Genomic DNA, 144,179 nt, shown 5'->3' with positions numbered 1-144,179 from the left:
TCATGTCCAGAGCCCAAGTCACTGCCAAAAAATCAATGACACCTTCAAAAATGAAATTTCACAACAAAATAAAGATATGTTTTCAAAAACATCAACAATGATTAGACTGGACCCCTACTAATCATGACAGGAATTTTGTCAAACATGTCACCAACATGAAAGCCATAGGTCTTAACAACAAAACTGAGCATAGGGGTCTCATACTTATTTGAGATTCACTATGAGGCATTGTTTCCTTATCACATTAGTTGCATTATAATCAATTAGGACATAGATACATTGTTCATTCATTTACAAGTAAAATCATTATGAGAGCCATACATAGCCACTGTCATAATACATGTTCATAACCAACATAATAACAACATAAATACCAAGGAAATAACAACCATATAATCCAAATATAAACAAATATAATACTCATGAAATAACAAGGAGAAATAACCTCATATTAATGAATGCAATGACCAACCATTTTTGGGACTTCCACAAACCACCCGACCATAGATTGGTTGAACCAAATATTTCTTTCAGCCAATCACCCCTGTGTCATATTCCAAGCATGAATGTGGGACTTAAAACCAAACTCAACCAAGGCTTCCCAAGGCCACACCATTTCACCATCATCCATAGAACCAGAATTTACCACAATCCATCCCAGATCTAGGCCATAAAACAAGCATGTATGCCACCAAATTTCTCTACCTACACCATGAGGAATTTCCCTGTCTCCTAGTCTCTAGGTTTTATAGTAATACACATCATACCAGTAGGCCCTAATTGATACTCCACCCTCTAGGATTTATTGTATATCTCTACATTCACCGACAAGGATTGATATGCCTAATTAAGGGAAACCATCTCCAGTGTTTACCATATATATCACCATTAATCAGTCAAGGATTACTAGGCCCACCGAGGAAAAGGATACCTAGTTTTACCACATCCCATAGTCCAGTTCAGGGGTCACTAAGGCTAGTGGCTTTACCGCAATCCACAGTTTGGTTTAGGAATCACTAAGTCGTGTGTTCTTTATTTCGAAGATCCACCTCACTCAGCTTTGAATCCATCCAGTAATCCATCTCATCCAAAACATGAGAACCCAATCACACCATGGCTATACAGAAATGGAATGGATAGGCTCAAAACACTATCACACCTAGAAAAACCCATGCCATGAAAACAAAGAACCACATGCAATACCATGCATGCCAAATCTAGCTAGGAATCACACATGCAAATCGATACTTGAAAAGAATCCTGTTGTAGCTACTTGATCCCGCTCTTCCTTGCTTGCTCCTTCCTTCCACTTTCCTTCTTTTCCTTTCTTGATCTAATGCCAAAGTGCTCCAAGTAAACTCTAAGTTTCCAAGAGTGAGAGAGAGAGAGATAATAATGAGAGAGCTCAAAACCCGAACTCACAAAAATGTTACATTGACCAAGCCTAAACAAATGCTTGCCAACTAATCCTCAAAATCCTTTTTATCAATGAGGCTTATATTTTCTTCAATTTCCATTATTTTCCTTCATTTTCCTCCTCACATGAAACCTGTGACCTTTCACCTTCCTTATCTCCTAATTTCCATTATTTTCATAAATAAAATGCCAATAATTCCATTTTTCCTTTCCAAAGCCTTTGTCATTGTCTTTTCCGATTTCCTTAGCCATAATAAACCAATGAACACCCACACTAGGATTTCTTTCCCAACATTCATCTTGGAATACGTGTCCCATGACCTTGGTCTTATATATTTTTCCTTTATTGACTTTTTACATGGATTTTTGACTAGGGTTGTTACAGAACCCTTCCCCTTGGAGGAACACCATCCTCGGTGTTCAATGACACCTACAACAAACAACACCACTACAACCGAACATACTGCACATGGAGCTTTATAACACAACTCATTGCAGTATTTACAATGATCACCGTTGAAACATGACAAACATAATAGTTACTAGAGCTTTATAACATATCTCATTACATTATTTACAATAACCACATATACACATATAAACATTTTCTCAACCAACAAATAAAAGGATATGATACTGGTATCAGCAATAACGGAATCCAAAGGCTTACACCTCCACCCTTAAAACTAGTACTGTGATTCACCTCCTTCCGAGGAAGTCCAGAATCCACTGACAAAGTCAAAGATGCATCCAATGTCTAGCACTACAATTCTACGTCACTTGTCCTCTCAGTGAATAGTTACTGGCTCATTGTTCCAGGGTACACTCCAAATGTGCATATGATTCCATCTACTAATGCTAATGACTAAAAAAATCCATCCCTAACCTTCCCTTCTCTGCTACACAATCCCTCAGGAAATCCAGTCACCCCTTTCATGCAGTCACTCACCTTCCAAATTATCTGACATCCCCTATCCTGGGCAATCCATCCCTTGGAAAGGCTTCCTCACATCGGAAGGTCAAACAAACAAGGCATATACCTACCTCAAAACCATCATACTGGTCATAGAATTCTCATGGAAATCAATGGACACTATTGGGTACTAGTGTCCCACAATGGCCCTGCTCCTGAAATGCTTTACCAACATACTACTACCTGTTCCAATTTATTTCATTACAACTGCTAATTTTTACAATTGGTTTCAACCACCCAACCCAAGAATTTCCCATGCTTTCCCAGGTAGCTTTAGATTTAAAATAGATTGAAATAAGTTCACATCATACCTCATTGGTAGCTCGTCAATAAGGTACACTTGCAATCTTGTTTACTTCTTGTCACAACAAGTCAAACTAGCATCTTTGACCAAATCATCATGTATAAATATATCACATCAAGTTAGCTCAAAACACAACCATCATAGATCAAAATCATAAATCACATGTAACCATCATAAACCAGAATCATAGATCACATGTAATAATCATATGGCAGAATCATAAACCATGTTCATAATAAAACTGAATGACATACTGATACTTATCCTTCAATCAATCCTTACTTCTACCTTTGTTCTTTCTATACATACACTGGATCAGTTGCCATGCTTGACAAGCACCCAGTGCCTTTGCTTCTATTCAATCACGTACACATACACAATGTACATCATAACACATACATCCACAAAAAGTGTATGACATTGCACAATGCATACACCTACACTTGATATACATAATGACACATACACCTGCACCTGGTGTGCAACACAACACAATACATACTCCTACATTTAGTGTACAACACACTACACATACGTACGCATAGTACAAAACAATGAATACACAGTTCACAATGCCACGACTACACAATTCATATGCGTAGTACCACATGTACACAACACAACATGTATGACATGCACATAATACCACATGTACCACATGTACAACATTTACACAGTACCACCTATATACAGCACCACCTACACAACATGTACAAAACATCACATGTACATGTCACCACCTGCACAACGTGTACACAATGCCACATGTACATCGAACCACCTGTACAACCTATACACAATACCACATGTGTTGTTGGGAAAAGTATCTATTCAGAACACCCCTATCCCACTCTAAGGTGTGACAGTGCCTTAGCAACAAACAAGGAAAACTGCTTGAGTATTCTTCTTTATGAAATGTAAATGAAGAGGAAGGATGTAACTAACCTTTGTCTTTCGCTAGTTTGTTGATCCAATCGCTCTTCCCTTTGTTCGCTTCCCGCTGCCTACTCCCTTACTGGCCCAGCTTCACTAAATACCTGCAAGATCACAGAAGAGAGAAACTACACGAAGATATAGATTTACATTCATAAAAAGCTCAGGATCAGATTAAGCTAAACATGCAAATATAACAAAACATCACTGATATACAAGCATGTAGAAGAAACTCAAATAGTTTTATTGATATGATAAGAAAGTCCAAGAGGAGATACAACCAAGTGAATCCCGATCCAGCATCTACCTCCCAGCAAAGGAATCCCTTCCTCACCTCCAACAAAGCATAAATCACCCAATGCACTAATCTCAATTTCAAACCAACAGCAATTCTCTGCAAAGTACAAAATTCCAGCCTCCGGATCTCTGGGATGAGGGATCCATATATAGATGTAAGCAGAGAGGATGAGTCAGCTTATGTTTTGACTTGTGGCTTCTCTCTGTCAGTTCTTGCTTCCACTTGGAGACTGAGAGCCTCTTACTCATCACTGGTCGAATTCAGTGAGGCAAGTGTCATTGGAGAAGATTTTGGAAGCTTCCATTGTCTCTCCACCTCGTTGAATGACTCTGCCACTTGTCATTTCCCGCTCAACGCACCTGGGTAGTGCATTCAAGTGCATTGCAATGCACCTAGCCAGTGTATTTGGGTGCTTTGCAACGCAGGCAGCTAGTGGAGCTTCTGAATTGATCCTGATTTGACTAGTTTTGAGCAGTTTCTGGTGGAGAACTTCTGGGAGAAGTTGTCATTGGTTGACCTTGTTCCTTTAGGGGTAGGAACAACACTTTTAGGGACTTTGGATCCCTTGGATTATGGACATTTCATGCTTAGAGCTGTAAGGCACAAAAATGTCTATAACAGTTGCCCCCTAAAGTATGAGGCCATTTATCAGGTGAAATTCTTTATTAGGAGGATCCGAAGTTCTTTCAATGTTGGGAGGAGACCTGTAATAAGATACAATACAATACATTATTTTTCATATTGTTTTCATGATCTCGCTGAGGCGGGCATTCCCATGCTCAGCTTTATAAATTCATTTTTTTGTACATAGGACAGACAATCGTCTGATGGTAGACTGATGATTCTGATGAAATCATCATCCTTTTGGTAGGATGATTATCTGTTCTGCAATGCTGTACATGTCAATGTCTTTATTTTTCCTGAATATATATCGCAGCCCGGATGGATGAAACTAGATCCGGGGTCTTCAATTTCGTCCGATCTTCACTCTAAGTACAAGTCGATCCATGTGAGAAATGTTTTGAAGTCGAACATGGAAAGACATCGCTTGATTACCAGTCAATGATGTAAACTGTTAACAAGCGCAAGAGGAATCACCGATAATGATAATGACCCTCAAGGTACTGCAGTACAATTCACGTGGTGCGAATAAAGGACTTGGCGTCGAACACCACGCAAAATCTTTCGGTCGAAGGTCATTGATGTATACCTGTCGCCGGAAGTGAGAAACTTGCCATTGAGGCATGGAAGCTTCAAAGTACTGAAGAGGGTGTTCCTAGATCAACTTCTTGAATAATGAGCTGATGTCGACAAGAAGTGATCCGTCAAAGGAGGGCCTTAATGAATCCCACATCAATGACACAGAACAGAGCAAATGATTTTGATGGAGGTGAAAACGATCTGATGATATATGGTTCAGGGTGGCGGTCATGAAAGAATGAAGTATAATGTATGGTAGTGGATGGGACACGGGTGACTTCTCTGGATGACTTCTCTTGAACATATCGGCGACACTTATATGATGGATTGGTAGGATTTACCCCAAAGGTGGATGGTATGGCGAGACCATGGTGATGTGACCGGTGAATGAAACAACCCAACCTGACTCAAGCACGGAGTGGAAGTGTCATGTTCAAGAGCGACTTGCTACCAATAAAGGTTCTTTGAGTTTCTTCCCAATTTTTCCCCAGTAATTGCTGACCAGTACCTCTTTATTTTTGTCAAGCTTGAGGAGGATAACATATGCTTGTTCTATAATTTGCCCTTCGGGCAAACCCATCGCTATGTTTTAACGAGCCTAGTGATAGTGAAACTCGTTCTCGTCTAAAGACAAGTTTGTCGCTATTAATGTTTTTAACGAGTTTAATGACAAAGATAACTCGATCCTTTTCATTTTTAGAGAGTCTGAAAAGGTACGTAAAGTTAACTCCGAAATTCCTTTTTCGTCATCTAATCCCTTAAGTCCGAAAAAGTATAAAAAATTACAGAGGGGATGAATTTTCGATAGTTTTAACGAGCCGAACAAAACAAGCGCTCGATCTTTTTGTGCATAATCCCTCAGGTCCAAAAAGATTAAAATCTAGAGGAGGGATAGCACTTCCGGTCGCTTTAACGAGCTGGAAGGCCAAAACTCGGCAATCTTTTCATATTTTACGAGTCAGATGAAAAGAGCTTAAAGAAGACTCGTCTTTTGAGGAACGAGTGATAAATCGGGTAGTAGTTGATTCCAGGTAAGGGTCGGAATTTTCCAATCACGGCAGTGTCACAAGGATGGCTAGTGAAATCACTCTTCGCAGCTGTTCCTCAAAATGGGTAAACAATCAAATGGAGGTGAATGATCGGCCAATGGAAAAGTGGAGGTGATGGTGCAAACACGACCAAGGCTTTAATGGCTGATAACATTACATTCACGGTGGTTATTTACCGGAGGATAGTTCATTTTTTAACGAGCTTAAACGCAGGTTGAAACACTTGCTCGATCTTATGTTTATTTTTTAACGAGCATGAACTATGTGCTAAAACTGCTCGATGATAAGTTTGCATGCCCCCAGCATAATAACGCAAATCGAGGTGCATGCCCCCCAAGCTTCATTGCATTCAACTCGGTGGTTGGAATGAAGGTTTACCTTTGAGATTTGGAAAGGGGATTTGTTTCATTTTTTAATGAGGTTGACACAGTAAAAGAACTATCCTCATGACTCCTTGTTTCATTTTTTAACGAGGTTGACACGAGATAAGAACCGTCCTCGGAGTCCAAATCCATTAGATATAGAAGGTTTCATATTCCACTGTGGCCACTTCCGCCAGATTACTCAAAGGCGGTAGGGCAAATGTACCCATTAAGGCAGGGTGTTTTAGGAGACCTACTCCGATATTTTGGAGCGAATGATTGCTTCCATGGATAATTGGAATGCTTCCAGTAACTTGAGAACCATTGGGGAGGAAGTTTTGCTGATCGACGATTGTAATCCCTCCTTGAGAGGGAAATGCAATCTTTCTAAAATAGGTCGACACAACAGCTGCCATGGCATATATCCACGGTCTTCCTAGTAGGATGTTGTAATCAAGATTTCCATCGATGACTTCAACATCTATTTCTACTGTTTTTCCCCCTAGTTCAACCTTCAAGTTATTTAGGATACCATATGGGGTATATGTCCTTCTGTCGAATGCTTTTAACATCGTCAAAGATCGCGACAAGGTTGGAGATCCTAAATTTTTCCAACAACTCATCGACATAATACATGTAGATGCCCCCTCATCAATAATTGTTCGATGAACAGTTTTGTTGAGGGCTTTCACTTGAATAAGGAAAGCTAGTTGGGCTGATAACTGAGGATCGTATCCTTTGTGGTCGAAGGATACAAGATTGGAATCCTTAGGATCAACCCCACCAATGGCTGATAACAAAGCCTGCCTTTGGGATGGGCAATTTTGTAGCACCTCAAGAGTCGACATAGCGGATGGCGATTGGGCCAAATCTTCCACTATGTTGTAATGATGCGCCGCTCTAGCGCGGGGATTAAATGTCGACTTGTGTACTACTCCCTTTGGCGGTTTTATTGTTAATTCAGGAATGATGGGTGGTACAACTTCTGTCGAAGTTGTTGTCGAACTACTTGGTTGATCTTTATCCTTGTGGTTCGATAGCTGCGGATTCCCGTAATATTTGTTCCTTGTCGAAATCAAAGCATCATTTTGCTGTTTCAAAATCGACAACATTAGCACTTGAGACGGGGAAGCATTTCCACTATCAACCAGATTTTTTCCTGGATTTGGAAACGGATCAGTTAACACAGATGAGGTTTTCGAACTTTTAAATAATTTCTTAAGCTCAGCTTTGTATGGACATTCTTTCGTCCAATGATCCTCGTCACATATTTGACACCCGAAAGGGGGTTTCCTATTTCCAGGAGGGTTTGAAGAAGTTTTTTCAGGAGATGACTCATCCTGTTTCTTCTTCTTCCCTTTGCCTTTCTTCTTCTTGCTTCCTGGTTGTTTGGTTTCTTTGCCCTTATCTGCTGATACGGCATTTACTTCCGAAGCAAGAATTTCGTCTTTTGCATTTTGATCTGAAATCTTACGGGCTTTCTTGGACGTAGCCTTTGTCGATTTCGCATTTGTCGTGCCAATCACGCCATCGCCGGCGTGAGAGTCATTGTTTGATTTAGGAGGAGGAGGAATTGAGAATTCTGGTCTAGGGGCATCAGGTATTTTGTCGTAGAGCGTGCTGGACTGAGTATAGACCAAGTCCAGATATTGCGCACGAGCGATAACTTTCTCTTCTATTACGACCCCCCCCTTTGCCACATCTTCCGTGATGGTAGGAAGTAAAGACTTGATAAAACATTCAGCTAATAGCTGATCGGGAACGTACGTTTTTACCATCCTGCGACGACGTCGCCACTCATGTATATGATCAGATATGTGAGTGGCCGTTGTCTGTTTGAAGTTGGTAAGGAGTTCTGTTCCCGTTTCATACCTTATCGGTAATTGAAAATGGGTTAAAAAGGTTGTGGCTAAGGTACTGAAGTTGTCGAACGAAGCTCTAGGCAATTCAATATACCATTTTGCCGCTGGACCTGTTAACGTCCTCTGAAAGAGGCGAAGCCTTATCGAATCATCATTCAGTGTGTTTGATGAACACCATAGATGAAATGTCATCATGTGATTCGATGGATCTTCACCCGGATTTCCATTAAATTTAGGAATATCTGATGGAAGTTTGTGTGGAATCGCTGGCCACCAAGGGGCGTAAGCAATTGGATCGTTTGTTAACCGGTGTAAATCAGGTAACTCTAAGGTTGCCACGAATGGTAACTGCTGATTCAGGTTAGGTGAAGCATACCCAGGATACGATGGAATCGCCTGAGCAGTCGGCCTTTGCATACCAGCATAATGCAGTTGATGCTGGTATGACTGATACGGTTGGTGGGCATGACCATTGTAAAATGGTTGATTTTGACCGTTTTGAATGTACGGCTGTCCACTGTTCGCAAAGATCTGCTGCTCAGAACCTTGGTATACTTGTTGGAATTGTGGTTGCTGGTATTGCACCAACCACGGTTGCGAAGCCATGTTCTGTTGCGCTATACTAACCGTTGGACCAAGGTGTGGGGTAATTGTACCCATTTGGACCTGTGTCACCCCACCAGTCGGCGATTGTGGTTGAGTCACAGGGTCAAGGGGTTGTTGCATTACAACCTGAGAAATCTGAGGTTGACATACAACAGGCATCGTTTGAACTTGTGACACTGTCACAATAGCTGGTGCAGTTGGGATGTTCGACATAGGTACATATTGTTGCATAGAATACACAACTCTTGGTTGTTGGGGTAGTATAGGTACCCAACCACTTGATGTTATTCCAGTATAACCTGAATATTGTTGTGAACTCCCGTATGGATATCCTCCCGGAGGGGGTAATGAAAGCGCATACTGCCCCCATACGGTGGTAATCCGGAACTCAAGGGTATTGTCTGTCCTTGGGGACTGGATTGCCCAAATTGACCTACAAATGGATCAATTTGGCGAGTCTCAACATAAGAGTTGCCGGATATTATTCCGGAGGAACAAACAGGAACGGACCATACTGTCGAAATAGCCCCTGGATGGACTCCTTCTAGTGGTTGTGAGCTAGTCGGGACAGATGGTATGCCGGCAAACATTGTCGGAGTGACGACAGGGAGTTCTGCTGTCGCTGTGTCAGTCGACACAGTCCTAGATGTTGACGGTTGTTCAGACATTTTGAGTCTATCCAAAAGATTACCTAGCGATTCTACAGGAACTTCCACTGGTGGTAGACTAACTTCTGATGTCGAAGGAAATAGAGTGACCCCGACTCCAAAATGTGTTGGAGTACTTGCTTGTGGATCTTCTACAATTTCCTCTATCACAATCAAATTAGGTGGAAGGGGAAGACTGTCAGGTCCGTAAAATATTTCTGGTGCCAAAGAAGGGGTTGAATCGACAACGACAGATGTTTGAGAAGTAAGACTCTCCGAACTGGTTGCAGATGGAACTGGTTCAATAACACAAGTGTTTGCTCTCAGACTAGGATCAGTATCACTGTCCCTCTGTGGCTGTTGAACTTCTTCTGTAGAGGCAGGGTTTCCAGAAATGTTTGGAGTAACCGGAATCTCGGATGTTGTTGGAACACTTGTTCTAACTTTAATAGGAGATTTCGAACCGGTTAAATGAGTTCGCTTTGTCCGTACTGTTTTCGATTCTGGAGACAAAGACGGTTGACTCGTAAGCCTCCGCGAACGACGGGGTTTCAATTGACTTTCTTCCACGATTGCGGATTACTCGATCAACTAAAATACAAAAGGGGAAATATGTTTCCGAATTAAATGAATTTTAGACGCTTTAGACACAACTTGCTTTTTCAGTTTTTAAGAGTCGAGAAAAAACAAAAGATGACTCTAGTCTCCTTCGATTTTTAATGAGCCTGAAGTGACAAGTGCTCAGATGGACCTTTTCCGTTAAGGAGTCTGAAAAGGAATGAAAGGGACTTCTCTGGAGATCTAGGTAAAGGGTGTGCCAAACCAATCACAAAATTGCAGGATACGTTTTACTGTACGGCAGTCAATCTTCCCGAATGCTGTGTTCGGTGCATTGCGATCAGTAGGGCAGCCGACATGGCTTCCTATGGATAAAAGGTTTTAATCCTATAGGGGTCTCCCAATATATACTCGACGGTACGTGGGAGCACAATCCATACTGGCACTTATCGTCTCTCAGGAGGAATCACCCAACCATCAGTGAGGCCGACAGTCACCAGGTTTTACGACGCTAGAACACGTCTCTAGCCTAGACCTCTATGTTGTGCGTTAAGTTACAAAGTGTTGTTAAGTTCATTCAATTTATTTTAGGTTGATCTTTCTTAGAAGTTTTCCTTTTTGGATCACCACGAGATGTAGATGAAATTCCTAAATGCAATCTAAAGATGATAAGCAAGCATTTATCTCTTTTCAACAATGAAAATCCTAGCTACAAGGGGAAAAGAAAGACAATCTTTTCTCAAAGAGCAAAGAGCACACTGTAAATGCACTTTTCCTAAATCAAACCATACAAACTATCAATATGCAAATGCACAAATGCATGTATTTGTTTTCACTTTCTTAATATTGATGCCTAAAAAGAAAGTTGATGTACAAATTTGAATTTGCTTTCAAGTGAAAAACACAAACAAGCTTCTTTTTCAAAATAAAAAAGGTAGAGAAGATTACGACACTTTATGATTTTGAAGTAAACACTCGTTTCGACACTAGAAAGAGACAAATTCAAACCAAAGCAAAAGTAAAAAGTATAATCAACTGTCAACAGCAAAGGAACTTTCTCCTAAGATCAAAATCGACACTTACGACAGATCTAAATCTAAGGACGACAGTATGACTATTTCACTTTTCAATGGAAAACTGTAAATGATGTAACAAATACACAAAGAACACCTACAGTCTTTTTGTACAACTGAGGCGGAATTAAGGCAAAGAAAAGGGGTTTTCAGATAGGTACACACACTGATAACAGGCTGCAAAAATCAGAGATAAAACTGAACAAAATGAAGCAAAGAACCACAGCTGCACAGGGCAAAGGCTGATCAGCGCACCTGTTTCACAGAGAAACTGAATTGCAGCGCAGGTAGCCCTCTCGGGACCTGCGTTGAAATGCAGAACCTCTTCACAGAGCCTGCGCTGAAGTAGAAACAAGAATTTTCTCTGGGTTCTGGGTCACGGTTTGCAGTTTAATCTATGGTTTTTGGCCAGATAAAAGCTATCAGTAAGGTACAATTAGAGGGATGATTTAAAGGAGGACTAAGAGCTATCACAAAGGGCAGTTAGAGCATTTGTGGATCAGCTGTTCAGATCATAAACAGGCCCAGTGAATGGACTAGAGTAGCAGATCTCTACTTTGCATTTGTAAATGGGAAATGCAGTTCGATTCGCCACTCCTAAGTTTATGAGAAGAACAACAATAGAAACACAAATAAACTAACTAGATACGATCCCCAACGGAGTCGCCAATTTATTTTTGGGAAAAGTATCTATTCAGAACGCCCCTATCCCACTCTAAGGTGTGACAATGCCTTAGCAACAAACAAGGAAAACTGCTTGAGTATTCTTCTTTATGAAATGTAAATGAAGAGGAAGGATGTAACTAACCTGTGTCTTTCGCTAGTTTGTTGATCCAATCAGTCTTCCCTTTGTTCGCTTCCCGCTGCCTGCTCCCTTACTGGCCCAGCTTCACTAAATTCTTGCAAGATCACAGAAGAGAGAAACTACACGAAGATATAGATTTACATTCATAAAAAGCTCAGGATCAGATTAAGCTAAACACGCAAATATAACAAAACATCACTGATATACAAGCATGTAGAAGAAACTCAAATAGTTTTATTGATATGATAAGAAAGTTCAAGAGGAGATACAACCAAGTGAGTCCTGATCCAGCATCTACCTCCCAGCAAAGGAATCCCTTCCTCACCTCCAACAAAGCATAAATCACCCAATGCACTAATCTCAATCTCAAACCAACAACAATTCTCTGCAAAGTACAAAATTCCAGCCTCCGGATCTCTGGGATGAGGGATCCATATATAGATGTAAGCAGAGAGGATGAGTCAGCTTATGTTTTGACTTGTGGCTTCTCTCTGTTAGTTCTTGCTTCCACTTGGAGACTGAGAGCCTCTTACTCATCACTGGTCGAATTCAGTGAGGCAAGTGTCATTGGAGAAGATTCTGGAAGCTTCCATTGTCTCTCCACCTCGTTGAATGACTCTGCCACTTGTCATTTCCTGCTCAACGCACCTGGGTAGTGCATTCAAGTGCGTTGCAACGCACCTAGCCAGTGTATTTGGGTGCTTTGCAACGCAGGCAGCTAGTAGAGCTTCTGAATTGATCCTGATTTGACTAGTTTTGAGCAGTTTCTGGTGGAGAACTTTTGGGAGAAGCTGTCATTGGTTGACCTTGTTCCTTTAGGGGCAGGAACAACACTTTTAGGGACTTTGTATCCCTTGGATTATGGACATTTCATGCTTAGAGCTGTAAGGCACAAAAATGTCTATAACAACATGTACACAACAACACATGAATGACATGTAAATGACACCATATCTACATAGCGCCACACACTGGACATGTACATAGCACCACCTACACACAACACCACATGCACACAACACCATATGTACATAGCACCACATGTATAACATGAACAAAACACCACATGTACAATCATGCACACAACACCATATGTACATAGCACCACATGTAAAACATGCACACAACACCATATGTACATAGAACTACATATACAACATGTACATAGCACCATATGCACACAACACCGCATATCCAACATGTGCATAGCACCATATTCACACAACACCGCATATATAACATGTACATAGAACCATCTATACCCAACACTGCATATGAAATATGCACACAATACCATATATACAACTGGCACTCAACACCATAGGTACAATCACTGAATATACAATATGCATAGCATATACACAATAATAGAATTTCACATCCAATATCACACTGTCTCTACCAAGAAACCTTGCTTCCAGTGTCTCTTTACCATCCATGTGTATCCTAGCATGCTGTATATCATACTACTTTCATTCTATTGATGTATCCCTCAGTATAACATGTCCATAACATAGACATAATATAATCACATAATATCAACTCATAACCACATGACCCTGAACTCATATATTTTTCAGGAATACTCTTCCCACTTGATTCCCCATAAGATTAGGAACCTCTTTCATGCCCTCCACTTGCATAAGAAATCATTCCTCCACATAATGATCCCTGAAAACCCTGTCATACAGTGACATAGATACATAGATACATACATATATATAAACATTAGCATAAAACAATCTCGATCCTATTAGACAATGGAATACATACATACATATATAAATATAAATATTAACATAAAATAATCATGATCCATGATGACCTTGTCAGATATGACATACATACATGTATACATATATAGACATCAACATAATCATTATCACAACATAATTATCAGATACCATAAGGTCAAGGTTAAGAGAAATCCCTTTATCTATTCATAGCTTGCACAAAGTTGAGAACAATGATTCCCAACATAGCCAAGGAATTTGACACCTCAAGTCCATTTACATTACCTTTCTCATGAATTTTTTTCCATAGTTCATTTATTCCAATGGACCCAACCAACTCAACCAACTGTCATACTATTGCCTTCTACTGCCCTTATACATGCATCGACATCATCTAAGTATTTTCCCAAAGAACCCCCAAGACCCTCAAACATAAAAGGTAAGAAAAAAAAGCAAACAAGAAGCAAACCATGAAAACCAATAGAAATATGACACCACAAATAAAGTGTTATGGCCGTATACTAGACATAAACAAATCACAAATCAAGCGCCAAAAAATCGCAAAAGACTGAAAGCACAAGATTAAAACTAGACACCTTGACTCAATCCCATGGTTCCCAAAGAAAAATCAACCCGAGCCTTCTTCAAGATTTCATGGCAACCTCTCTTTCCATGCAATTCCCTGCATCACACTACCATAAACACATAATTGTCAGTGTATAAATAAATATAACAATATACTAGTTACCTTACCTTGTTATGCCAAGCATGTTTCCTTGTAACTGAACAAATCCATGCCATCTCTCAAGTGACTTCAATTCCTTGATGGATCCAACTATAACTAGAAACTAGTTGATATACCAGTAAAATACATGTTCAGGAATATAACAAATATCCACACAATTTCAGACAAATTAGTGTTAAGAAGACATCCTATATGCAGATCACTCATTCGTTTGGAATTGCAGTTTCCAAACGTATCCAAAGGAATTCTCACCCAATTTCTTTCTTTTACATTTACCTTGCTGCAACTGAGTCTTACTATGTACTGTCACATCACCCAATGGATAGTTATATAAACAAGTCAACTATTAACTTGTCATGCTAATACCAAGCATGCTTCCTATAACTATTCACACATGTCGATCACACGTTCCAAAGATCAAGGCGACATATCTATTACTTGGAAATTGACCTTCACCAAGTCTAATAACCATGTCATAATCAAAATCAACTCACGTTCATCATTAACAATACATAATGTTACACTCAAGTACATATCAGCTGTCTAAACATATATGTGTTAGTATGACCATTTTAAAACAAGATCATTTCTTCGAGAAATCTTACAGACACATACTCATATCATGCAATGAATCAAACATTCCAACAAATTATAAATGTACCATGTTATATAATTAAACTAGATGACATAATAGACACCAAAAACTCAAACACCAAATAGATGACATAATCAAATAGTCAAGCACCAAATATATGGCATAAGCAAACTCAACTTAATATATCTCACGGGAGGCTATCTTGTATGCACAATCAAGCTATATTAGCGTGATATAACTTCACAACATATCAACTCAACCATAAATAAGGTCATGATATCCATAACAGTAACTAGCTAACATGTTCACATTATAAACTCATAAATAATTATCATTTATTCATAACAATCACATATGCATCGCCAGTCTAGATTAGTATGACATAATACCACAGTATATGAACTCATACCTGAATGTAATAACCCTAACCATCTACATAGGCCAATCCAATTTAGCATTATACATATAACATCAAGATCTTAGTTGCAATAACCCTAATCATCAAGTTAACTAAAACATAACAACCACAAGTTAACATATAACATACTCATCAACAACATATAACATAATCATCAAGTTAATTATTATATAACAATCAACAAGTTAAGATATAACATAATCATCAACTTAACTAACATAAAACAACATCAACAATACATACAAGCATAGGTTACTATCATTCATGACTATTTGACACATGTATATGACTACACTCATCAACTAGAATTTATCATATATGTAACCATAATAATAATAATAGAATGACAAACATATAAGTAACCCTAATGCTTATAACAACCATTAACCACATACCTACATACAAAACATAAAACCTATATGATGATCTTCTCTTATCCGGAAGTTTAGTTCCATAACCTCACTCTAATGATTTGCATCTCTTGCTTCACCTTAGTCAACACATCAACATCATAACATACCAACAACATCATGATGACCTGAAATGCCTTCAACTACCTCATGCAAAGAAACCATGCCCATAAAAATGCATGCATAATAACATATAGACACTGACATGTATAGAAAATGAATATACAACCGACATGCATTCATGACTAACACATCCCAACAACAACATCATCAATTTTCACATGGTGACACAATCAAAACAATGACCAACACACCATGCATACACAACAAGCACATAGTCCACAAACATAAAAACCACATATGCAAATGACATGCATGCATTACAAACACATTCTACCCATCGAGTCCGAGGGTTGAACCATGCTTTGATACCACTTTGTGGTATCAGATATCACCCAAAGAGGACAAAAACTAGACATTCCCCAAAGAGAATGAAATCCGCTCTGATACCACTCTATGGTATCAAATATGACCCAAAGAGAGTGCAACCTGCTCTGATACCACTCTATGGTATCATATATGACCCAAAGAGAGTGAAATCCACTTTGATACCACTCTATGGTATTAGATATGCCTGAAAGAGAGCACAATCCGATTTAATACCACTTTGTAACACCTTCATCCCACATCTACCCAAGTAACTGGCCAACCGGGGTAAATACGCGACAAGAGGTCACTATAATGGGATTAAACCTCCTGATTCACCTTAACGAAGTGGAACTAGTGGAACACGTCATACAGACCTTCCACATCAGCACCAAAACTCCCAGGAGCCATCCCAACCACTCAGGTAACCAACCCTTGATACCAACTAAAGTTTTAGTGCATCAAACCCTTGAACGCTCCCTTGATATGGACAAGGGTGTGTCTAGGAGGCTCCAGAACCTCCCACAACAAGGGAAAGGAAGCTTCCAGGGACTTTTTTCCCTAGTGTTGTGCATGTGACTCCGATATTTATGCCACTTTTTTAGGCCCAGAGCCCAAGTCAATGCCCAAAACTCAATGAAACCTTTAGAAATGAAATTTCACAATGGAACAAAGATACATATGCAAAAACATCAACAAAGACTAGACTAGACCCCTACTAGCCATGACAAGCATTTCATCAAACATGTCACAAACATGAAAGCTATAGGTCTTAACAACAGAACTGAGCATAGGGGTCTCATACTTATATGAGATTCACTATGAGGCATTTTTTCCTTATCACATTAGCTGCATTATCATCTATTAGGCCATAAATACATTTTTCATTCATTTACAAGTAAAAACATGATGAGAGCCATACATAACCATTGTCATAATACATGTTCATAACCAACATAATAACAATAGAAATACCAAGGAAACAACAACCATATAATCCACATATAAACTAGTATAATACTCATGAAATAACAAGCATAAAGAACCTCATATTAGTGATTGCAACGACCAACCAAGTCTGGGACTTCCAAGCCACCTGCCATAAATTGGTTGAACCAAATATCTCATTTAGCTAATCACCCCCATGCCATATTTCAAGCATGTATGTGGGACTTAAAACCAAACTCAGCTAGAGCTTCCCGAAGCTACACCACCTTACCCTCACCCATAGAGGCAGGTTGTACCAAAATCCATCCTGGATCACTAGGCCATAAAACAAGCATGGATGCCATTGGATTTATCCACCTACACCGTGAGGAATTTCTATGTCTCATAGTCTCTAGGTTTATTACAATCTGCACTGGATCACTAGGACCTAATCGAGACTCCACCCTTTAGGATTTACCATATATCTCACCATTCACCGAAAACTATTCCAAGGCCTAATCAAGGGAAACCACCTCTAGGCTTTACCATATATCCCACCATTAACTGGTCTAGGATTCCCAGGTCCACTGAGGCATAGAATACCTGGCTTTACAACAACCCATAGTCTAGTTCAGGGGTCACTAGGCCAGTGGATTTACCGCAATCCATAGTTCAGTTCAGGGATCACTAGGCCATGCGTTCTTTCTTTTGGAGATCCACCTCACTCAAATTTGAATCCATTGGCAATCCATCTCAACCAAAACATGAGAACCCCATCACTCCATGGCTATCCAGAAATGGAAAGGCTAGGATGGAAACACTGTCAAACCTAGGAAAACCCATGCCATGACAGCAAAGAACCACATGAAATACCATGCATGCCAAATCTAGCAAGGAATCACACATGCAAATCGATACCTGCAAAGAATCCTATTGTAGTTGCTTGATCCTGCTCTTCCTTGCTTGCTTCTTCCTTCCTTTTTCCTTCTTTTCCTTTCTTGATCCAATGCCAAAGTGCCCCAAGAAAAATTTTAAGTGTCCAAGAGTGTGAGAGAGAGAGAATAATGAGATATCTCCAAAACTAAACTCACAAAAACGTTACACTGACCAAGCCTGAGAAAAATCTTGCCAACTGACTCTCAAAAGCTTTTTTTTCAATGAAGCCTCTATTTTCTTCAATTTCCATTATTTTCCTTCATTTTACTCCTCACATGCAACCTATGACCTTTCACCTTCCTTCTTTCCTAATTTCCATTATTGTTCATAAATAAAATTCCAATAATTCCATTTTTCCTTTCCAAAGCCTTTTCCATTTCCTTTGCTAATTTTCTTAGCCATAATAAACCAATGAACACCCACACTAGGATGTCCTTCCAAACATTTAGCTTGGAATAAATGTTCGATTACCTTGGTCTTATATATTTTTCCTTTATTAACTTCTTACATGGGTTTTTGACCATGGAAAAAGGAGGGTTAGTGCAACTTTGTTTCATCAACCAAAAAATATCTCAAGGACCTCAACCATATCAACAAGGCATGCAAGGTGCACACTACTCTTATTATAATCCAAATCAGAATGCACCCTTAGAACCTTGGTACTCTTCAACTCATCCATATTTTTGCACACCTCCTTCTTGGCCTTATGCTCCTCCATATCCTCTTCAAACTGTTAACCATCCTTTTCATCCATATCCACCCCAATCTTCTTAATGGGGAAACCCATCACAAAGGTGGAGGCATCAAGTTAACCAAACTCCTGCTTTACTACCTCCACCCCAACCTCAACCACAACTCACTCATCCTACTCCACTGAAGCAACCTCAAATTCTTGCTTAGCCAAATCTAAATTTGAACAACAAGCAAGCACAAGAAGTCTACAGTGGAGAGACATCTTATCTTTCTTATGTTGTGGAAATCTAGGAGATCAAACTTCAGCCTGGGAGAGTGCTTCTAGATAATCACCCACCTTCTCCACCTTATCCACCTGAAGAGCTTGAGTAAGAGAAGGAAGAGAGTGTTCCTCAAGTTAATCCACCTCCAATTCCTGAGACATTGATCCACCCTATCCAGCACACCCCAGAAGAGGTTGAACTTCTGGGAGAATTGAATAATTTGTGTGTTAAAAGACCCCTTATCTAGGCTATTAAAGATGTTCCCATATATAATAAGCTCATCAAGGAGAAATATTTCAAAAGTCATTAGAGAATAAAAAGAGACACCCTCACCTATTGACGGTGCTAGACCCGCCAACATGTTAGGGGATCTTCCCAGTAAGAAGTCCCAACTAGACCTTAGACTATTTGGTGTAGGAGTTCCAACAATGGGTCATATGATATCGCCTTGACCACAGTTGCACGCAGCGGCAAGTAGGATTCCCTTGTTGGTAGCAAGGGTGTGACCGGTGTAGCAATCCAAGGAAGGTGCATGAATGGTTCTAACACATGGAAGGTGGAATAAGTGCGCCCCTTGGAAACCTGTGGAAACATGTAGATTGGAAGGGACTAAACGAGAAAAGATACATCACCATCTGGAAGGAAGGTGAACCAACAATCCAAAGTGATGGTTAAATCAACAACACATCTCAACAAGATTCATACATACATGTATAGAAAGATTCCATACATAAATGCGTAAGAAAATAGATACATATATCATTAGTGTAACCAAGAAAACTGAAATACAACAACAACATATGCATGAAACATGTTGGCTCTATTATATTAAGAAAGTGAAAGTTCCAATCATACATGAAACCATGACCAACCACTAGTTCCAACAGTGGAACATTACAGACACTGCTGCCTGCTCCTCCAAAGAGATATACTAGTTCTGCACTATGGAGAAGCCAAGGCCCGTTACAATACAAAACAAGCTTTCTCTAAGATACTCCTATAGGAAATTTAGCTCCCAAAAGCCTCTACAATGAGTTATGAGGTTCTATAAATAGCAAAGGGTGGGGTGACCCTTGACATTCCCCTTTGTGACTCTTCACCTACCCTCATGACTCTTCAACTACTACATGATTGTTACATTTAATCATCGACACTTGGTCTTTCACTTTTACAAGATCTGCACATGTACCCATGTGAGACAAAATAGGCTTGAGCAAGCCATGCAAGCTATCACTAAGACTCAGATAGTTGTGGGAAGACCAACTCTTTGAAATCCTAGTGATGATCAATTGTAGTGAACTTATTCCAAGCTTGGTAGTCCATGATTGTGTTCGTGTGCTCAATGGTGACATCCTACTAAAATTGAACTCTCACCTCCATTGCATCCAGTAAATTGATCTGGCACCTCTGTCCAACTCGTCTGCTAACATGCACATCATAGTCTTGAGTGCAGCCGGACCAGCAACATACTGATGCATAGTGTGTGCATTGATCTCCAAGTCTGCGCTGGTGGCTACACACATCAACTCATCAAAGTACATGTCCATCTCCATTCAAAGTTGGTTCTTCAACTTCCCTTTAGTGAGTGTTCCAATAGATGGGATTGCGTTCGTGTGCACAATGACATCCATGCTTCTAAATAACTGTGCATGCGAAGCCTGTAAACTAGTGATGAGCTCTGGGAGTTCCTCATAGTTCTAGATTTGACTCTGGATGCATGCCTTCAACTCTACCACATTCGGCTTCATTGTCTTTGGCAAAAGCAATGGGGATCCTTTATATCAACAACATTGTGCTGATTTGACAGGATGCATGCTCTCCTAGCATAGCCCTGTTTCTAACCATTGAGATGGACAACTACCTTATGCACTGTTTTGAGGGGCGATAATTCATCCAGTATCGCTTTCTTCAATTTTTCTCTGGCGGATAATGTAACATGTTTTCCTCCCAGCTTGGTCGCTTGCAATTTCTTGGCCATGCACTCGTTCTCTACTACTAGGAATTAAACACTCGAGCTGGTGGCCTCGACATATGCTCTGATAGCATCAACCAATGCTGTTGGATTCTTGCGCACATCAGATACAATCACTCATTTTTCAAACTGTGTAGGAGATGTATGGACATCCAGAGTAGGCACTCTGTGTGACTACAAAACTCTGTGTTGTGATTCATTGAAAGATATGTTGTGCATCTCTGCTTCCAGATTGTCTTCAAGGATCTTTGTGTCTTGTTGATTGCTTGGGACTTGCTTTGCTTCTAGATCTTGTGAAGCTGATGGAGTGACCTCTTAGTTATGCTTCATGAGGTATGTATCCTGATCTAACTCTAGCTGCACCACATTCGCATCGATCTGCTCCAGCATCTATTCAATCTCTTGATCTAAGTCCTACCCATGCGACTACTCACCCTGCCTGCTCTGTGCTAGCTGATCGGATGAGTCTACAACCTGTATGGGTGCGGTTTCATCAATTTGTGCATGTTGTGCCTCCTGCTATGTCTGTCCCTACTATGCTTCCTTATCTCTTTTGCACAGCCCCTGTTCTTCCCAGAGTTGCTGCTTCAACTTTTGCAACTCCTTCTCTGCTTCCTCCATCCTACTTTTATCTATTTTCCTTTGCACGTTCCTCTTGTCACGTTGTCACCTCTTAGCCTCAATCTCCAAAGATGCTTTCATCACGAGTGGATCTGATTTGAACTTGTGACTTTGTTCTACCTCTACGCTGTCATCAAACTTTATCTTGCCTTTTTCATGCATAGGTTTGTTACCCTTTGTTTCTGCTGATGATGGTGCCCTCTGAGATGTTACTTCACACCGCTTTTCTAACCATTCCACAGCTATGTCGACCGGTTCATTGAGTCTGGAGAAGTTGTGACACTATCTCCATGGGTCTTCCTCGGGCCAATGGCACGCCCTTTGGATCCCCATAAATTGCACTCACACAGTGGTCTTTTACAAAGCAATTGGGTCATACAGATTGAAACTTCTGGTGCTGAAAGTGAATCTTTTCAACTCCTCAATCTCGGCATCAACATGCTTGAGATTCTGTATCTCATATAACCCGATCCACAAAGGAAGAGCAGGCCAAGGTGTCTTCTTATTCATGTGCAGTCTAGATGACAACCCTATTTAGATGTGATATGACAAATCTTGCATGACAAGCTTGTCCATGAAAAACTTTGGTAAAACATGCAGAGGCTTCTCTATTTTGTACATCCATATGAAGGTGCCAAGGGGAAAGGCATACCAATCTGCTATGTCGATCAATGCCTCCATCAATTCCTACAACATAAAAGGTGGATCCTACTCAAATATCATTTTGTATACCAGGGTGACAAAGTGGTCTGGCAATTGTGTGATGACTCTGCCAAAGCTGCATTTGGAGAACAATATGCAATAAGTGTGCACAGTGGTTTCTGAAGGTGTCCATGCCCACTTCAAACTTGGGAACTACTGATGGGCATAGATTGCATCTAGGATATAAGCGGATGTGTATATCTCTTCTTGCTGACCTTTGGGCGGATGCCAGGCTCCTGTCGCCTATTCCTTCAATTTGAGAGCTTACATGTCAGACTAGTTTCATGGCCTTCCTTCACTAGCTAGTTGGTCCAACGCAATCACCTAGCTCCACGGGAAGGTATTTGTGCTTTCTTAGCCATATAAGAGACATGTGAAGATGACCAAGTATTGATATGCCTTCCATAATATATTTGTCTTGTAAACCATGTTGGGTGTTGTCCTGAACTTGGCTGGTTCTTTCACCCAAATCTTCAAGATATCTCTCAAGTTTGCATTGTTGTGTGTGCTCAATAGTTTCTCTGTTGTGACCACCAGTTGTGGCAAGTGATACATCTCATGACAGTCTTTTTCCCTGAAGGTAGCAAGCCCTGTCCCACTAACACTACTCAACATCATTGTCTTAGGATTAGGGTGCGAGACAATCCAATGTATCATGTCCGTGCATGGAAACGCAAGATGCCTACATGCAATCTGGTACAAGCGAAATTTGTGGATGTTGACATAGACCCTGCAGACTTCCAGATCTTCCTCAAATGTGATTAAGAATGTATCATTAATTTCCTTCCATTTCATCTTGATGTCTCTATCAATGACCAACTTGGTGTCTTCATAAATAGGCAGGCCCATAGACACTTGTTCAACTGCATCTCCAGTTTCACTTTCAACGGTGTCCTTAGACCGTGCTCTCTTGGAGACCATTGTACCTATACTGCTGAGAGATGGATGAACACCTACTATACCTGCAGGCATAGCGAAACTCATGGCAATAAATCTATCAATTGAAAACCAAAACAAATATGAGGACTGACATGAAACACACTTGGGTGACTGGTAGTAAATATTGTGCAATTTTCACCAGGAGGCTGGGAGACTGACTACCAAAAATATGCAAAGAACAGTCCTGGCTATCAAGAGGCTGAATGACTGTTGAATCTGCACAATGCATAGTCTAGTCTACCTTCTAAGGGCTGAAACCTTGCAATGTGCAATTTCAGTCAATAAGGACATGTATGCCCAGAGAATGCATTGTGCAATTTTCTGGGTTAGCAGGGAATTGCCTCCCAGAATTATACAATGCAATCATGGAGGTCAGTGCTGGCCAAATTTGCACAATTTGGAGGGAAGGCAGAGCCTTCACTTCTAGAAATGTGCATTTCTTTCTGGTTGAGGCAAGCTCCAGGCTAAGGTAGCCCAGACCCGTTGACGGGTGACTGAAAACATGAGAAGGTTTGATTGCATGGTGAGACTGAGTGTAAGAAAGAGTGAATGATCATGCATGAAAAAACTGAATCTAGGATTCATAAAATAGGAATGCATGCATGTGTGTGAAACAAGTCGTCACAACGACGACCGTTAGTGCAATACAATGTCATGCATGTGACAACAATGAGATGCAAAATAAAAACTGAAATAGTGCTTCTACAAGCTAATATACATTAAAATGACAACATGCATTCAACAAAACCAAGCAAACAACATTCGTAGAAAGCAAAATATGAAAAGCCACAGAAAAGCAGCAAATGACATGAAAAGCAAACTTACCTGAAAATAGTTGAGTTGAATGTGCCGAAGACTCCTAGATGTGTTGTGGGATGTCAAAGCTCCAATATTGATGTGAGGAATGAGATTTGCAGCATCAAAAAAATAAGTTTGAGGCTTATGACACGCATGCCATGAATGTAGGAAAAAGTGAAACTTGGAGGGAATTTTCTAAAATTATCTTTGCATGTAACCTCCAGGTACTAAAAATAGATCCCTAAAATTTAGGGATGCTTTTTGATATTTTGGGAAAAATAATCCCATGCATGCAAATCAGGATTGCTCAGTCCTGGAGGGAACCGCTCAACCTAAAGGCACATGCAACAGTTTGCAAGCCTGGGAAAGGGATTTGCAAATTTTCTGGGCTAAGTAGGGCTGGCTGTTCATCAGGCATTGTACCATTTTTGGGGTCAGCAGGCCACTGCCTCCCAAAATTGCACAATTTCTCAGCTGAAGCCTAGTGACTAGCTGGATTGTGTATTTTTCTGAGGGAGGGATTCCTAACTGGATTGCGCAATTCTGGATCCTAGCAGACACCTCAATAGGATTATGCAATTTCTAGAGGGAAGGCTGATTCCCCTCTAGAATTGTGCAATTTTCTGATTGAACCTCTCAGCCAGAAAATAACTTAAGTCTGGAAAGGTAGCCTGTGATGGGAGACAAGCAAGTTGACATGAACAGGCTGACAAGCCTTTGAAACTTAGTTTAATCTTATGTACTTGATAGTGCAAGACATATTGCTAAGGATGGTTGGTAGGGAGGATCCAAAAAAAATCTAAGACAAAATTATGGAGGGTGGTTGTAGCCACTACAACACTTGGCAACACATTGGTAGAACTCCAACTCTCTGAATGAAACTTGTTTCGTGAAACACAATTCTAACTCCTCTATAAGTATTGTTCAGTTCTTACATCATCATGATTCTCACACTATATTGATTGAAAGATGTAGCATCTTCACTCTTGGTTGGTCGGCACACATTCCAAGACAAGTCAACGAAATTGTTTCGATTAGGATGAGGGGTATATTGGTACATAAGAAAAATGATAGTCAGAGTCTTAAGTTTCATCTCTGGTGTTGCCCCGCTGCGAGCAGGCCTAGACAATACCTCAATGAAGTCACGTAGGAACACAAGCATCACTCTTCTACTAGTGAGCCTGATCAGTACCCCAATGGAGTTAATTTGCATCATCTCTCTGCGCAGGAAGCCTTTCTCTTCTTTCACCTTATTCATTTCATTTTTAAAAAAAATTCACATTTACATTTTTTTCATTTTTCATTTTCAAAATTGTGCATAACACTTATTCAATTTAGAGTTGTAAGATGTATCCCAACTTATTGAGAGCAAAAGAGGTTGTTCCTTCAGAGAATTATTTTGTATATACCTGTGACATACTTGTTAAGGTTTTCCCCCTCACCTTACTCTAATTGGCTGCACTGACAAGGGTTAACCCAAAACAACTGACTAGTGTAGGTGATACTAGTTAGAGCGCAAGCATTGTGTTTTCATAAAGGTTCACTTCGAACAACACATTTTTTTCATTGGTGTATCATGGACTGAAGATAACAAGTTCTACATAAAGAGACAGGATGATAGATAACCAAGTATTGATAACTACACAAGTCCTCTTGCACCTTACCCTTGCTTGTTTCAAGAGTTATATGTGGTTCATGTGGAACTAACCTACAATGTAAACATGCAAACAACCAACTAAAGAGTGAAAAAGAAGAAGAAATTTTTTGAAAGAAACACAAGTAATCAAACAAACAAACACACAAAGTAAGAAAGAAAACATGCATGCAAGAAAACAATGTAAAGAAAGCACTACTCCTACTCCTAAGCTAACGGTGCATGGACCTAATCACGTGAAGTGATATGTCCAATGCAACCACCGGTGCATTCGTCGAACCATGTTGGTGAAGGCATGGTTCGCAAATAACGTAGTTGTGCAAACCAACAAACCTGAAAGATATAACAATGAAGATAAACACACTCCGATTTTAAATGCATCCACAGAACATAGATGAGTGTAAGCGCATGACATGAAATCCATGGAATTACCATGGTGATGTGCAATACTACATGTAGATGTTAAGCATACACATTCTCTTGACTATGACATGCAAGTAAACGAGAGAAACAAGGACAATTAGTGTCGCACACATATGCTTGCTAGGTAATATTCCTTGAATTCATGAGCGATGGGATCATGTAGTTCGAGTGGACAAGGAAAAATATGTGTGTGAGATTGATCTTCAATGCATACAGATGACTAATGAGGAGCCTTGGGTGTTTCAACAATTTCCTGACTGGAAGCGAAACCGACCTCAGGATAGGGAGGGCCTGACATAACCATTAGTTCGAGCTGAAGTACCTCGACTGTCTACGGGGTTTCTACTTTGTCAACAAATAGATCATCATAAACTAGTGGCTTTGAAAAATCAATAATGATAGAATCCTCATCGTGATTGAATATGGGAGTAAATGGATTACGACAACTACGATTAGAAAAATCAATGATTTCATCGGCATACTCATGATCAGACAAATCAAATAGAGGGGTAGATGAGAAGCAAGAATGTTCAACCTCTACGTTTTCGAAAAAATAGATGAAAAATCAAGTGGATTTTCAATGAAGCATTTATCATTTCCGCTGTCGAATGATGGGCTGACATTTGGTGTATTCTTTGAATGATCAACAATGGGTGCATCTATTGGTGGATTTACACAAGGAAAATCAGAGATAGTAGAATCATCAAAGATGTCCAGAAAAAGTGGAGAAGGTGTAGAGAGAAGGAGATCATCCTTTGCCGTAGGTTGATATTCAGGGTTCCAGTCTTACTCATTATAAATGACAGTGCAAGTTTGTTGTGCAACACCAACTCCATCGATGGCTTGATCCTCATTCATAATAGATGTAGAGTTCGGAATGGAAGAACAAAAGACAGTGACGAAGATGAAGGCTTTGGCAACAAATGCATGTGACAACCCATGGGCTTCACAACCAAATCTGTGTGAAAATTGAGAGAATTGATGATGGGAGGATGTGATAGTTGAATAGACATGTGTGCATGTTCTCCCACATCACTCTACAGTGGTGAAGCTTTTTGATGAGGGGATGACGAACAATCACTTGTGATAGCGACTGTGTTCGTTCGTGATTGTGCAACTCCATCACTGAAGTATGTTGAGTGGGGTTTGAACTTCAAATTCATCTTGGGATTGATTAATTTGCTAAGATAGTATTTGAATCTGTCTCAAAGATATTGAAACTTCATATGGATTTTCGGGGCTTAAAACTTCAATACACAGAAGCACTACCAAAAATCCATAGGCGATTCTTGCGGAGTATTCCATTGTTTTAACAGTTTTTGTCAAGAGGTTCTGGATCAAAACGATGGAAAGTAGATTCAATGAGATCGCAAAACTGGTTAAGTGAGTTCACACTGTTAGGAGGAAGTTTGTGGCACCATCGTTGAGGGGATTCACGAAGTGTGTGTGAAAGCAGCAAGCTGGCCTCTTAATCAAAGAATTCATCTACATCATCAATAAATGCATAGAAGTCTTATAAGTACTCAGGTCAGGCCACTTTGTCTTCACCATCATACATGAATTTCGACAAGAGATCAAAAAACTCCCACATGATGTCAACAGGTTCAGCATAAGACAAACATCATAGAGGGAGGAGTCTAATGATATGCATGACAGATATGCGAAGATTCAAAATAGGATGTGAGGACTCATCTTGTCATCTGACCCTACTTCTATCACCACAAATGTTGACGGTGCTGGACTCGCCAACATGTCAGGGGATCTCCCCAGTAAGAAGTCCCAACTAGACTTAGACTATTTGGTGTAGGAATCGCAGTAGTGGGTCGTACGATATCAACTTGAACGTGGTTGCACGTAGAGGCAAGCAGGATGTCCTTGTTGGTAGCAAGGGTGTGACTGGCGTGAAAAGCCAAGGAAGGTGCATGAAGGGTTCTAACACATGGAAGGTGTAATAAGTGTGCCCCTTGTAAACTTGTGGAAACACGCAGATTGGAAGGGAACACACGATCAAAGATACATCACCAGCTGGAAGGCAGGTGAACCAACAATCCATAGTGATGGTTAAACCAACAACACATCTCAACAATATTCACACACATATATAGAAAGAGTCGATACATACAAGCATAAGAAAACATATACATATATTGTTAGTGTAACCAATACAACTGAAATAAAACAACAACATATGCATGAAACGTGCTGGCTCTGTTATATTACGAAAGTGAAAGTTCCAATCATACATGCAACCATGGCCAACCACTAGTTCCAACAACGGAACATTACAATTACTGCCACCTACTCCTCCAAAGAGATATACTAGCTCTACACTGTGGAGAAGCCAAGGCTCATTACAATACACTCCAAGCTTTCTCTAATATACTCATATAGGAAGCTTGGCTCCCAAAAGTCTCTATAATGAGTTATGAGGTTCTATAAATGGAAAAGGGTGGGGTGACCCTTGACATTCCCCTTTGTGACTCTTCGCCTACCCTCATGACTCTTCAATTACTACATGAATGTAACATTCGACCATCGACACTTGGTCTTTCGCTTTTACAAGATCTACACATCTACCCATGTGAGACAAAATAGGCTTGAGCAAGCCATGCAAGCTATCACTAAGACTCAGACAGCTGTGGGAAGACCAACTCTTCGACATCCTCGTGCTGATCAATGGTGGTGAACTGATGCCAAGCTTAGTAGTCCATGATGGTGTCCACGTGCTCAATGGTGACATCCTGCTGAAAGCAAACTCTCGCCTCCATTGCATCCGGGTACACTAATATGGAAATCTATCCAACTCGTTTGCGAACATGCACATCATAGTCTTGAGTGCATCTGGATCAGCAACATACTGATGCATAGGGTGTGAACTGATCTCCAAGTCTGCATTGGTGGCTATAAGCATCAACTCATCAAAGTACATGTCCAACTCCATTCGAACTTGGGTCTTTGACTTTGCCTCGGTGAGTGTGCCAATAGATGGGATCGCGTGCACACACATAATGACATCCATGATTTTGAATACCCGTGCATGTGAAGCCTGCAAACTGGTGATGAACTGTGAGAGTTCCTCATAGTTTCGGATCTTAGTCTGGATGCATGCCTTCAACCCTACCACCTTCGGCTTCATCATCTTTAGCAAATGCAATGGGGCTCCTTTGTATCTCATTGTCCATGTCTTCATGTAGTCAACAATAGTTTGTATATTTGACAAGATGCGTGCTCTCCTAGCACAACGTTGATGCCAACCGTTGAGATGGATAACTACCTTATGCACGGTGCCAAATCTGGAATAAAACATACACATGACTATTTCGAGGGATGATACTTCATCTAGTATCACTTTCTTCAATTCTACTATGGTAGACGATGTAACCTATTCTCCTCCCTGCTTGGCCGCTTTCAATTCCTTGGCCATGAGCTCGTTCTTTGCCAATAAGGAATCGAACACTTGACCTGGTGGCCTCGCCATATGCTCTGGTATCATCGGCCAATGTCGTTGGATTCTTGCGTGCATCAAATATGATCACTCATTCTTTAAACTACACAGGAGATGTATGAACATCTGAAGTAGGAACTCTACATGACTGTACAACTCTGTGTTGCGACTCGATGAAGGATATGTTGTGCATCTCTACTTCCAGATTTTATTCAAGGATATTTGTTTCTCCTTGATCGTTTGTGACTTTCTTTGCTTCCGGATCTGGTGAAGCCGCTGGAGTGACCTCTTGGTTATGAGGCATGACATCTGTATCCTGATCTAACTCTAGCTGCACCGCATCTGTATCCATCCGCTCCAACATTTTTTCAATCTCTTGAGCTAACTCCCACTCCTATGACTGCTCACCCTATTCGCTCTATTCCAGCTACTTAGATGAGACTATAACTTGTATGGGTGAATTTTTGCCAATATGTGCATGTTGTGCCTCCTGATGTGTCTGTCCCTATTGCGCTTCCTTCTCTCTACTGCGCAACTCCTGTTCTTACCAAAGTTGTTGCTTCAACTCTTGCAACTCCTTCTCTGCTTCCTAAATCCTTTGTTTATCTCTTTCCCTTTGTGTGCTCCTCTTGTCGAGTTGTCACCTCTTAGCCTCAATCTCCAAAGCTACTTTCATCACGAGTGGATCTACTTTGAACTTGCGGTTTTGTTTTGCCTCTGCACTTTCATCAACCTTTCTCTTGCCTTTGTCATGCACAGGTTTGTTACCCTCTGCCACTGCTGATGATGGTACCCTCTAAAATGCTACTTCGCGCCACTTTGCTAACTATTCCAAAGGTATGCCAACCAGTTCATTGAGCCTAGATAAGTAGTGAAAATATCTCCATGGGTCTTCCTCAGGCCAATGACACGCCCCATGGATCCATGGAAATTTCACTCTCACATAGTGGTCTTTTACAAACCAATGCAGGTCATATGGATTGAAACTTCTGGTGCTGAAAGTGAATCTTTTGAACTCCTTCGTCTTGGCATCAAAATGTTTGAGATTTTGTATCTCGTATAACTCGATCCGAAAAGGAAGAGTGGGCCAAGGTGCCTTCTTCTTCCTGTGAAGTATAGCTGACAACCCTGTCGAGATGTGATACGACACTTCTTGCATGACGAGATTTTCCATGGAAAACTTTGGTAAAACATGTGGAGGCTTCTCCGTGCTATACATCCGTATGAAGGTGCCAAGGGGAGAGGCATACCAATCTGCTATTTCGATCAATGCCTCCATCACCTCCTGTGACATGCAAGGTGGATCCTCCTCAAATATCATTTTGTACAACAGGGTGACAAAGTGGTCTAAAAACTGTGTGATGACTTCGCGGAAACTGCATTCAGAGAACAATTTGCAATAAGTGTGCACAATGGTTTCTGAAAGTGTCTATGCTCACTTCAAACCTGGGAACTACTGACGGGCACAGATTGCATCCAGGATATAAGAGGACATATATATCTCTGATTTCTGACCTTTGGGTAGATTTCTGGCTCCTGTCACCTGTTCCTTCAATCTGAGAGCCAACATGTCAGACCAGTTGCTAGCTAGTTGGTCCAACACAATCACCTAGCTTTGTGGGAAGGTCTCTGTGCTCCCTTGGCCATATAAGCAGCATGAAAATATGACCATGTACTGATATTCCTTTAGTAGTATCTTTGTCTTGTAAACCATGCTGCGTGTTTTCCTGTACTTGGTTGGCTCTTTCACCCAACTCTTCAAGATATCTCTAGAGTTTGCGTTGCTACATGTGCTGAAGGGTTTCTCCATTGTGATCATCAGTTGTGGCATGTGATACATATCATGATAGTCCTCTACCCTCAAGGTAGAAAGCTCTGTCCCATTGACACTACTCAACATCATCATCTCAGGATCAGTGTGTGAGACAATCAAATGTATCATGTCCACACACGGAAACGTGGGATACCTGCATGTAATCCGGTACAAGATAGATTTTTCGATGTTGACATAGACCCTGCAGTCTTCCAGATATTCCTAAAATGTGCCTTAGAATTTATCATTGATGTCCTTCCATTTGATCTTGAGGTCTTTGTCTATGACCAGCTTGGTGTCTTCATAAACGGGCAGGCGCATACACACTTGTTCAACTACATCTCTAGTTTCACTTCCAACGGTGTCCTTAGACCTTGCTCTCTTGAAGGCCATTGTACCTATACTGCTAAGAGACAAATGAACACCTGCTATACCTAGAGACATGGTGACACCCATGGAAAGCGATTGGTCAGTTGAAAAACAAAACAAATCTGAGGATTGACATGCAACACACCTGGGTGACTTGTAGTAAAGATTGCACAATTTTCATGGTGAGGCTGGGAGAACGACTGCCAAAACTGGCAAAAGCATAGTTTGGTCTGTCAGGAGGTTGATTGACTACTGGATATGCGCAATGTGTAGTCCAGTTTTCTTGATCAGGGATAAAACTATGAAATGCGTAATTTCAGTCAGCAAGGACATGCATGCCTAAAGACTGCATTGCGAAATTTTCTGGGTCAGCAAGGCACTACCTCCAAGAATTGCACAATGCAATCCTGGGGGACAATGTTGCCCAGGTTTGTGCAATTTCTGGAAGGAAGGTAGAGCCTTCACTTCCATAAATTCACATTTCTTTCCAAGTGAGGCAAGGTCCAGGTCAAGGCAGCCCAGACCCGCCGATGAGTGACTGAAAACATGAGAAGGTTTGAATGCATGGTGAGACTAAGTGTAAGCAAGAGTGAATGATCGTGCATGAAAATAATGAATGCAGGATCCGAAAAATGGAAATGCATGCATGTGTGTGAAACGAGTCATCGCAACGGCGACAGTTAGTGAAAAACAATGTCATGCATGTGACAACAGTGAGATGCAAAATAAAAATTGAAAGAGTGCTTCTACAAGATAATATACATTAAAACGATAGTAGACACGTTCAACAAAACCAAGAAAACAAAATTCGTTGAAAGTGAAATACGAAAGGCGACAGAAAAGTAGCAAATGGCATGAAAAGAAAACTTACCCGGAAATAGTTGAGCTGAATGTGCCAAAGACTCCTAGATGTTCTATGGGAATTTCAGAGCTCCAATATCGATGTGAGGAATGAGCTCTGTAGCATCGAATAAATCATTTTGAGGTTTATGATGTGCATGCCACGAATCTAGGAGAAAGTGACACTTGGAGGGAAGTTTCTAAAATGATCTTTGCATGCAACCTCCAACTGCTAAAAATAGATCCCTAAAATTTAGGGATGCTTTTTCCATGTTTATTTTTGCTATTTCGGGAAAAAGCAGCCCATGCATGCAAATCAGGATTGCTTAGTCCTAGACGGAACTTGTCAACCTGAAGGAACATGCAACAGTATGCAAGCCTGGGAAAGGGATTTGCGTAGTGTCTGGGTTGAGAAGGGTTGGTTGTCCCTCAGGAAATGCACAATTTCTGGCGTCAGCGGGTCACTGCCTCCCAGAATTACGCAAGTTATGGGTTGAAGCCCAGGGACTGGCTGGATTGCGTAATTTTCTGAGGTAGGGATGCCTGGCTAGATTATGCAATTCTAGAGCCCAACAGGTAGCTCAGCAGGATTGTGCAATTTCTGGAGGGAAGGTTGATTCCCCTCCAGAATTTCTTAATTTTCTGAGTGAACCTCTCATCCAGAAAATAACCTAAGTCTGGAAAGGTAGCTTATGATGGGAGAGTAGCAAGTTGACATGCATATGATGGCAAGCCTTTGAAATTCAACTAAAGCCTAAGTACTTGACATTGCAATACATGCTGCTAAGGATGGTTGGTAGGGAGGATACAAAACGAAGTTAAGGCAAAAGTTTGGAGGGTGGTTGTAGCTGCTACAACACCACCATAAATGTTGTTGGGGAATTATCTAATTTGATGCTTGGGAGGGTGATATTCTTGAAATATCTAGACCTTGGAAGCCTTATAGTAGATGTTAACATTGATGTCCTTATATTACCTAACACCCTGATTGATCTTGGGGCTGCAATAAATGTGATGACTAAGCAAAACATGCTAAAGCTAAACCTCCAAGGGGCTTTGAGAAAGACCACCACAGTGCTGCATCTTGCAGATAGATCCATAGTAGCTCCTGAGTGAGTTGTTGAATATGTTATGGTCTCCATTGACCCTTGGTAGTATCGTAATAATTTCCTGGTTCTCCAGCTCAAAATAAAGTTTAATGGCTATCCTCTCATCTTGGGAAGGCCATGGTTAGCCATTATTGGTGCTTACATTGGTTGTAGGGCCTGGAACATGACCATTAAGAATGGACATTTGTATAAACAATTGGTATTATATCCTCCTTCTCAACCTTCTATTGAGCATGACTTACCCTCTTGGTTAGAAGAGGATGAATAAGCTGAACTGTATCACACCACCCCCCACCCAATATGCACCCTGGACATTATTATAGGAATGGGGAAACCTAATGAAGATGATCTCATTGACCATATCCTTCATAATCAACCTCCCACTCCCATACAAATTAATGAGTTGATGAAAGAATATGGGAGTAATCCTTGGGCTAACTTATAACCTATTGACTCAAGTCCAGACCATGTCAAGGTTTTCGAGTTTGGCCCATCTAGAACCTTAAATATCAACCCTTCTCTCTCAACCAAACAGGAAAAACAATTATGCAAAGTGCTGAGGAAACACCTAGATGATTTTTCTTGGGACTATAAGGAAATGAAAGGTGTGCATCCCTCAGTTTGTGCTCACCATATTTACATCAAGGATGGATGAAATCTTGTGCACTGTTGGGTAGCAGAGGCCCCATGTAACGGTTTTGGGGCTTGAAGTCCACAATTTTGGGTAAAAGTATGGTAAAAAGTTCTGTGAAGTGCGAAGTGTAATGAGTCAAGTCAAAGGGTTGTCCGCCCGAAAATAATGTAAGAAAATAAAAAGCGAGATGGCCTCCCCATGGTCTAAATACCATGGAATGTATAAATAGAGCAAGGCTATAAGGTTAGAAGTCAATTTTTTGGGTTTTGACTCTGGAATGTTATGGGTTTATGAAAGCAATATTCTCTTTGCGTTTGTAAGTCTGAGTCGAGGGAGTTGGTAGATAGATAGAGGCTTTGCAACTATGTGCGCAGAGGCCTGATAGAGTCCGCAGCTATGTGCACAAACCCCTGCAGCTGAGTGCGCAGGGCGGATCTAGTTGTATTGGAAAGGAGATAAATAAAGATAAGAATTTATGAATCATTGTGTGATTTATCGTGAATCTATTTGTTGCTTATTTATGAATATTTATGATTGTGTGCACTAGTTCTTACTGTTAAATGTTTGCTGAAAGACCTTAAGAAGTAGATTTGATCTATAATAAATTCGTTAATAATAAAATGCAACGGCCTAGAACTACGCGGAAGCCTGACATTAGTGCAGCTGGCGTGAGGGCGCAAATTGGTTCGCGAACCCTCCAGACCACATCAAGACATCCCAAGGGTGTGGAAACGTGGTTCCAACACCCTCCCCTACTATCTTGGGTGAGACTTCAGTCCGCACTCTGCGGATAGTTGCCGAAAGGGCCGGTAGTGCGGGATTTGTTTGGATAAATCACTTATGAACTTGGGACAGGCCCTAACAAGCCAACAAATGGTTTTGTTGCTGGGAAAGGGATCTACCTAAGGGATGGCTGATGTCGGAACACTGGAACCCTACGAAGAAAGAACTTGAAGATTTGTTGGATCAGAAGCTTCAGGATTTCGTGGTACAGCAAAACAAAACTCCGCAGATATCTGAAGAGAGGTGGCTAGATTGCTACTTATACACGGAAATCCATTAGATCTTCTTCGCATCTTTCTTGATAGAAATGTATGAGCGGATCACAAGGCTAGCTGACAGTCAGGGTAGGTGCAGACTTGTTCAGTCCATCGTGTGGACTCCAGAGTTGGTACGTAGGTTAGAGGCGTCTGAAGATAAAATCACAAGGGCGGTAGATCACTAGTTGGATTGGGTGATAGGAGGGTTTATCATTGAGTTTACGATCGATACAACCATGACCTACAGTGAAGTTGAAAGGAACTTTCTCAAGGGACCGTAGGGTAAGTATATCAAATCATTGAATACTTGGATTAAAATGTTGTTATGTGAAAAATGGGTTATGAGAATCCATTGATGTCTGGGGTAACGCAGAGCAGAAGAGGCTACCAAGGGATCGAAGGGTTAGAGAACAATACCTTGATTTCAATTTCATGAGAAAGTGAGGAGGAGCTCGTAGGGTTCTCTCCAAGAAGCGCAGTACGATTGATAAAGCAGCGCATTCCACTGTTACCACTGCCATCCACTCCCTCCCCCACTTCGCCTACTTCAACCCCATCTTTGCCTAGCCCACCTCCGCCGCTGAGGGTTGGAATGGCGAGTGCAATCAAGTTTCCTGTGTTTAGAGGCATAGGAAGTGAGGAACCAGATCAGTTCTAGTTTGTGGTAAAGGTAGTATGGGAAGCCCAAGGCATTAAGGATGATAACATCAAAAATGCTACTTTGGTAAGCGCGCTGCAGGACGACGCGTTGACGTGGTATATAAAGCACTCTAGTGATCATCCGAAAGTGGGAATAGCGGAGATCCAGGATGCATTAAACAAAGAATTTATCTGGCCAAAATCAGAGACGCAGTCGATCATCAGGTTCAAAGAAATCATGATGATGTCGGGTGAAACCCCTTGGGATCTGGATCAGTGCTTGAAGAGCATGATTCGTGAGGCTAACATGACGTTGACAGATGTGCAACACCACGCCTAGTTTGTGGCCTCTCTGACACCACACTTGAGGATGATGCTGTCACAACAGAAAATCTTAACCCAGGCTGAAGCATTAGAGATAGCGATGAGGTTGCATGAAACTCCAATACAAGATCCTAGGTTGGGAGTTCAGCAAATCCACACGCAACTACAAAACCTATGCTTGGAGATGCAAAGCCTGAAGCAAGATAGGGCGCCTCGACCGGAGGCGCGTGAAGAAGTGTGGTGTATCAAATGCAAGGGCCAAGGCCACAACAAGGATCACTGCCCTATATTCACGAACTACTTGGTGGGAGGAGGATCGATGCTAGTAAGACTGGAGGTACAAGTAGGGCCAAGTGTAGTGCCTGTACTATGGTGCGTGATTTTTCAAGTAGGAGGAAAGCACGCAACGGACAACTGTCACCTGTTGCAGAAGTATACCCAGATTCCATAGCAACTATATTGCAACTTCTGTAGATCAGTGGGTCACGACGAGCGAACGAGTCGAAGCTATGAGCTAATGATGGAAATGAACCCAGCCTATTGAATGTAGACTGAAATGTGAGGTTTCGATCCAGTCGTGGGGCTGCGTGGTGGATTCCAAGGACACGGACGAGGGAGAGGAGGAATGGGACCTGGACGAGGGTGCGGATAGATAATATGTTATAATTGCGGAGGGTTAGGGCACTACGCTCACGATTGTACTAACTCGATGAGAATATCTTGTCCATACTGTGAGCAGTTTGACCATGAAATGGTAGATTGTCCAACGCTGATTGCCCAAATGTGCGAAAAGGGGGTACTACAGCCTACTCCAACTCAAAATATCCAAATGATGAGGTCTGAGCCACGCGAAGAGGACCCCAGTGTAAACATGGTACGTAGGAGCAGTGCAATTATAGGAGAAGATGTGAGGAAATAGCCCGGAGAAGATGTGAAGGTTCACGATGCTCCTACAAAGGAACTTGACTGTGAGATGGAACATAGGAAGGGAAAATCTAAGGAAGCTAAGAAGAGCTTCACGGAAGGCTCTACTCCAGGTAGTAGGGATCCACTTGAGCTGGGAATGGATCCCTCTATGCTTACTACCTTTTTGGAGACATGTATGAAGCTGCTGCATGACAATAAAGCAGTAAAGGGACTACAAGAGCTGATCACTAGGTGCGCAGGTCAAGAGAACCACGCGTGGTGCGGAAGCTGGGAAAGCATGCTTTGCGCACCGGACGGGAAATGCGATTGACGGCTCAAATAGGTGAGTATGAGATGGACTAGAACATCCTAGATTGGGGGTCATATGCGAATGTATTACCAAAACAGACATGGGAACGCATGGGCAAGACCGCTCTACAATGGTCTCCTATTCAATTACAGATGGCCAACCAACAAAAGATCCTACCAATGGGAAGGTTGCAAGGAGTGACCATGGAAATTGAAGGCGTAACTACACAGATGGACTTTGAAGTAATACAAATTGTGGATGACAGTAGTTCGTACCCAACGTTGCTAGGAATAGACTGGGCCACAGACATGAATGGGGTCATCAACCTAAAATGACGAAAGATGATATTCGAAAAAAATCACTTTGTGTAATAGTTCCATTGGACCCAACCGAAGGAGCGCGCTACACTGAACCTGTGCGCGACGAGGATAGCGACGATTAACTAGACTGTATCTACCAGATAATGGTGCAAGACAAGGATCAGGTGAATCCTACAGTGGATAGGAGAATCTCATGGGAGCGCGATAGTTCTTGCACATTAGACTCAGATGAGGAGATAGAACGATGTTAGAACCGATTGCATGAAGTAACAATGCTAAATTGTAATATGATGAGTAGATCACTGCGACATGTGACAATCGAGGTAAGGAAACTACAAGCGGATGATGGTGCAACGAAAGGGGAGGAACTTCATTAACCATTGTGACACTTCAATCGTAGAGCAGAAGTGGCATAGTGCACCAAAAGGAGCACTGTGCATGACAATTACACTAGGGTGGCATACACCTGGGAAGATTAAGAGGAATGGGTGCGAAGGTAGAAGGAAGATACGTGTACGGGTTGAAGGCCCTCCACGGTGAACACGCTAGGACAATGTAGTTTGGGAACCCACCAATGATGAGGAAGGCAAACATATGCCGTGCAACCGCCGCCCCAACTAAATCTATGAGTACCAAGGGTTTGACCAACCTATATGACCATAAATAGAATGAGACATGCAAGGATGGCCCTATCCGCGATCGAGCACGACAGAACCAAGAAGGCGGAGAGAATGTCCCCATCCACTGCCCCTGCCATTCAGACTGAACATGAGGAGCTGGGAAAAGGAATTTAGTGGTTGCAGGAAGCCATTTGGTGTGGTAGCTTGAGACTTCACGAGCTTGATGAAGAATGGGTATGGCTGAGGAGGAAAAGCATGATGTTGGACAAAGAAATCCACAAACTAAAAATCGGAATCGCGCAAGCGGGCCACGCGAATTTGAGAATAAGAGGACCAGACCTAGTCGATCCTACTACGGTACCAGAACAAGTTGCGATCCTGCTATCATGGCTGTGACCGCACCAACGAGGGCATATACCACATACAACAGAACACAATGCCCTACCGTATACAAAGGTACTCTAAAGGTGCTCGTAGCCTGGGCTAGTAGGAAAATTGAAGTTTCACACCAGGGGTACGACCACCTAACTATCCGTAGGGGACCCAGTCTCATCACTCCACACAGTTGGAAGAGGGCGCGGGACTATAAAGGAGTCTGTAGGGGGATCAGACACAGTGAGAAAAACCAATGCGAAGCACAGAATGCATCCACATATAAAGGACTGCGCTACCGTGTGGAAAGGATGGAAGGTGACCGTTACTGATATTGTTCATGACAAGATGTCCCATTTAAGACACTGAGGAGCAAACAACGGGCAATTAAGACACCATATTGAACGGATCTACTGCCAAAATCGCATTAATGAGCCACGAGGGGGGGAACAGTCGAATTTAAATTCAAAGAGAAATATAAAGCATAGGCGGCGTACTACCAACCAACCCTTGACACCTTGAATATTGAATCACCCTGTTATCCAGCAGACAAGAGCATGAAGAGCGAGGCACTACTGCGAGGAAGTCCGTGGTTTCAGGCATTGCAGATGGAGATGCAGAAGTCCATAATTCGGATGATGTTCTCAACCAAGGATGTTACATAGAACCCTACGATGCAGGGAGGGGGGATAGTCGAGATCCCTAAATCACCACGGACACTGTAGACCAAGAAGGACCCACAGGTAGCTGGACCGGTCAGGATGTCTTCACGAAATCCACGATTCGGAAAATTGTTGATGGAGGAAAAACCCAAAATGGTTACCATTGAAAGTGATGAAGAGGAAGAGGATCCTCTAACCTTTGTTGAAGAAATAGAACCAGAAGAAGAGATGGAAGAAGATATCTAGCCAGTATAGGCTCCAGAAAAACGACCTAAGTATGTCCCTCCATGGAAAGGGAAGGTCAAGGTACCTAAAGATTTGGATGTCATCAAAAACATACTTATAACCCCATCCCTCCCCAAAAGGGTTCCGTTCGAAGGAACGATGACTCGCCACATGATGAGCCCCATAAATGGGTAATTATATGGGCTCATTTTGCCTCCTAACTTAGCTTAATCCACCATTCTCATTAGTTTATTTCATGTTTTTAATTATATTTATGCTAATAGATTGAGTTGGGTTAGTCATTATGCGATGAAGTCTAATTTGTGCTTTATGCAGATTTTTGGTCAATTTTGAGACAAAGTCAGAGGTTTAATGAGTATTTGGCAGCCAATATTTGAGGAAGACAAGGGAGAGGATTTATAGGAGGGTGTCCCCCTCATTGAAGACTCTCTACTTTGAATCCTCCTTCAGAAAGCTCGGAGCACAAGCAACCACATCAATGCATCAAAGAGGCAACCGAGCAAGTGAAGAGTAATTGATTTCTATCTCAAGTCTTGGGAGCCAAGCCTGCTCGATTTTAGGAGAGTTGTTGGGAGTTCCAGTTGCATAAATAGAGAGTTCTAGGGCCTCATTAGCTTGTTGTATGTTAGTCAAATTTTTGCACTTTTGTTGCAACTTTTGCTAAGCTCATTTCGAGCTTACTTTTGTGGACAGTTTCATGTAATGTGATTATTATTTTGATAATGAAGATGAAATATTTTCTGAGCTAGCACTGAGTGACCTCAGAGGGTTGAAGATCTTGGGTTAGGTCCCAACCCAAGCTTCCTAACACCTCTTGTTTTGTATTTATATAGTTTGTTGCAGTTTATGAATTAGTTGCTGTTAGATAGGTTTCTTCCTTGGTTAGAATAGGTTGCTTTTGGTGATTTACATAGCTGTTTCCATTTCAGTTTGCTGAAGGAGGTTAAATAATGATAAGAGAAAGATACAAAAGGGCCATCAATAGAGCCTTGACCTCCTTTCCTCCCTTTGGGACCATGAACTAAGGTCAAGACCCGCTTGCTACCACAAAAACACAGATTTGCCTTCTCCATGCAATTTCTAGTGTTGTAGTTTGATTTAGAGGTTAATGCTTTGCTTTAGATCTATTTTGTCATGAAAATTTTTGTTTCTACAATAAATCTCCATTCATGATTTCCTTTCCATATGGCATTGTTTAACATTTTATTTTCCTAGATCAGACTTTAGGTTACATGAGATACAGTTCTATTTTTGGTGCAGCTAATTTATTTGTTTGCTCAGTTTCAGTGTTTGATTTGCAGCTCTCTTGCAGTACATCTCTGCTCATAATAATTCAATAAATCAGCCATCACCATCTCTCTTTGCTACATGTTCCACAGGTCATTCACAGCCCCTCATAAATCTGCACTAATTTTCTGCACTTTTGTCATAAACTTTCTTCCCTTTCCTTGAACAAACCCAACGACCTCTCTCTTTCCTAACCCTTCTAGATGGACCTTAGACACCTTAACACATCCTTCTAGCTTCAGCTACCTTGTTCGACCATTTTCCCACCTTCAAAACCTCTAAAACAGCTCTCGGCATCCTCCTGTAGACCTCCTGTAGATCCCCTACAACATCCTGTAGAAATTCCTGTAGGTGACTTTTTGAAGTCCGATTGTAGGGAAAGCCTCCAGAAGGGTACCAGAGGTCTCCTAGGACCCATCCACACCTTCCTACACCTCTGAAAATTCCAAAGTCACCCTCTATTGCCACCTAATCACTACCACATCCAGAAACAAATAAATTACATGCATGACAATTTCACATAAAATACATAAAAACCCAAAAATATGTTTTTTTCTCATTTCCTTATAGAAATAGCTTGAATAGATGTTTTTTACTTCCTAAGTAGGTAATGGAATTAATTTAATGGTTTTTCATCTCTCTTTCTGCAAAAGTAGGATTAGTTGGTTAATTAGGGTTTATTAGGTTTACTTTACATTTCAATCTTGTTTTCCTTTCTGAAAATAGAGTAGCCTCTGTAGAGTGAGATTTCCTTTCTTTCATCACACATAAAGCTTCTTCTGGAAATCATAGAAGTTGTCTTGAGCTCCTAGTGATCTTGTGCCAGCTTACCAAGTGACAACCTGCAGTAAGAACTAGTACTTGTGTATACAACACTGTCACTTCCATGTTTTTTATGGACTACCGAGTTGATAAAAGTAAAGTAGGAAGGCTAGGAGTTGCAGTATTATTGTTATAATACTGGTGCTCACCACTTTTTGGCACCGTTGCCGGGGAAGCATCAGAGTATTTTGTGATTACTACTTTTCTTCTATTTTCTACTGCAACATTCTGCTAAGTAGTTCATTTAAGCAAAAGTAGATTAGTCCTTTCAATTCTGCAATTTCCATTTAAGCAAAAGTAGATTAGTCCTTTCAATTCTGCAATTTCCATTTTAGCAAAGGTAGATTAGTCATTTCCTTGCTTTCATTTCAATTCTGCAAATTCCTTTCAGCAAGTTCATTTCAGTATTTGCAATTTGTTTGTTCAATCAATTTCAGTTTTGTAGGTACAAGCAGAAAAAGACAAAAATCACCCAAAAAGAGATTCCCTTTCATGTATCGTAGGAACATAGATAATTCAAGGAAATTCCTACCCAACAACCCCACCACATCACAAAGCCACCCTTCTCTATTCTTCGGTGGTAGTGATCCAGAAGAACCTTTAGGGGAACAACAAAAGATATTTGAAGAACCTATAGGAGAAGAAGAGGAAGAAAATATCCCTCCTGAGACAATGGCTGAAAACAGAAATGCTAGGGGGAATGGAGAAAGAGTAGAGGGTACCTTTCCCATCCGAGAGACCAATGGGGACACTAAAATGAAGAACATAAGCCCTTCAGCCCTACCTCACTTCCATGGATTGACTACAGAAGATCTTGACACCTTCCTGTTTGAGTTTGCTGTTATCTGTCGAACCTATGACTATGCAGAAGATGAGCAAAAGTTGAAGTTGTTTCCTTCTACTCTCAAGGATGCAACATTGTGCTGGTTCATGGGGTTACTTGGAAATAACATCACAACTTGGGCTCAGATGTAGCAAGCCTTTAATAACAAATATCGAGACTATTGTAGGTCAAAAGATACCAAGGAAGAAATCTTCCGAATGACCATGGGAAGTGATGAATCCTTGGAAGATTATGAAGAAAGGTTCCAGCTTAGTTATAAAAGGCCCAGCTGTACACTTGACCCTGAATCTCTGAAGTTGGTCCTGCTGAGAGGAATTCTGAAAGACCTTCTAGACACCCTCCATTTACTAGCTGGGGGAGACATCTACCAACTACCTTATGAAGACATAAATACTATTTTTAGAAACCATTCTAGGGAAGCCAGAAAGAGAGGTAGGGGGAGTCAACCCACAACTAGTACCTCCTCATCTAGTTCATCCCTTAAAGGTGAACTTGGAAACATGCTGGAAGACTTCAAGAGTGAGATGCTGCAGACTCTTGCCATGCAAATGGATACCTTGCATGTCAAAAGGAAACAAGAGGAAGAAGAGAGGGTTTTGGCCATTTTTTGTCCTAGGTGCACCAGAAGGCATCCTAGGAATGAATGTCCATTGAACTCTATAGAGGTTTGTTTAGTCTGTGAAGAATATCATTCTACAGATAAGTGACCTTCCTTGCCTGGACTTAAATTTGTATACCAAGGGGTCGAAGGAGCCATTAAACCACTCTATTTCATGAACCAAAGGAGACTGCATGGACATAGACCATACCAGCAGAGAATGCAATGGACATCTCAGGCATACTACAACCCCAATCAAGCCACTTCCATACCTTCTTGGGGTCCCCCTGCTCATCATTCCTAGTCCACACCTCCTCCTTGGTAATATACATCTCAATGTCATGCCCAACCAGCCGCTCATTCATTTCACTCCTATGCTTAGCCACAACCTCAGTGGAACACATCTCATCATGGGTGGAGGTCCCAGTACAACTCTCCTCCCACTCTTTTGCCTCCACCACCTGCTCAACCACAACCATTGCCTCCTGCTCCACCAAGGCAACCCCAAATGCCTGCTCAACCAAACCCGAACCCGAACAACAGACAGGCTCAGCAAGTATATAGTGGGGAACCATCATGCCCAACCTATGCTGTGGAGATTCAGGAGATTAACCTACGATCTGGGAAGGTTCTCCTAGATAGCCAACCTCCCCCTCAAGAGGTTGAGGAAGATAAATAGGAAAGTGAATGGAAAGAAATTGCACCCTTTCTTGAGAGATTATCCGGAACAACACAACCCACTCCAGAAGAAAATGAACTTCTGGGAGAATTGAAACAGTTATATGTAAAGATACCACTTCTCTAAGCCATAAAGGATGTGCCCGTATACAATAATATGATCAAAGAGAAGTGCTTCAGGCATCCAGGTAGGTGCAAGAGAGATGCCCCAACCATCAATGTCATAGGAAAACTATCTAACCTAATGTTGGGGTAGGTAATCTGTCTGAAATATCTAGACCCTGGAAGCCCAGTAGTTGATGTCCACATCAATGGCACCATGATCCCACATACCTTGATTAACTTGGGAGCTACCATTAATGTGATGACAAAGGACATCATGCTCAAACTCAACCTTCAGTGCTCCTTGAGAAAGACCACGATAGCGCTGTAGCTAGCAGACTACTCCACCGTGACCCCTGAGGGGATTGTGGAGGATGTGATGGTCTCCATTGGGAAGACCCTGGGAAGACCCATTGACAAATCTCACTGGGTATCCTCTATTCTTGGGAAGACCCTACTTGGCTAGTACAGATGCCTACATTAGCTATCGAGCTGGGAACATGACAATCAAGAACATGCATATGTCTAAACAACTAATCCTATACCCTTCTACCCAACCCTTGCTAGAACATGATCTAACTCTTTGGTTGGAGGAGGAGGATGAGGATGAAGTCTATTCTGCACCACTATGTGCAATAGAAACTGCAATGGGGGGAAATCACAGGATGAGGATGATATCATTGAAAATTTAATTTAGAATCCACCCCCCAGTATTTTTCCATTAGAAGATCTAGTGAGAGAAATCCAAGACAATCCCTTAATTGATCTCTGTGGGGCACACCCGACCTCTCTCTGTGTTAAGAATATAGAGTTTGGCCCATAAAGAACCTTGAAAATCAACTCATCCCTATCCACCTCCCAGGAGAAGGAACTGTGTAGCTTATTGAGAAAACATTTAGATGCCTTTGCCTGGAGCTATAAGGAGATGAAGGGAGTGCACCCTTCAGTTTGTACTCATCACATTTACATTAAGGAAGATTGCAAACCAATCATGCAGCCTCAAAGGAGGATGAATCCATCCCTTAAAGACATTGTGAAGGAAGAATTGCAAAAGTTATTGGATGCAGGATTCATCTACCCCATCTCTGATAGTGAATGGGTCTCTCCTTTGGTGCTAGCACCAAACAAAAATGGTAAGTGGAGAATCTGTGTCGATTATCGGGAATTGAACAAGGCCACTAAAAAGGACCATTTTCCTTTTCCTTTCATAGATCAAGTGTTAGATGATCTAGTGGGGAAAAAGTTTTTCTCCTTCCTAGATGGGTTCAGCGGGTACAATCGGATCCAAATTAGCCCAAAAGACCAAGATAAGACCACTTTCACTTGTCCTTGAGGTACCTTTGCATATCGGGTCCTTCCTTTTGGTTTGTGCAATGCTCCCGCCACTTTCCAGAGAGCAGTATTGAGTATATTTTTTGAACTGGTTCATGATGCAGTGGAAATATATATGGATGATTTGACTCCTTATGGTTCTAATTTCCAGGAAGCTCTATCTAACCTGGGAAAATTTTTGGACAAGTGTATTGAAATGAACCTGTTCCTCAGTCTGGAAAAATGTGAATTCTTGATGACTGAAGGGACCATGCTAGGTCATGCAATATCTCAACAAGGATTTCAGGTGGACCCCAACAAAATTGCCATCATCCAAAGGGTCCCACCTCCTAAAAAGGTAAGAGATTTCTGACGTTTCCTAGGCTTAGCAGGATATTACAGAAGATTCATTAAAGATTTCAGTAAGTTAGCCTCTTTGTTGTTTGGTCTTTTGGAAAAAGATGTCGAGTTCATATGGGCTGAAAACTATCAAGAAGCCCTGAATACCTTGAAAAGCAAACTTGTGACTGCCCCAATTTTGAGAGGCCCAAACTGGGCCCTACCTTTCCACATTCACACAGATGCCTTGAACAAAGCAATAGGAGTAGCCTTAGGGAAAGTTGATGAAAAGTTACCTTATGCCATATACTTTATAAGTAAAAATTTGTCAAAGGCAGAGTTAAACTACACGGTAACCGAGAAGGAACTCCTAGCTATAGTGCACTCCTTAAACAAATTCAGACATTACATCACAGGCTATCAAACCTTTGTACACATTGATCATGCTGCAATTAGGTATTTAATGAACAAACCATATGTAAATGCTCAGATTATTAGGTGGTTGCTTTTATTGCAGCAGTTTGATTTAACCATTGTTGATAAGCCTGGTAAAGAAAATGTTGTTGCTGACTTTTTGTCTAGAATAAATCTGCCTGCAGGTGAGGAAGGAATGGTGGATGATCAAATTCTAGATGAGCACCTATTTTCTATCTCGGTACTCTCTCCATGGTTTCCTAATATAGAAAATTACTTGGTTTCAGCACAGTTCCCATCACACCTGTCCTCAAAAGAAAAGAGCAAGATCGTGAGGAAAAGTGCCCCTTTCACCTAGATTGGAGGCAATCTCTTCAAACTTGGCCCAGGTTAGATCTTGAGAAGATGTGTCAGGGAGGAGGAAGTTTTTAACATTCTCCTGACCTGTCATGATGGGTCTTGTGGAGGCCATTTTGCAGCAAAGAGGACTACCTTCAAAATCTTACAAGCAGGTTACTATTGGCCCACTCTTCATCAAGATGTGAAGAGATATACCAGCCAATGTGATTGGTGCCAAAGGATTGGGAAACCTACTCCAAAGGATGAGATGCCCATGCAACCTCAAGTGACTTTTGAACCATTTGAGAAGTGGGGCATGGACTTTATGGGTCCTATCAACCCTCCTTCAAAACAGAAGCAATGCATCATTGTGTGCACTGATTATCTGACAAAATGGGTAGAGACAAAGGTAATCAAGGTAGCAACAGAAGAAAAAGTAGCTGAGTTTTTAAGAGAAAACATATTCTACAAGTTCAGGTATCCCAGAGAACTAGTTACAAATCAAGGCAGTTAGTTCACTTCCAATTTTATTGAAGGCGTGCTCACACATCATAAAATCAAGCACAGGACTTCCACCCCTTACCATCCACAAGCCAATGGGTAGGTAGAAGTCACTAGCAGAGCTTTGGAAGGAATCCTCACCAAGGCAGTGAGCAATAACAGAAACGATTGAGTAGATAGATTGGTTGAGGCCACCTGGGCCTACAACACCACATGGAAGACCACCACTGGGTTCACACCCTATGAACTGGTCTATGGGAATAAGGATTTGCTATCAATAGAATTTGAATATAATACACCAAGGATGGCTGGGACCCTACACTGTAGAAAAATGCAATGACAATGGTTCAGTTCTGATCAAAACCATTGATGTGGAAGCCATCCCCATGCTTGTCAATGGAAATAGATTGAAAATTTACAATACGCCCCTCTCCAAGATACACTTCATTGAAGATATGAATAAGACAGTGTTGGTAGTGGAGCAGGTCTCAGCCTCCACTCCACCCACTCATTGAAAAAAAATAAAATAATAAGGACTCTAGTGAAAACCTCTATGAGGCGCTTGAGTCCCATCATTGGGTTGAAAAGCTCTTTTGAGGCGGCCCAGTGATGAAAAAAACAAAAAAAGAGATAGAATAAGATCCCTGGGTGAAAACCTCCCTTGGAGGAGCCTAGGGTAGGCAAGTAAGGTGAAAACCTTTTGGAGGTGCCCTAGTTGTCTTTTAAAAAAAAAACAAAAAAAACAGAGAAAAAAAGGAAGAAAAAATTGACTTTTAAAATGCATTGCAAGTTACAGGTGGACCACAGAAAGGAAGAGAAAATGCCACAAAGCCTATTACTCATCCTCTATCCTCTTCTCCATCATTTTTGACCTTTTTTTTCACCTCTCAGTGTTTTTTCTAAAGACTGTGTATCCTACAGGAGGCTCCTGTAGAAATCACAGAGAGCCCAAAATAGCTTTAAAAAATAGTTTGAGGAGCTGGGGATTTTCTTGGAGAGCATGTAGGCCATCCTACAACTATCCACCATCCTAACCCTCCATCCCACACCTGCACCACCTCATTTCCATTGATTTCTTTCCTTCCTGTAGAAAAAACTGAGAAACCAATTTTAAAAAATATAAGGAGATAAAAAGAACAACACCTCCACAACTCACCTGCAGCTTAGCAAATACCTCTCCATTGCCATCAGTATCTTTAGTAGCATCCTCATAGCTCCCAGCACAAGAATCAGCTACGAATTTTAGAGGGAGAAGTAGCTACAGGAGCTCCTGTACAATTTCATGTAGCAGTTGATCCCCTTGAAATCAAGCTCCAACAGCGAAATAGGTGCAACCACAGGAATGCAGAGGATAGCCGAAGCAAGATTTAGCCAAAGGGTACCTGTACAAAACAAATGAGCCACCTATCAAGAAGCAAAAAGCATATAGCAGAAGGGATATAGGCATGCAACATTGAAATCCGAGCATGCAGCAGCAACAGAACCAAGCAGCACCGCAAAACAAACATTCGACCAGCTCGTAAGTGTCTAACCCTCTCCTCTATTGCATCTATATAATTCAAAAATTGCATGAACGAAGAGATGGTTAGGATTAATCTAGAAACGTGGCCAGTTAACTGGCTACCCTCATCCAGTTCGATTGTGGCCATTCAGAGATCCCACCACACGTGTGCCTAGTCAACTCACGAAAAATCCAAAGGATAGGTAGTGGTGGGTGTATAAACTCCGATGCAAATGATGAGAAGTGATTGCAGGCAGAAGTCATGAGGAGTCATGATGACATGATAGTGGGGACCAATGGTATGAATAATGGAAACGTACCCTTTTTTCCAACTCACATCATCACTAGAAATATCTCAAAATAGACATAAATACTCCCCCTCGAACTCCTCCACCACCTTTGCTTCTATTTCATCATCGTCCCTGTAGCTATATCAAGCTCCATACCACCTCCATAGCCTCGAAACCATCCTTCTCTGTCGTTTTCATTCCTCCTCCTCCTATCGGTGTTCTACAGGAGCATTATCAGGTTCTACAGGAGCAGTAACAAGTTTTACAGGAGAACCTACAACCATTTCTACAGGAGGGGCAGTAAGTAGTTTTACAGGAGAAAACACGGGGTTTTCGCTTAAATTCAGACTTGAAGAGGTAGGCTCTGTACAAACCCACCTTGGATATTCATATGTGCAAGGAGTAATGCAATTTTAAGGAAGAATTAGGCCTAAAAAATAAGAGGAATTTCATTAAAAAAATCTTCCTGTTTCTTGGAAAAAACACAGTTTTTCTCTGTTTCCTGTTTCTGCAAAATTTTTGTCTCCTTATCCACCTGGGATGTTCCAAAAGGGTGCAATAAAAATGGCAGGGGGATTCATGAGGAAGGAACCCACAAATTTATTCAGGCTCCATGAACATCCCAAGGTAGTATCCATTTTCATTAGAGCCAATTAGATGCCAATTTTTGAAAAATTTCAAGGGCTTGATGAAGAAGTGGCTCAGGAGTTTTCCCTTTCTTTGGTACCCCACTCAAAGACCCATGCCACTGATTACTTTTAGAGGCCTCACCATGGAAATCACCCTAGAACTTATCAGTAGGGTTACCAGTCTTCCACTTGGAATACCCTCGAGCAAAGATGAAAAACCGCTAGGCCAAGTTGTCAAGAAAACCTTCTTCCAACCAGATGAACATCTTGTAGAAGACAAAAATGGCATTAGAAGAACAAGCATACCTTACCCTTGGGATAAGGTTAGTTACCAAATAATCAAGTACATTTCATGTGAAGGGAGGTATAACATAGTTTATGGCTACCATTTTAGGCTTCTTCATGAGCTGAGATATGGCATGGACACTCCCACACCTGAAAAACTCAGCATTCCCTATTTTCTCCTACAGTCCCTTATAGACTCCTGCATTAAGTTGAAGGCAGGAGGTCCAGATCAATTAGCTCACCATGGACTAATTAAACTATTGGTGGAAGAAGCCCTCCACACCTTCACAATCCCCATAGCATGGGAAATATTCAGAAATATGATAGGAGAAGATGATATAAAGGCCCTCACATATGACCTCAGTCCTTCTGAAAGTAAGGGGGAAGAGCAAAAAGGGGAAGATGAGGAGGAAACCAAAACGGGGAAGGAAGAGACTAAAATAGAGAAGGAAGAGACTAAAATAGAGAAGAAAAAGACTAAAGCAGAGAAGGAAGAAACTAAACAAGATGAGAAGGAAACCAAAATAGAGCTAGAGGAAACAAATTTAGCAGAGGAAGAGAAGACAAAAGAAGAGGAAAAAGGGGCAAATAAGACAAAAGTGTCTCCTGAGACACTAGAAAGGGAGGGAGAAACTATTCTTGTTTCCCTTAGCACTCCAGTTAAGCCCAAGCAAAAGAGGAAAAGGCAACCATAAATGTATTTCAGGGCTCGAAGAAGCACAAGGATAAAAACAGGGAAGCCACAACCATCCTCAAAAGATCCTATCATAATTGAAGATTCCCCTACTGACAAAAAGGAAGAATCTCCCTCCAAAACCCCGATCACTTATGAAAGAGGAAGTCCTAGATCTTCCACTTGGAAGGAAAGAATAAAACTACAGGACTCAAAAACAGTCCTACAGGAGGCACAAATTGCTCTACAAGAGACCCTAACAAAGTTACAGGAGACCAAAAAACTTGAGAAAGGGGAAGAAGAGCAGACCAATGGGAAGGATGAAATGGCAGAGACATAAGAACCTAACCCCAGCCTAGTTTGGGCTCTTATTACAACCTTCTTGAAGGAGGAAAAATTATTCCATAGAAATTTGTAGTCCCACTTTTCTTTGAACTGGAAAAAGAAAGGATAAGGAGCCATGGATGGATGCAGATCACTAATTCCAAAGGGGTGGAAGACATTGGCCACATGGAGAGAAAGCTTAGAGAAATGGGTAGAGAGTTGAGCACTGTAAGACATACGGAAGCAATCAGAAGATCTCACTTGGAAGCAGAAAATGAAATGTTAAGAAAACAACTGCAAGAAAGGGAAACGCAATTGGCATGCATGGCCAGCTAGTCTATGGAGGCACTACGGTGTATACAACCAGCAAAATCATATGGAGTATACCTCAAATATCAGTGGCTACAGTTCCAGATCAAGACTTTGGCACAGAGAGGCACCATGCCTTTTCAGGATTATAGATAGTTCATGGACCTATGTGACCATAGTTCAACAGAGGGCAAGGCAAAGATAGCAAAGTTCTAATTGCATAACATGGCCCTAACTGATATAAACCTATGGGACCCCAATGCTAGGCTAGGGGACTTGCAGCTGATGGCCATGGCATCATGGATGAACCATGAGGAGAAAAGGGCAACAAAAATCAAGAAGTTGATGGAAAAAGAACAAAATGAACCCCTAATGATTAAAGCAGAGCCATCAGACCCTATGACTCTCATTAGCACCCACCAGCTACTTGCAAATTATCCTCAAAGTGCCCCTAAGTATATCAATGATTAGGCTCAAGCTATTGCACATTTTAAGGACATGGAAATATTACTTGGAGATGACTGTATTCATGCCTATATGAGGAGGTGGAATACATTGCCACATAGATTGCAGATCAGGGAGTATCACTCCCTGACCAGGATGAATGAAGCATTGAGGAAAGTGCCACTATACAAAGCACTCTATGTAGAGTTTGAGGGTCAATTGGATTGGCCTCAAACTGAGTCCCCCACTGCTGCTAGGACTGCTAGAGGGCACAAAGGAGGAAGAAGAGCGACAACAGTGGGAAGAGGTGGATAGAAAGGAAGGATTCCATGATAAGGAAGAGGACCTCACATCAAAAGCATGGGATGTCAGGGAGACCATCAGGGCCATCAAAGATGAGGAGATAGATTAGTTGCTCAGAGGATGAGCAACACATTCAGTAGGGGGGTGATGATGAGCCCCATAAATGGGTAATTATATGGGCTCATTTTGCCTCCTAACTTAGCTTAATCCACCATTCTCAATAGTTTATTGCATGTTTTTTATTATATTTATGCTAATAGAGTGAGTTGGGTTAGTCATTATGCCATGAAGTCTATTATGTGCTTTATGCAGATTTTTGGTCAATTTTGAGACAAAGTCAGAGGTTTAATGAGCATTTGGTAGCCAATATTCAAGGAAGACAAGGGATATGATTTATAGGAGGGTTTCCCCCTCATTTATGACTCCCTACTTTGAATCCTCCTTTAGAAATCTCGGAGTACAAGCAGCCACATCAATGCATCAAAGAGGTAGCCGAGCAAGTGAAGAGTAATTACTGTCTATCTCAAGTCTTGGGAGCCAAGCCTCCCCGATTTTAGGAGAACTGTTGGGAGTTCCAGCTGTATAAATAGAGAGGCCTAGGGCCTCATTAGGTTGTTGGATGTTAGTCAATTTTTTGCACTTTTGTTGTAGATTTTTCTCAGCTCATTTCGAGCTTACTTTTGTGGACAATTTCATGTAATGTGATTATTATTTTGATAATGAAGATGAAATATTTTCTGAGCTAGCACTAAGTTACCTCAGACAACTGAAGATATTGGGTTAGGACCCAACCCAAGCTGACCAACACCTCTTGTTTTATATTTATATATTTTGTTGTAGTTTATGAATTAGTTGCTGTTAGATAGGTTTATTCCTTGGTTAGAATAGGTTGCTTTTGGTGATTTACATAGCTATTTCCATTTCAGTTTGATGAATTAAGTTAAATAGTGATAAGAGAAAGATACAAAAGGGACACCAATAGAGCCTTGACCTCCTTTCCTCCCTTTGGGACCATGAACTGAGGTCAAGACCCGCTTGCTACCACAAAAGCATAGATTTGCCTTCTCCATGCAATTTATAGTGTTGTAGTTTGATTTAGAGGTTAATGCTTTGCTTCAGATCTATTTTTTCATGCACATTTATATTTAAACAATAAATATCCATTCATTCTTTCCTTTCCATATAGCATTTTTCAGCATTTTATTTTCCTAGATCAAAATTTAGGTTAACATGAGATAAAGTTCTGTTTTTTGGTGCAGCTAGTTTCTTTACCTGCTCAGTTTCAGTGTTTGATTTGTAGCTATCTTGCAGTACATCTCTGCTCATAATAAATCAATAAATCATCCATCACCATCTCTCTTTGCTACATGTTCCACAGGTCATTCACATCCCCTCATAAATCTGCCCTAATTTTCTACACTTTTCTCATAAACATTCTTCCCTTTCCTTGAACAAATCCAACCACCTCTCTCTTTCCTAATCCTTCTAGATGGACCTTAGACACCTTAACACATCCTTCTAGTCTTTAGCTACCCTTTCCAACCATTTTCCCACCTTCAAAACCTTTAAAACAGCTCTCGGCATCCTCCTATAGATCCTCCTATAGACCTCCTGTAGATCACATGCAGCCTCATGTAGAAATTCTTATAGGTGACTTTTTGAAGTTTGATTGCAGGGAAAGCTTCAAGAAGGGTACTAGAGGCCTCCTAGGACCCATCTAGACCTTCCTACACCTCTGCAAACTCCAAAGTCGCCCTCCATCGCCACCTAATCGTTGCCACATCTACAAACAATTAAATTACATGCATGATAATTTCACATAAAATACATAAAAACCCAAAAAGATGTTTTTTCCTCATTTCCTTCTAGAAATAGCTTGAATAGATGTTGTTTACTTCCTAAGTAGGTAATGACATTCATTTTATGGTTTTTCATCTCTCTTTCTGCAAAAGTAGGGTTAGTTGGTTAATTAGGGTTTGTTAGGTTTACTTTACATTTCAGTCTTCTTTTCCTTTCTGCAAATAGAGTAGCCTCTGTAGAGTGAGCTTTCCTTTCTTTCATCACACATAAAGCTTCTTCTAGAAATCATAGAAGTTGGCTTGAGCTCCTAGTGATCTTGTGCCAGTTGACCAAGTGACAGCCTGCAGTAAGAACTAGTACTTGTGCATACAACATCATCGCTTCCAAGTTTGTTACAAATTACCGAGTTGATAAAGGTAAAGTAGGAATCCCAGGAGTTGCAACATTATTGCTGCAATACTGGTGCTCACCACCGCATCTCCACTATGAAATTTGAAGACTGGGACCTTGTGGATACTGAGAAATTTCCCCATTTGCAAACTAGTGAGCTAATGGAACAAAGCACAGAGGGGGGCGTTACAACACTATAGCCGCATACATGGTTGCGAAAGGTGGAGGAGGCTGGGCTACTCCACCTCCTGTCAATTCCACATTTTCATCGGGCCCCCATTACAATATTGGTCATTAGGAAACTGCTCTGTCTGGTGCATAATGTGTACTTATGGCTAAACAAACCCATTCCCATCATGGTGGAGCTCATCCATAGGATCTCTCGGATTCCTTGTGAGGGAAGGAACCCCGCGGAAATAGTTAGCATGAGTGGCGACTTGACAATTGCGGAAGCCATGAAAAGGAAATACAAGTTGGAGAAAAAGTAGAGAGGGTATGCTATTACTAGTATTTAGGAAAAATGGGTCTGCATTGCTACCTAGTTGCTGGTCGGAAAGGTGATGAGAAAATGCTGAGGCAGTGAGGTCCGAACAACGGTTGTCACGTTAGCCGAGTAATGTGTAGAAGGGGAATGGTTCAATTTGGCGCGGTTCCTCTGTGACGAATTCCTGACCAACTGCAGAGAGGCCCAGGAGCAGGGTAAGACCTTCCACTGCACGTGGTTGCTCTTATCCATCCTATTGGTTACAGGTGAATTACCCGAAGATAGTCAGTTTCCTTCCCTGGACCAAGATTGGCCAGAGGCTGCAAAATATGCGTCGCTATGGGCGACGAAGGATGCCACAAGAATCCGAGAAGTCAAGATTTTCTGGATACTAATGGACATGAACATACAACAGTGGATCAATCAGCAGCCCCGTCTATCTGACGAGGTATATGACAATGTGGAGAATGTGGCCAACTATAAGGCAAATATGCATTGTGTATACATCCGGGAGCACAAGGACCCCGAGAAAATGTGGACCACGCTTCCTTTCATTGCCATCAACGATGCTGTTTTCGCGGTGCTCGATGCCTGGCCACCAGAGTGGTGTAGAGCAGATGCGGTATGGCGTGATGAGACCGCCATCCAAAAATAGAAGGTCGAGGCCAAGTTCTTAGTACAATAGAAGTGGAACGAACAGCTCGCCATGGAAGTACAGCTGGCTCGAGAGGCATCATAGGTGTCCACAAGCAAGGCGCTAGTAGGAGGGTCTGCTACAATCGAGGACGAAAGCGGCCTGCATGTGACCACAGAGCCGGATACCGTGACGAAAGGTGTGGTGCCAACCACCACTTGTTCACCCTTAAAATGACTGCGCACAATAGAACGATCAAGGTCACGGAACAAGACCAAGGCATCCAAGTTGGATGACGAACTTATCACATTGATCGAGGGTGACTTCTGTGACATCAGGGATACAGTTCACAAGGTCACTAGGGAGGCGTTTGACGAGGCCATGACAGAGTAGCAGATTGTGTTTGGGGCGCTCAGCGCACAACTGCAAGAAATCAGAGCATGGGCCCCACAACCAGGAATAGTCGCTACCCATGGAGCTATGGGTATGTCAGCAATGTGCAACTGCTATAGGCTAAAATGGATAATACTATTGCACTCTTGGTAGGAGCATTGACAGAAAACAACACAGCGGATAGAGCTGTTGTAGGCCGGCTTACGGGACTTGGATTAAATTTGGTTGCCCTCCCACGCGAAAGCTTATACCAGCTCCAGGATGGCACAACAATAGAGCTCTGCACTAGGGAAGGACGTGCGGTACAGATACTCAGTGAGCAACGAATTAACATTGAGCAGTTAAGCCTCCAACATGATGAAGTAGTAGCACAGAATTGACAGTTGGAGAAAATTGTGGAGGAAGTGTTTTGTTGTGCCCCTGAGCTTGATATTGTGGTAGATTTACCTGTCAGCATACGGATCCACAAGTTGGCCAGTGGGTTTTGCGAAGCGAAGTAAGAAGTAGTAAGGATCTAGTTAGCGCTCAACTTGCAGATTGCAGAACTGAAACTAAAATCATAGCCCTCTACACCACTAGAGGTCACAGAGCAGCCGAAAGGCATCATTCAATCCGGGCGAGAAGCAATAGTACGTGCCATGGAGGAGTGCACTAGCTTGTCGGATCAGTCATTGATCATGGTCACTTCACTGCAAGAAGACCAACCTTACAACGGTTGGAGACAGAAGCATGGGAGTTACAACAAGCCTATGATAATGTTAGGTGGACCGCGTAGACGGTTGCTATTATGCAGCGATTGGCCAATATGAGGGAGGCCCAGGCTCTCAAAACAAAAGTTGACACCGCTCGACAAAAGGAAGCAATGCTTAAGGAACGCCTCCAGCCTTGGCTTGAGGAGGCCTTCATGGTCTCCACCAACATCGAGGGAAAATTAGCACATATGCAGGCAGTATGTGATGCAGGAAAGTGTTCCCTCTGCAAATAGAGGCAACCCCTCTAGCCCTAGAGTGGGTCTAGTCATGGCAAGGACAAAACAATAATTGATTCCCTTAAATAATCATCGTTGGAGGCCTACCTCAAACCGATGGTTGATGAAGTTCCATTGAGCTGCTATGGCTTCCGTTTTCTTCTCTTGAGAGAGTAATTGACCTGAAACAACACAAGACAATGACGAAGCACATAACTAGGAAACAACAATGATCTATTTACTCACAAAGTCAAGAAGTCATGATCTATCAAGTAAATTACATACAAGACATAGGAAATCATCATTGATTGTATTAATAATGAAACAAGAGTAAGCTTACAACCAGGTCTTGATGTCACAAGCCTTCTCAGAGGATCCAACCAGTGTGTTTCTCCAAGCATTCACTCTCAAAGATGGGTCTCCCAAATAGCAATATTTATCTCTCTCTCTCTGTCTCTCATTCACAAGCTTTACACAAGATTAAGGGAACTCTACACCTTCTTGCAAACTATAAAGCAATCCCACACTTGTCACTCTCACACCAACTATCTATCAAACTCAAAAACAGTAGCAACACTATGCAACCAAAAGAACTAGCAGATGATAGCAATGGTGAGTGATTTTATAGGAGAAGGAGTCTCCATGAAATGAGGGAGAGGGAGCTTATCCTCAAGACAAGCAGCATGAAAGACGAAACTACCATGCCAGAGGGAGGAGGGCGACCCAATCTAACCCAACAACCAGGTCCAAAACCATCCAGAAGGCCGACTGTTGAAACGAATTCACCCAATCTAGATTGTCACAAGTTTATAACTAAGATTTAGCGTTGACAGCGCTAGTAGGCAGTGTAAGTAGTCAAAAAATCATGAAAGATACCAAATAGACTCCCGGCGGAGCATGAAATCCGATCATCGTGGGAAGCAGATGTACTCCCGTGATGGAAGTGCGGCTATACTGATTATGACCACTGTTAATCACATATATTTAGCTAATAGTCACGAAGAGGCAGAAAACTTAGGAAAAGTGGGTCAATTGGCAACATAAGAGAGCACTCATTTAAAATGAGCATGTTTGACTGGATACATGACATAGTAGAAAGACTGGGGTGAAGGCAGTGACAAATTACTGTGTAACAAATTCCCCCTAAAGTATGAAGCCCGAGAGAGTGGGAGGGGTGAAATGCTTTACGAAACTGTCTGAGCTGAACACCTTCTAGAAGAACCTGCAGATGTAAGTACCACTGAGATCTCTAATAGTGAAATACATGTAGTCTAGGCATAGGTGCAGCCATCCAAAAGACATACGAACGAGGTCTGTGGTATGGATGCAGCCATCTAGCTAGTAAGACCATGATAATGATAAAGGTATGGTCGCAACGATCCATCAATGAGTCATGTAATCACGAACCAATCCATGCAACCTGAACATGTGTGATCTTAGTTCAGTGTCTTGAAACCTGAACAATCATAGTACAAATTCTAGCATGCGAATAAATGTGCTGAAGTTGAGCATGATAGAAAGTCGCTTGATTAGTGATCATTGAGGAAAACCGTTAACAAGCACAAGAGAAACCACCAATAATGCCAATGGCTCTCAAGGTACTGTCTAATACAATCCATGAAGTGTGAAGAATGAACTGAAGTCGAACACTCATGGAATCACCCAATCAACGACCAATGATGAAAGTCGATCGTGAGGAGTGAAGAACTTGCCATTGAGGCATGCAAGCTCTAAGGTACCAAAGGGGATCTCTAGATCAGTCTCTTGGATAATGAGTTGATGTCGACAAGAGATGATCCGTCGTAGGAGGGCCCTAATGTTTCCCCCATCAACAAAATGAGATAAGGAATAAGCGATAGATGGCAAAACAGAGTATCAGAAGGGGCGATAAGGATGTGAATCGCAGAAGGATTATACTCTTTAACATGTCGGCGACACGACTCCAGAGGGTGGGAGCATTCAGGTACCAAGGGATTGGAGGCTTGATGGAAATGGTGTAGATCAGATGGAATAAGGCTAAATGGTGACCCAAAACCCTGGAAGGCCAAATGACGATGTATGGATATCCCAACCCGACAAGAAGCAAAAGTGTCGATGTTCAAGAGTGACTGGTTGCCGCAGGTAATCAATGACAACTTCCAAATTTTCCCCCACCATTGCTGGCGAGTACCCCAATTATTTTTGAAAACAAGCTTGAAGGGGATAGCATATGCTTGTAATATAAGTTTGACCTTCGACCGAATCCAACCTAGTAATAGCTTAACGAGCCCTAGGGAGGAGAAGCTCGAGTCTTGTCATGATGATGAATCCAATGTCGTTAGAGTTTAATGGGTCCAACGTAGGCAAAACTCAGAGTCTTTTTCAAGTTTAGAGAGTTTGAAAAAGACACAAAAAAGAAAAATCTAGGGGGGTCCTTTTTCATAGATTTGTGTCTCTTGAACCCGAAAAAGTATAAAACAATACCCGAGAGAACCGCTTGATTATGAAGTCAAGGAGTACTTTTCGTGATTAGTGACCCCGATCTGAAAAAGTAGAAAAGTGATTGAAACCACGTTGTTTCGTAACCAATAACGAACCCAAAACGACAAAAGCTCGGCAATCTTTTCGTGTTTATACGATCGGAAAAGAGCTTAAAGCAAACCACCTCTTATTTCATTTAACGAGTCAAAAGGAATAACTTGGCTATATTTTCGTCTTTTAAGTTGGAAAAGACAGTTAAAGAAGACTTTATGGATCAAGTACGTCATAACCTCACCACTTGTATCTCTACACAAAAACATGTCAAACGTAAAACCCATTCGACATAAATGATTAATATGTGTGGAAATATAGTTAAAAAACCAAAAACCCTTATTAACCATGCAAATAAAAAGGAGAAAACCCACATTTTAAAGTATAATCTTTTTAATTTTTTCAAAAAATTACTATAAAAGAGGGGGTAATTCATTTGTTTTTACCATTTGCACTGTTCATTTTACCTTTGAGCGTTTCGAGCACCAACCTGAGCAAACTTCGCAAGCAGATTCTGGCCTCATCCGTCCACGGTTCATCCTGAAACCTTCGCCAAGTAAGTGAATTTCTCCTTGCGCTGCATTTTAGTAGTTTTTTTTACGTAATTTAGTGCTAGGTAGGTGGTAGTCGATGTATTTTTCAAATCCGAATCTGCCTCTCGGTCGTCACGGAAAAGCCACTTGGGTCCGCGACGACCGAGTGTGATAACACATAGCACCTCTGGGATTGTCACGAGAAACTGATGTACTCTCGCGAAAATCACAAGAAAAATGAACTGTTGACTCCATTTCATTGCTGCTGTTTTAAAAATAGTCGTGATGGCGACGTCAAATTGAATTTTCGTGTAAATTACGAATTTAAATTTATAAAAGGAGTTCTAATCCACTTTTCTTATCATGCAGGGCAACATGGCATTTGTTTGGCAAGAACGAACTCATGATATCAATGATGAGGAAGCATTCAATGATGCTGGGTGCCGAAATTCTCTACAGGCTTGCGGGTTACTGAAGTTTTTCTCACTCGCACCTTCAGGCTCAACTAGATTTGCTAGAATTGCTAATTCGTTCTTGGAACCCAACAGACAGAAAATTCATTATCCGTGGCAAAGACATTGAGTTCGATGCTACGGACATATATTTCCTGACATGATTATCCTATTGCGGTGAGAGGCCGATTCTAGAGGGCCAACGGGTCGTGGGTGAATCATTAGATATGCTAATAGCACGAGTGTGCCCACAGGCATGCAAATAAAAAAGCGGGAAGGTGGAAATTCCCATAGTGGAAGCCTTGATTCTTCGTGCAGTTCTATTTATGGTGACGAAGGCAGCGGGCTCCCAATCCCAACACGATGATAGGGTGGTCCTTGAACATTTGAAAACTGCGTTGGGCCACCATGGTAGGCTGTGGTACCCCAAGCGACAGACCATGGAACCGAGACCTCAACAAAAGGTTGAGATGATATGTGTCTAGGATGATAAATATGAGCTCCTTGAGAGTCATAATAATTAAACGGATTTTGAGGATCTAGACTCTGAGGAATTTGAAGGGATTGATCATATGCCCCCTTGTTGGAATAGAACCAGAAGAAGGTGGGGCACTTAGGCTACGGTTAACAACCCCGGATATGGGTGCCGTAGGGCCACTATGTGAAGGACCTGCCGAAGGTCTAGCAATAGTGGTCACCACTGAAGATGCAGTGGTGGCACTAACAACGAGGGCTATGGAAGCCACACAAATGGTTGGCATAGTCAGGATAGACGTCACATTGTGAATCTGGGGAGTAAAAGATCTCGAAGTCAGAGTGATAGTATGAGACCACATGGAACTTGTAAGGGGAGACCTAGAACCCATGATATCAGCTAAAGCATTATAACGTAATGGCAGCATGATACCAAGGGAGGTGACACGAAAGGGTGAAGTTTTTGTTGAGATGGGAATTTCACCACTCGTCACAAAGGACTCTTCACTCATGACAGGGTATGTGTCATCCATGTCAGAAGAAGACATTGGGATCGAAACACTAGGAGGAGTAAGGGGAAAATCTTCTTCGGGAGGCTCCCAAATGGGGTTCCGACGAATATTGTAAGACTCATCTTCTGGAGCATGAGAGTTAAGTGATTGGATACTTGGAATAATAGGGAGAATATCGCTAACAACCGGTACCTCAAGAGCGACAGAAGATGGGGATCCTTGGTCACTTGGAATGGGAGACAGGATCGGTGATTCCGCCAGGATGATTTAACTCAAAACACCTAGGGAGAACTAATCGAGCAAGGAGAAAAAACCCTATGCAAACTAAAACACAACAAGATCTAACCTGGTAAGTGTGAATGTGGTCAAATAATTTTAAGAAATAGGAACAGAACTTGACCTTTTCATCTTTAAAGAGTCAAGAAAAGAACGAAAAGATGACTCTAGTCACCTTCGAGTATTTAATGAGCCTGAAGTGACAAGTGCTCAGATGGACCTTTCCTTTTAAGGAGTTCGAAAAGGAACGAAAGTGACTGCTCTGGAGAAACTAGGCAAAAGGTTTACCAAATATCCCATAAAACTGCATATACACCTTGGTGATCATATGAAAACCAAGGACTTTCCGTATGGCAGTCAATCTTCCTGAATGCTGCGTTTGGTGCATTACAGTTTTCAAGGCGGCAGACATGGCTTCCTAGGGATATAGGATGATAATCTAGTAGGGTCTCCCAACATATACTCGATGGTACTGGGAGCAAAATTCCGTGCTAGACCACTACTGAGTCACAGAAGGAGGAATCACCCAACCTTGAGTGAAAGAAATAGCGACTAGGTTTAACGACGCCGGAGCACATCTCTGGCCTAGACCTCTAAATAGTGTGCATTATGTTCCAATGCATTGTTAAGTTCATTTAGTTCATTTTAGAGTTGATCTTGAATTATGTTTCAGTTTCCAGGCCTTACTGTATGTATACAACAAAACCTAGGATACAGCTAGAATGAGTGAAATATCCTTTTTCTTCAATGAACACCTACTTACAGGAGGGTAGAGAGATCATTCCCAAACTAGGAAAACCAAGATAAACCAAGAGACACAATGCAAAAACACGTCAACCCTACAGTGCATGAATACTACTAATGATAGATTTTATCATTTGCTTTCCAATATGCAAACTCGAAATGCAAATTTACTTTCACTTTCATATAGTAAATGAATGTAGTCTTTTGATTTTGATCGCTTTAAGTTTAAGAGAAACAAGCAAGAAAACAAGCAAGTGTGAAAAAACCGGTTGATCCAAAAAGTTGTGATCTATGTTCGGTAGTGAAAAGAGACTGAATCAATGCTACAGATTGGTTCAATAATCTTCACTAAAAAATCAACCAGAAGCAAGCAATGGATAAGGCTCAAACAAACAAACAAGAAAGTTGCAAATGAACCTTGGGAAAACCAGCAACCAAGCCAATTGATTCAAGAATGAACTTGAAAGAACGAACTAGGTCACACAGGAAAAAAATGCAAGATTCATTCAATAAAGCCAAAGAAAGAGTGCCTTAACCATAAACAACAAAAAACAAGCTACTGAGCAAGATAAAGAAGGCAAGGGGTCAACAGTACTGGTAAATTGAGGAGGTAGAAATGAAAAAACAATTCTACAGGAATCATCGCGGGTACTACACAAGCAACTAGCAGTGATAAGCCAGTGTTTGTAGAAACAGAGCAAATTCGTCACGAGAGTACACGTCTCTTCCGCGACAAACCGATTTTAGAGTTGTCGTGACTGTGCGATGGGATTCAGCGATGCACAGGACTTTACAAAAGATTAAAGGCAACGTCGACATGACTGTTAAATTATTTTCCACGATGATACTAAAAAACAATGATAAATGAACAATAACTCCGAAACAAAAACCAGTCAATCTTTCTATCAATGTAGGGATCTCCCAGATCAACCTAGGTAATCCAAAGGACTTATAGTGTATCCTCAAAATTCAAAAGACACCAAATCAAAATGAAATCAAGAGCAAACAAGGGAGGCAACATACCAAGGACTCCTTAACGGAGTCACCAACTTGTGATGCAGGAAAGTGTTCCCTCTATGGACAGAGGCAACCCCTCTAGCCCTAAAGTGGGTCTAGTCACAGCAAGGACAAAACAACAATTGATTCCCTCAAATAATCATCGTTGGAGGCCTACCTCAAACCGGTGGTTGATGAAGTTCCGTTGCACTGCTCTGGCTTCCGTTTTCTTTTCTTGAGAGAGTAATTAACCTGAAACAACACAAGACAATGACGAAGCACATAACCAGGAAGCAACAATGATATATTTACTCACAAATTCAAGAAGTCATGAGCTATCAAGTAAATTACATACAAGACATAGGAAATCATCATTGATTGTATTAATAATGAAACAAGAGTAAGCTTACAACTAGGTCTTGACGTCGCAAGCCTTCTCAAAGGGTCCAACCAGTGTGTTTCTCCAAGCATTCACTCTCAAATATGGGTCTCCCAAATAGAAATATTTCTCTCTCTCTCTCTCTCATTCACAAGCTTTACACAAGATTAAGGGCACTCCACACCTTCTTGCAAACTATAAAGCAATCCCACACTTGTCACACTCACACCAACTATCTATCAAACTCAAAAACAGTAGCAACACTATGCAACCAAAAGAACTAGCAGATGATAGCAATGGTGAGTGATTTTATAGGAGAAGGAGTCTCCATGAAATGAGGGAGAGGGAGCTTATCATCAAGACAAGTAGCATGAAAGACGAAACTACCATGCTAGAGGGAGGAGGGCGACCCAATCTGACCCAACAACCAGGTCCAGAGACATCCAAAAGGCCGGCTGTTGAAATGAATTCGCCCAATCTAGATCGTCACAAGTTTATAACTAAGATTTAGTGCTGACTGCGCTAGTAGGTAGTGTAAGCAGTAAAAATGTCGCGAAAGATACCAAATAGACTCGCGGCGGAGAATGAAATCCAATCGTCGCGGGAATCAGATGTACTCCTATGATTGAATCGCGACTGTACTAATTATGACCATTGTTCATCGCATATATTTAGCTAATAGTTGCGACAAGGCAGAAAAATTAGGAAAAGTGGGTCAATTGGCAACATAAGAGAGCACTAGTTTAGTATGAGCATGTTTTATTGGATACATGACATAGTAGAAAGACTGGGGTGAAGGCAGTGACAAATTACTATGTAACACAGTATATGAACCCATACAAGCAACTGAAACTAATATTGATGAGTCGGTGGCTCGCGTCCAACGGGTACATCAGATGGCAGAAGAATTTGTTGCGAGCATAAGTGAAGCACATAATTTACTGGATGACCTCCATGCAAAGATTGCCGCACCAGCCAAGTGACTCGGGACAAGTCACGATGATTGTGTTGGGGGCCTGTTGGGTAGCGGAGGCCCCGCGTAATGGTTTTGGGGCTTGAAGTCCACAATTTTGGGTAAAAGTACGGTAAAAAGTGGCGCAAGGGCACATATCGGTTCGTGACCCTCCAGACCACATCAAGACATCCCAAGGGTGCAGAAACCTGGTTCTAGCACCCTCCCCTATTACCTCGGGTGAGACTTCAGTCCGCGCTTCGTGGAATGTTGCTAAAAGGGCCAATAATGCGGGATTTGTTTGGCTAAATCACTTCTGAACCTAGGTCAGGCCCCAACAAGCCAATATGCACCAATCCTAGAGGAGGATAAAACCAGCTCTTAAGGACATTGTGAAATAATAACTGCAAAAACTACTGGATGCAGGGTTTATCAACCCCATTTCAGATAGTGAGTGGGTGTCACCTCTTGTGTTAGTTCCTAAGAAGAATGGGAAATGGATAATCTGTGTGGATTACTGGGAACTCAAAAGGCTACAAAGAAGGACCATTTTCCCTTGACCTTCATTGACCAAGTCCTATATGGCCTTGCAGGTAAGAGACTATTCTCCTTCTTGGATGGATTTAGTGGATACAATCAAATCCATATCAGCCCCGAAAACCAAGATAAGACCACATTCACATGTCCTTGGGGTACCTTTTCTTATAGAGTTCTTCCATTTGGTTTGTTCAATGCCCTTGCTACTTTCCAAAGGGAATTTTTGAGTATTTTTTTTGAATTGGTTCATGACTCTGTTGAAATATAAATGGATGATTTCACTCCTTATGGATGTGACTTTCATGAATCTCTCTCCAATCTATGCAAGGTTTTGAAGAAATGAATTGAAATGAATCTCTCTCTAAGTGTTGAGAAATGTGAGGTCTTGATGAATTACGGGACTACCCTTGACCATTCCATATGTAAGGAAGGGATATAGGTAGACCCAAACAAAATTTCCATCATCAAAAGGGTCCCTACCCCTCAGAAGCAAAGGGATATCAGGAGCTTCTTGGAACTAGCTGGGTATTATAAGATATTCATCCAAGACTTTAGTAAAGTGACTTCACCCTTTTTTGGTTTACTGGCCAAGGATTCAGATTTCTATTGGACCAACAGTTGTGAAGAGGCCCTTGAAGTGTTGAAAGAAAAGTTGACTACTGTACCCATCTTAAGAGGTCCCAACTAGGAATTTCCTTTCCATATCCATATTGATGCATCAGATAAAGCTGTGGGGGGAGCCTTGGGACAAGTAGAGGATAAGTTTCCTTATTCTATTTACTTCATTAGTAAGAATTTGTCGAAAGTTGAGCTGAATTATACTGTCACTGAAAAGAGCTCTTAGTTGTAGTACATTCTTTAAACAAATTTAGGCACTATATCACTAAGTACCAAAATTTTGTTCATACAGATAATGAATCCATTAAATATTTGATGAACAAGACTCATTTTAATGATAGGATCATTAGATGGTTTTTATTGTTACAACATTTTGATTTGACTATTATTGACAAACTAGGGAAAAAAAATTGGTTGTGGATTTTTTGTCCAGGTTAACCTTGCTTACAGGTAATGAAGAGATGGTGGATGATCAACTGCTAGATGAGCACATATTTTCCATCTTGGTGTTTCTCGGTTTTCTGACATAGAAAAATACTTGGTTGTTGGGAGGTTCCCTCCTAATCTATCATCTAGGGAGTAAAGAGAGATTGTAAGGAAAAACTCTCCTTTCAATTCGATTGGGGGAAATATTTTTAGATTGGGAACAGATCAAATATTAAGGAGATGTGTAAGAGAAGAGGAGGCCTTTGACATCCTCTCAGCATGTCATGATGGTCCTTGTGGAGGCCATTTTACTATAAAAAGGACAACATTTAAAGTTTTACAGGCTGGTTACTATTGGTCCACTTTACATCAGGATGCAAGGAGATATACCACTAGATGTGATCAGTGCCAAAGGATGGGAAAATGCACACCCAGGGATGAAATTACCCTACAGCCTCAAGTGGCCTTAGAGGCATTTCATAATTGGGGCATGGATTTCATTGGGCCAATTGATCCACCATTAGGATATAAAAAGTACATCATTGTGTGCATTGATTACTTGACAAAGTGAGCTGAGAAAAAGGCAGTCAAAGTAACAACTGAGTAGAAAGTGGAAATTTTTTTAAGAGAAAACATCTTCTACAAGTTTGGGCATCCAAGGGAGGTAGTCATTTGTCAAGGAGCATAATTCACATCCAATTTGATTGAATATTTCATGAGGAAACACCATATCAAACATAAGATATCCACTACCTATAATCCTCAAGAAAATGGGCAAGTGAAGGTCACAAACAGAGCATTGAAGAGCATCCTCACCAAGGTTGTTAGCAACAATAGGAAATATTGGGTAGAGAGACTAGTATAGGCAACTTTGGCCTACAATACCGCTTAGAAAACCACCACTAGATTCACTCCATATAATTTGATTTATGGGAAGAAAGCTCTACTTTCTATTGAGTTTGAATATAACACTTTGATAATGGTAGCTCAGTTGGAATTAGATGCCACCACAACACATCGAGAAAGGTTGCTCCAACTGAATGGCTTAGATGAGTTCAAAATGAAAGCTCTCTTACACACTGAAGCCATAAAACTGCAAATAAAGGTTTGGCATGACAAGCATATCAAGGAAAATACTTTTCAAGAAGGGGATTGGGCCTTGTTATATGATTCCATGTTCAAACATTTTAAATTGAAGCTAATGAAAATATGGTTGGGTCCATACCTAGTGGAAAAGTGTCATGAAAATGGATCTTTCCAAATCAGAACCATTGATGACGAAGGCATTCCCTTGCTTGTAAATGGTTATAGGTTGAACTTATATAGAATACCTATTTACAATGAGGAATTTATCAGTCTATTGGGAGGTTCATAGCTTATAGTCCACAACACTCTTAGAAATTTGAAAAACAAAGGCCTAGATGAAAACCTCTATGAGGCATCTGAGACCAACTCTAGGGTTGAAAACCTCTCCGAGGTAGCCTAGGAGAAAAAAAGAAGAGAAAAAATAATAAATATCACTAGGTGAAAGCCTCCCTTGAGGCACTTAGGGTAGGCACATAGGTTGAAAACCTCCTCTGAGGTAGACTGTGTGTCTCAAGAAAAAGAGAAAAAAATAGAACAATGAAGAAACTTATATCATATTTGCTAACCTTTTTTTTTCCAGAATTGTACAATGTGGAAAATTTCATGGCTACAGACCAAAACATATAAGATATCATCCATTCCTCCATACATACACCTCATATCCATCCTTTCCATTCATATTACTATCTCTCTCGACCATCCCATCATCAAGAAATCCAAATTTCACCTCCTCTCTATGATGCCACAGGAAGGACAGTATTGCTACAGGAAGGTCCTGTAATGCTACAGGAGGAGGATGTGGAGCTACAGGAGGGAGATATGAGGAAGAAAATAGTCCAACATAGCATCCTAACTCTAAGAAATGATAAATGAGGTACTCCTATGGCCTTTCCATCATCCATCCATCACCTATCCACTCATTTCACCAAACATTTTCTCAAATTCTCCACTCTATCCTACCTTAAGAAAAAAAAACAGAAGCTACTATTTTCTCTCTCCTTAATGTATTAACTACTCCTCCATGAATCCAACCCTATCCTCATATCTTATCATCATCTCCTTCATCTCCCTAATGAAAAATTAAGACCTCAAGGGGAGAACAAAAAACTGCTATAGGAAGAAACTCCTCCTATAACAGCCTATGCAACCACACAATAATCACTGATATTAGTTTTTTTCCACCACTAGAAGGGATGATGAAGCTTTGTTTTTATCTAATAAGAGACATCTCATTCTCAAGGAGGATTTTCACCACCAACAACAACTTGGATATCAAAGGATGCATCTATAAACACACAACAAAAGAAATAGTCAAGGCAACATCATGAATGAAGACATTCACAGGAAATAAGTCAAAGAGGTAAACTCCCTTGATCAAAATGATATATGGCCTAGCTCCAACATGCAAACCTTTGCAGTAGTTCAATCCATAGGTAGGCTTAGGTATGGCAACCCTAAACTCCTACCTCTGCATAAAAATGACAAAAATATGTATTAGGCAAGAAAAGGTGTTTTAATAGGCTAGAGGTGGCCAGTGAACTTGGCCACCCTTAAATAGTAAACTCAAGTGTGATTTAATTCACCCATGAAATGTGGAAATGTAAACTCAAAACAAAGTGGTTTCCTCAAACAATGGGGTGATAATCATGAGGAAGAAATGATTACAATTAGTGGGGACAACGGTCCAAAAGAGGAAACTCGTGTTAATGCGAAGTCACTATAGCACTCTAAGATTTTAACCAAAAGAGGATATTATGTGCTGGATCGACTTCATTTGCACCATCATTCATTCCAAAAATAGGTAGAGGAAGGATGAGCTAGTGCATCAAGCAACCTAGAGTGCCACCAAGGAGCTTCGAACCCTACTTGCAAAGTGCTACAAGAAAAAGCTACAGGAAGGCATGCAATTTCTACAGGAGGGACGAGAGGAGATACAAGAGGTGTTGAGAGGAGGAAAAGGAGTCATAGTGGCTTGATAGTAAATCAAAACCTTCATTCACACCCAAAATTTCTCTGATAGGAAGTAAGTGATACCATCCTTTGTTTCTACACCTAGTTTCACGAGTAGTCTACTAGAAATTAAGAACCTATAACATTAAATTTATTAGTAGAGGGTCCTTTTGGAAGTTTGTTGTGGTTAAGAGAAAATAAAATGGTTTGGTTGATATCAATTCGAGCACCCTTCTTCCTCACTATTACCAACCACTGTGCCACTATTTCACCACTAAGATTGTTTGAATTTTCTTGAATTCCACACCTAGATAACATCAATGTGTAATAGAGGAGAGATGGGGGGGGGGGGGGGGGGGGTATTTAACAGAAGGGAACCCTTATACACCAGGAGTATTTACAACGCCGAAATATGTCTCTAGCCTAGACTTCTAAATGTTTTGCGTTAGGTTCCAAAGATTTTTTATGTTCATTGAGGTTTATTTTACAGTTGATCTTTCTTAAGAAGTTTGCCTTTAAGGTTCACTGTGTGATGTAGATATAAAATCCCTAAATATGCAATCTAAGATGATAAATAGTTGTTTAATTTCTTTTTGCAATGGAAATCCTAGCTACTAAGGAAAGAGAAATGAAATTATTTCAATATAGAGCGAAGAGCACAAACTAGATGCACTTTTCCTAAATCAATTTCAGCATGCGGTCTAAATGAAAATGAACATGCATGTATTGTTTTTTAGTTTCCTTAATGTGAGAATGAAAAAAGAAAACTAAGTACAAATATCAACTACCTTCTTTCAAAGTGATAGTACCAACAATTTTCTCTTCAAAAAATGAAAGGAAGGCTACGACAACACTCTACGATTTTGAATTCAAAGAACAGAAGGAAGATTAATACGACACTTTGAAACTTTGAATTCAAAAAATGAAAGGAAGAGTATGACAACACTTTACGATTTTGAATTTGAAACTGCTTTCGACACTTCGAAATACTTAATAAATCAAATCAAATACAATGGCAAAAGTGTATTCGACTATCTAAAAGAGGAAGACTTTATGACACTCTTTTTCTTCACTAAAAATGACACTTGCGACACTTTAAAATCAAAAGACAACAGTTCGATTAAGCTACTATTTACAAAGGAGAACTGTAAATGATGAAAAATACATAAAACATTCACAATTCCTTATCAATGGAGGCTGAAATAATGCAAAGGAAGATGGTTTCAATAGTGATATACTGATCATAGACAACAAAACTACTGAATAAAGCTAAAGGCAATGAAGAAAAAACCAAAATCTGGAGGCAGAAACAGTCTTTGTCAATCATCGCACCTGTAACACAGGGAAACAAGGATGCATCTCACCTGCAACACACGGGAGGTGTGATGGTCCAGGGACGAGACTGAGCTTGGTTTTCACTCATATTTTGCAGCTAAGTTCAGGGATTTAGACTGAGATAATGATAGACAATAAACACAAAGTATAGGGGCTGATCTAATGAGGTTATTTGAGCTACCACCAGGGCACTTAGGTCGTTTGCAAGTCAGATGTTCAGTTCATAAACCAACCCGGAGGTTGACTAAAGTAGCATTGATCTACTTTGTAGTTGCATAGAAAAATAAGTTCGAAGGCTAGCTGGCTTAACTTTAGGCTCCGTCTATGGTTTATAAAGCAAACAACAATAACAAAACAATCAAACCATTCGTTCCCCAGTGGAGTCGCCATTTTGTTATCGGGAAAACTAGTGTCCATTCAGAGTTGCTAGTCCCACTAAGATGGGTATCTATCTTAGAAACAAACAGACTAAAGTTACTTGTGTTTTCCTCTATGAGAGATAGATGAGAGAGAAGTAAAGAGTGCCAACCTCATTCTTTCACTAGTCTCCTTACTTGTTTCCTCTCTCCTTTGATAGAGCTTTCACCACTCCTTTCTAACTTCTCCTGCTTCAAAGAATACCTGTAGAGTCAAGGCAACAAAATACCATCAAAGCATAGAGATCTATAACCATAAACAATGTAGGATCAGATGTAAATTAACCATATAAATGCATATACAAATACAAGATTCAGAGATATACAAGCATATGGAGGAAAAATCAAATATCTTTATTGATAGGAGTAGTAGAAGAGAGGATTACAACCAAGCTGTCTGATCCAGTATCATCCTCCGAGCATGAAAGCCCTCTTCACCTCATACAAAGCAAGATCACCCAACAATGTCTTCAAAAATAAACCAACAACACTTCCTTGCAAATTACAGAATTCCAGCCTCTGGATCTCTAGGATGAGGGATCCATATATAGATGTTTGCAGGTGGGTGAGTTAGCTTCTGGGATTTTGATTAGTGTCATTTCAATGATAGTTCTTGTTTTTCATGATCTCTTACTCATCCCTGGGCCAATTCAGAGAGGCAAGTGTCACAGGGGAAGTTTCTAGAAGATTCCCTGGGTTTCCACTTAGAAAACTGCCTCTGCCATTTGTCTACTTTCACCCATCGCACCCTACAGAAGGCTCTTTCAATATGAATCACACCTGGCCAGTGTTACAGCCAGTGTGCATCACACCCTTAGCACTGAGCAGACTGTATGGTTCAGGTTTGACTAGTTCTGAGTAGTTTTTCAGGGAGAACTTCTAGGAAATGATGTAATCAGTTGACCTTGATACTTTAGGGTTTGAAACAACACTTTTAGGGGTTTATAAGCCCTTGGTTTATGGACATATGTGATTGGGGTTGCAATTCCCAAATATGTCTATAACAGTTGCCCCATAAAGCATGAGGTCGTAAATCTTCTGATGTCGGGTGAAATGCTTTATCTTGCGGATCCGAGGTTTTTCGAACTAGAAGGTGATCTGTAATAAGATACAATACAATACATTATCTTCATAATATTTTCATGATCTAGCTGAGGCAGGCATTCTCATGCTCAGCTTTATAAATTCATTTTCATGTACATAAGATAGACAATCATCTGTGTGGTAGATTGATGATTCTAGTAGAGCCATCATCCATTAGTTTGGATGATTATCTGTGAAACTATGATTTTCATTTGATGTTTTTATTTTCCTGAATATATATCACAGCCCGGATGGCTAAAACTAGATCTGGGGTCTTCAAACTCGTTCAATATTCACCTAAAGTACAAGTCGATCCATGTGAAAAGATGTTCTGATGCCGAACATGGAAAGACATCGCCTGATTACCAACCAATGATGTAAGCTGTTAACAGGTATAAGAGGAATCATTGATAATGATAATGACCCTCAAGGTACTGCAATGCAATTCACATGTTGTGAATACATGAGTCGATGTTGAACACCACGCAAAATCTTTCGATCGAAGGCCATTGATGTAAACCTGTCGCCGGAAGCGAGAAACTTGCCATTGAGGCATGCAAGCTTCAAAGTACTAAAAGGGTTGTTCCTAAGTCAACTTCTTGGATAATGAGCTGATTTCAACAATAATTGACCCGTTGTAGGAGGGCCTTAATGAATCCCACATCTACGACACGGAATGGAGCAAATGATTTTGTGGAGGTGAAAATGATCTGATGATACAAGGTTCAGGGTGGCGGTCATGAAAAATGGAGAGTGAAGGTATTGCAGCGGATGAGGCGTTAGCTAGGTTGGTGAATTCTCTAAGCAACTTCTCTTGAACATATCGGCGACACTGAAATGGATTGGTAGCGTTAAACCCAAAATGGATGGTACGGCAGACCAATGGTGATATGACCAGTAAACGGAATAACCCAACCCAACTCAATCACGGTGATGGAGTGAAAGTGTCATGTTCAAGAGCGACTTGCTACCAATGAAGTTATTCAAGTTTTCTTTCCTTTTTACCTAGTCATTGCTGACCAGTAACTCTTTATTTTTGTCAAGCTTAAGGAGGATAACATATGCTTGTTGGTTGTGGAGCTTGATTATCTTCTATATTCAAAGGTATCGCTACATTGGACCCCAGTCCAAAATAGAGTGGCAACGCCGCCCGTAAAATATTCACTGCAGGGTGGGTCTAGGGGGGCGCGACTACGACCTTTGGGGAGCCCACCCCTGGAGGGAGGTTTCAGGGGCAGCGCCCCTGAAGCTAAAAACATATGTAAAATTGCCTTGTAAAAGTATAATAATTTCTAGTCAATCTGGGCCATTCATTAGGCAGATGATTTGACAGTAGAACTTATGTTTAGTTTAGGGTTTTCTTCCCTAGAAGGCAACCCCTCTCTTTGTATGAGGGCATTGTATTGAGTCTATGTAATATATGCGTATTCTCTGAGCGAGAAGCAGAGAGGTGAGACTGTGAGAGAAAACAGAGGATATTACAACGAATCTGCTGTAGGTTGTGTCTCTTCATTTTGTTGGATAATAGAAAGGAAGGATTGGCTGTTCGAGGTGTAGGTAGCCCAAACTGGGTGAACCACGTATATCTGTGTCTCTCTTGTTTTATGCATTTTCTGTGTTTATATCTCTACAATATTTTATGTGTTCCATTGCTCCGTAATATATAATTTTCTAACAACTAGTATCAGAGCCGAAGGTCTATTTGGCTGATAAACTCATAGGAAAGAAGGGTTCCTTGTTCGAGTGGGAGCAATGGCGGAAGATGGTAAGTTTAGGGTCAAGAAATTTAATGGCCAAAACTTCTCATTGTGGAAGATGCAGATGTAAGATTATCTGTATCAGAAAGATCTTTACCTACCATTGGGTAGAAAATAAAAGATGCTGATGGGAATGACAGATGAAGAATGGAACCTTCTCAATAGAAAGGCACTCGAAACAGTACAGTTGTGCCTCACAGCATCGGTCGCCTTCAACATTTCAAAGGAAACAATGACAGAGGGTTTGATTAAGGCATTGGAGAAACTATATGAAAAACCCTCGGCCTCAAACAAGGTATTTCTTATGAAACGGTTATTTAATATGAATATGTCAGAAGGTGGATTTGTTGCAGACCATTTAAATGATTTTAATACTGTTACAAGTTAGTTATGTTCTATAGGGGTAAAATTTGATGATGAAGTTAGAGCTCTGTTATTCTTGTGCTCATTACCAGAAAGTTGGAATGGTTTAGTAATGGCTATTAGTAACTCTGTTTCTGGATCTAGTACTTTAAAGTTTGATGATGTTGTCGGTGCTATCCTTAGTGAGTAAATGCGACAGAAAAGCTCCGGTGAGACATTAGGTAATGCTTTGAGTGCAAAGTCTAGGGGAAGAAAAATGGAAAGAGGAAACAGCTCAGGATATTGCAGTAAATCAAGGAAAGGCAGATCCAAGTCTAGATCGGGGATAGTGTGCTGGAAATGTGGAAAGAAAGGAAACTTAAAGAAATACTGTAGATCTCGAAAGGGAAAAGAAGGAGATGCACAACAAGAAAACAATCATGAAGCAAATGTGAAATGTGAGGTGTTACAAGATGCTTTGATTATTTCTTTTGAAAATATTATTGATTCTTGGATTCAGGGGTCTCATTCCATGCCACACCTGATAAGAAATACTTTCATGACTATGTTCAAGGAGATTTTGGACAAGTTCGTTTGGGTGATGATAAACCCTATAAAATTTTTGGAATGGGTAACGTTCTTGTAAAACATCAGAATGGAAACCAATGGCTACTAAAGGAGGTAAGGCATGTTCCAGATCTAAAGAAAAATCTGATTTCAACAGGGTAGTTAGGCGGTGAAGGTTGTGTGATAACTTTTACAGATAAAGCTTGGAAGGTTACCAAAGGAGCCTGGTAATAGCAAAAGGTGAAAAGGTTGGTACATTGTATTTATGCAATGGTATTTCTAACTCTGTTAATGCTTTAACTTCCAAAGGAGCAGATGCAGCATTATGGCATCATAGGCTCGGACACATGAGTGAAAAGGGGATGAATATTCCTCACTCAAGGAATATGTTGCTGGGTTTGAAGAAAGTTGATTTGGACTTTTGTGAGAATTGCATTTATGGAAAATAGAAGAAAGTCAGATTTCTTAGAGTTGGGAAAGAAAAGAAGAGTGAAAAATTAGAGCTTGTGCATACAGATGTATGGGGACCTGCTCAGGTATCATCTCTCAGTGGTTCTCGTTATTATGTTACTTTTATTGATGATGCAACTAGAAAAACTTGGATTTATTGTATTAAGAATAAATTTGATGTATTTGATACTTTCAAGAAATGGAAAGCTTTGGTTGAGATTAAGACAGGAAAGAAATTAAAGTGTCTCAGATCAGACAATGGAGGTGAATATTGCAGCAAAGAGTTTGATAGGTACTGTTCAGAGCATGGAATTCACAAAGAGAAGACAGTTCCAAGAATACCACAAGAAAATGGTGTGTCAGAAAGGATGAACAGAACAATCATGGAGCGTGCAAGGTGCATGAGATTGCATGCATGATTGTCTTTACAATTTTGGGTAGATGTTGTAGATACTGTTGTTTATCTAATAAACAGAGGGCCTTCAAGTTCCTTGGATGATGGTCTTCCAGAGGAAGCATGGACAGGTAAAAAGGTAAACTACTCTTTTTTAAAGCCTTTTGGTTGTGAGGCCTTTGTCCATATTGATAAAGAAAATAGAACAAAGCTTGAGGAAAAGTCAAAGAAATGTACCTTTATTGGATATGATGTTAATGGTTTTGGTTATCGCTTATATGATTAATAAAATCATAAAATCATTAGGAGCAGAGATGTAATATTGAATGAAAATGTCTTGTATAAGAATCAGTTGCAGGAAAAGAAACAGGAAAAAGAAAACAAGGAATACGCAGTTCTTGATGAAATCATTGAAAAAGTAAAGGTGCCTAAAAATAATAATAATAAACAACCATAACAACAACAACCACCACAACAGAAACATGCACCCCAAACACTTGAAAGTGGTGTTAGAAGATCTACCAGGATAAGTAGACCCCATGAACGATACTCTCCTTAATTATATTATTTATTGTTGACTGATTTTGGTGAACCCGAATGTTATGCAGAAGCAATGCAGGTTGAAAGCAGGAAGAAGTGGGAGGTAGCCATGGAAGAAGAGATGGACTCCTTAATGCGTAACCAGACTTGGGACTTAGTTAGGTTACCTACAAGAAAAAATACATTGAAGAATAAATGGGTTTACAGGCTGAAGGAAGAAGATGGAGGAAAACAGAGGTACAAAGCTAGACTTGTGGTGAAGGGGTTTGTATAGAAGAAAGGTATTGATTTTGATGAAATATTTTCTCCTGTTGCTAAAATGACTTCAATCAAAACTATTTTAAGTCTAGTAGCAGTTGAAGATTTGCATCTTGAGCAGTTAGATGTAAAGATAACCTTTCTCCATGGGGATTTGGAGGAAGAGATATATATGCAATAGCGACAAGGATATGAAATGAAAGGGAAGGAGAAACTAGTGTGCAGGTTGAAGAAGATCTTGTATGGCTTAAAACAAGCAAGGTAGTGGTATCTAAAATTTGACAAGTTTATGTCTGAACAAGGTTATACTAGATGTCACTCTGATCATTGTGTTTATCTGAAAAAGAAAAATGATGGCAGCTATATTATATTATTATTGTATGTAGATGACATGCTTGTTGCAGGGTCTAACATGCAGGAAATAAATGTGCTCAAAAGAAAATTGGTAAATTCATTTGCAATGAAGGATTTGGAAGCTGCAAAACAAATCCTTAGTATGAGAATAACTAGAGACAGAAAAGGTCATAAATTAACATTGTCTCAGAATGAGTACATACAAAAGGTGTTGAAAAGATTTAATATTCACAATGCAAAACCCGTTAGTACACCTTTTGCTAGCCATTTCAAACTTAGTAAGGAAATGTGCCCAAATACCAAAGAATACATGGATTATATGTCTAAAGTTCCATATGCATCCGCATTTGGAAGCTTAATGTATGCAATGGTCTGCACAAGGCCTGATATTGCACATGCAGTGGGAATTGTAAGCAGGTACATGAACAATCTAGGAAAGGAACATTGGATGGCAGTGAAATGGATTCTCAGATATTTGAAAGGCACCACAAATAAAGCATTATGCTTTGGTGGTTAAAACATTTCTCTACAGGGATCTGTTGATGCAGATATGGCAGGTGACAGAGATAACAAGAGGAGAACTACAGGATATGTATTTACTATCAGTGGAATAGCTGTTAGTTGAGTTTCAAAAATCCAAAGTGTTGTTGCACTTTCAACAACAAAAGTAGAGTATGTTGCTACTATAGATGCTAGTAAAGAAATGATTTGGTTACAAAGGTTTATGGGTGAATTGGGTAAGAAGCATGATATGGGCACATTATACAGTGATAGCCAAAGTGCCATTCATCTTGAAAAGAACTCAACATTTCATTCCAAGACTAAACACATATAGCTCAAGTACCATTTCATATGATCAATGTTGGAAGATGGAGAGTTGAAGCTGGAAAAGATACACACTAGCAAGAATCCTGCAGATATGCTAACAAAAGTTGTAACCAAGGAGAAACTGAGAATATGCTTAATTTCAATTGGTCTTCAAGGATTACGATGAAGATGAGAAACAGCCAGGTCCAAAGAAGAGTCATTGTCCAGCAAATGAAGCAGCGGTGGAATTGCTATAATCAGTCTCGAAGTGGGAGATTGTTGGGTATGGAGCCTAATTATCTTCTATATTCAAAGGTATTGCCACATTGGTTCGAAATGGGGAGGCAACACCGCCCGTAAAATATTTGCTGCAGTGGGGGTCTATGGGGGGACGGCTGCGACCTTTGGGGAGCTCCCCCCTGGGGGGGGGTTTCGGGGGGCAGTGCCCCCAAAGCTAAAAACAAATGTAAAATTTCCTTGTAAAAGTATAGTAATTTCTAGTCAATCTGGGCCATTCATTAGGTAGATGATCTGACGGTTGAACTTATGTTTAGTTTAGGATTTTTTTCCCTAGAAGGCAACCCCTCTCTTTGTATGAGGGCATTGTATTGAGTCTGTGTAATATATGCGTCTTCTCCGAGCGAGAAGCAGAGAGGTGAGACTGTGAGAGAAAACAAAATATACTATAGTGGATCTGCTGTAGGTTGTGTCTCTTCATTTTGCTAGATAATAGAAAGGAAGGACTGGCTATTCGGGGTGGACGTAGCCCAAACAGGGTGAACCACATATATCTGTGTCTCTCTTGTTTTATGCATTTTCTATGTTTATGTCTCTGCAATATTTTATGTGTTCCATTGCTCCGTAATATATAATTTTCTAACAATGCTTGTTCTATAATTTGTCCTTCAGGCAAAACTGTCGCTATGTTTTAACGAGCCTAGAGACAGTGAAACTCGCCCTTGTCTGCATGGACAAGTTTGTCACTATTGTTTTAACAAGTTTAACGACAAAGATAACTCAGTCCTTTTCAATTTTAAAGAGTCTAAAAAGAGACGTAAAGGCAACTCCAGTAGTCCTTTTTCGTAATATAATCCCTTAAGTCCAAAAAAGTATAAAATAATATGAAAGGGATGACTTTTCAATAGTTTTAACAAGCCGAACAAGACAAGCACTTGATATTTTTGTGTAATGATCCCTCAGGTCCAAAAAGATTAAAATCTAGAGGAGGGATGGCACTTCCAATCACTTTAACGAGCTGGAGAGGCCAATTGCTCGGCAATATTTTCATATTTTACGAGTCAGATGAAAAGAGCTTAATGGAGACTCTTTTTTTGAGGAACAAGTGATGTTTTTGGGTAGCAACTGGTTTAGGTAAGGTTTGGAACTTTTCAATCATGGCAGTGTAAAGAAGGTGGCTAATAGAATCACTCATCGCAGCTGTTCCTAAAAAGGGTAAACAATCAAATGGAGGCGTATGATCGGCTAAAAAAGAGTGGAGGTGATGGTAAGAACATGACCAAGGTTCAAAGGTTGATAATTATGCGATCGCAATGGTTATTTACTGAAGGTGGGTTCATTTTTTAATGAGCTTAAACTCTGGTGGAACATATGCTCATTGCTAGGTTTATTTTTTAATGAGCTTGAACTTCGCATAAAACTGCTTGTGATGATAGTCAGAGATGTTGATTTCACCATTAACACTATGTTCTTTTGACGGTTGTACTTCTTGTTCAATTACTCCATTAAATTGATTAGAAATGTAAATACATGCTCGAAAAATGAGTTAAACAACAATATTTTACTTGAACTACGTGAATAGTAACATAAAAGTAGTTTTTACCTCTCATTTTTACCATTTCATTCAAATTTGTGATTTTTGGAGCTCTGGAGGTGTTTTCCCCCTCGATTTTTACCATCTGATTCCGGGAGATATTGTGGACTATTTTCGGCACCGTCTAGACCAAGTAGGAGCTAAGCTTGAGCTCTTAAATTGCATTCTGTCCTTTTCTGATTCTGAGCATGCTTTCCTATTCTTCTAGGCCTCCTGGGTTTGAACAATTCATTCTTTCCCCATCCCACCTAATGTACATTGAAAGGTGTGATGCATACTGCGCTGGCCATTGGCCAGTCAGTATGCATCCGACCTAGTACACAACTGGGGTGTGATGGGTGCAAAGAGGAAAGTTTATGCACTGTTTTTTCATGGAAATTTTGCCTGTTTTTGCTTAAATCAGATCCTAATTCTTCTCTTGTTTGTTCTTTAGAGATTCAACGGATCAAGATGGTTGTTACATGGTGTGAATGTGAGCATGAAGAAGAGGACATGGTTGCTTTACATGATCCAGGTACGGTGACTGCATTGTGGAATGGTGGTTTGCTCAAATTCTTCCGTATATCCAGCATGAGGCAACAAATCACTTTGTTGCAATACTTTCTCGATGCATGGGATCCTACCACCCAAGTGTTCTAGATTCAAGGTAAATCCATCCCTTTGATAGTTGAGGATATCTACTTCTTGACCAGTTTATCAAGGTGTGGTGCCCCTCTCACTAGCAGGATTCGCCCGTCGAGGTGAATCCATGAGGGATTATATTCGCCGATTCTATAGAGATGTATCTCAGTCGAGCAGGGATGGTAAGATCAGTATTCGAGATGTCTATGACCGGTCCTTGAGGACTATTTTATTGACCTTGGCTAGATTGGCTCGTAGTGCAGCTCTTCATTTGGCCAACAGGTCCTATATGCAATATGCTCTGGAATGCCTTGAACCAAAGGTATTCAACTGGTGTTATGTAGTACTTCTAGTTATAAAAGAACAACTTACCAAGGTGAAGAACAGAAGATCTAAGAACTTTGGTTATGGTTATATTTTGACCACTTTCTCCTTGGAGAAGATCCCACTGATGTAGCCACAGTACATTTCACTCGGAGTACCAGCACCAACAGAACCACGGATACAGAGATGGGTTGATCTTATGGCTAGACATGCTGGTCAATTGCAAATTTCATTCTCTGATGCCTTATTTGAGTGGTTCAACTGTCAGTAGATGGTCTTTGCTAAGTATCTGTATGCTGGGATGGATTTCCAGGGTGACCCAGATTTGGTGTTGCCGGCTGGTGAGCAGTGGGGTGTTATAGGTAAAAAGATCTAACCATATCTCTGTTTATTGTTTTTATAATGTTCTTGTGTTATCGAGACTAATCAAACCCATATATTTGTGCAGATATTGGACCAGTGTGACCAGCAGTGCGCTCGAGGGTAGTAGCTGTTGTTCTAGCAAGAGAGGCTGCAAGGAGGGCTTTCCTTTGTGATCTAGACGTAGCCGAGACCCTTGCAGTATTGTAGGATCAGATCGAGGGTCTCACGCTTGGTATCCAGGATGTGATGACCGATGAGTTACCATTGAGATTACAGCGCCATACTACTGGCGTGCCGAGCCGATGGACTAGGCTCTTATGTATGATCGCACAGGCGATGACTTGTTATCACCAGCACCATTAGTCTAGGGTGCTCCACTGCATTTTTGAGTTTTTGGGTCATGTGACCAATTTTGTCTTGGACACAGAACATTTTGAAAAACTATAAACAGTTATATATATTTTTTATTTTTCGGAGCTTTATTTTGGTTAAGTTATATGATCCTGATGCAAATGCTGATTAAAATGCTTTCTTTTATAAATGCTGCAAATGCCTATCTAACACATAATTTGCTAATGAATCAGTTAATGTGTCTAAGTTTCTGGAAATGTGTTGATATTGAATAGAATCAAACTACCTTTCCAAAATCCTAACTCTTAGGAACGTATGATAGATAGCTGGATTCTTAACAGAATAGGTGCTAGTAAGCTGTAGGATGACAAGTTGTGAGTCTAGCCTGACAATAAGTCGGCATATGCCACGCGTGATGGCATCAGTTCCATCAACGCGCTATACTCAGCAATGTTGTTCATTGACCGACCAATACATACCCCTCTGAAACTCACTAACTCACCGCTTGGATCAAAAATGGCCCTGGCTGCAGAAGATAGGTTCCGCGTACTATGACTAGCTCTGTCGGCATATCCAACAAATAATTCAAATAGGTTCAACATCTGTAACAAATGAAAAAGTGGATTACCTAACCAAAACGACCACTCTTGAAGAAAACAAAAATGTGACAAAAGCATATAAGGAGATTATTACATTTAGTCAAGCATAGTGACGCTTAAGGTACAACCCATTTTGAGGTTGCACCAGTGGAATCCCATCGTAATCTACTAGCTCGTAGGCTTCTTTTGCTAACACTCATTTAAAAATGTAGGGACCCATCCATAAAGATTTGAACTTATTTGCTCCCAATTTGTTGTATTCCTGATCATAGAGTAAGACCAGGTCACCTTCTAAGAAGACACGGGGCTTGACATTTTTGTCAAATTGCACCTTAACTCATTTCTTATGAGCTTCGTTAGCCAAGGTGATGTCACGACGGGTTTCATCCAATTGGATTAGTTCCAAGAAACAATCCTCTTCCTCTGAAGTTCCAAGGATAAGGTCGACTGCGAGCTTGAGAGATGAAATCTCACACTGAATTGGTAATACAACTTCTAGGCCATACACCAGCTGAAAGGGTGTAAACCCAGTCGCATTTCTTACCGCAGTTCTATATGCCCATAAGGCTTAGTACAGGATTAAATGCCAATCTCGTTTATGGGTTCCAGTCATTCTATGCAACATACACTTGAGGACTTTGTTGATCGCTTCAACTTGTCCATTAGCCTGCAGATAATATGGAGTAGAATTGTCATGGGACAGTCCTAATTTGGCAGTTAATTTGACCATCATGTGATTGCGGAATTGTGATCCATGATCTGTGACTATAGCCTGTGGAACACTGAACCTAGATACTACATGATTGAAAAAGAAAAGAGTAGCCATTTCACTGCTATTGTTTAATGTAGGCATCTCCTCGGCCCATTTTGTAAAATATTCAACTGTGACTATGATATACCCATGCCCCCTGGCTCAGGTGGGGTTACATGTCATGAAATCTATGCCCCATTTGGTGAATGGCCCAACAACAACTACTGGATGCAGAGGTGCAGGAGGTATTATTGTTTTGCGGTCGAAGATTTAACAAGCATGGAAACTTCTGACTGCGATTATGCAATCTTTGAACATAGTTGGCCAGAAGTATCCTGCTTGTAAAATATTTTGTGCCATGGCATAACCAGATTGATGGCCCCAACACGCACCTGAATGACAATCATTCGGGACTTTTTCGGCCTCCTCATGGGTGAGGCACCTTCGTAGAACTGTATCAATACCGCGACAGTAAAGCGTATCACCGACAATCATGTAGTATTTTGCTTGGTATCAAGTACGTCGTTGTTCTAAGCGAGAGGTATTAGACCTATATGTTTGGGTTTGGAGATAGATGATTATATCTCCATTCCACAGATCACTCGACGATATCAGAAATAAAGATTCATCCACGATTGACGCTTTGGATGTTCAATCGTTGGACGACGATGGGAAGTCACATAGTAACTCCGTGAAAACTAGAGATTTCTTTTATTTGGATTTTACAAATTCCAGATCAAACTGTTGCAAATTAGCTATCCATTTCGAATATTTTTCCCCAAGTAACTGACGCGACAGAATCTAAGTCATAGGGTTGCAATTTGACAAAATGGTAGTTTTGCGAAAGAGGACATAGTGTCAAAATCTCTATATGGCTTGAACAGCTACAAGAGCCAGCTTTTCAACATAGGAGTACTTACTTTCTGTATCATTTAAGTTTTGGCTTAAACAATAGACATGATGTTCAATTCCATTTTCTTCTTGAACTAAAACCATTCTGATGGTTGTATCTACTGTAGCTAGATACAGGTTAAAGTGTTTTTGATAATCAGGAGCGTACATTAATGATGCTTTTATTAGGGACTTCTTTAGAGCATCAAAGAAAGCTTGCGCAACTTGATCCCAGTTGAAGGGTACTTCTTTTTTCAAAAGATGCATATAACCTTTAGCAAGTTCCGCATAATTTGGAATGAACCTCCTCAGAAAGTTTGCTTTCCCTTGGAGTTTTTGAATTTGAAGCAAATTCGAAGGTGGAGGCATATCTATGGTTGCTTGAACCTTACATGGGTCGAGTCGAATTCTGTGCTTAGAAACCATGAGGACAAGTAAACGACCAAAACTGACAAAAACGACACACTTGTGTGGATTGAGTCATATCTTGTAGTTTCGGCAACGTAGAAATATAGCTCTCAAATGCTGTGGATGATCAGTCTGCTTTCGCGAATGACCAGAAGATTGTCGAGATATGGTTGAACGATGTTCTTTATGTCATGAAAGGAATAATTCATAGCCCTCTAAAAATTTTCCCCTGCTTTCTTTAAACTGAAAGGTAATTTGCAGTACACGAATGTGCCCCATAGACATATAAACACAGTCTTCGACTAGTCTCGTGGGCAGATATTTATTTGATTATACCTGGAAAATCCATCCATAAATGAAAAGATTTCGCATCTGCCACATTCATCAATTATCTGGTCGATGAAGGGTGTAGGGTAGTTGTCCTTTGGAAAAGCTTGATTTACATCCCTGTAATCAATACACACTCTAATTGTTCCTTTCTTTTTCATCACAGGAACAATATTCGATACCCAATCAATTAGAGGAACCAGGTAAATGAAACCAGCATGTAAAAGTTTTTCAACTTCTGCCTTGATGGCAACAACTTTCTTCGGGTGCACCAGCCGAAGCCGTTGTTGTACCAGTTTGACATCTAGATACATCTTGATTTCATGTTCAACTATGCTCAAGTCAATGCCTAGCATTTCTTCATATGACCATTCAAAGACATTTATGAATCTGTGAAAAAGAGCACAATATATTTCTAGTTCTGAAGAAGAACAAGATTTACCGACAAGAATATTCTCTAAACATCAGGTTTGGTCGAGATATTTATGGAGATAGTTTCTTCAATATTGGATAGATTTTGCTCAGAATCCACTGTATTTACAGTATTTGATAGGAAATAAAAAACTAAAGGATGAACAAGGTCGTTGGAATAATCTTCGTTGTAATCCAGAAGATGAGAACGATGGTGGTAATCTTCCCATGGTGCCTCTCATATCATCATTAACTGAATAATTCCTTCATCTGCAGAATGTACATGTGACCAAGGATCTGAAGAAGTGCCATATTCCTTTGACCTATCTAGCCAAACACTTGATAAGCATTGATTTGGGTTTGCTACCCAAGTTGAGAAAATAGATTGCTACAAAATCTCTATTGGGGTTGGAGGCAATACCCGTTGATGATCCATGCTAACAAAATGTTCAGAAATATTCTGAATGGAAGATATCATATTAAAGGTTCCTACTATTGTCACTTCCGCCAGATTACTTGGAGGTGGTAGGGAAAAAGTACCCATCAAGGCAGGGTCTTTCAGTAGGCCTACTCTGACATTTTGAAGTGAATGAGAGCTTCCTTGGATCATTGGAATGCTTCCTGTAACTTATGAAATGTTGGGGAGAAAGGTTTTTTGATCAACAATTGTAATTCCTCCTTGAAAATGAAATGCAATATTTCCAAAGTAAGTTGATACAATAGTAGCCATAGCATAAATCCAGGGCCTTCTTAGCAATATATTGTAATCGAGGTTTCCATCGATAACTTCGACGTCAATTTCTACTGTCTTGCCCCCCAGTTCAACTTGCAAGTTACTTAAAATCCCATATGGGGTGTATGTTCTTCCATCAAATGCTTTTAATGTCGTTGATGATCTTGACAAGGGTGGTGAGCCTAAAGTTTTCTAGCAACTCATTGACATAATGCAGGTAGATGCCCCCTCATCAATAATTGTTTGATGAAAAGTTTTGTTGAGGGATTTCACTTGTATGAGGAAAGCGAGTTGAGCTGGTAACTGAGGTTCATATCCTTTATGATTAAACGCCACGAGATTGGAATCCGATGGGTCAATCCCACCTATTGCTGAAAATAGAGCTTGCTTTTGGGAGGGGCAATTTTGCAGTACTTCAAGTGTCGACATAGCAGACGAAGATTGGGCCAAATCCTCTACTATATTATAGTTCTGTGCTGCTCGGGCACGAGGATTAAATGTCAATTTGTGTATTACTCCCTTTGGTAGCTTTATTGTTAGCTCAGGAATGATGGGTGGCACAACTTCGGTTGAAGCTGTTGTCGAACTACTAGGAAGTTTTTGTCGAACTACTAGGTTGATCTGCATCCTTGTTGTTTGACAGTTGTGGATTCCCGTAATCTTTATTCCTTGTCGATATCAAAGCATCATTTTGTTGCTTTGAAATGGACAACATAAGTACTTGGGATGGGGAAGCATTGTCACTAGCAACCATATTGGTTTTTGGGTTTGGAAATAGATCCATTAAGATTGCTGAGGTTTTCGTACTCTTAAATAACTTCTTAATCTCAGCTCTATACGGACAATTGCTCGTCCAATGGTCTTCATCACATATGTGACATGGCGAAGGAGGTTTCTTTTTCCTAGAAGGGTTTGCAGAAGATTTTTCAGGATATGAATCATCCTGTTTCTTCTTTTTACTTTTCCCTTTCTTCTTGCCCCCTAGTTGCTTCGGTTCTTTGCCTTTGTCAGCCGACACGACATTAACCTCCGAGGCAAGAAGTTATTCATTTGTATTTTGACGACAAACCATACGAGATTTCTTAGATGTAGCCTTTGCGGTTTTCATGCTGGTCGTACCAATCACGCCATCACCAGCATGAGAGTCTTTGTTTGATTTAGGAGGAGGAGGAACATAAAACTCTAGTCTAGGAGCATCAGGGATTTTGTCATAAAGCATGCCATATTGAGTATAGATCAAGTATAGATATTGCGCACGAGAAATGACTTGCTCTTCAGTGACAACTCCCCCCTTAGCCACATCTTCTGTAATAGAAGGTAACAATGACTTAATAAACCATTCAGCTAGTAGCTGATCAGGAACATATGTTTTTACCATTTGACGACGACATCGCCACTCATGAATATGATCAAATATGTGAGTGGTTTTCATTTTCTTAAAATTGGTAAGAAGCTTCGTTCCTATTTCGTACCTTATGGGTAACTAAAAATGGGTTAAAAGGGTGGTGGCAAGGGTGCTAAAGTTATCGAATGAAGCTCTAGGCAATTCGATGTACCATTTTACTGCCGGACCAGTTAAAGTTCATTGAGAAAGGCGAAGCCTAATCAAATTGTCATTGAGAGTGTTGGATGAACACCATAGATGAAAGGTCATCACATGATTCAATGGATCTTCATCTAGATTTCCATTGAATTTAGGAATATCTGACGGAATTTTTTGAGGAATCGCCGACCACCAAGGAGCGTAAGCAATTGGATCATTTGTTAGCCTGTTCAGATCTGGTAATTCTAAAGTTGCAACGAAAGGCAACTGTTGATTCAGGTTTGGCGAGGCATACCCAGGATAAGATGGGATCACCTGAGCAATGGGTCTTTGCATACCAGAATAATGTATTTGATGTTGATAAATTTGATAAGTTTGATGGGCATTACCATTATGATATGATTGATGGTAACCGTTTTGAATATACGGCTGCCCATTAGCCACAAAGCTTTGTTGCTCAGGTCCTCAGTAAGCTTGCTGGAATTGTAGTTGTTGATATTGCACCAGCCATGGTTGTGAAGCCATTTGTTTTTGTCCAATACTGGATGTTTGACCAAGATGAGGGGTGATAGTACCTGTTTGAGCTTGAGTCGCTCTATTTAAGGAGCCACTAATTGGCGATTGTGGTTGAGTCGTTGGGACAAGAGGTTGTTGTATTACGACTTGAGAGACTTGAGGTTGACATACAACAGGCAACACTTGTACTTGCGACACCGTCACAATAGCTAGTGTAGTGAGAATATTCGACACAGGTAGATTTGGTTGCATTGAATATACAAATCTTGGCTGTTGAGGAAGTATTGGCACCCAACCACTAGATGCAATTCCAGTTTGACCTAAATTCTGTTGTGAACTCTCATATGGTTGTTCTCCTGGAGGGAACAATGAAAAGGCATACTACCCCCCATATGGTGGAAATTCAGTGTTCAAAGGGAAAATTGGTCTTTGTAGACTGGATTGCCCAAATTGATACCGTTGTGAAGGATCAATTTGCTGAGACTCAACATAAGCAATTCTAGATATTATTCCAGACGAATAAACGGGAACAGACCATACTGTCGAAATAGACCCTGGGTGGACTTCATCTAGTGGTTGAGAGCTTGTTGGGATAGATGGTATACCAGCGAACATTTTCGGAGTAGTGGCAGGAGGTTCTGCTATTGTTGTATCGGCTGACACAGTCCTAGATGTCGATGGTTGTTCAAACATATTGAGTCTATCCAAAATAATTCCTAGAAATTCTACAGGAACTTGCTATGAAGGGTGACTAACTTCTAAATTATAAGGATATAGGTGGATCCCCATTCCAAAATGCAATGGGGTACTGGATGGAAGATCCTCCATAATCTCTTCTATCGCAATCAGTCCAGGTGGAAGAGGTAGACCGTCAGGTCCATAAAATATTTCCGGTGCCAAAGAAGGTACACACTCTGCAACGAAAGATGTTGGAGGGTTGACACCTTCCTAATCAGTTCTAGATGGAGCTAGTTTAGGAATAGATGTGTTTACCATTACACTAGGATCAGTTCTAGTGTCCTCTTGTAACTGTGGAACTTCTTCTATAGAGACAGGGATACCAGAAATAGATGGAGTAATTGGAGTCTCTGAGGATATTGAAACACAAGTTTCAAATAAACCAGGAGACTTTGACCTAGTTAAATGAGATCGCTTGGCCCAAAATGGTTTCCTTTCTAGAGTCAAAGACGGTTGACTCGTTAGTCTCCGCGAATGACGAGATTTTGATTGACTTTCTTCCACGATTCCGGATTACTTGATCAACTCAAAATAAAAAGGGGAAAATGTTATTCCAAATTAAATGAATTTTATGATGCTTTGACAAAACTTTCTTTTTCAATTTTTAAGAGTCGAGAAAAAGCTAAAGATGACTCTAGTCGCCTTCAATTTTTAATGAGCCTGAAGTGACAAGTGCTCATATGGACCTTTTCTTTTAAGGAGTCTGAAAAGGAACAAAAGTGACTACTCTAGAAATCTAGACAGAGGGATTACCAAACCAATCACAAAACAACAGAAAACTTATTACGGTATGATATTCAATCTTCCTGAATGCTATGTTCAGTGCATTGCGATCGATAGGGCGGCAGACATGGCTTCCTAAGGATAAAGGATGTATCCTATTGTGGTTTCCCAATATATACTCGACGATACGTGGGAGCACAAGTCTATATTGGCACTTGTCGTCTCGAAGAGGAGAAATCACCCAACCTACGATGAAAGCAATAGTTACTAGGCTTTACGACGCTGGAATACGTCTTTAGCCTAGACTTCTAAATGTTGTGCATTAGGTTCCAAAGCGTTTTTATGTTCATTGAGGTTTATTTTACAGTTGATCTTTCTTAAGAAGTTTTCCTTTAAGGTTCCCCGTGTGATGTAAATATACAATTCCTAAATATGCAATCTAAGATGATAAACAGTCATTTACTTTCTTCTTGCAATGAAAATCCTAGCTACTAAGGAAAGAGAAATGAAATTCTTTCAAAATAGAGCAGAGAGCACACACTAGATGCACTTTTCCTAAATCAATTTCAGCATGCAGTCTAAATGAAAATGCACATGCATGTATTGTTTTTCAGTTTCCTGAATGTGAGAATGAAAAAAGAAAACTAAGTACAGATCTGAACTACCTTCTTTCAAAGTGACAATACCAACAACTTTCTCTTCAAAAAATGAAAGGAAGGATAAGACAACACTCTGTGATTTTGAATTCAAAAAATGAAAGGAAGATTAAGATGACACTTTGTGACATCGAATTCAAAAAATGAAAGGAAGACTAAGGCGACACTTTTCGATTTCGAATTTAAAATTGCTTTCGACACTTCGAAATACTTAATAAATAAAATCAAATACAATGGAAAAAGTGTAAACGACTATCTAAAAGGGGAAGACTTTACGACACTCTTTTTCTTGACTGAAAATGACACTTATGACACTTTCAAATCAAAAGACGACAGTTCGATTAAGCTACTATTTGCAAAGGAGAATTGTAAATGATGAAAAATACATAAAAACATTCACAATTCCTTATCAGTGGAGGATGAAGTAATGCAAAGGAAGATGGTTTCAACAATGATATACTAATCATAGACAACAAAACTACTGAATAAAGCTATAGAAAATGAAGAAAAAACCAAAATATGGAGGCAGAAATAGTCTTAGTCAATCATCGCACCTATAACACAAGGAAATAGGGATGCATCTCACCTGCAACACATGGGAAGTGCAATGCATCCAGGTTGCCAATGAGAGATAGTGCGATGGTCTAGGGACGAGACTGAGCTTGGTTTTCACTCACATCTTGTAGCTAAGTTCAGGGATTTAGACTGAGCTAATGATAGACAGTAAACACAAAGTATAGGTGCTGATCTAATGAGGTTCTTTGAGCTACCACCAGGGCATTTAGGACGTTTGCAAGTTAGATGTTCAATTCATAAACCAACCCGGAGATTTACTGAAGCAACATTGATCTACTTTGCAGTTGTATAGCAAAAGCAGTTCGAAGGCTAGTCGCCATTTTGTTATCGAGAAAACTAGTGTGCATTTAGAGCTGCTAGTCCCACTAAGATGGGTAGCTATCTTAGAAACAAACAAACTAAAGTTACTTGTGTTTTCCTTTATGAGAGATAGATGAGAGAGAAGTAAAAAGTACCAACCTCAGTCTTTCGCTAGTCTCCTTACCTGTTTCCTCTCTCCTTTGATAGAGCTTTCACCACTCCTTTCTCACTTGTCCTGCTTCAAACAACACCTGTAGAGTCAAGGCAGCAAAATACCATCAAAGCATAGAGATCTACAAGCATAAACAATGTAGGATCAGATGTACATTAACCATATAAATGCATATACAAATACAAGATTCAGAGATATACAAGCATATGGAGAAAAACTCAAATAGCTTTATTGATAGAAGTAGTAGAAGAGAGGATTACAACCAAGCTGTCTGATCCAGCATCATCCTCCCAGCATGAAATCCCTCTTCAACTCATACAAAGCAAGATCACCCAACAATGTCTTTAAAGATAAACCAATAGCACTTCCTTGCAAATTACAAAATTCTAGCCTCTAGATCTCTAGGATGAGGGATCCATATATAGATGTTTGCAGGTGGGTGAGTCAGCTTCTGGGATTTTGATTAGTGTCATTTCACTGATAGTTCTTGGTTCCACTTGGAGGTTTCGTGATCTCTTACTCATCCCTGGGCGAATTCAGATAGGCAAGTGTCACAGGGGAAGTTTCTAGAAGATTCCGTGGGTTTCCACTTAGAAAAATGCCTCTGCCATTTGTCTACTTTTGCCCATTGCACCCTTCAGAATGCTCTTCTAGTATGCATCACACATGGCCAATATTATAGTCAGTGTGCATCACACCCTTAGCACTGAGTAGTCAGTATGGTTCAATTTTGACCAGTTCTGAGTAGTTTTTCACGGAGAACTTCTAGGAAATGATGTAATCAATTGACCTTGATCCTTTAGGGTTTGAAACAACACTTTTAAGGGTTTAGAAGCCCTTGGTTTATGGACATATTTGATTGGGGTTGCAATTCCCAAATATCTCTATAACAGTTGCCCCCTAAAACATGAGGTCGTAAATCTTCTGATGTCGGGTGAAATGCTTTATCATGAGGATCCAAGGTTTTTTGAACTGGAAGGTGACCTATAATAAAATACAATACAATACATTATCTTCATAATATTTTCATGATCTAGCTGAGGTAGGCATTCCCATGCTCAACTTTATAAATTCATTTTCATGTACATAAGATAGGCGATCATTTGTGTGGCAGACTGATGATTCCGGTAGAGCCATCATCCATTAGTTTGGATGATTATCTATGCAGCTATGATGTACATTTGATGTTTTTATTTTCCTGAATATATATCACAGCCCGAATGGATGAAACTAGATCCGGGGTCTTCAAACTCATTCAATATTCACCTGAAGTACAAGTTGATCCATGTGAAAAGATTTTTTGATGTCGAACATGGAAAGACATTGCCTAATTGCCAACCAATGATGTAAACTGTTAACAAGCACGAGAGGAATCACCGATAATGATAATGACCCTCAAGGTACTGCAGTACAATTCACGTGGTTTGAATACATGAGTCAATGTCGAACACCATGCAAAATATTTCGGTCGAAGGCCATTGATGTAAACTTGTCATCGGAAGTGAGAAACTTGCCATTGAGGCATGCAAGCTTTAAAGTAATGGAAGGGTTGTTCCTAAGTCAACTTCTTGGATAATGAGCTGATGTTGAAAAGAAGTGACCCATCATAGGAGGGCCTTAATGAATCCCACATCTATGACACGGAACGGAGCAAATTATTTTGTGGAGGTGAAAATGATCTGATGATATAAGGTTCAGGGTGGCGGTCATGAAAAGTGGAGAGTGAAGGTATTGCAGTAGATGAGGCGTTAGCTAGGTTGGTGAATTCTCTAAGAAACTTCTCTTGAACATATCGGTGACACTGAAATGGATTGGTGGCGTTAACCCCAAAATGGATGGTACAGCGGACCAATGGTGATATGACCAGTGAACGAAATAACCTAACTTGACTCAATCATGGTGATGGAGTGAAAGCGTCATGTTCAAGAGCGACCTGCTACCAATGAAGTTATTCAAGTTTTCTTTCCTTTTTCCCCAGTCATTGCTGGCCAATACCTATTTATTTTTTTCAATCTTGAGGAGGATAACATATTCTTGTTCTATAATTTTCCCTTCGGGCAAACCTGCTGCTATGTTTTAACGAGCCTAGCGACAGTGAAACTCGCTCTTGTCTGCATGGACATGTTTGTTGCTATTGTTTTAACAAGTTTAATGAGAAAGATAACTTAGTCCTTTTCAATTTTAGAGAGTCTAAAAGGAGACATAAAGGCAACTCCATTAGTCCTTTTTCGCAATATAATCCCTTAAGTCTGAAAAAGTATAAAATAATATGAAAGGGATGAATTTTCGATAGTAATGATCCCTCAGGGCCAAAAAGATTAAAATCTAGAGGAGGGATGGCACTTCCAATCACTTTAATGAGCTGGAGAGGCCAATTGCTCAGCAATCTTTTCATATTTTATGGGTCAGATGAAAATACCTTAAAGGAGACTCGTTTTTTGAGGAATGAATGATGTTTTTGGATAGCAACTGGTTCCAGGTAAGGTTTGGAACTTTTCAATCACGAAAGTGTAAAGAAGGTGGCTAATAGAATCACTCGTCGCAGCTGTTCCTCAAAAGGGTAGACAATAAAATGGAGGCGTATGATCGGCTAAAAAAGAGTGGAGGTGATGGTAAGAACACGACCAAGGTTCAAAAGCTGATAATTATGCGATTGCAATGGTTATTTACCGAAGGTGGGTTCATTTTTTAATGAGCTTAAACTTTGGTGGAACATATGCTCATTGCCAGGTTTATTTTTTAACGAGCTTGAACTTCGCGTAAAATTACTCGTGATGATAGTTAGATATGTTGATTTCACCATTAACACTATGTTCTTTTGACGGTCATACTGCCTGTTCAATTAATCCATCAAATTGATTAGAAATGTAAATACATGCTTGAAAAATGAGTTAAACAACAATATTTTACTTGAACTACGTGAATAGTAACATAAAAGTAGTTTTTACCTCTCATTTTTACAATTTCATTCAAATTTTGGATTTTTGGAGCTCTGAAGGTGTTTTCCCCCTCGAGTTTTACCAGTTGATTCTGGGAGATTTTGTGTACTATTTTCGGCACCGTCTGGACCAAGTAGGAGCTAAGCTTGAGCTCTTAAATTGCATTCTTTCCTTTTCTGATTCTGAGCATGCTTTCCTATTCTTCTAGGCCTCCTGGGTTTGAATAATTCGTTCTTTCCCCATCACACCTAGTGTACATTGAAAGGTGTGATGCATACTGAGCTAGCCATTGGCCAGTTAGTATGCATCCCACCTAGTACACAGCTGGGGTGTGATGGGTGCAAAGAGGAAATTTTACGCACTTTTTTTTCATGGAAATTTTTCCTGTTTTTGCCTGAATCAGGATCCTAATTCTTCTCTTGCTTGTTTTTCAAAGATTCATCGGATCAAGATGGTCGGTACATGGCGTGAACACGAGCATGAAGAAGAGGACATGGTTGCTTTACATGATCTGGGTACAGTGACTGCATTGCGGAACTGTGGCTTGCTCAAATTCTTCTGTATATCTAACATAAGGCAACAAATCAATTTGTTGCAATATTTTCTCGATGCATGGGATCCTACCAACCAAGTGTTCTAGATTCGAGGTAAATTCATCCCTTTGATAGTTGAGGATATCTACTTCTTGACCGGTTTATCAAGGTGTGGTTCCCCTCTCTCACTATCAGGATCCACCCGTGGAGGTGAATCCGTGAGGAATTATATTCGCCGATTCTGTAGAGATGGATCTCAGCTGAGCAGGGACGGAAAGATTAGTATCTAAGATGTCACTGACCAGTCCTTGAGGACTATTTTATTCACCTTTAATAGATTGGCTGGTAGTGCGGCTCTTCATTTGGCCAACAGGTTCTATATGCAGTATGATCTAGAATGCCTTGAACCAAAGGTATTCAACTGGTGTGATGCAGTACTTCCGGTTATAAAAGAACAACTTACCGAGGTGAAGAATGGAAGATCTAAGAACTTTGGTTATGGTTCTATTCTAACCACTTTTGCCTTGGAGAAGATCCCACTGATGCAGCCATAGTACATTTCACTCAGAGTACCAGCGCCGACAGAACCACGGATGCAGAGATGGGTTGATCTTATGGCTAGACATGCTGGTCAATTGTAGATTTCATTCTCCGATGCCTTCTTTGAGTGGTTCAACTGTTAGCAGATGGTCTTTGCCAAGTATCCATATGCTGGGATGGATTTCCAGGGTGATCCAGATTTGGTGCTACCGGCTGGTGAGCAGTGGGGTGTTATAGGTAAAAAGATCTAACCATATCTCTGTTTATTGTTTTTATAATGTTCTTGTGTTATCAAGACTAATCAAACCCATATATTTGTGCAGATATTGGACCAGTGCAACCAACAGCGTGCTCGAGGGTAGCAGCTGCTGTTCCAGCATGAGAGGCTATAGTGAGGGCTATCCTTCGCGATTTGGATGTAGCCGAGACCCTTGCAGTATTGTAGGATCAAATCGAGGGTCTCACACTTGGTATCCAGGATGTGAGGACCAACGAGTTACCTTTGAGATTATAGCGCCATACTACTAGCGTGCCGAGCTGATGGATTAGGCTCTTACATATGATCGCACAGGCGGTGAATTGTTATCACTAACACCATTAGTCTAGGGTGCTCCACTGCATTTTTGAGTTTTTGGGTCATGTGACCGATTTTGTCTTGGACACAAAACATTTTGACAAACTATAAACAATTATATATATTTTTGAATTTTTAGAGGTTTATTTTGGTTAAGTTATATGATCCTGATGCAAATGTTGATTAAAATGCTTTCTTTTATAAATTTTGCAAATGCCTATCTAACACATAATTTTCTAATGAATCAGTTAATGTGTTTAAGTTTATGGAAATGTGTTGATATTGAATAGAATCAAACTTCCTTTCCAAAAACCTGGCCCTTTGGAATGTACTATTGATAGCTGGATTCCAAACAAAATAGATGCTAGTAAGTTGTAGGATGACAAGTTGTGAGTCTAGCCTGACAATAAGTCAGCGTATGCCACATGTGATGGCATCAGTTCTATCAACGCGCTATACTCAGCAATGTTGTTCGTTGACCGACAAATACATACCCCTCTGAAACTCATTAACTCGCTGCTTGGATCAAAAATGGCCTAGGTTGCAGAAGATAGGTTCCGCGTACTACGACTAGCTCCGTCGACATATGTAACAAATGATTCCAATAGGTTCGACATCTGAAACAAATGCAAAAGTGGATTACCTAACCAAAACGATCATGCTTGATGAAAAAAACGTAACAAAATCATATAAAGAGATTAATAAGACTAGGTCACCTTTTGAGAAGACATGGGGCTTGACATTTTTGTCAAATTTCACCTTAACTCGTTTCTTATGAGCTTCATTAGCCAAGGCAACATCATGATGGGTTTCATCCAATTGGATTAGTTCCAAGAAACAAGCCTCTTCCTCTGAAGTTCCGGGGATAAGGTCGACTGCGAGCTTGAGAGATGAAATCTCACACTAGATTGGTAGTACAGCTTCCGGGCCATACACCAGCTGAAAGGGTGTAAACCCAGTCGCATTTCTTACTGAGGTTTTGTATGCCCATAAGGCTAAGTACAGGATTAAATGCCAATCCCATTTGTGGGTTCCAATCATTCTCTGCAGCATATGCTTGAGGACTTTGTTCATCGTTTCAACTTGTCCATTAGCCTGCATATAATATGGAGTAGAACTATCGTGGGACAGTCCTAATTTGGTAGTTAATTCAACCATCATGTGATTGCAGAAATGTGATCCATGATCTATTACTATAGCCTGTGGAACACCGAACCTAGAGACTACATGATTGAAAAAGAAAAGAGCAGTTGTTTCGCCACTGTTGTTTAATGTAGGCATAGCCTCGACCCATTTCGTAAAATAGTCAACTGCGACTATGATATTCCCATGCCCCCCGGCCGAGGTGGGGTTACATGTCATGAAATCTATGCCCCATTTGGCGAATGGCCCAATAGAAACTACTGGATGTAGAGGTGTGGGTGGTATTCTAGTTTTGCGGTCGAAGATTTGATAAGCATGGTAACTTCTGACTGCGGTTATGCAATCTTTGAACATAGTTGGCTGGAAGTATCCTGCTCGTGAAATCTTTTGTGTTGTGGCGTAACTAGATTGATGCCCCCCACACGCGCCTGAATGACAATCATTCCGGACTTTTTCGGCCTCCTCATGGGTGAGGCACCTTCATAGAATTGTATCGATACTGCGACGGTAAAGGGTATCATCGACGATCATGTAGTATTTTTCTTGGTATTGAGTACGTCATTGTTCTGGGTGAGAGGTATTAGAACTATATGTTTGGGTTTGGAGATAGATGATTATATCTCCATACCATAGATCGCTCAACGACATCAGAAACAAAGATTCATCCACAATTGACGCTTTGGATGTTGAATCGTCTAATGATGATGGGAAGTCGCATAATAACTCCGTAAAAACTAGATATTTCTTTGATTTGGATTTTACAAATTCCAGATCAAACTCTTTCAAAATAGCTATATATTTTGAATATTTGTCCCCAAGTAACTGACGCGATAGAATGTAATTCATAGGGTTGCAATCTGAAAAAATGGTAGTTTTGCGAAAGAGGATATAGTTTCGAAATCTCTGTATGGCTTGAATAGATGCAAGAGCCAGCTTTTCAACATAGGAGTACTTACTTTCTATATCATTTAAGTTTCAGCTTAAATAATAAACAGGATGTTTGATTCCATTTTCTTCTTGAACTAAAACCATTGCGATGGTTGTATCTGCTGTAGCTAGATACAAGTTAAAGTCTTTTTGATAATCAGGAGCGTACATTAATGATGCTTTTATTAGAGACTCCTTTAGAGCATGAAAGAAAACTTGCACAACCTTATCCCAGTTGAAGGTTACTTCCTTTTTCAAAAGATGTGTATAACCTTTAGCAAGTTCCACGTAATTTGGAATGAACCTCCTCAGAAAGTTTGCTTTCCCTTGGAGTTTCTAAATCTGAAGCAAATTTGAAGGTGGAGGCATATCTATCATTTCCTGAACCTTACATGGGTCGAGTCGCATTCCGTCCTTAGAAACCACGAAGCCATGTAAATGACCAGAACTGACAAAAAACACACACTTGTGTGGATTGATTCGTATCTTGTAGTATCAGCAACGTAGAAATATAGCTCTCAAATGTTGTGGATGATCAGTCCACTTTCGTAAATGAGTTGGAAGATCATCGAGATATGGTTGAACGATGTTATTGATGTCATGAAAGGCATAGTTCATAGTCCTCTGAAAAGTTGCCCCTACATTCTTTAAACCGAAAGGTAATTTGCGGTACCCAAATGTGCCCCACGAACATATAAATGTAGTCTTCAACTGGTCTTGTGGTCAGATATTTATTTGAATATACCCAAAAAGTCCATCCATAAATGAAAATATTTTGCATCCGGCGCATTCATCAATTATCTGGTCGATGAAGGGTGTAGGGTAGTTGTCCTTTGGAAAAGCTTGATTTACATCCCTTTAATCAATGCACACTCTAATTGTTCCTTGCTTTTTCATCACAGGAGAAATATTCGATACCAATCAGTTAGAGGAACCGAGTAAATGAAACCAGCATGTAAAATTTTTTCAACTTCTGCCTTGATGATAGTGGCTTTCTTCCGGTGCACCTACCGAAGCCGTTTCCATACCAGTTTGACATCTGGATACATCTTGATTTCATGTTCAACTATGCTCGAGTCAATGTCTGACATTTCTTCATATGACAATGCAATGACATCTCTGAATTCGCGAAAGAGAGTGCAATATATTTCTAGTTTTGAAGAAGAACAAGATTTGCCGACATGAATATTCTCTATAACATTAGGTTGGTCGAGATATTTATGGCGATAGCTTCTTTGATATTGTACAAATTTCAATCGGAATCCACCGTATTTACAGTATTTGATAGAAAATAAAAAACTCAAGGATGATCAAGGTCGTTGGAATAATCTTCATTGTAATCCGGAAGATGAGAATGATGGTGGTAATTTTCCCATGGTGCCTCTCCTATCATCATTGACTGAATAATTCCTTCGTCTGTAGAATGTACATGTGACCAAGGATCTAAAGAGGTGCCATATTCCTTTGACCTATCTACCCAAACACTCGATGAGCGTTGATTTGGGTTTGCCGCCCAGGACGAGAAAATTGATTGCTACAAAATCTCTATTAGGCTTGGAGGCAATACCCGTTGATGATCCATGCTAACAAAATGTTCGGAATTTTCTGAATGGAAGATATAATATTGCAGGTTCCTACTATTGCCACTTCTGCCAGATTACTCGGAGGCGGTAGGGAAAAATTACCCATCAAGGCAGGGTCTTTCAGTAGGCCTACTCCGACATTTTGAAGCGAATGAGAGCTTCCATGGATCATTGGAATGCTTCCAGTAACTTGTGAACTGTTGGGGAGAAAGGTTTGTTGATCAACGATTGTAATTCGTCCTTGAAAAGGAAATGCAATATTTCTAAAGTAAGTTGATACAACAGCAGCCATAGCATAAATCCAAGACCTTCCTAGTAGTATATTGTAATCAAGGCTTCCATCGATAACTTCGATGTCAATTTCTATTGTCTTTCCCCCCAATTCAACTTGCAAGTTACTTAAAATCCCGTATGGGGTGTATGTTCTTCCATCAAATGCTTTTAATGTCGTTGATGATCTTGACAAGGGTGGTTAGCCTAAAGTTTTCCAACAACTCATTGACATAATGTAGGTAGATACCCCCTCATCAATAATTGTTTGATGAACAGTTTTGTTGAGGGCTTTCACTTGTATGAGGAAAGCAAGTTGAGTTGGTAACTGAGGTTCATATCCTTTATGATTAAAGGCCACGAGATTGGAATCCGTTGGGTCAATCCCACCTATTTCTGATAATAGATCCTACTTTTGGGAGGGGAAATTTTTCAATACTTCAAGTGTCGACATAGCGGATGGCGATTGGGCCAAATCCTCTACTATATTATAATTTTGTGCTACTCGAGAACGATGATTAAATGTCGATTTGTGTACTACTCCCTTTGTCGGCTTTATTGTTAGTTAAGGAATGATGGGTGGCACAAATTTGGTTGAAGTTGTTGTCGAACTACTAGGTTGATCTGTAGCCTTGTTGTTCGACAGCTGTGGATTCTCGTAATCTTTATTCCTTGTCGATATCAGAGCTTCATTTTGTTGCTTCGAAATGGACAACATAAGCACTTGGGATGGGGAAGCACTATCACTAGCAACCAGATTGGTTCTGGGTTTGAAAACAGATCTGTTATGACTGCTGATGTTTTTGTACTCTTAAAGAACTTCTTAATCTTAGCTCTATACGGACAATCGCTTGTCCAATGGTCTTCATCACATACGTGACATGGTGAAGGAGGTTTCTTTTTCCCATAAGGTTTTGCAGAATATTTTCAGGAGAAGAAACATCCTGTTTCTTCTTTTTGCTTTTCCCTTTCTTCTTGCCCCCTGGTTGCTTCAGTTCTTTGCCTTTTTCAACTGACATGGCATTAACCTCCAAGGCAAGAAGTTATTCATTTTCATTTTGATAAAAAACCATACGAGATTTCTTAGATGTAGCCTTTGTTGTTTTTGTGCTGGTCATACCTATCACACCATCGCCAACATGAGAGTCTTTGTTTGATTTAGGAGGAGGAGGAACGGAAAACTTTGGTCTAGGAGCATGAGGGATTTTGTCATAGAGTGTGCTAGACTGAGTATAGATCAAGTCTAGATATTGCACACGAGAAATTACTTGCTCTTCAGTGACAACTCCCCCCTTAGCCACATCTTTTGTAACAGAAAGTAACAATGACTTAATAAACCATTCAGCTAGTAGCTGATCAGGAACATATGTTTTTACCATTCGACGACAATGTCGCCACCCATGAATATGATCATATATGTGAGTGGCTATCATTTGCTTAAAATTGATAAGAAGCTCCATTCCCTTTTCGTACCTTATGGGTAACTAAAAATGGGTTAAAAAGTTGGTGGCAAGGGTGTTGACGTTGTCGAATGAAGCTCTAGGCAATTCGATGTACCATTTTGCTGCCGGACCAATTAACATTCGCTGAAAAAGGTGAAGCCTAATCAAATCGTCATTGACAGTGTTGGATGAACACCACAGATGAAAATTCATCACATGATTCGAAGAATCTTCACCGGGATTTCCATTGAATTTAGGAATATCTCATGGAAGTTTATGAGGAATCGTCGGCCACCAAGGGGTGTAAGCAATTGGATCATTTGTTATCTGGTTCAGATCTGGTAATTCTAAAGTTGCAACGAAAGGCAATTGTTGATTCAGGTTTGGCGAAGCATACCCAAGATAGGAAGGGATTGCCTGAGCAGTGGGTCTTTGCATACCAGCATAATGTATTTGATGCTTATAACTTTGATAAGGTTGATGGGCATAACCATTATGATATGATTGAAGGTAACCATTTTGAATATATGGTTGCCCATTACTCGCAAAGCTTTGTTGCTTAGGTCCTCAGTAAGCTTGCTGAAATTGCGGTTGTTGATATTGCATCAACCATGGTTGTGAAGCCATTTGCTGTTGTCCAATACTGCATGTTTGACCAAGATGAGGGGTGATAGTACCCGTTTGAGCCTGAGTCACTCCAGTTAAGGAGCCACTAATTGGTGATTGTGGTTGAGTCATTGAGACAAGAGGCTGTTGTATTATGACTTGAGAGACTTGAGGTTGACATACAACAGGCAGTGCTTGTACTTGCGACACCGTCACAATAGTCGGTGTAGTGGGAATATTCGACATAGGTAGATTTGGTTGCATTGAATATACAACTCTTAGATGCTGAGGTAGTATTGGCACCCAACCACTAGATGCAATTCCAGTTTGACCTAAATTCTGTTGTGAACTCTCATATGCTTGTTCTCTTGGAGGGAACAATGAAAAGGCATATTTCCCCTCATATGGTGGCAATCCAGTGTTCAAAGGGAAAACTGGTCTTTGTAGACTAGATTTCCCAAATTGATATTGTTGTGAAGGATCAATTTGTTGAGAATCAACATAAGAAATTATAGATATTATTCCAGACGAACAAACGGGAACAGACCATACTATCGAAACAGTCCCTGGGTGGAGTTCATCTAGTGGTTGAGAGCTTGTTGGGATAGATGGTATACCAGCGAACATTGTCGGAGTAGTGGCAGGAGGTTATGCTGCTGCTTTATCAGATGACATAGTCCTAGATGTCGATGGTTGTTCAGACATATTAAGTCTATCCAAAAGACTCCCTAGCAATTCTACAGGAACTTGTGATGAAGGGTGACTAACTTCTGAATTAGAAGGATATAGGTGGATCCCAGTTCCAAAATGCAATGGGGTACTGGATGGAAGATCTTCGACAATCTCTTCTATCGCAATCAGTCCAGTTGGAAGAGGCAGACCGTCAGGTCCATAAAATATTTCTGGTGGTGAAGAAGGTACACACTCTACAACGACAGATGTTGGAGGGTTGACACCTTCCGAATCAGTCCTAGATGGAGCTGGTTCAGGAATAGATGTGTTTACCATTACACTAGGATTAGTTCTAGTGTCCTCTTGTAACTGTGGAACTTCTTCTGTAGAGACAAGGATACCAGAAATAGTTGGAGTAACTGGAGTCTTTGAGAATATTGAAACACAAGTTTCAAATAAACCAGGAGACATTGACCCAGTTAAATGAGATCGCTTGGCCCAGAATGGTTTCGTTTCCGAAGTCAAAGATGGTTGACTCATTAGTCTCCATGAATGACGAGGTTTTGATTGACTTTCTTCCACGATTGCGGATTACTTGATCAACTCAAAATAAAAATGGGAAAATGTTATTTTGAATTATATGAATTTTATGACTCTTTGACACAACTTGCTTTTTTCAATTTTTAATAGTCAAGAAAAAGCTAAAGATGACTCTAGTCGCCTTCGATTTCTAATGAGCCTGAAGTGACAAGTGCTCAGATGGACCTTTTCTTTTAAGGAGTCTAAAAAGGAATGAAAGAGACTACTCTGGAAATCTAGACAGAGGGATTACCAAACCAATTGCAAAACTGCATAATACCTTTTACGGTACGGTAGTTAATCTTCCCGAATGTTGTGTTCAGTGCATTACGATCGATAGGGCGACAGACACAGCTTCCTAATGATAAAGGATGTATACTATTGTGGTTTCCCAATATATACTCGACAGTACATGGGAGCACAAGTCCGTACTGGCACTTGTCATCTCAAAGAGGAGGAATCATCCAACCTATGATGAAAGCAATAGTTACGAGGCTTTACAACACCGGAATACGTCTCTAGCCTAGACTTCTAAATGTTGTGTGTTAGGTTCCAAACTGTTTTTATGTTCATTGAGGTTTATTTTACAGTTGATCTTTCTTAAGAAGTTTGACTTTAAGGTTCACCGCGTGATGTAGATATACAATTCCTAAATATGCAATCTAAGATGATAAACAATCGTTTACTTTCTTTTTCCAATGAAAATCCTAGCTACTAAGGAAAGAGAAATGAAATTCTTTCAAGATAGAGCAGAGAGCACACACTAGATGCACTTTTCCTAAATCAATTTAAGCATGCAGTCTAAATGCAAATGCACATGCATGTATTATTTTTCAGTTTCCTTAATGTGAGAATGAAAAAAAAAACTAAGTATAGATCTGAACTACCTTCTTTCAAAGCGACAGTACCAAAAATTTTCTCTTTAAAAAACGAAAGGAAGGCTAAGACGGCACTCTGTGATTTTGAATTCAAAGAACAAAAGGAATATTAAGATGACACTTTGCAACTTCAAATTAAAAAAACGAAAGGAAGACTAAGACGACACTTTGTGATTTCGAATTTAAAACTACTTTCGGCACTTCAAAATACTTAATAAATAAAATCAAATACAATGGAAAAAGTGTGATCGACTATCTAAAAGAGGAATACTTTACGACACTCTTTTATTGACTGAGAACGACACTTGCAACACTTTCAAATCAAAAGAAAACAATTCGATTAAGCTACTGTTTGCAAAGGAGAACTGTAAATGATGAAAAGTACATAAAAAACATTAACAATTCCTTATGAGTGGAGGCTGAAATAATGCAAAGGAAGATGGTTTCAACAGTGATATACTGATCATAGACAACAAAACTACTAAAGAAAGCTAAAGACAAAGAAGAAAAAACCAAAATCTAGAGGCTGAAACAGTCTTAGTTAATCATCGCATCTATAACATAGGGAAATAGGGATGCATCTCACCTGCAACACACAGGAGGTGCGATGCATCCAGGTTTCCAATGAGAGACAATGCGATGGTCCAGGGACAAGACTAAGATTGGTTTTCACTCATAGTTTGCAGCGAAGTTTAGGGATTTAGACTGAGCTAATGATAGACAATAAACACAAAGTATAGGGGCTGATCTAATGAGGTTATTTGAGCTACCACCAGGGCACTTAGGACATTTGCAAGTCAGATGTTGAGTTCATAAACCAACCCGGAGATTGACTGAAGCAACGTTGATCTACTTTGCAATTGCATAACAAAAGAAGTTCAAAGGCTAGCTGACTTAACTTCAGGCTCTGTCTATGGTTTATAAAGCAAACAATAGTAACAAAACAAACAAACTATTCATTCCCCAATGGAGTCGCCATTTTTTTATCATGAAAACTAGTGTCCATTCAGAGCTACTAGTCCCACTAAGACGGGTAGCTATATTAGAAACAAACTAACTAAAGTTAGTTGTGTTTTCATTTATAAGAGATAGATGAGAGAGAAGTAAAGAGTACCAACCTCAGTCTTTCACTAGTCTTCTTACTTGTTTCCTCTCTCCTTTTATAGAGCTTTCGTCACTCCTTTCTCACTTGTCCTACTTCAAAGAACACCTGTAGATTCAAGGCAGCAAAATACCATCAAAGCATAGAGATCTATAACCATAAACAATGTAGGATCAGATGTACATTAACCATATAAATGCATATACAAATACAAGATTCAAAGATATACAAGCATATGGAGGAAAACTCAAATAGCTTTATTGATAGAAGTAGTAGAAGAGAGGATTACAACCAAGTTGTGTGATCCAGTATCATCCTCACAACATGAAATCCCACTTCAACTCATATAAAGCAATATCACCCAACAATGTCTTCAAAGATAAACCAACAACACTTCCTTGCAAATTACAAAATTCCAGCCTCTGTATCTCTAGGATGATGGATCCATATATAGATGTTTGCAGGTGGGTGAGTCAGCTTCTGGGATTTTGATTGATGTCATTTCACTGATAGTTCTTGGTTCCACTTGGAGATTTCATGATCTCTTACTCATCCCTGGGCGAAATTAGAGAGGCAAGTGTCACAGGGGAAGTTTCTAGAAGATTCCCTGGGTTTCCACTTAGCTAACTACCTCTGCCATTTGTCTACTTTCATCCATCACAACCTATAGAGGGCTCTTTCAGTATGCATCACACCTAGCCAGTGTTACAATCAGTATGCATCACACCCTTAGCACTGAGTAGTCTGTATGGTTCAGTTTTGACCAGTTTTGAGTAGTTTTTCAGGGAGAACTTTTAGGAAATGATGTAATCAGTTGACCTTGATCCTTTAGGGTTTGAAACAACACTTTTAGGGGTTCAGAAGCCCTTGGTTTATGGACATATGTGATTGGGGTTGTAGTTCCCAAATATGTCTATAACAGTTGCCCCCTAAAGCATGAGGTCGTAAATCTTCTGATGTCGGGTGAATGTTTTATCATGAGGATCCAAGGTTTTTCGAACTAGAAGGTGACCTGTAATAAGGTACAATTCAATACATTATCTTCATAATATTTTCATGATCTAGCTGAGGTGGGCATTCCCATGCTCAGATTTATAAATTCATTTTCATGTACATAAGACAGAAAATTGTTTGTGTGGCAGACTGATGATTCTGGTAGAGCCATCATCCCTTAGTTTGGATGATTATCTGTGCAGCTATGATGTACATTTGATGTTTTTATTTTCCTAAATATATATCGTAGCCCGGATGGATGAAAATAGATCCGGGGTCTTCAAACTCTTTGAATCTTTGCCCGAAGTACAAGTTGATCCATGTGAAAAGATGTTCTGATGTCAAACATGGAAAGACATCGCCTGATTACCAGCCAATGATGTAAGCTGTTAACATGCGTGAGAGGAATCACCGATAATGATAATGACCCTCAAGGTACTGCAGTACAATTCACATGGTGTGGATACATGAGTTGATGTCGACACCAAGCAAAATATTTCAGTCGAAGGCCATTGATTTAAACCTGTTGCCGGAAGTGAAAACTTGCCATTGAGGCATGCAAGCTTCAAAGTACTAAAAGGGTTGTTCCTAAGTCAACTTCTTGGATAATGAGTTGATGTCGAAAACAAGTGACCTTTCATAGGAGGTCCTTAATGAATCCCACATCTATGACATGGAACGGAGCAAATGATTTTGTGGAGGTGAAAACGATCTAATGATACAAGGTTCAGGGTGGCGGTCATGAAAAATGGAGAGTGAAGGTATTGCAGCCGATGAGGCATTAGCTAGGTTAGTGAATTCTTTGAGTGACTTCTCTTGAACATATCAGCGACACTAAAATGGATTGGTAGCGTTAACCCCAAAATGGATGGTACGACGGACCAATGGTGATATGGCCGGTGAATGGAATAACCCAACCCAACTCAATCATGGTGATGGAGTGAAAGTATCATGTTCAAGAGTGACCTACTACCAATGAAGTTATTCAAGTTTTCTTTCCTTTTTCCCTAATCATTGCTGACCAGTACCTCTTTATTTTTGTCAATATTGAGGAGGATAACATATGCTTGTTCTATAATTTTCCCTTCGGGAAAACCTGTCGCTATGTTTTAACGAGCCTAGCGACAGTGAAACTCACTCTTGTCTGCGTGGACAAGTTTGTCACTATTGTTTTAACAAGTTTAATGATAAAGATAACTCGGTCCTTTTTAATTTTAGAGAGTCTAAAAAGAGATGTAATGGCAACTCTACTAGTCCTTTTTCATAATATAATCCCTTAATTTTGAAAAAGTATAAAATAATACAAAAGGGATGACTTTTTGATACTTTTAACGAGCCGAACAAGACAAGCGCTCGATCTTTTTGTGTAATGATTCCTCAGGTCCAAAAAGATTAAAATCTAGAGGAGGGATGGCAATTCCAATCACTTTAACGAGCTGGAGAGGCCAATTACTCAGCAATACTTTCATATTTTACAAGTCAGATGAGAAAAACTTAAAGGAGACTCGTTTTTTGAGGAACGAGTGATGTTTTTGGATAGCAACTAGTTCCAAGAAAGGTTTGGAACTTTTCAATCACAACAGTGTAAAGAAGGTGACTAATAGAATCACTCATCGCAGCTATTCCTCAAAAGGGTAAACAATCAAATGGAGGCATATGATCGGCTAAAAAAGAGTGGAGGTGATGGTAAGAACATGACCAAGGTTCAAAAGCTGATAATTATGTGATCGCAATGGTTATTTACTAAAGGTGGGTTCATTTTTAATGAGCTTAAACTCTAGTGGAACATATGCTCATTGCCATGTTTATTTTTTAACGAGCTTGAAATTCATGTAAAACTACTCGTGATTATAGTCAGATATGTTGATTTCACCATTAACACTATGTTCTTTTGACATTCGTACTGTCTGTTCAATTACTCCATCAAATTGATTAGAAATGTAAATAAATGCTTGAAAAATGAGTTAAACAACAATATTTTAAATTAACTACATGAATAGTAACATAAAAGTAATTTTTACCTCTCATTTTTACCATTTCATTCAATTTTGGGATTTTTGGAGCTTTGGAGGTGTTTTCCCCCTCGATTTTTACCAGCTGATTCCCGGAGATTTTGTGGACTATTTTTAGTGTTGTCTGGACTAGGTAGGAGCTAACCCTGAGCTCTTCAATTGCATTCTTTCCTTTTCTGATTCTAATCATGCTTTCTTGTTCTTCTGGGCATCTGGGATTTGAACAATTCATTATTTCCCCATTGCACCTAGTGTACATCGAAAGGTGCGATGCATATTGAGCTGGCCATTGGCCAGTTAGTATGCATCCCACCCAGTACACAACTGGTGTGCAATGGGCGCAAAGAGGAAAGTTTATGCATTGTTTTTTCATGGAAATTTTACCTGTTTTTGCCTGAATCAGGATCCTAATTCTTCTCTTGTTTGTTTTTTAGAGATTCATCGGATCAAGATGGTCGTTACATAGCATGAATGCGAGCATGAAGAAGAGGACATGGTTGCTTTACATGATCTGGGTATGGTGACTGCATTGCGGAATTGTGGCTTGCTCAAATTCTTCTATATATCCAGCATGAGGCAACAAATCAATTTGTTGCAATACTTTCTCGATGCATGGGATCCTACCAACCAACTGTTCCAGATTAGATGTAAATCTATCCCTTTGATAGTTGAGGATATCTACTTCTTGACTGGTTTATCAAGGCATGGTACCCCTCTATCACTATCAAGATCCGCTCGTGGAGGTGAACCCGTGTGGGATTATATTCGATGATTCTGTAGAGATGGATCTCAGCCGAGCAGGGATGGCAAGATCAGTATCTGAGATGTCGCTAACTAGTTCTTGAGGACTATTTTATTCACCTTTTCTAGATTGGCTGGTAGTGCGGCTCTTCATTTGGCTAATAGATCCTATATGCAGTATGCTCTAGAATGCCTTGAACCAAAGGTATTCAACTGGTGTGATGCAGTACGTCTGGTTATAAAAGAACAACTTACCAAGGTGAAGAACGGAAGATCTAAGAACTTTGGTTATGGTTCTATTCTGATCACTTTCGCCTTGGAGAAGATCCCATTGATGCAGCCACAATACATTTCACTCGGAGTACCAGCGCCAACAGAACCATGGATGCAGATATGGGTTGATCTTATGGCCAGACATGCTAGTCAATTACAGATTTCATTCTCTGATGCCTTCTTTGAGTCGTTCAACCATCAGCAGATGGTCTTTGCTGAGTATTCGTATGCTGGGATGGATTTCCGGGGTGACCCAGATTTGGTGCTGCCGGCTGGTGAGCAGTGGGGAGTTATAGGTAAAAGGATCTAACAATATCTCTGTTTATCATTTTTATAATGTTCTTTTGTTATCAAGACTAATCAAACCCACATATTTGTGCAGATATTGGACCAGTGTGACCAACAACGCGCTCGAGGATAGTAGCTGCTATTATAGCAAGAGAGGCTATAAGGAGGGCTGCCCTTCATGATCTGGATGTAGCCAAGACCCTTGCAGTATTGCACGATCAGATCGAGGGTCTCACCCTTGGTATCCATGATGTGAGGACCGATGAGTTACCTCTGGGATTACAGTGCCATACTACTGGCATGCCAAGCCGATGGACTAAGCTCTTACGTATGATCACACAGGCGGTGACTTGTTATCACCAGCACCATTAGTCTAGGGTGCTCCACTGCATTTTTTATTTTTTGCGTCATGTGACCATTTTTGTCTTGGAAACAGAACATTTTCACAAACTATAAGTAGTTATATATATTTTTGATTTTTGGGAGCTTTATTTTGGTTAATTTATATGATCCTGATGCAAATGATGATTAAAATGCTTTCTTTTATGAATGTTGCAAATGTCTATCTAACACATAATTTTCTAATGAATTAGCTAATGTGTTTAATTTTCTAGAAATGTGTTGATATTGAATAGAATCAAACTGCCTTTCCAAAATCCTGACCCTTGGGAATGTACGATAGATAGTTGGATTCCGAATAGAATAAATGCCCGTAAGCTGTAGGATGACAAGTTGTGATTCTAGCCTGACAATAAGTCGGCGTATGCCACGTGCGATGGCATTAGTTCTATTAACGTGCTACACTCAACGATATTTTTCATTAACCGACCAATACGTACACCTCTGAAACTCACTAACTCGCCACTTGGATAAAAAATGACCCAGGCTGCAGAAGATAGGTTCTGCGTACTACGACTAGCTCTGTCGGCATATCCAACAAATGATTCCAATAGGTTCGACATCTGCAACAAGTGCAAAAGTGTATTACCTAACCAAAATGATCACTCTTGACGAAAACAAAAACATAACAAAAGCATATAAAGAGATTACTACACTTAGTCAAGCATAGTAATGCTTAAGGTACAACCCGTTTTGCGGTTGCGCCAGTGGAATCCCATCGTAATCTACTGGCTCATAGACTCCTTTTGCTAACACTCATTAAACAATGTAGGGACCCATCCATAAAGATTTGAACTTACCTGCTCCCAATTTATCGGATTCCTGATCGTAAAGTAAGACTAGGTCACCTTCTGAGAAGACACGGGGCTTGACATTTTTGTCAAATTGCACCTTAACTCATTTCTTATGAGCTTCGTTAGCCAAGGCAGTGTCACGACGGGTTTCATCCAATTGGATTAGTTCCAAGAAATGAGCCTCTTCCTCTGAAGTTCTCGGGATAAGGTCGCCTGCGAGCTTGAGCGATGAAATCTCACACTGAATTGGTAATACAACTTCTAGGCCATACACCAGCTGAAAGGGTGTAAACCCGGTCACATTTCTTACCGAGGTTCTATATGCCCATAAGGCTGAGTACATGATTAAATGCCAATCCCATTTGTGGGTTCCAATCATTCTCTGTAGCATACGCTTGAGGACTTTGTTGATCACTTCAACTTGTCCATTAGCCTGCGGATTATATGGAGTAGAACTGTCATGGGACAGTCCTAATTTGGTAGTTAATTCGACCATCATGTGATTGCGGAAATGCGATCCATGATATGTGACTATAGCCTGTGGAACACCAAACCTAGAGACTACATGATTGAAAAAAAAAAGAGAAGCCGTTTCGCCGCTGTTGTTTAATGTAGGCATTGCCTCGACCCATTTCATAAAATAGTTAACTGCAACTATGATATACCCATGCCCCCCAGCTAAGGTGGCGTTACATGTCATGAAATCTATGCCCCATTTGGTGAATGGACCAACAAAAACTACTCGATGCAGAGGTGTGGGTAGTATTCTGGTTTTGCAGTCGAAGATTTGACAAGCATGGCAACTTTTGACTGCGGTTATATAATCTTTGAACATAGTTGGCCAGAAGTATCCTGCTCGTAAAATATTTTGTGCCATGGTGTAACCAGATTGATGCCCCCCACACGCGCCTGAATGACAATCATTCAGGACTTTTTCGGTGTCCTCATGGGTGAGGCAACTTCATAGAACTATATCAATGCTGCGACAGTAAAGCGTATCACCGACAATCATGTAGTCTTTTTCTTGGTATCGAGTATGTTGTTATTCTGAGAGAGAGGTATTATACCTATATGTTTGGGTTTGGAGATAGATGATTATATCTCCTTACCACGGATCGCTCGACGATATAAGAAACAAAGATTCATCCAAGATTGACACTTTGGATGTTGAATCGTTGGAAAAATGATGGGAAGTTGCATAGTAACTCCATGAAAACTAGAGATTTTTTTGATTTGGATTTTACGAATTCCAGATCAAGCTCTTGCAAAATAGTTATCCATTTTGAATATTTTCCCCCAAGTAACTGACGCGACAGAATGTAAGTCATAGGGTTGCAATCTGACAAAATGGTAGCTTTGCGAAAGAGGATATAGTGTGTAAATCTTTGTATAGCTTCAATAGCTACAAGAGCCATCTTTTAAACATAGGAGTACTTACTTTCTATATCATTTAAGTTTCAGCTTAAATAATAGATAGGATGTTCGACTCCATTTTCTTCTTGAACTAAAACCATTGCGATGGTTGTATCTGCTACAGCTAGATACAGGTTAAAGTCTTTTTGATAATCAGGAGCATACATTAATGATGCTTTTATTAAGGACTCCTTTAGAGCATCAAAGGAAGCTTGCGCAACCTGATCCCAGTGGAAGGGTACTTCTTTTTTCAAAAGATGTGTATAACCTTTAGCAAGTTCAGTGTACTTTGGAATGAACCTCCTCAGAAAGTTTTCTTTCCCTTGGATTTTCTGAATCTGAAGCAAATTTGAAGGTGGAGGCATATCTATGATTGTTTGAACCTTAAATGGGTTGAGTCAAATTCCATCCTTACAAACCATGAAGCTAAGTAAACGACTAGAACCGACACAAAACACACAATTGTGTGGATTGAGTCGTATCTTGTAGTAGCGGCAACGTAGAAATATAGCTCTCAAATGTTGCGGATGATCAGTCCACTTTCGCAAATGAGTCGGAAGATCATCGAGATATGGTTGAACGATGTTTTTGATGTCATGAAAGGCATAATTCATAGTCCTCTGAAAAGTTTCCCCTGCATTCTTTAAACCGAAAGGTAATTTGCGGTATGCGAATGTGTCCCATGGACATATAAATGTAGTCTTCGACTGGTCCTATGGGTGGATATTTATTTGATTATACCTGGAAAATCCATCCATAAATTAAAAGATTTCGTATTTGGCACATTCATCAATTATCTGGTCGATGAAGGGTGTAGGGTAGTTCTCCTTTGGAAAAGCTTGATATACATCCCTGTAATCAGAGCACACTCTTATCGTTCCTTGCTTTTTCATCATAGGAACAATATTCAATACCCAATCAGTTAGAGGAACCAGGTAAATGAAACCAGCATGTAAAAGTTTTTCAACTTCTGCCTTGATGGCAGCAGCTTTCTTCGAGTGCACCTGCTGAAGCCGTTGTCGTACCGGTTTGACATCTGGATACATCTTCATTTTGTGTTCAACTATGCTCGAGTCAATGCCTGACATTTCTTCATATGACCATGCAAAGACATCCCTGAATTCACGAAAGAGAGTGCAATATATTTCTAGTTCTGAAGAAGAGCAAGATTTGCCGACATGAATATTCTCTACAACATCAGGTTTGGTCGAGATATTTATGACGATAGTTTCTTCGATATTGGATAGATTTTTCTCAGAATCCACCGTATTTACAGCAGTATTTGATAGAAAATAAAAAACTGAACGATGATCAAGGTCATTGGAATAATCTTCGTTGTAATCTGGAAGATGAGAACGATGGTGGTAATATTCCCATGGTGCCTCTCCTATCATCATTTTGTTATGAAACCAACTCAAGAAAAAGATAGAAAAGATAGATCAATGCCTTAGAATTCAGCCTCTTCGAGGGGGCAACCTCCTTTACATTACATAAATGAACAATTCTTGGATGATACAAATGACAAAACCTCCTTTCTATATATAGGAGTCTAAGGAGTCACAATATAACCCAGTTGACCTAACAATAATAATATAAAGCCACAAAAATAACAATAGAGGGATTCTATGGGGCATAGTAATAACAATATGGGGATAATATGGGCACAAAAATATTAATAAGGGGTACAGTTACAATAGTAATGGGGTAATCACTAGTATTATAGGGACCTAACATGCCCCTCTCCTTCAAAAAAGTGTTGTCATCAATGCTTGAGTAGTTCTGGATACTTTTGTATAAAATTCTCATCCTCCCATGTGGAATCTTCAGCGGATAAGTTCTTCCACTTGATAAGATACTCTGAAATTGATCGATTTCGTAGCTGTCGAGTTCTTGTTTCTATGACTGCTTCCGGTTCCAATATAATTTTTCCTTCCTCGTCAAGTTCTGGCAATATTGTTTGAACTGGGAGCTTGTCACCTATAACCTTGTTTAAACATGAAACATGGAAAACTGGGTGCAATCGAGAAGTTGCAGGAAGCTCCAATTTGTATGCCATAGTACCAATCTTTTGCAACACCTTGTATGGACCATAATACTTTGGTGATAATTTATTATCCTTCTTAGATTGCTTGAGGGACATTTTCTTATATGGTTGTAGCCGTAGGAATACCCAATCACCTACATCAAAACTTCTTTCGCTGCGATGTGTATCTGCCTGTTGTTTCATTCTATTTTCTGCCAACACGAGGTTATCCTTTAAGAGTTGGATGACTTGTTGTTGATGTTCGATGTGATGTTCCACTGCCTGAACCTTAGAATTTTCTCTTAAATATGATGTGATGGATGGTGGATGATACCCATAAAGTGCCATAAATGGGGTCATTTTTGTTGTTGTATGGAAGGAAGTGTTATACCACCATTCAGCCAGAGGTAACCATTTGACCCATTGTGTCTGTTTATCAGATACAAAGCAACAAAGATATCCTTCCAAACATTTGTTTACTATCTCAGTTTGCCCATCAGATTGAGGATGATAAGATGAGATATGAGCTAACTGAGTACCAAGACAAGAAAATAATTATGTCCAAAAATTTCCAGTGAAAATGGGATCTCTGTCACTTACAATAATCTTTGGGTTTCCATGTAGCTTTTGAATTGTTTCCATAAATGCAGTAGAAACTGTACTGGCTTTAAATGGATGTGATAATGCACAAAAGTGTGCATACTTGGTAAGTCTGTCAACTACCACCATGATGACACTCTTTCCCTCAGACTTGGGTAAACCTGTGATAAAATCCATTGAAACCTCCTCCCAACGTTGGCTTGGAATGGATAAAGGTTGTAATAGACTCGGTGTCTTAATTGTTTCAACTTTATTTTGTTGGAAAACCAAACATTCCGCCACAAACTTTTGAATATTTGATTTAAGGCCATCCCAAAAAAATTCCTTCTTAACCCTGTGGTAAGTTTTTAAAAATCCTGAGTGCCTTCCTAAGGGAGAAGTGTGCAATTCCATAAGAATCTTTTGTTTTAGCTGGGAATTCTTACAGAGGTATAAGCGATCTTTGTACCATAATGAATCATTTTTCCAGCTAAATATATCAGACGTACTGGAATCTTTTTGTAACTTCCAAATAAGTGCCCACACTTCTTTGTCATTCTTCCATTCCTCCCTTGCTTCATTTATCCAATCTGGTTGGATAATAGAAATGGCGCACAACAATGCTTCCACATCCTCATCCTTTCTTGAGAGTGCATCTGCCACCACATTTTGCTTCCCTTTTTTGTAGATGATTTCAAAGTCATAACCCAACATCTTTGTGACCCACTTTTGTTGCTCTTCAGAGGATAATCTTTGTTCTAAAAAGTATTTAAGGCTATCATGATTCGTTTTTACCTTGAAGTGTCTTCCCATTAGGTAGGGTCACCATTTCTTAAGTGCATGGAGTATTGCCAACATTTCCTTCTCATAAATAGCTTTGTGTAAAAACTTTCCCTTGATTGGACGACTTTCAAAAGCAATGGGTCTTTCATCTTGCATTAGAACAGCACCAATTCCATTTCCTGAAGCATCACATTCCACAATAAAGGTTTTTGTGAAGTCCGGTGTAGCTAAAACCGGTGCTTGGCACATTGCCTCTTTAAGATGTTCGAAGGCCTTTGTTGCTTCCGTAGTCCATGAAAATGCATCTTTCTTCAATAATGTTGTTAGAGGTGCTGCTATTCTCCCATAATTCTTAACAAACTTGCGATAATACCCTGTCAACCCGAGAAATCCTCGCAGATGCTTTATGGATGTGGGGATTTTCCATTCCTTAATGGCTTTAATTTTTCTAGGGTCTACCTTAACTCCTTCATGAGATACAATATGACCCAGATATTCCACCTCTTGGACTCCAAAGAAACATTTGGATCTTTTTGCATATAATTGTTTTTCCTCCAATAGTTGTAGCACCCTGTCAACATGTTCAACATGATCCTTCCAAGACTTGCTGTAGATTAGTATATCATCAAAAAATACTAACACAAATTTTCTAAGGAATGGTTTGAAAATTGAATTCATCAAACCTTGAAATGTTGAAGGTGCATTGGTAAGGCCAAAAGGCATGACCAAAAATTCATAATGACCCTCATGAGTTCTAAATGCTATTTTCGGAATGTCTTCAATCTTCATTCTGATTTGATGATATCCTGAACGAAGATCCAACTTGGTGAAGTAAATTGATCCATGCAATTCATCCAGTAATTCATCAATGAAAGGAATGGGAAACTTATCTTTAATAGTGAGCTTGTTGAGCTCCCTATAATCCAGACACATGTGCCATGATCCATCCTTCTTGTGCACCAATACTACTGGAGCAGAGAAAGAACTTTGACTCGGTTGAATTATACCAGCCTCTAGCATTTCTGCAACCATACGTTCAATTTCACTCTTTTGGCCATAGGGATATATTCACGACCTGATGTTTGGAGGAACACTTCCTGGAATCAGATGAATAGCATGATCATGATCACGCATAGGTGGGAGACCTTTGGGAGTCTCAAATACCTTGGAATGATTGTCCAGGACTTTTTTGAGATCTGGAGAAATAGATGATTACGATGTGGAAACATCTAGCGAACATAATTGTGCAATTACACCTCTTTGTTCCTTTTTTAGAAGCTTTGTCATACCATTAGAGCTGATTATCTTTCCTGGTTTCCCTGCAATACCCCTTAATTCAACTTCCTTTCCTTCCGTAGAAAATTTGATGAAAAGTTCTTGAAAATTAAAAGCTATTGTACCCAAGGATTGTAGCCATTGGACTCCTAGTACAACATCAGCACCTCCCATTGGAATGGAAAGCATTGGGCTAGTCAATACATATTCTCCCATGGATAGCTTGATATTATGGCACTTTCTAGAGCAATTTATTGTTCCTCCATTTGCAACCATCACTTGACACTCTGGTGCTGGATATAAGAAGCAATTCAATTCTTTTGCTACCTTACAATGAATAAAATTGTGGGTACTTCCTGAATCAATCAACACTATTACCCTTTTCTTCTTGATTTGTCCTTCTATCTTGATGGTTTGAGGAGTGGTAATTCCCGCCAATGCATTACAAGATATGGTCGGATTCATTTCTTCTTTATCTAGGCTTTGTTCTTGGAGTATATCCTCTTCTTTTGACCTTTCTTTCTTCTTTTCTTCTTCCTCTTCACAATCTATGTAGAATAATTTCTTCTCAGCACACTTATGACCTTTAGTGTATTTGCTATCACAACTGTAACAAAGCCCTTTTGCTCTTTTTTCTTCCAATTGTTGTGGTGTCAACCTTATAGGTTGTGGAAGACTAAGGACAACAACACTTCCGTCTTTATAGTTGTGAGTGGTATGCTTCCTGGTTGCCATAATTTTGCTTTCCATTTTTCTTGCTAACCTGAATGCCTTCTCTAATGAATCAGGTTCCCAAAGGCGAACATCATGTTGGATATTATCCTTTAAAGACCCTATGAACACATCAATCCTATGCTCCTCTGGAATATTTTTTACCCTTATGTTCAATTTTTGGAACTCCTCAATGTGCTCCATTATTGAACCCTTTTGTTTGAGACTTATCAATTGGCTAAAAAAAGTGTTGCTTTTTGTATCGTCATAATGTGCTATCAATTCTTCTGTAAAAATTGCCCAAGTGATAAATTGTTTATGAGAGCAAAGCCATTGATACCATACAAACTGATTTGGTTCCAAATATAAAGTTGCAATACGTACCTTTTGTGTGTTTTTCACATTATTGAGATCGAAAAATTGCTCCATCTGTAATATCCATGTTACGGGATCCTTGCCATCAAACTTCCTCATATCGTTTTTTGGAATATGGTGGGTCTTCGATCCAACATTAGAGTCTATGAAATCATGATTAACATTTCTTTTGTTCTCATCATGAGTTTCCTTTACTACCCTTTCACCATTAGTAAACATTTCTTGTAGAAAATTTGTTAAATCTGTCTTCAAATCTGTCTTCAAATCTTCCATGTTTGTCTTCAAATCTATCTTCAAATAATCCATCTTAGCTTCCACATCATTCATCTTAGCTTCTACGCCTTTCTTTAAATAGTCCATCTTAGTTTCTACACCTTTCTTTAAACCATCCATCTTAGCTTCTACATCTTTCTTTAAACCATCCATCTTAGATTTTGTTCCTTTTTGTGCAAGGGACAGTTGTTGCACTTGGTCTTGTAATTTTGATATATCATGTTGCATTTCTTCCTCTTCTTCATGAGTCATGCTAGAGCTTTCAGGTTCCTTACTAGGTGTTTGCATTTTCTTTCCTCGGGGCATCAGTTACCGATAATAATGCTCTACTATGCCCTTTGAATTCTTTCAAAATAAATTTTCAAACCAAGCTTAAGCAAAAATTTAAGAAAGTCTACACACCTTTTTTCACTTTGTAGGAGCTCGATATTGTCTCTGATGTATCTCTATACTTTCCAATCATCTAGTTCTAAGTTTGTGACTTGCAGTAGCCCTCTGTGTCCTCTTTCCAATGCCACAAGTCTGACCCAAATTGGATTCTCCAAGGAAGAGTTATGCGAAATCTCCCACAGTGACTTGATTATAGACTAGTTCAGTAGAGCGAACTTGTACGACATGCCACGAGTCACTGTTTCGACCTCTGGATCTAAAAAATGCATAGAAGAAACTACAGTCCATCCTCTTTTTGTACCTTCTTATGAAATTTCAATCTGATCCCCAGAGAGGAAGTTATGATGATTTTCCCCAGGTCACCTGTTTGGAATGTAATTTGCGAGTCTGCAAAAAGACCAAATTCCTCAGATAATATCTCCGCAAATATAGTTCTAAAAGCTCTGAAATTCGGACCCGAGGTTCAGCGCGATTTCTTCTAAAATGGGTTTTTTTTGCAACTTCTGAAACATTGCAGAAAAAAAGTTATAGTGAAAATTCCACGATGACCTGTTTGGAGCAGCGAAACCTTAGAATCCAAAGCTCTGAAACCAAATGTTATGAAACCAGCTCAAGGAAAAGATAGAAAAGATATATCAACGCCTTAGAATTCAGCCTCTTCGAGGGAGCAACCTCCTTTACATTACATAAATGAATGATTCTTGGATGATACAAATGACAAACCCTCCTTTCTATATATAGGAGTCTAAGGAGTCACAATATAACCCAGCCGACCTAACAATAATAATATAAAGCCACAAAAATAACAATAGAGGGATTCTATGGGGCACAGTAATAACAATATGGGGATAATAAGGGCGCAACAATATTAATAAGGGGTACAATTACAATAGTAATGGGGTAATCACTAGTATTAAAGGGACCCGACACATTTACTGAATAATTCCTTTGTCTATAGAATGTACATGTGACCAAGGATCTGAAGAGGTGCCATATTCCTTTGACCTATCTACCCAAACACTCGATGAGCATTGATTTGGGTTTGCCACCCAGGCCGAGAAAATTGATTGCTACAAAATCTCTATTGGGCTTGGAGGCAATACCTGTTGATGATCCATGCTAACAAAATGTTCGGAAATCTTCTGAATGGAAGATATCATATTGCAGGTTCCTACTATTGCCACTTCCACTAGATTACTCAGAGGCGGTAGGGAAAAAGTACCCATCAAGGCAAGGTCTTTCAGTAGGCCTACTCTGACATTTTTAAGCAAATGAAAGCTTCCATGGATCGTTGGAATGCTTCCTGTAAATTGTGAATTGTTGGGGAGAAAGGTTTGTTGATCAACGATTGTAATTCCTCCTTGAAAAGGAATTGAAATCTTTCTAAATTAAGTTGATACAACAGCAGCCATAGCATAAATCCAGGGCCTTCCTAGTAGTATATTGTAATCGAGGTTTCCATCGATAACTTTGAAGTCAATTTCTACTATCTTGCCCTTCAAGTTACTTAAAATCCTGTATGGGTTGTATGTTCTTCCATCGAATGCTTTTAATGTCATTGATGATCTTGACAAGGGTGGTGAGCTTAAAGTTTTCCAGTAACTCATTGACATAATGCAAGTAGATGCCCCCTCATCAATAATTCTTCAATGAACAGTTTTGTTGAGGGCTTTCACTTGTATGAGGAAAGTGAGTTGAGCTGGTAACTGAGGTTCATATCCTTTATGATTAAAGGCCACGAGATTGGAATCTATTGGTTCAATCCCACCTATTGCTGATAATAGAGCCTACTTTTGGGAGGGGAAATTTTGCAGTACTTCAAGTTTCGACATAGTGGACGGCGATTGGGCTAGATCCTCTACTATATTATAATTCTGTGCTGCTCGGGCATGAGGATTAAATGTCGATTTGTGTACTACTCCCTTTGGCGGCTTTATTGTTAGCTAAGGAATGATGGGTGGCACAACTTTGGTTGAAGTTGTTGTTGAAATACTAGGTTGATTTGCAGCCTTGTTGTTCAACAGCTGTGGATTCCCGTAATCTTTATTCCTTGTCGATATCAAAGCTTCATTTTGTTTCTTTGAAATGGACAACATAAGCAGTTGGGATGGGGATACACTGTCACTAGCAACCAGATTGGTTTCAGGGTTTAGAAACGGATCAGTTAAGATTGCTGATGTTTTTGTACTCTTAAAGAACTTCTTAATCTCAACTCTATACGGACAATCTCTCGTCCAATGGTCTTCATCACATATGTGACATGGCGAAGGAGGTTTCTTTTTCTCATAAGGGTTTGCAGAATATTTTTCAAGAGATGAATTATCTTGTTTCTTCTTTTTCTTTTCCCTTTCTTCTTGTCCCCTAGTTGCTTCGGTTCTTTGCCTTTGTCAGCCAACACGGCATTAACCTCTGAGGCAAGAAGTTCTTCATTTGCATTTTTACCAGAAACCATACAGGCTTTCTTGGATGTAGCCTTTGCGGTTTTCGTGCTAGTCGTACCTATCACGCCATCACTGGCATGAGAGTCTTGGTTAGATTTAGGAGGAGGAGGAATGGAAAACTCTGGTCTAGGAGCATCACGGATTTTGTCATAGAGCGTGCCAGACTAAGTATACATCAAGCCTAGATATTGCACATGAGCAATGACTTGCTCTTTAGTGACAACTCCCCCCTTAGCCACATCTTGTTTAATAGAAGGTAACAATGACTTAATAAACCATTCAGCTAGCAGCTGATCAAGAACATATGTTTTTACCATTTGACGATGATGTCACCACTCATGAATATGATCAGATATGTGAGTGGCTATCGTTTTCTTAAAATTGGTAAGAAGCTTTGTTCCTGTTTCATACCTTATGGGTAACTGAAAATGGGTTAAAAAGGTGGTGGCGAGGGCGCTGAAGTTATTGAATGAAGCTCTAGGAAATTCGATTTACCATTTTGCTATTGGACTAGTCAACATTCGCTGAAAAAGGCGAAGCATAATTGAATCATCATTGAGAGTGTTCGACGAACACCACAGATGAAAGGTCATCACATGATTCGATGGATCTTCGCCCAGATTTCCATTGAATTTAGGAATATCTGACAGAAGTTTGTGAGAAATCGTCGGCCACCAAGGGGTGTAAGCAATTGGATCATTTGTTAGCCGGTACAGATCTGGTAATTCTAAAGTTGCAACGAAAGGCAACTGTTGATTTAGGTTTGGCAAAGCATACCCGGGATAAGATGGGATCACCTGAGTAGTGGGTCTTTGCATACTAGCATAATGTATTTGATGCTAATAACTTTGATAAGGTTGATGGGCATAATCATTATGATATGATTGATGGTAACCGTTTTGAATATACAGTTGCCTATTACTCGCAAAGCTTTGTTGCTCAGGTCCTTGGTAAGCTTACTGGAATTGCGGTTGTTGATATTACACTAGCCATGGTTGTGAAGCCATTTGCTATTGTCCAATACTGGATGTTTGACCAAGATGAGGGGTGATAGTACCTGCTTGAGCCTGATTCGCTCCAGTTAAGGAGCCACTAATCGGTGATTGTGGTTGAGTCATTGAGACAAGAGGCTATTGTATTACAACTTGAGAGACTTGAGGTTGACATACAAAAGGCAACACTTATACTTGTGACACCATCACAATAGCTTGTGTAGTGGGAATATTCGACACCGGTACATTTGGTTGCATTGAATATATAACTCTTGGCTGTTGAGGTAGTATTGTCACCCAACCACTGGATGCAATTCCAGTTTGACCTGAATTCTATTACGAACTATCATATGGTTGTTCTCCTGGAGGGAACAATGAAAAGGCATACTGCCCCCCATATGGCTGCAATCCAGTGTTCAAAGGGAAAATTGGTCTTTGTAGACTAGATTTCCCAAATTGATACTGTTGTAAAGGATCAATTTGTTGAGACTCAACATAAGAAATTCCAGCTATTATTCCAGATGAACAAACGGGAACAGACCATACTGTCAAAACAATCCCTGGGTGGACTTCAACTAGCGGTTGAGAGCTAGTTGGGATAGATGGTATACCAGTGAACATTGTTGGAGTAGTGGCAGGAGGTTCTTCTGCTACTACATCAGTTGACACAGTCTTAGAATTCGATGGTTGTTCAGACATATTGAGTCTATCCAAAAGACTTCCTAGCGATTTTACAGGAACTTGTGATGAAGGGTGACTAACTTATGAACTAGATGGATATAGGTGGATCCCAGTTCCAAAATACAATGGGGTACTGGATAGAAGATCCTCCACAATCTTCTCTATCGCAATCAGTCCACGTGGAAGAGGTAGACCGTCAGGTCCATAAAATACTTCTAGTGCTGAAGAAGGTACACACTCTGCAGCGACAGATGTTGGAGGGTTGACACCTTCCGAATCAATCCTAGATGGAGCTAGTTCAGGAATAGATGTGTTTACCATTACACTAGGATTAGTTCTAGTGTCCTCTTGTAACTGTGGAACTTCTTCTGTAGAGATAGGGATACTAGAAATAGTTGGAGTAACTGGAGTCTCTGAGGATATTGAAACACAAGTTTCAAATAAACCAGGAGACTTTGACCGAGTTAAATGAGATTGCTTGGCCTGGAATGGTTTTGTTTCTGGAGTCAAAGACGGTTGACTCGTTAGTCTTTGTGAATGACAGGGTTTTGATTGACTTTCTTCCACGATTGTGGATTACCTGATCAACTCAAACTAAAAAGGGGAAAATGTTATTCCGAATTAAATGAATTTTATGACGCTTTGACACAACTTGGTTTTTTCAATTTTTAAGAGTCGAGAAAAAGCTAAAGATGACTCTAGTCGCCTTCGATTTTTAATGAGCCTGAAGTGACAAGTGCTCAGATGAACCTTTTCTTTTAAGGATTCTGAAAAGGAACAAAAGTGACTACTCTGGAAATCTAGACAGAGGGATTACCAAACCAATCGCAAAACTGCAGAATACCTTTTACGGTACGGTAATCAATCTTCCCGAATGTTGTGTTCAGTGCATTGCGATCGATAGGATGGCAGACATGGCTTCCTAAGGATAAAGGATGTAGCCTATTGTGGTTTCCCAATATATACTAGACAGTACGTGGGAGTACAAGTCCGTACTAGCACTTGTCGTCTCAAAGAGGAGGAATCACCCAACCTACAATGAAAGCGATAGTTACCAGGCTTTACGACGCTGGAATATGTCTCTAGCCTAGACTTCTAAATGTTATGCATTAGGTTCCAAAGTGTTTTTATGTTCATTGAGGTTTATTTTACAGTCGATATTTCTTAAGAAGTTTTCCTTCAAGCTTCACATCGTGATGTAGATATAAAATTCCTAAATATGTAATCTAAGATGATAAATAGTCATTTTCTTTCTTTTTGCAATGACAATCCTAGCTACTAAGGAAAGAGAAAAGAAATTCTTTCAACATAGAGCAGAGAGCACACACTAGATGCACTTTTCCTAAATCAATTTCAGCATGCAGTCTAAATGCAAATGCACATGCATGTATTGTTTTTCAGTTTCCTTAATGTGAGAATGAAAAAAGAAAACTAAGTACAGATTTGAACTACCTTCTTTCAAAGGGACAATACCAACAATTTTCTCTTCAAAAAACAAAAGGAAGGCTAGGACGACACTTTACGATTTTGAATTCAAAGAATGAAAGGAAGATTAAGATGACACTTTGTGACTTCGAATTCAAAAAACGAAAAGAAGACCAAGACGACACTTTGCGATTTTGAATTTAAAACTTCTTTCGACACTTCGAAATACTTAATAAATCAAATCAAATACAATGGCAAAAGTGTATTCAACTATATAAAAGAGGAAGACTTTACGACACTCTTTTTCTTGACTGAAATGACACTTGCGACACTTTCAAATCAAAAGACGACAATTCGATTAAGCTACTGTTTGCAAAGGAGAATTGTAAATGATGAAAAATACATAAAAAAAACATTCACAATTCCTTATGAGTGAAGGCTGAAATAATGCAAAGGAAAAAGGTTTCCACAGTGATATACTAATCATAATTAGCAAAACTACTGAATAAAGCTGAAGACAATGAAGAAAAGACCAAAATCTGGAGGTAGAAACAGTCTTAGTCAATCATCGTACCTGTAACACAGGGAAACAGGGATGCATCTCACCTGCAACACACGGGAGGTGCGATGCATCCAGGTTGCCAATGAGAGATAGTGCGATGGTCCAGGCATGAGACTGAGCTTGGTTTTCACTTACAATTTGCAGCTAAGTTCAGGGATTTAGTTTGAGCTAATGATAAACAGTAAACACAAAGTATAGGGGCTGATCTAATGAGGTTATTTGAGCTACCACCAAGGCACTTAGGATGTTTGCAAGTCAAATGTTCAGTTCATAAACCAACCCGGAGATTGACTAAAGCAACGTTGATCTACTTTGCAGTTGCATAGCAAAAGCAGTTCGAAGGCTAGCTGGCTTAACTTCATGCTCCATCTGTGGTTTATAAAGCAAACAACAACAAAAAAACAAACAAACTATTCGTTCCCTAGTGGAGTCGCCATTTTTTTATTGGGAAAACTAGTGTCCATTCAGAGCTGCTAGTCCCAATAAGACGGGTAACTATCTTAGAAACAAACAAACTAAAGTTACTTCTTTTTTCCTTTATGAGAGATAGATGAGAGAGAAGTAAAGAGTGCCAACCTCAGTCTTTCACTAGTCTCCTTACTTGTTTTCTCTCTCCTTTGATAGAGCTTTCACCACTCCTTTCTCACTTGTCCCACTTCAAAGAACACCTATAGAGTCAAGGCAGCAAAATACCATCAAAGCATAGATATCTATAACCATAAACAATGTAGGATCAGATGTACATTAACCATATAAATGCATATACAAATACAAGATTCAGAGATATACAAGCATATGGAGGAAAACTCAAATAGCTTTATTGATAGAAGTAGTAGAAGAGAGGATTACAACCAAGCTATCTGATCCAACATCATCCTCTCAGCATGAAATCCCTCTTCACCTCATACAAAGCAAGATCACCCAACAATGTCTTCAGAGATAAACCAACAACACTTCCTTGCAAAATACAAAATTCCAGCCTCTGGATCTAAGATGATGGATCCATATATAGATGTTTGTAGGTGGGTGAGTCAGCTTCTGGGATTTTGATTAGTGTCATTTCACTAATATTTCTTGGTTCCACTTGGATATTTCATGATCTCTTACTCATCCCTGGGCGAATTCAGATAGGCAAGTGTCATAGGGGAAGTTTCTAGAAGATTCCCTGGGTTTCCACTTAGCAAACTGCCTCTGCCATTTGTCTACTTTCACCCATTGCACCCTACAGAAGGCTCTTTCAGTATACATCGCACCTAGCTAGTGTTACAGTCAATATGAATCACACCCTTAGCATTGAGCAGTCTGTATGGTTCAGTTTTGACCAGTTCTGAGTAGTTTTTCAGGGACAACTTCTGGGAAATGATGTAATTAGTTGACCTTGATCCTTTAGGGTTTGAAACAACACTTTTAGGTGTTTATAAGCCCTTGGTTAATGGACATATGTGATTGGGGTTGCAGTGCCCAAATATTTTTATAACACCATGGTATTGGATGCTTCGACATGTATATATATGTACTATAACATTGAAAGGAACATAATGAAAGATCAATCCGGTAGTATCGATTTTGGGATCCAGGGGAAAATCTCTGTGTATTTTTGTTTTATGTGTTATGCTCTTTCTATTGTTTATTTTCTGTGTTTTAGAATTCATATGCATGTAATTTATATATGGGGTTAAAACCTACATTTGGTATCAGAGCTGTTTTGGCTTCAAGGGAATGCCTTTGTTGCTGAGGGGTTTTGCTTAGGCATGTGGTAGACCCTGTTCAGTGGGAGATCTGCATGATCAATTCTGGTGGTGAAAGAATATGGCGAGCAATGGAAAGATAGAGATCGAGAAATTTAATGGTCATAGTTTTGAGTTATGGAAACTCAAGATGGAGGATATGTTTGTAGATAAAGATTAGTGGATCGTGGTAGATCCAGGTACTAAACCAACGAGAGTGTCCAATGAAGAATGCAAGAAGTTGGATCGGAAGGCAAAGAGCACAATACAATTGTGTGTCCCATATTTAGCATTGTTGAATGTATCAGGGGAAGCCACGACTAAGGCTTTGTGGGACAATTTAGGGACTTTGTACCAATATAAGTCTCTCGTGAGTAAATTGTTCCTACAGAAAAAGTTGTATAACCTGAGGATGAAAGATGGAGACTCAGTGACAGAACATCTGAACACATTTAACACTATGGTAAGTCAGTTATTATCTGTTGATATTAAAATTTTATATGAATATAAGTGCATCAATTTATTGTGTTCTCTACCAGATTCGTGGGATAGTCTGGTTATTGCAATAGGTAGTAATGCAACTGCCTTGCAGTTTGATGAAATAGTCTCATCCTTACTGACAAAGGACATGAGACAGAAAAATATGGAGAGCGAGAATGGTGATGCCTTGTATGTATGAGGAAGGTCCTAGAACAGAAACAAAAATAAGTCATCGAGTGGGAGATATAAATCTAGAGGGAGATCTAAATCTCCAGGAAAACATGTAAAGGTGTTCTGGAAATGCGGAAAGGAAGGGAACTACAAAATGGACTGTAAATCTAAAGTTATTGACAAAGGAAAGGTATCTGATGATGCTCCTTCTGCAGAGGTGAAAACCACTTCAGATGAAGGTGGGGATGTGTACTTGGATTCTTCAAGTATACATGTAGATCATGAGGCATTTTTTATTGACTTAGGTGCATCCTTTCACTTAACTCCCCATAGAGAGTGGTTCTGCGAGTATGAGAAATATGATGGTGGTGATGTCGTCTTAGGGGATGAAAGAAATGATAAAATCATTGGTTGCGGAAAAGTTAAGTTGAATTTGCAAGGTTGAAGGATTAGAACTCTTCTGAGTGTTTTGCATATTCCTGCATTAGCCAGAAATTTGATTTTTGTAAGAAAGATGGACGATGCAGGTGTAAAAACAGTGTTCGAGAAGGATACATGCAAGATGGTTCAGGGAGCACTGGCATTGATGTGGGGAGTTCATATTGGAACTCTGTACAAGATGCAATGTAGCACTGTTGTTGATGGGTGCAACAGTTCTGTGGTTCCTGAAAGTGGAGCAGAAAATCTAGTGGTCTCTGGAGAAAAGACCATGCTATGGCATCAAAGGCTTGGACGTATTGGAGAGAAGGGCCTTCGAATACTTCATGGTAAAGGTATGGTAGAAGGCATGACTAATAGCTCTCTGGATTTTGATTTCTGTGAAAATTGTGTATATGGGAAGTAGAATCAAGTGAGTTTCCCCCTCTGGTGGCAATAGGGCGAAACAAATATTAGATCTTGTGCACAGTGATGTGTTTGGACATGTGAAGATTCCATCACTGGGTAAGTCTGTGTACTATGTATCATTGATAGATGAATTCTCAAGGAATACATGGATATATTTCCTCAAGAATAAATTTGAAGTCTTTGACAAGTTTAAAGAATTTAAGGCTTTGGTGGAAAACTAGACAGAGAAGAAGATAAAGGTGCTGAGAGTAGATAACGGTGGAGAGTTTTGCAAGAAGGAATTTGAAGAATTTTGTAATAAGTGTGGTATAGCACGACATAAGACTACTCCATACACACTTGAAAAGAATGGAGTTGCAAAAAGAATGAATAAGACGTTGATGGAAAGGGCAAGAAGCATGCTCAATGGTCCCTAGTTAGGACAAGAATTCTGGGCAGAGGTAGTAGAGACAACATGTTACCTGGTCAACAAATCACCTTCATCAGCATTGGAGGATAAAACTCCACAAGAGGTATGGACTGGTAAGAAACCCTCTCTTTCACATCTAAGGGTATTTGGATGTGATGCATATGTACATGTTCCAAAGGAGAAAAGAACAAAGTTGGATAGTAAATATGAAAAGTGCATCTTTATTGGGTATAAGGACGGTTTAAAGGGTTATAAGCTTGGGAACCCAATAACAAGGAAGGTTGTGTACAGCTGAGATGTGGTGTTCAGAGAGGTGAAAGATGTTATTGAACATGAAGTCCAACCAAAGGAACCTGAGAAGATAGAGTTTGAGCTTAAGGAGGAAGAATCAGACTCTACAATAGAAGCGAAATCGGAAGATGAAGAGCCACAAACTCTGGTAGTGAGAAGATCAGTTCAAGAAAGGAGGTAGCCATAAAGGTACAATCCATCTTCTTTCTGTTCAAATTTTTCTTTAGTAATGATGATCCCAGAAATGTGAATGAAGCAGTAAATTCAGAGGATGGAAAACTCTGGAAAGAGGCCATGGTTGATGAAATGGTACCTTTGCATAAAAATGAGGCTTGGGATCTGGTGGAGTTTCCTGCTGGAAGGAAATCCATTGGTAGCAAATGGGTGCTCAAGAAGAAGACAAATGCATAAGGAAAGGTGGATAAATACAAAGTTCGGTTGGTAGAAAAAGGTTATTCCTAGTTGCCGGGAATTGATTTTGGTGATATTTTTTCTCTTGTTGCCAATGTAGCTTCTATTAGATTACTTTTATCTATTGTTGCTGCTTTTGATTTTGAGGTAGAACAAATGGATGTGAAGACAAAATTTCTTCACTGGGATCTGGAAGAAGAGATATACATGAGGCAACCTAAAGGATTTGTAGTGAAGGGTAAGAAAGAACTGGTATGCAAGTTAAAGAAGTCTTTGTATGGGCTAAAACAGTCACCAAGGATGTGGTATTAGAAATTTGATACATTTATACGGGGACTTGGCTTCACCAGAAGCAAAGCATATCACTATGTGTATTTTAAATTAATTGGTGACTGTGTTATTTATCTGGTCTTGTATGTGGATGATATGTTTTTGGTTGGAACTAACAAAGAAATTATCCAGGATTTGAAGATCCAATTGTCCTCCAGATTCGACATGAAAGATCTTGGTGCTGCAAACTATATTTTGGGCATGGAAATTAAAATATATCAGGAAAAGAGGAAGCTCTTGTTAAACCAGAGGAAGTATGTCGAGACAATACTGCAGAGGTTTAATATGCAAGATAGTAAACCGGTGAAGGTTCCTATTCCTGTAGGTGTAAAGTTATCTGTTGAACAGTATCTAAAGACACAAGAAGAGGAAGAGGATATTTCTTGTGTTCCATATGAAAGTGCAGTCAGTAGCCTGATGTATGTGATGGTTTGTACTAGACCAGGCATTACACATGCAGTGGGAGTACTGAGCAAGTTTAAGTCAAAACCAGGCAAGGAGCATTGTACAACAATAAAGCGGGTCTTCAGGTATTTGCGTGGCACTAGTGATTATGGTTTGTGCTACCAAGGAAGACCACAATTAGACAGAGTGTTGGATATTTGCAGCTTTGTTGATGCATACTGGAGTGGAGATCTGGATCAGAAAAGATCTACAAGTGGGTATGTGTTTAACCTATTTGGAGGTACAGTCAGTTGGATGAGTAAGAAACAATCTATAGTGGCACTATCAACTACAAAGGCAAAATACATGGCAGCCACTCATGGAAGCAAGGAAGCAATTTGGTTACAGAGATTGTGTTCAAGTATGGGGTTAGTACAGGGAGCTATAAGGATAGAATATGATAGCCAAAGTGTAATTTTCTTGGCAAATAACCCTGCTTATCATTCAAAGACAAAGAACATTGATGTTCAGTATCACTTTGTGAGGGATATGATAGAAGAGAAAAAGGTGTTGCTAGTAAAGGTGGACACTTTGAAGAATACTGCAGATGCATTGACAAAATATGTGAGCTCTGAGAAGTTATCTTGGTGTAGAGAAACAATGGGCATTGTAGGGCTAGATAAATGACTAAGCTCTCTTGTGGCCCCCTGTGGAAAGAAAACAAGTGAGAGAATGTTGGGTTGTGTTATATTCTTTCCATGACTAGATCCCCTATATTAGGTGGGCAAACCTACCTATGCTTTTGTGCATGGTTTTCGCACATCATTTTGGGTGCGATGGTTTTTTATCCATGTATTGGATTCTTTGGCATGTATATATATGTATTGTAACATTGAAAGGAACATAATGAAAAATCAATCTGGTAGTCTCGGTTTTGGGATCTAGGGGAAAATCTTTATGTATTTTTGTTTTATGTGTTATGCTCTCGCTATTGTTTATTTTCTATGTTTTAGAATTCATATGCAGGTAATTTCTGTACGGGGTTAAAACCTGCACTACTTAAGGGATATGATTATTATCTTTCCCGTGAATTTTCCATGGCCTTACACTCTCAAGAGGAAGATAATTCCACAACTATTGTTAGAGGATTGGCCATCTATCTCAGTCCTGAAACCATCAGTAGAGTGACCACCTTGCCTCTAGGAATTAAATGGAGGAATGAAGACATGCAAGTAAGTGTCATATCTAGGAAAAACCTCTTCCTTTCAAAAGAGAAACCATTAGAAGACAAGAATGGAGCAAGAAGAGAAAGTCTTCCTTATCCTTGGGATGAGGTAAATTACCATAACTCAAATACTTAGTGTCCCTCATTTCCTTTTGCAATCAATCATGGAGATGATTCAGAAGGTAAGGGAAGGAAAAAACTAGCATTTAGCTCACCATGGCCTCATCAAATTGATAGTGGTAGATGCTCTGAACCACTTGAGAATCCCTATCATATGGAACAAATTTGTGGACATGGATAGGGATACTTTCATAGAAACACAATCCCTCACACTAGGAGAGACTCCAGCCTCTAGTATTGGAGGAAGAGAAGGAAAAACAAAGGAAGAAGAAGGAGAAAAGATAGAGGAGGAAGAGGCAACAAGAACATAAGAAGAAGAAATAAAAATAGAGGAAAAAGAGGTAGCAAAGACAGAGGAAGGAGAAGTAGAGATGAAAGGAGAAGAGGAGGAGAAGAAAGGAGAAGAAAGAATAAGCCCTGAGAAGAATTCTCCACCCCAAGGAGCAGAAGACACTGAACAGGAAGTAGTTGCAACCTTAGCTACATTAGGCACTCCTATCAAGCCCAAGAGGAAGCAATCAAGACCAATTCAAATGTATTTCAGAACTAGGAAGAGCACTAGAATTAGACAAGGGAAGCCACAAAATCCTACAAGGGTTCTTATAATTATTGATGAGTCACCCAATAAAAAGGAAGAAACAGGACCCCGTGAAGGAAAATTTGAGGAGGTCACTCCTAAAACCAAAACTAAGTCACCCATAGAACCTATAAGTAGGCCTAGCACTAGTTTTTTCACCTTCAAGAAGCCAAGGAAACATATGCCTTTGAGGAAGAGGAAAAATAAAAGCTACAGGAGAATCATGGTTTGCTACAGGAGAGACAGGGTTTGCTATAGGAGGGGCATATTCTTTTACAAGCAGGACAGGGGAAGCTATAGGATCACAAGAAAGATTCCCAAGAGGAATCCACCACCTCAAATAATATTGAAAAATACATGCAAGGTCTCCAAGAACCTATCCAATAATCTAGCTTGAGTTCCTACTACAAATTCATTGAAGGAGGAAGGATTATCCCTTAAAAATTTGCAATCTCGCTCCTTTATGAGTTGGAGATAGAGAGAGGTAGAACCCACACGTGGATGCAAATTGTGAAATCTAAGAAGGTAGAGGATGCGGGCCTCATGGAAGAAAATGCCATTGAAATGGGAAAAGGGTGAAGTGTTTCGAGAATGAGAGAGTCCATGACAAAGGAGAACCTATAAAATATGAGGTTGAGAGAGAGGCTGCAAGAGAAAGAAAAAAAAATTTCGACCATGGCAATTCTATCCATGGAAACACTACAATGCAAACAACCATCTAAGCACTATGCCCTCTTTCTCAAATAACACTGGCTACAGTTCCAAATCAAAATTTTGGCACAATATGGATCTTTTCCTTTTTAGGACTACACAAAGTTCATTGAATTTTTCAGCCAAACTAAAATGGAAGACATAGCAAAATTGGATGAATTTTACATGCACAACCTCACTTTGACAAATATGATTTTTTGGGATCCCAATTCAAGATTGGGAAATATCCAGCTTATGGATTCAATATCCTGGATGACTCAAGAGGAGACAATAGATGGGGAGGTGAAAATGGTATTGGAAAAGGAGGAAAAGGAATCATTGTATATAGAGGCGGAGCTAGTAAGCTCAAAGGATTTCATTAGAAACCATGGCCTCATCTCCAATGATGCTAATTTAGAACCCAAATACATTTCTACCCAGGAGAAAGGAATTCTAAACTTTGAAGACACATTCAGAATGTTGGGAATAGAATGTCTGTAAGCTTACCAGAGGAGATGGCATGCCTTACCCCACAGTCTACAGATCAGAGAATACCACTCTCTTGAAAGGATAAGGAATGCCTTGGAGAGAAAACCATTATACACAAAGATCATGCAAAGGTTAAAAATCAGGTGGATAGGACTAAAGCTTGGTCCACCCTTGCTACTAGGATTACAAGAATGAAGAGATGACGAATGAGAGAATAAGCAGTGGACAAAGATATAGAGGAATGTAGGTTTTTACCCCTAAGAGGCCACACCATTTGAGGAGCCTTGGGATGTCAAGGAGGCCACCAGGGCCATGAAATATACGCACGTGGATGAATGAGTGCTCAGAGGATGAGAAACACCTTAAACAGGGGGTGATGATGAGTCCCATCAATAGGTACATGATGAATATCAATATCCCATCCTCCAACCTTAAAACTATTCTTCTCTTAGATTAATTAACATTTTTTGTTATATTATGATTAGTAAAAGGAGTAAAAGGTTTTTCTTATAGTATGTGGCCTAATGTGGTTTAATTGCAAGAAAATGAAGCATTTTTAAGGGTATTACTATGCAGGGGCTTGATGGAGACATATAGGAGAGAATCTAGGGGTTTTTTTCACCTCCCTAACTCCCTAAACTTGGCTTGGGATCACAATATCCCCTCTCACTAGTTCGAGTTCATTGGCAGCCGTGTGACTCCTAGTCCAAGTGAAGATTAAGAGGGACAAGATCCACCATTTTCAAGATCAAGGAGGGAACCAATCCAACTTTCAAGGGATCTGATTTAGCTACCCTTTTGTATAAATAAATTAGAAGAAGAGCTCACTAGGATTCAAAGTTTTGTTCAACTAGGTGTAGCTATTGAGCTTCAAGCTTGACATTGTTATTTTAAGCTTTTATGTGATATATTAGACTTGCACTTTTTTATAATGAGAAGTTGGATTTTAAGTTGCATCTGAGTTAGTTTCAGAGGGTCGAGACCCTTGGGTTTGGGCCCAACACAAAGGCTATGGTCACTCTTCTTGTACTTATGTTTCTTCTTAATTCCAAGTAGTTCATAGTTTCTTTCATTTAAATAGAGATTAATCTATAAAATCATGTGGTTGCAGCCTGTACATCACCTCTCTTGTGAGAGAATAACTAGAAGGATTCACAACCATAACCCAAATATATTGTGTTTATGATTTCCTGGAAATAGATTAGTGTCAGTTGTCTTGTTTTACATTTTATTTTTATATCTTAGAATTCAGTTTAGTGATTAGAGCAATGGTATTGCATGAATTAGATGTTATTTAAATTCAACTCATCTTTTCCATCATAATTCATTTCATTTTGTTAATGATAAATGGATGCATGCGTGTGATTGATTGCAAGGTTGGTTGAACTGCAAGGAAGGTCACCTTCACTACTTCCATCTTAAGCTCCTTCATCTTTTCCTTCCACTTCCAAAATTTGTCCCAAAACCCTATTTTATAAGCCATTTTGCCTAGTACACTGAGAGCACTTATCCTAGTGCAAGACGGGCCTCTGAGAGGTCTGGAGCTTGGCTAAGGGCTCAAAAAAACTTCCCTCCATATGCTTCAACTCCCATCCACCTTTCCATACCCTCAAGACAACATTTCTACCTTCAAAAACCACTCAGATGCCCTCCTGTAGCATTGTAGGCCTTCATGTAGCATTATAGACCTCATGTAGCAAACATGTAGCAACATTTTCCTTCATTAGTTTTGATCACCACCATAAATTTGACTTAGCATAGGTTCATAATGACCCCTAGCTATGATTTTATGATCAGGGAAAGCTCCTAGGCCACTCCAACCCTTCCTTTCTTCACTGCAAAAATAGAGTAGAGTTAGTTTCTTTATCATGCAAGTACCTGATTTATAAGAAAGTGTGAACTAGGTAGATGGTACATGCAATTCTGATTAGTAGTTTTATGAATTATGCAAGATAAATTATCTTCCTTTTTTCAAGTAGAAGAGGTAGTTTGATGAATTCCGCAAGATAACATAACTTTATTTCTGCAAGTAGATTAGCCTTTGTCCTTTCATGAATTGATTAGTGAGCATTTACAAGTTGTGTCCATGGAATTTCCATTTTTATAGCTAGAAGGAATTTCCAATTGTACCTTTATCAGTAGGTTTTCATTCTAGTTAAGTAGGAGGAAGGGTCTCTAAGAAATTTTTGATCTAATGTCATAACTGAGGGTGGCATGAGTGAAAGACTATCTACCATGCATATAACACTATCACCTTGAAGTTTGTATGAACCCTAGGTTGATAATTTGAGTTGAGGAGCCCTTGGGAGTTCTAACATTCTTGGTGCACTATCAGGGCTCACTAGTTGGTATGCTATGTTAGAGAAAAATGGCTCCAATTCAGGGATTGATAAGCTGGGGTGGTTGTTCAACTCATGAGTGATTTGTAGTCCCTTTGGGATGTGAGTAAGTGTTTAGTTTGTAGACCCTATTAGCACTCCAGGAAACTCTCCTAGGTTGCAGCTTAGAGATGCTTGGTAACATATAATCTTCAATATTGTTCTTAGAACTATTGGAATGGATGATGGTTTGGATCAAGTCAGATAACCATTTCAGCTCTATTCTCACTCAAGACATGCATGAACACCCTCAACAACACAAGGCTTTAGACCACTAATGCTCAATATTTTGTAGATTTAATGCATAGATGGAGAATACTGACTGTACCAACAGATTACATACATGAACATATGTGAATGGCTAGCTACAAGCAGCAACTGAGCTTACTAACTGTACTGGCAGATGCATATATAATAACACATATAAATGGCTAGCTACAGGTAGTAAAGAAGCTTGCAAATCTAATTTATCAATGTAGAGATAAGATGAGGGTTATATGGCATTAGATACAGAAGAAAAATGAATGAAATATCCAAGTGCAAGCTTAGAATAGAAGAGAAATGGACAGTGAACATATAACAGCAAAAGAAGCTTGTATTACTAGAATGAAGATGAGAAGCTTGAATGAACAGAGGAGGAATAATCTCCAAAAGTTGAACCTCTATTAAATTTAGTTTTCTACCTTGTATAGGCCTTTTACAATTCTCCTAAGCTCTCTAGAAAGCTCGAAGTCTTAATCTATCCCCTCTATCCCTTAACTGTTTGATTCCCTGAAGGCAAGCATGGCTTTGAGGCTTTCCCTCCTTCTAACATAGGAATAACAGTTTCCAGATATTTTTGGTTGGTTTGTTGCGCTGTTTGGGAGCTCTCTCATGCCAGAGATTCCCCACAATTGATTCTGCTATTATGGATGAGCTATGTTGTATGTTGATGCTTCATGGCTGATTCTGTTTCAGGCTAGCTGCACATGCTCCATGATTCTTCTGTGTTGATCTGTCTGTGTGGTGGAATGGATCTTCTCTTTCCCTTTCTAGGCTCTTGTTTCCCGACAGTATGTCTCCCGGGATCTGTTATATGGTGCAATGTGTCTTCGGGCCCATATATTCCTCTAAATGCCCCCTTTCTGTCAATACATGACTATTTTCTATTTAAAACAAAAAACACAATGACACTGTGAAAATCCCACCTACCTCTGTCCTTTTCGGACTTAAGAAATCTTTATAAATGTCTTATTCCCCTCTTGGGTCCGCCTTTGCAATGATAACACGTCTCTGCCATCAATTTAGAAGTCCTAGATCCAATGGTGATGATTCATTTCGGGCGCCTCCTTTGTACTAGAGTTAACGCCCGATGAGTGTGGCTTTCTCCCTCCTTGTCTTGGACACGTGGCAGCAGCTGTATGGCATCAGGCGGAGCTGGTCTAAACCACTTACCACCCACAACCCGCCTGAAATCCTGCCTGTTTTGATATTTCCTTTATATTGGAAATGTGTCGAATCATTGAAAATTTATGAGAAAACAGCCCTGGAGGACTTCAAATATCATATGTTCCACTTCCCAAACCCTTTCGGGTTTGGACTCCATCACTATCAGTGCTGGCGAAGGTTCCTTTATATTTCATTGAAACAATGAAAATACATTAAAAATGCATTGAAAACGGCCTTGGGCAGACTTGAAAAATTATGCAATATCATTGTGAATCCCATCGGGTCTGGGTTTAATAGCTATCGCAAGTCGCATCCATATGTATGTAAAGGTTGCACCCCTTGGTTTCTGCCGATAATGATCCGACGATGTAATGTGGGCCATCGATCCATGCGCGCGATCGACGGTCCACATTTAATCGGCAATCATAGTCACAACCTCCCCCTGGTCTGTGCCGATAATGCTGACTCACCTCCGCTGATTGTGACCCGCTGATCCGATCATCAGCAATTGCTGACCGGCGGTGTCCAGCACTGATTGCCACTGCTCGAAGTCCTTTCTGCTTGCCAATTTGTGATTTGTCACTTAGATCTAGGCCGTTGATCGGCCAGATCTAATGGTAGCTATGTGTTCTTGAGTTTTAAACCCGCGTTAAGGGTTTTTCATGGTTTTTGAAGTGTTCCAACCTCCCGATAGCGCATTTTTTCCCTTCCAAGGGCTATTTGGCATGCGATGATTTTGATCTTTGAAAGATCCTTAAGTACACTTGGAGACTTTGGGGAATATTTAGATCCATTTTTGGGCCATTTGCCTCCAAGGCTAACATTGGCTCCTTCTAGGGATGAAATCCCCCCTATGAGGTTTCAAGAATCACAGATCAATTCCTTTCCTGTATACAACAAGATCAAATCTTCCTCCTAGTGTTTCAATGGGCATGGAGTCTGTTAAGCATGAACTAAAAACTTTGAAAACAACATATTTACAATACCAAAGCTTGAAAGCCTTAACTGAAATAAAGTTAAAAGAAAAGCCCATTGAATGGGCCATCAAAAACATATCCTTCCTTTGATGCATCCCTTTTGAGAAAATAATCACCAAACTGAAAATTGACCCCTTTTACCTTTCCATGAAAGGTTTCTTTCTCTTGGTCAATGTGTATGTCAGCCAATTCATCAAAGACTTGTAAAAGCCTATTGATTTGATCCCCTACTTCAAAAAATTTGGAACACTTGACATTATCAGGTAGAGATGGTCTATATTTCACCTCCTCTCTGTATGCTTTTAGCCTTGGATGCTTTGATTGGGAGGTTTTGTACACTTGGTCAATAATAAGGTCTGCTTCATACTTTGATGTGTCATTTGTGACCTGAAAAGTTAATATAAAAGGTGAATCAATGCATTCTTGTGTGGGGGACACAAGGACTTCACCTGTTCCTATAGCTTCCTCAAAGCAAGCCCCATCAAATAACATGTCCCAAATCTGTGGGCTTTTTTCCTCTATGATTTGGCAAACTGATTTTTTAAGCTAAGTAGAGGCCAATTGATAAGGCTTGGTAATGTGAAGACCGAGCTTATCCATGACAGCCTTGGGAATTGGATCATGGCTGGCTCCAGTGTCCAAAGGGAAACTGTGAAAGATTTCATCATGAATAGATAGAGAAACATAGAATGATGGGGATCTATCTTCATAATTTTCAATCATTGGACTGATGATAATAGCTAGTTGGTCTTTTTGCATATTTACATAATCAATGGAGGCTTGGATGGCATTAGGCTCAAAAGCCTCAAAGATAGATTTCTTGAAGGAATCATTCTTTAGTGGTTCAATCAGAAGCATGGGTATTCTTGGTTTCTGAATTTCTGATTGAAAACTGAAAGAAGAAGGGGACTTGTCAAGGCCTCTTACCTCTATGGTTGGAGCTTTGAGGATGATAGGATCAACTGCTAGTTGCTTCTACTTATTAGCTTACTGTTTTGCAGGACAACAAATTTATGAACAAGAGTTTCTTTGAAATTATTCATCATAGACCTCAGATTATATTGGTGCTGATCTACAGTTTGTAGAACAGCTTCACCATCCTTCTCTTGGCTAATCTGGTAATTGAATAATGACTTCTCATAGGCAGCTTTGGTTAAAAAGGTGGCCTGCCTTTGTCTTCCATACCATGGATCTCATCATATTCCTAGAACTGCTCATCTTCCATGACTGCATTCTGAAAGGGGGTCTTTAACCTTTGGTCTTCATGGGCATCTTTGCTTCTTTGCAGAATTTGCAACTGCTCATTTTCTCTTTTATATGGATTCGGATATGGAGGAGCAAAGGTGCTAGGAACTCTTCCTTTCCCAAGGTGCTGCTCAACCTTTAATTTGGAGACTTCAGAGGCTAATGACTCTATCATCTTGGCCATTTTATCGATCTTGGGATCTGAAGATGATGAAGGCCCACCCCTCTGTCTCCTTCTATCAGCATTACCTTTGAGCTTTCCTACAGCCATGATGTTTGATTCTACTTCTAGGGCCACATCTTGCGTATCAGATAAAGAAGCACTTCGCCTCTCCCTTAACAGTAAACTGAAGTTAGAATCAAAGGCATTGGCATAGATGAGTCTGGTAGAGGTAGTGGTGGGTTTCACTTGAGCTGGTATCTTGTTGTACATGTGGTTAAATATCTTATTAAAATAAGGCAGCAGCTCACCATTTTCCCTCTTTAAGTTTCCAAACTCAGTGTGGTAGTAAAGGAGATCCTTCTTATTCCCCCAATAATTTAGGAATGCATCATCTAAGGCCTCAATATCTGCTATAGATCTTGGGGTCAGTTCCCTGAACCATTTTCTAGCCTCTCCATCTAGGCTTTGGACAAAGATTCTCATCCAGACATCATCTTCACTAATGTCCAGGTTATTAGCATAACTATAAAATGATTCAAGATGTTCTTCAGCTGAAATACCATCAGTCCTAGTGAACTTAGGCATATACTTCTGATAATCTCTAGTAGGCATGGCATTCAAAGGAGTGGGCAGTACTAGAGGTCCATACCTAGTAGCTATGATTCTTTCCATTTTGGTAGGTGCTTGTGGACCTGCCATAGCTATGGTGGCTAAAAGAGTACTGGCAGTATGAATGACAGAGGATTGAGGAGTGACTGATAAGACTAAAGGAGTATGATGGATAGGAGGTGAGGTTTCCTTTGGGCTTAACACAAAAGGGTAACCTAAAGAATAAGGAGCTTTATGAATCTCTAAGATATTTTCTTCGCTGCTAGTATTAGAAGCTATACTCTCAACATGTATTTGTTCTATTATAGGCCTTTCTTGAAGAGATATAGAAGATTTTTTAGGTTTACCTGAACCTAATGCTCCTTTCTGCAATGCCTTTCTTTCTTTGATGATTTTTTCAGGGTCAGGTACTAGATCGGCTTGTGGCTTCTGAGGATTTCTCCAAGTTTGTCTCACAAACTAAGCTAGAACTATGAAGAGGAGTTGCCAAGAGTTTCGTCCTTCAGTAGAGTCACCATATGGATGATTACAACCAAAAAGTGCCCAGACTTTGTCCATCATCAAAGCCGGGTCTATGTCGTCTCCTAGGGAAGTTGAGCTTCAGTTTCCTCTCCCCAACAACGGCTCCAATTATGTTATCACTCCAGGAAACTCTACTAGGTTGCAGCTCAGAGATGCCTGGTAACATATAATCTTCAATATTGTTCTCAGAACTATTGGAATGGATGATGGTTTGGATCAAGTCAAATAACAATTTCAGCTCTATTATCACTCAAGACATGCATGAACACCCTCAACACCTTAAGGCTTTATACCTCTAATGCTCAATAGTTTGTAGATTTAATGGATAGATGGAGAATATTGACTGTACCAGTAGATTGCATACATGAACATATGTGAATGGCTAGCTACATGAAGCAAATGAGCTTTCTGACTGTACTGGCAGATGCATATATAATAACACATATAAATGGCTAGCTACAGGCAGTAAAGAAGCTTGCAAATCTAATTTATCAATGCAGAGATAAGATGACAGTTATCTGACATTAGATACAGAAGAAACACGAATAAACTATCCAAGTGCAAGCTTAGAATAGAATAGAAATGGACATTGAACATATAACAGCAAAAGAAGCTTATATTACTAGAATGAAGATGAGAAGCTTGAATGAACAGAGAAGGAATAATCTCCAAAAGTTGAACCTCTATTACGTTTAGTTTTCTACCTTTTATAGGCCTTTTACAATGCTCTTGAGCTCTCTAGAAGGCTTGGAGTCTTAATCTATCCCCATTGTCCCTTAACTGTTTGATTCCCTGAAGGCAAGCATGGCTTGGAGGTTTTCCCTCCTTCTGACATAGGAATAACAATTTTCAGATATTTTTGGGTGGTGTTTTACGCTGTCTGGGAGCTCTCTCATGCCAGAGATGCCCCACAATTGTTTTTCTTATAATGGATGAGCTGCGTTGTCTATTGATGCTTCATGGCCGATTTTGTTTCAGGCTAGCTGCGCGTGCTCCATGATGATTCTGTGTTGCGCTGTCTGTGTGGTGGAATGTCTCTTCTCTTTCCCTTTCCAGGCTCTTGTTTCCAGGAAATTTGTCTCCTGGGTTCTGTTATATGGTGCAACGGGTCTTCCGGTCCGTATATCCCTCTAAATGCCCCATTTCTATCAATACAGGACTGTTTTCTGTTTAAAACAGAAAACACAGTGACACTGTGAAAGTCCTGCCTACCTCTGTCCTTTTCGGACTTAAGAAATCTTTAGAAATGGCTTATTCCCCTCTTGGGTCTGCCTTCACAATGATAACACATCTCTGTCATCGATCTGGGAGTCCCAGATCCAATGGTGATGATTCAATTTGGGTGCCTCCTTTGTACTAGAGTTAACTGCCCAATGAGGGTGGTTTTCTCCCTCCTTGTCTTGGACACGTGGTAGCAACTGTATGGCATTGGGCGGAGCTCGGTCTAAACCACTTACCGCCCACAGCCCACTCGAAATCCCGCCTGTTTTAATTTTTCCTTTATATTAGAAATATGTCGAATCATTGAAAATTCATGAGAAAATGGCCCTGGCGGACTTCAAATATCATATGTTGCACTTCCTGGACCCTTTGGATCCGCGCTCCATCACTATTGGTGCTGGTCAAGGTTCCTTTGTATTTCATTGAAACAATGAAAATACATTAAAAATGCATTGAAAATAGCGTTGAGTGGACTTGAAAAATAATGCAATATCATTGTGAATCCCATCGGGTCCGGGTTTAATCGTTATCGCAAGTCGCATCCATATGTGTGTAAAGGTTGCGCCCCTTGGTTTATGCCGATAACGATCCGGTGATGTAATGTGGGCCATCAATCTACGTGCGCGATCGACGGTCCACGTTTAATCACTGATCGCAGTCGCAACCTCCCCCTGGTGTGTGCCGATAACGCCGACTCGCCTCTGCCGATTGGATCGGTGGCAATCGTTGATCGATGGTGTCCAGCGTTGATTGCCACTACCTGAAGTCCTTTTTGCTTGTTGATTTGCGATTTGATGCTTAGATCTGGGCCATTGGTCGGCTAAATCTAACAGCAACAGTGTGTTCTTGAGTTTTAAACCTGCGTTAAGGGTTTTTCATGGTTTTTGAAGTGTTTTAGCCTCCCGATAGTGCATTTTTACCTTTCCAAGGTCTCTTTGGCATGCGACGATTTCGATCTTTGAAAGATCCTTAAGCACACTTGGAGACTTTAGGGCATATTTGGATCCATTTTTGGGCTATTTTTCTCCAAGGCTAATAGACCCCACTTCCTTAACTGGAGCTTGGACGTCGGGTCATGTCATAGTGACACTTGTCTCATGTTTACCTAGGAACACTTGTCAATTTGGGTAAATGTGGGAGGAAGTGTTACAAATTGGTAGCATAGCTTCCAGGTTCAAACACTTGGACTGGATCAGCTAGATGTAATTTTTATGCATGCATGTTAGTTGTTAATATGTTTGTTATGCATGCATTGTGATGGTCATTGTTGCAACCTTGTGTCATCATGGTGATGTTGATGTTGAGAAGATTGATATATATATATATATATCATGCTAGTTTGGACTGATTTGTGTAGATGAGATAACCTCCTTTGAACTTCACTGAGGTATGATTTTGATTATGTTTATATTTGGTTTATCTAACATGGTATGTTTGCAGGAGATAGAATATCAAAGATGAGAATAATGGTGGATTAAAATTCATGTGAATCTCCTTATAGATAAGTTAAGCAATAAGGAGATGAGTACTCTCTTGATATAGCAGGTTGGTTGAGGCACAAGAAAGACTTGCTAGAGCTTAGGAAAAGAAAGCAGAGGTCAATGTAGTGATCCTTTAGAGATTATTAGATTTACAGATATAGGGATAACCAAGGATTAGCCATGGACATGATGAAAGGACTAATGGGTTGTATGGTAGTAGGTATGATGGAGGAGACGAGTTAGACAAGGATGACAGAATCAAAGGTGGTAGATGGTTGGATACACCTGACAGGAGAGGTAGTGCTTATGGGTTCTATTCTAGTTCTAGTTAAGAGACATCATGGTTATCACCACCATCATCCTTATATGAGGAGTGATAATTAGTACTGACCAGATCAGTTTGAGAAAGTCAGGCCTCCTACCTTTGATGGAGATTTGAAGAAACTAGAAGATGTAGAAGCTCGGATACTTGGGATGAAAAATTTCTTCAAATTGCATGATAATATGGAGAATATGAAAGTAAGCACAACTATTTTCAATCTAAAGGGAAAAAGAGATGTATGGTGGGAATATGTGAAGTGTGTCAGAGGCATAAAGACAAAGGAATTGAGTCATCATGAGTTTAAAATATTCTTCAGAAGGAAGTACTTGTACAAGAGATATTACGATGGAAAGGCTAAGGACTTATATGTATTGAAGATGGTTTCTATGATATATGAAGAGTATATGACCAAGTTTCTAGAGTTGTTAAGGTATGTGCCATATTTTAATGATGAGAAGGAAAAGGTTTAAAGGTTCATTAGTAGGTTTCATCTAGAATTTAAAGATCAGATTGAGTATGATGAGCCTCGATCATTGAAGGAAGTCACTGGGAAACTGAAGCATTGTTATGAGTTATGTAAGCATAAGTATGAGCCTAAGCGTGATTGGAGAAGGAATGAAAATACTAAAGGAAAGTGGGTTAAGAAGAGAGGAAGACCTCATGATGCAGGAGATAAGTAGAATGTGGCACCTTATAAGAGATTCAATGTAGTTGATAGAGGACAGGGATCTCCTCTTGAGGAGCATAACAAAGGTGATGGAAGGAAGCCTTTGAAGTGTTGGACTTATGGTAGAGAGCATCGTAGGAGATATTTTCCACAACATGAGGGTGGTAGACCTCAAATTTATAGTGCTTAGGAGGAAAAAACAATTGAATATGTTAGAAGAGTATTCCCTAGATTTATACAGTGGTGGATGATAGGAAGGCTAATCATCAGGAATCCATTATCAAGATGGAAGGTAAGCTTCATGATCAAGTTATTTTCATTTTAATTGGCCTTGCATCTAATTATAGTTATATCATTCCTGACCTGGTGGATAAGTGTTTATTGAATAAAGAAGTGCATGTAGAGTCTTGGTTTGTGTAGTTGGCTACATGGACCAAGAGAGGAGTTCATCATTGGGTGAGATCTTGTGCATTTGAGCTGAATGGTATGCCTACATTAGCACATATAAATGTGCTTCCTTTGGGTTCATACAATATTCTTTTGGGCATGGGTTGGTTGTACATTCACAGGCCTAAGGTAGATTGTTATGATAAGGCTATTGAGTGCTTAAATGATGATGGAGAGAGGAGAATATTGCAAGGAAATAAGAAGCCTACATTAATGAGAATCGTTACAATTATGTAAGAAAAGCACAGTAGCTGGAAGGGATGTGTATTGTTTTGAATTCATATTTCTAGTGACAAAGGGAAGGATGGTGAGGATGATGAAGTATTGAAGAGATATCCTATTTTACAGTAGTTTCAGGATGTATTTCTAGTAGAAATTTAAAATTTTCTTCCTCATAGGGAAGTGGAATTTCCTATTGAGTTGATGTTAAGAGAAGAACCAACATCTAAGGAACCTTACAGGATGAGTACTCTAGAGTTGGTGGAACTAAAATTGCAACTTAAGGAAATGCTTGATAAAGGATATATAAGGCCAAGTGTGTTTCCTTTGGGTGCACCAATGTTGTCTGTGAAGAATAAGGATGGTATTGTTAGATTGTGCATTGATTATAGGCAGTTCAACAAGGAAACCATTAAGAAAAAGTATCCATTGCTGTGGATTGTCGATTTGTTTGATCAACTTAAGGGAGAAACAATATTATTGAATATTGATATGAGATCAGTATATTATTAGGTGTAAATCAAATAAGGAGACATTTACAAGACCACATTCCATACTAGGTATGAGCATTACGAGTTTGTGTTGGTTCCATTTGATCTTACTAATGCTTCAACTACTTTCATGTGTTTGATGAGCAATGTGTTGCTTCCTTATCTAGACTAGTTTTTGATAATGTTTATTGTTGATATATTGATATATTATAATAATGAGGAAGAGCATACAGAGCACCTGGAAGCAATATTGAGATTGTTGATTGAGCATCAGTTGTATGGAAATCTCAGCAAGTGAAGTTTCTTTCAAATTGAAGTTTAATACTTGGGGCATGTTGTTTGCAAGGAATATATAGCAGTGGACCTAGAAAATATTAAGGCTATAATGGGGTGGTTAACTCGTATGAATGTGTA

The sequence above is a fragment of the Pinus tabuliformis genome, chromosome X (genome assembly GCF_031772625.1).
Source record: "Pinus tabuliformis cultivar Carrire ecotype Pingquan chromosome X, CPIR1, whole genome shotgun sequence".
NCBI lineage: Eukaryota > Viridiplantae > Streptophyta > Pinopsida > Pinales > Pinaceae > Pinus > Pinus tabuliformis.
Note: the sequence above shows the minus strand (reverse complement) of the source record.